Below are 121,896 nucleotides of genomic sequence, written 5' to 3'. Positions count from 1 at the left end.
CACCCCCCCTCGCTCAGATCACACAATCCAAGCATTTATGGCAGCCCAGCTAAACGCACAAGACAAATGCCTCCTATTTTGTATACCCTAAAGAAGCACGAGTGCTGGTTGGTATATCCATCTGTTCTCATCAGTGGGTGAGCAATAACTGTGACTGGCACAAACCACTGTGGCCGTTAGACAGCAATGGCACTTGACAGTAAAAGTGTGGTACATGCAACAGAACAGTAGACTTGGCATGGCTTCACAGCACTGTGGTACTAAAAGTGGTATTAGCTGTGGGGCAGGACCAATATCTGTCCCAGATAGATGGTGGGGTGGCCCAAATTAGAACCCTACCACCACCATGTTTTACAGATGGGATAAGGTTCTAATGCCAAAAAAGTTATATTTTGGCTTCATCTGTCCACAAAACATTCTTCCAGTATCCTTCTGGTTTGTCCACATGATCTTTAGCAAACTGTAGATGGTCAGCAATATTTTTGGGTTAGAGCATTGGCTTTCTCCTTACTACCCTGCCATACACACCATTGCTGTTCAGTGTTCTCCTGACGGTGGACTCAACAATGTCAACATTCGTTCTTGATGGGCCTTCAGTTGCTTAGAAGTTCCCCTGGTTCCTCTCGGACTATTAGACGCCTTGCAGTTGGAATTATCTTTGAAGGCTGACCACTTTTGGGTAGGGTAACAATGGTATGGTCTTAAAGATCTGTCTGACTGTTGATTGGTGGAGTGGAGTGGAGTCTTGTGATGTTATCCAGCTTTATGGAAGTCAACATCTTTTTTTCTGAGGTCCTCAGACACCCGCTCTGTTGGAGCCATGATACACGTCCCCAAATGTGTTGTATGTGTGATCAGGCTTTGCAATGAAGGGGGGTGGTCTGATTCTGAAGTGGGTAGCAATAAGGGTACAATACCCTTATTAAAGGAGCAGTTCGCCTATAGATTGGGCAAACTTTTCAACTGGTCTTAATTTTTTTTTTTTTTGCCTACAGCGTCTTCAGCATCCAGCTTGCAATGTCAAATGCTGTCAGTAACTCTGATATCCAGATAGCAAACAACTTCTCCACAAAGCAACAATTGTTATGGTTACCTTTTATTGCTCATGTCCTTTATTTGCCTTCCAGTCTGTCATTTAAACCCCTGCCTAGTTGCTAGGGTAAATGGTTGGCCAAAAATGAACACATTTCCTAGCAGTTCTGTGTAAGCTCCATGTGCACATGTACCCCGTGTGTAGAGTTGCAGATTTGCTGTTTGGGTTGCTGAAAGCAGTATCTTCTGGTTTCCCAGCACCACATTTAGAATTAATGCTGCACAGGTCAGTTGTATCGCTTCCCTAACCAAGTGGCACAGGGTGGCATCCCCCATATGGTTGGTCCCCTCACTACTGGGGGTGGCACAGATGAGTAGAGTCTACAACAGAAATTGGAACTTGCCTTTGGCTAATGATGGCTACATAAGGCCAAATGTAAATGTCTGTACAGAAGTCTCAGCCTTTGATGGGTGGGAATCACTGGTTGGTTTAGCAATCAGCTAATCAAAGGGTAAATTGTATCAAAAGCCATTTAATAAAAGCACTCATAAGCATTTTATTCCTATCCATGATTGCAGACATTTACAAAACCAGAACAACATTTGAGTTTACCTTAAAAAATAACTTATTAAGCAGTGATATACACAGCACAAAATAGTTCAGGGAGAAAATGCAACATTTTATAATTAAAATGTAAACGTGAAAAAAAAAAACCCAAAACGAAAAAAAAAAAAAAAAAAAGGTTGGAATAAAAGTCTCTATGTCTCGCTACCTAAGATGGCATGTGATAATATCCTTTTACAATGTCCTGTGGGAATATATATATATTTATATATATTTATATATATGTACAGATGATAAATTGCAGTTCTGTTCAGGGCAATCCGTATATATGCCACTCTTTACAGCTGCTTGAGTCTGGGTTCGGACCGGCTCCTTCACACAAGAGGGCGCATGGCAACATAAAGAAAAGGTTTGTGCGGCGGGGACCGGGGTCCGTTGGTTAAACTGTACGGTGATGGATGGTTTCTCTTCGTTTGGACATCTGTGAAGAGGGCTGACTCGCTGCGTCTTCGTGAAGACACTCGATGAGGAATCACACACTCATTGTCATGCTAGGAGAATACTGCAACGGGAACAAAGTCACATTAACTCGGGGGTCTCAGGGTAAGGCAATGGGCAGCAACAAGCGCGGCTCACTTTTATTTTGCTGATGGTACATAAAAAGCCGTATGTTTTCTGGGACATTCCATTTTAAAATGGTTCTTTGGGTGACATTTTTTAATATGAAGCATATTAATCAAAGGGTGAAACTACAGATGCCCACCATTTGGCAAAGAGGAGTTGCACAGCTCTTATTTCCTATTTTCCTAACTGCCCATAGCAATTGTCCAGACTTCATTTACCCTGAGGAAATGCAGCGCATCTGCCTGCCGCCCTTCTTTCCTACCTACCCAGCCCACTCTGCTGTCTGCCAGTAGCAAGTACAACAAAATCCTACACACAGCTGCACATTACAGGCTTAGTGGTACTGCTGCCAGTCAGTACAGAAGGATCTATTTAAGTTAAAAAAAATTATTTGAAAAAGAGAATCATTGAGATTCAATGTCCAAACAGCTTTTTCCTGCTGCAAACAATGCATAGGTGCTGTCCCAGAATAATCACTATTTGTACCTAATGGAAATGTTACATGGAGGCAGCACGTGTCCATTAGTAATTGTGTCAAAAATAGTCACCAATATGGGAACCCGCTCTGCCAAAAAGACTCAATATGCAGCATGTTAGGAAAAGGAAGGGCAATAAAAATACCATTCAATATCTCAGAAACTATAAGGGAAAATAAGGAAACCTATTTGCATCAGTACAGTTCCCTTTAAGTTCTTTCCTGAGCTGTTTCTCAAGGTAGTCTCTTTTGAAGACTGATATACCAACTTAGACTGTAAGCTCTGGGGGCAGGGGCAGACGCAGTGTCCCTGTAAATTCTCAGCAATAGTAGTGAGTAAAGACTTCAAGGGTCATTTATAAGTGCAGTTGCAAGATCCCTCCTATTCCAGCAAAATTGCAGCTGAAAGGTATTATGTGACTAAGACAATTATGTCCGATAGGGTAAAAAGCATGTTATTGTGCTTCAATGCAAATTGGATACAAACTATTTAGGGGTAAGTACGCTGTGTTTATTGACATAGGCCACTGTGAGAACCATGTAGTTGCCGCCACATTCGAGGTGGCAGTAGCTCCAGGGTTTCCCAGTGTCAATAGGCAATCTTGCATACAAAACGCAACAGGAAGCAGGGTGGACGCAGTGATGCCGAACACAGCTATTTGGAAGTACGAGGAGCGGCTTTGGATACAAGTTTAGTTATAACTGCAATTGTGGGTTGTACATGAGCTCTTATATTTCCTATAATATACGTACTTACACTCTCATTCTGAAAAGGGTTTAAGAAATTTCCACCCATTTCTCCATCGTCCCTTGGTGTGCCTGGCTGGTTACTCAGATTCATGTTATTGGGAGAGTTCTGTAGATTTTACATATAGAAAACACAAATTTAGTGCAATTGAGCATTAGCAGGATAGTGCAGGTCCGACCATAGGGCATGAATGTGGTTACACAGGGCCCCCCTGTGGCTGGGGTCGGCTTCCTCTATAGTTAGGCCACTGTAGTACAACTGGTTTGCACACAAAAAGTGTTTTGTAAATGAGTAAATGAGCTATAACCAAATACTAGCATCCTGCTAACTTGGAAGAAGTAAATGTTACTAGTCCTGTTCTTTATAAATAACAATGTCTATGTTTTCTTACATAGCATCAATAGACTAGTACCCAGTGCCAAACGGTAGCTGCTGTACATATTCAGGCCCCAAATGTGAAGTCAGAAAATGTTTATTGTGAGGCAGGGAAAAATAACCAGAGGGAAAACAAAAATACCCACCTTGGAAATACTGTCCATGTCCCCTGAACCTAAAAGTAAGACAAGAGTGCACATTAATAATAATAATAATAATAATAATAATAATAATAAATAATAATAACAACAACATGTGGAAAATGACAGTCAGTGCTCATTGGGTAACTTCCTGCTAAATTCAAATGGAAAATCAATAAGCAGTAATGCTGGAATGGCTGAACTTCATATTTATCAGCCTCATTTACCCTATAACCATGTGCAGTGGGAGTGCCCTGCTCACAAAAGCTGCCCTACCGTATTACTTTTTTTTTAATGAGAGACAGATTACAAGTTTTAAAATTTTTCAATCAGTACATCAAAAGAGAAATCATTTAAAACAAAGCAGGTATCAGTCATTTATGACACGAACAGTAGTTATTGGTGATTCTCATTGTAGCATTACATACCCCGTACGTCTGTGTTTCACTATTTTTGTGCTTTAATGATGCTAACTTCAACCAATAAACTAACTCATAAACTGTGCATTGCCTCCACTTGTTTGTTAAAACTCCAAAGGTGAGGGGATGGAAAGAATTTGGTATTGGTAGAGGGAGGGGGGGCAGTTCAGCCCTTGTTTTATATTTTGGATATTAGAATGTGCTATAGTTGGGGTGGTGTCATCATTCCATATTGTGTTTGTCTAGCCACGGGGACCAGATTTTCCCAAATTTTTTTGGGCAGCCTCTCCTGGCGTACAGTAATCTATATGTGAGCACTGCTTGGTTAACTTGGTTTTCCCAGCACTGTAAGGATGGGGCTGAATGTGCTTTCCATTTCATTGTTATAGATTTTCGAGCGTACACAAGCAGGATAGCGATGAGAGCTCTTTCAGCAATTGTTGGGGCTAGATCAGTAATTTGGTTTAGTAGCATTCCGGAGGGAGTTACCGTAATAGGGGTACTGGTTAAATCGGATATGTAGTCTGCCACCGCTGTCCATAATCTTTCTGTTTTGTTATACGTCCAAACCATGTGGATGAAGTCTGCCGAGGATTGGTGGCAGCGGGGGCAATCATCTACGTGGGATGGAGACATCTTCACTAGTACTTTGGGTGTGATGTGTGCCCTATGTAGAAATGTATATTGTACTAGTGGGAGTGCCTTGGCACATGTGTAGTTATGTGCTTGCTCTTCTATTTGAGAGGGGAGGGTTTGTATGGTTGTTCCTGGAAACTGAGAGTGTATTGCGTGTCTCAGTTGTAGATATTGGAAAAGCAACCTATTTGGTAAATTAAATTTGGTTTTTAGGGCCTGGAAATAAAGCAGTTTCCCTTCCATGAATATATCTTGTATGTATTTAATTTGGAATTTAGCCCATATTTTGGGATCTGGTACCATATTACTTTTAGCTGCAATGCCCTAAGCTAACTATAGGTGGAACCCTGGCTCCAAAAAACTGCTCTCGCTACTGACTGGCTAATGGCAAATAATCAGCATGTTCCTTCTGGTTGCCAGTCACTGCAAAAGACCATTAAACACTTACATTTTCCTGCTGAATTATGTAGGGGACAACTAACCTGGCACAGCCTAACATAAACATAACATAAACATGCAGTTGGATCCTGCCATGGACTATTTTATTGCCCCCATTGTGCTGTTCTAACCAAATTATTTAAGACAAAATGCCTTAACCCAACAGACCACACCCTTCGGAGCTTCTTTATATAGAGGTTTCCCTAGTTTGGCTTAACATCAGTTAGTGTGAGAGCTGGGTAAACTGATTTGCTGCTGCCAATCCTTTAATAACAATAGAATAGAATGCGTATGTAACATTATTGAAAGATAAATGGGGCTCCTAGGCAATAGGAAGTGATTAGGAAGGATGTGACTGTCCGGCCTGAAAGAATGGCAGATTAGGCGAAATAAAACTGCAAGCTCAGTCAGTGGCCCCTAGATGAAATCTAGAGGAGAAAAAAGCTGAAGTATGTTGTACAATAATTAAATTACCTCCTAATATAGTTATATTAAATAGATACAAGGGGAAAATAAAAATGAATATAAGAAGCACCAGAACACACTTTCCTAAACAACAAAATGCGGGGAAATCATTCAATACTATTGTGAGGCCTTTTCATTGTGGCAGCATTATAATGAGGAAGGTGCCAATCTCTGTACCCAACCAATGAATAAATTGTAGTTTTTCTGCTGCTGTGTTTTCTCAGTCAGGCAAACTGTGGTTTTTTTTTTTCCCCCGGATTTTATTGATTCCTGGAATTCACACAGTTTTGGCATAGTCCCCTCGCAAATTGTAAAATTGGGGTTCTACTCTCTCTCTCTCTCATATATATATGTACTCTGTGATACTGTTTTGTTAATGCTATCCAGCATGCTTACCTAATGAGCCATTTATGTGGTGTGGTTCCATTCCACCTAATCCACTCATTGGGCCATCTGAACCGGGACCCATTGGAAACTAAAATGCAAACAATGTCAAAAATATAAATAAAAAAGTTAAACTTATAACATAAAAGACAGATATTAGAACACAAAATGTTAATATAAGCACCACTTCTTCCTACTTTACCTGCCATCCCTGCTACTATACCTGCTATACCACAACTATGGCTAACAGGTATAGTAGGGTGTCCTTCCTGGGGGCTTTTATCCCTACTGCTGTAGGCACCAGCTCCTGGGATCAACTGACTTACTGTCACAGTCCCTTTAACAGAGGCTATTATTCCCCTTTATAGCAGTGGGGCTATAGTATAATATATACTAGCAACCTAGTATAAAGACCATTTAGGGTAAGCTTTGGAGACAGTGGCTATTTCCTCTCCTAGAGATACTCCTAAAACCCATCTTGAAGTCCATTAAAGCAACGTTTTGAGTTTTCTATTATAGATATTCTTTTACTGACAGATGAAAGATCTGCCCCCTTGCCCATAAAGGTGTTTTTTTAAACATGTAACAAAATGTCTATCTAAAAATATCACTATTAGGGAGAGAAGGGCTAAAAGCAGCCATAGTAACACATATAATCAAAAACATGATGAAATATCAGCTAACATACCCCAACCCTTGGTACTGATACACCTCACTTACATTAGGTCTGTTGCCTCCCGGAGGTACTGCGTTCATTAAAGTGTACATGTTATCTCCAGAGTTCGTGGAATCTGGTATTGGAAATAAGATGGAAGTGATAAATACAGCGGGATAATACAAAAATCAGATATATAAATTAGAAATCATTACCAATATATTGTTTAAAGGATTCAGTATGTTTCCTCATGGAAGAACACACAATGGCAGATTTTGGATAAAGTAGAGCAATTTTTCCCCAAACTCTGGGCTGACCCTTGGGAATGGCCAGCGCTGTGCGGGGAGGGCTCTGGCTGAAGATTAGTTAAAGTGAGGCCCACGGAGGAGGCCTATTTGCTTTCCTAGGCAGTGTTTAAACCAAGCCTGATTGTAACTCAGAGTGAGCTTAGGGGTGAACTCTTGTTTATATGCTGTCCTAGATATTCAGATCTATGGTTAATTTACGGATCAGTCTACTATCATGGCTGGGGACAGGTGGGTGCAGGATTCCCTCTACTACTTACAGCAGGGGTCCTCAACCTTTCTTACTCGTGAGCAACAAGCAAATGTAAAAAGACTTGGAGAGCAACGCAAGCATCATAAAAGTTCATGGAGGGCTAAGGGCTAAGATTGGCTATTAGGCAGCCTCTATGCACACTACCAGCTTACCGGGAGCTTTATTTGTTTTCTTGAACCAAAACTTGCCCCCCAGTCAGGAATTCAAAAATAACTACCTGGTTTGGGGGCACTGGAAGCAACACCCAAGGCGTTGGTGAGCAACATGTTGCCCTTGAGTCACTGGTTGGGGATCACTGACTTACAGCAACCCTGATACAGATATATTTGTAATGTTGTTCTAGAGTAAGGGGAACCATGAAAAAATGTTGGACCACAAAGTGGATTTCAAACTGTAAAAGCCCAAATGATATTCGGAGAGTTGAGGCATCAGAGCTTGACCGTAATGTGCCTTCTCACCCTCTACCCATTCCTACTGACCTGTTTGCTTTGCAGAGATACAAGCATATAAGTATTTTTTATCATCTGCTTTGTATTAACCCAATAAAAAGATTTATTATATATATTTATTGTACTTCTACTTAACTTCTGTAGCTGAAGAGCAATTCTTTATTACAGTACACCCATACAGGATGAATAAAAAATGGCATACAAAATAGGAAAATAGGCATGTTGTTGGCAAAAACTGGTGTTTTTGGTCCTGGAATGAAACATGTAATATAAAAAATGGATAAAATGTATTTTCATTTTTTTGTAGTTTGTAGATGAATTTATTACTGCAGTAGCGGAAATACGCATAAAAACGCGAGAGTTTGAATATATTTTTATGCGTATTTCGGCTACATGTGCCTGCACCCGAGCGTATTCCATTCATTCGGATGCAGGCACATGTAGGAGGCGTAGGGCAGTATTTTCAGCAAGTGCTTTTCCTGCTTCCCGAAAATATCCGCCTTTCGCCTCATATGACATCAGCCTTAATAATATCTAGAGAAACCCCCAGCAGAAATATACTGCAATAATAAATTCATATTTTAATGGGCTAAAACTACAAAAAGAGGAAAATATCCGCCCTAGGCCTCGTCTGGCATTAGCCTAAAGGAGATAACCTCTTCTACTTTACCTATTTAACCTTTTCATCACAATTAAATGCATCCAGTAAACCCGACAATAACATTCATAAGAATCATTTCCTTGTATGGAAAGGGATATTATACAACTGTTAAAGGTATTAATCCCTAATATGAGATTTAAGTATAGAAGGCACATATGATGTTGTAACCCATGTGATTAATGTACCTGCTGGGCTTGGCATGATAGGAGTTCCTGGTGGACCTCCACCTCCCGGAGGGCCCTGGAGAGAAAAAAAAACCCCACAGATTAGTATAACATGGATACATAAGAAATTGGCAGCTCAGCAATTATTAAAAAAAAAAAAAAATCTTTAGGAAAGGGAAGCCCCATTTTTGCTTATTTATTGTATGTACTGTATATCCTTTACCAGGCTGAAGTTTTGACTGTGGCACCAGGAAGAAAATGCTTTAACAAATGCACAAACTCTGAATCAATATGGCACAGGTACCAAGTAACCCTGTAATAATAGCCTTGTGTGCCTTCTGGGTGGGAATAATAACAGTAAAGTAAAAGTGTAACAGAGTTCACAATACCCGCATAGGAGAGAATGAGCCCTGACTCCTGTATCAATAACAATCCTATCATTGTCTAATGATATAAAATATCCATAACCTAGCCAGCTGAATATATTTTAGGATATCAAAATGAGTGTCCCTTAAATGTGTAATACTGATGCTCAAATTAAGGCCCGGGCTAAGCCTACAATAGTCTTAAATAATCTCACCTTTTGGGTTGATTTAAGTAAACAGCACAGTTTAAATCCAGATCTGTTTAGATTGAGAAGACAACCAGTTGCCTTAAATTAATTAGGGAAAATGAAGCACTAGGGGTTGAGCCAATCATCCCTATTGGCTGACTACAATGACATCATGCCACCAATCACTGTCCAACAGATGCCACACTCTGCCTTCTTTACTGCACTGTAATTCAGTGGCAACTGGCCAAATTGCCCACTGGTGGTTTAGCCCTTGGGTTGGAGGATTTGATCAAGAAAGAAAAACTGCAAAGGAACAACTTAAAGGTGGAACAATATCCATTAGGTTTTAATTCTATTGTCCCTTACACAGAGAATGTTTGCAGCATATTGTGGTTCTGCCCTTCATGCACTGAAAGGGGTAGTTCACCTTTAAATTAACATTTGGTATTCAGAGACAATTTACAATTGGTTTTCTTTTTTATAGTTTTATTATTAAGCTTATTGTTCAACAGCTCTCTGGTTTGGAATCTTAGCAATTATCTGGTTGCTAGGGTTCAATTTACCCTAGAAACCAGGCAGTGGTTACCCTTGAAACTGCAGCTGTGATTTGATGGGCAATGTAAAGGTAATTTACACGCTCATACAGAGATTTGGTTTTGCAAATAAAGACAGCAGTATTCATTCCCACAAATAAAGATGGCATCCCTTTAAATAATCAGACGTATTAGTGCTGATTCTAATGTGTAGCTAAGCATGGCTCTTTCGGAAAAATCTGTCCAGATTGGTAATGGTTGTTCAAATGAATATCAACATATGCACATTAAACGATAGACAAAACAAGTAAACCCAACTCAGATGTTCACTCTACAGACAATACACAAGGGCTCTTCTTAACATCTGGACAACTGTTTCTCTCACTAAATAAAATGTAACATCAATTCCGACAAGCAAAACGAAGCCAGATGAACTTACTACATAATTCCCGGGAGACGCAGACGAGTAGGGTATCTAAAAGCAAATAAAAATCAAAGTTAGTCTTTTTAGTGTTCAGACAGAACATCTATTGATTGGTTTTATTTTGTCTTTAAATGGTCTTTCTCCATAGATATTGTACAGTGCTGTGCAGCCAAAACTGAGAGGAAATGTTAAGCCCAAGATGGCACGGTAGCTCATAATTATGCCCATAGTGCCTACCCCCTAATTCTAAGCTCCTGCCAGGGGTCTTGCCAGCTGCATTGCTTGGCACCAACCCCAATATCATTTTGGTTACAAATATTGTGGTTAGTAATTTAGTTACGAGCCTTGGTATAAAGGTGGCCATACACTGTAAGATCTGCTTGTTTGGTGAGTTCGCCAAGTGAGCGATCGGATCCACTTCTGATTTGCCCACCTATGGGTGGGCGATATCAGGCTAATTTGATAGTTTGGCCCTAGGGCCAAACAATCTAATTAAAACGGAGGGTATAGGTGCCGTCGGTTCGGGGGCCACATCAATGAGTCTATGCGGTCCCTGATCCAACAGAAAAATCAAACCTGCCTGATCAAGACCTGGCTGATTTCAGGCCAGATGTCAGTTGGGGAATTAGCCTGTGTATGGCCACCTTAAGTTTCTGGCAGAGGGTACTGAATGATAGCATACTTCCTACAAATCTTTCCGTTCTTGGATCAATGTATAAATGCTAAAGGGGTGGGTATACACAAGGTAATATACATCCTGAGGTGGCTAACAGGGGTTGTGCCACAAATTGGAACTGTCAGTAATGCATTGGACACAATAGCACCAACGCAAAAGCACAGCACTCTTTAGCAACTTGTGGTAAATAAATGTGAGGCCAACTTTATATAATAAAACTGACCATTGTCCCCCTATATCTCTTGCCTATTATACCCCACTCTTCCTGCGTACAACTGCTGCCCCAACCCCAACTTAAGTGGCTTGCAGGTGTGATAGAACTGCACAGTATTTAATAGATTGGGTCCAAGGCAGGCCCAAACTGGCAATCTGTGGGTTCTGGCAAATGCCAGAGGGGCTGCTGTAAGATGCCACAGACAGTCACTATTTATTGGGCTGGTGGGGGCTGTTTGGCCTCTGTGTATTTGAAATGTCAGGGCCTATTTTGAATCCCAGTTCAGAACTGGTCTAAGGAAATAAAGGGCACAAACAAAACAAAAAAAGCAGTACACATTAAAATGTGTCTATTTGTCTCACGCTAAACCTTAGGTATATGCTGTAGATGTCCATACTCAATATTTTTATACCTTCTTATCATGTGGCCATCTATTTGCCTGTGTTATAGCAAGTAGGGTACCTACTTTATTTTTACATGAGGGCATTTCAGAGTAATAGTTTAGAGAAACAACATAGGCAAGAAATACTAACCGAATTAGCATTGCCTGGATTGGGCCATGGCCTCCCACCTCCGGGACCCCTGCAAAGCAAACAAATATATGGGTATGAATATAGGTGAATGTGGAAGCTGCCCCAGAACATCTTCCAATATCTACCAGGGTGATAGTAGAATGTAAGGCACTTGCATAAACTGAGGCTTTAATTTTAAGAAAGTTTATGTTGGTGTATTTGTATTTTAGATTGGAGAGAAAAATGTCCTTAATGGCTAAATAGACCCTATTTACAGTACAAGGTATGGGACCTGTTATCCAGAATGCGCATGACCTTGAGTTTTCTGGATAAGTGATCTTTCTATAATTTGGATCACCGAACCTTAATTCTGATAAAAAAATATTTAAAAATTAAATAAACCCAATAGGATTGTTTTGCCTTCAATAAAAATGAATAAAACGGTACCTGTACTTGATCCCAACTAAGATATAATTACCCCTTGTTGGGGCAGAACAGCCCTATTGGGTTTATTTAATGGTTAAATGATTCCCTTTTCTCTGTAATAATAAAACAGTACCTGTACTTGATCCCAACTAAGATATCATTAATCCTTATTGGAGGCAAAACAAGCCTATAGGGTTTATTCAATATATAAATGATTTTAGCAGACTTAAGTTATGGAGATCCAAATTACATAGTTACATAGTTACATAGTTACATAGGGTTGAAAAAAGACCATTGTCCATCAAGTTCAACCCATCCGAGTAAACCCAGCACACAACCTATACTAACCAATCTATACACTCACATACATAAACTATATATATACAACCAGTAATACTAACTGTAGATATTAGTATCACAATAGCCTTGGATATTCTGCTTGTTCAAAAACTCATCCAGGCCCCTCTTAAAGGCATTAACAGAGTCTGCCATTACCACATCACTAGGAAGGGCATTCCACAGCCTCACTGCCCTCACCGTGAAAAACCACCTACGCTGCTTCAAATGGAAGCTCTGTTCCTCTAATCTATAGGGGTGACCTCTGGTGCGCTGATTGTTTTTATGGGAAAAAAGAACATCCCCCAACTGCCTATAATCCCCTCTAATGTACTTGTACAGAGTAATCATGTCCCCTCGCAAGCGCCTCTTTTCCAGAGAAAACAACCCCAACCTCGACAGTCTAACCTCATAGCTTAAATCTTCCCCAGGTCCAGAGCATTCTGGATAATAGATCCCATACCTGTAGTAAAACAGTACATTGTTCTTGGTCCCAGCAAAGATATAATGAGTCTTTATTGGAAGCACAACATTCCTATTTGGTTTATTTCATTTTTAAAAGATTTTTAAGCAGTATATCTGGAAAACCCCAGGTCCCAGGTATTCTGGGTAACAGGTCTCAGAGACCTGTACTAGCACAGAGGCTGTAAGATAATTGTTAGTGTGGCTACTGTGGCTACGTACATGTTCATTCCAGGCATGGCGGGGCCACCAAGTGCATTCAGTGGCGGTCTCATTCCTCCTCCATAACTCTGCAATGATAACCAAGGGTCAGACTACCACAAAACAAAAAAACAAAATCAAGAAGGAAAGGGAAAGAAAGGACAGCAGGTTAATGTCAACCCTATTAAAAGTAGGATGGATAGCTTTCATTTCTGTCATATTACCCATCTATAAGCAGAATCCCTGTATGTTCTCCTTATACATTAGTATTCAAACTGTTTCTCTTTGGCTGCTGCTAACTAAAATTCCCTGATACCCATGAGTTAAATGATGTATCATGGTATTTGCAAAGAGCCTAGCATATGCTGCTGTTCAGGTCTGTGCTTAGGTTCATTCTATATCAATACTCTATGTAAAAACACAAAGTTAGCCAACAGCAAAACTTTTCTTATTAAGAAAAATTTAGAATATAAACAAAGGTACATTTATATTAATACATTTCTTTGTTGTTTTAGAAGAGCAGTCATTTGTATCATATGAATATATATCAATGATGGTTCTGGTTGAACCTAATGTAAATTTGTAGTGTTCCAGCTACTGTGACTTACTATTTCCAGAACCCTCTGTTGATTATTCTGGTTGTTGTATTCGGCACTCAGACATACCTTGTAATACATAGGGTTATACAGACCCCTATTGGTAGAACGCCTACATCTGTGCTGATGGAAGCTGATGACAGTGTAGGCTTTCAAGCTAGTTCTCTCTAGAGAAGGGAGCCGCAGGGGTCCTCTCAGTGATGTGTTAAATGGGAAATTGTGTCCTAATCATTAACCGGATTTATCTACCATTTAATCCGTTCTTTATGGGTACATAGCTTGTCGTATGCACAGAACATTCAAGTCGAACATTTGCTGTTGATGGAGAATGTTCAGGTTACCTTTGCTGACTATGGCAGCTCCCAGTTCTAAGTAACAAAGCAAATATGCAAAGAAGGAATATTGTGAGCACACAACAAACTGTATGGCCCCATTCTTCAATGTGACTTGGCTTTTAGAGGTGCCTTCTGACAGGCACGCCATGTTAGGCACACTTGGGGAAATCCTGCAATGTCAAAAACCCATCAGAACATATTTATTTAGAAGGATTTTGGTTACTTGTATATTGTGAGTCAAATATTCTGCACCCCAAAAAGGGCATATAGTCGTATTACAGACTGTAGGGATGAAGGTATATGAAAATAACAAAAAAGACAACTTACTTGTGGGCCTAAAGGAACCATTCCCCTCGGGCCACTCATTCTCTGCATGGGCCCAGCCATGTTTGGATGTCCTGAAACCAGTAATACAAGATATGAGAAGTTTGTCAAACAATGCAAAAGTGTTGTATGTAGCTACTTATCTTCTCTTATTACCCGTTAACACAATAATTATAAGAGCCATCTTGCAGTACTTTGTACAATCATTTTGAAATTGTGATGTTCCAGCATAATACAGTGACTGAAACAGAAAGTAAACAAACCTATACTAAACTGTTGTGAGGATAAATTTTGCATCACTATTAAGTTAAACTTGAACAGAGGTCTGGCAAAATGATACACCTCATTTAGCCACACTTGTTTTCTAGTGTATTTACAGCTCTAAAAGAACCAAGAAAACTATCAGCTTTAGGAACATATCAGCCACAAATATCTCATCACAGGTGGTCCGGAACATGTTATCACCCTACCAACATCTTATCATGAACATGTTATTACCAATGATCGCACAGACCCAATGTGCGTCAACATATTAGACTGGTGGACTGCAGGGGGTAACCTGAGTAGCTATAACAATAAGCCAGATATAATGTGAGTTTAGAAGACTTATGTGCACCATATTGTATGTCTGTGTTCCCCACTGGTGCATTACAGCTTATTTTATTGCCGATTTAGAGTCTGGTGGTATTCTAAAGAAGTTCTTCTCAGATTCTGCGATGTTTTGTGCATGTAAAGATCTATGTTAACAGCTGACATAGCTATACAGTAGTAGTAGAGTTACTAACTAACTAACTAACTAACATTATCGTGTCACTAAACAGAGACCTAACACATCAGCTGCCTTGTAGGTATAGAAAGGGAATGCCTTATTGTGCCTCCCAAGCACAGAATCACACATAGCTTTGTTTTATATATGGAACTATGTCTCCCACTGACAGAAGAAAGGTTGTTCTGTGGTGTTGGCTACTCTGGGGTTGGCAAACAGATCCATTCCTGCCAATACAGGGAAGTGTAGGAAAGGCTGGCAGGAGGAAAGAAAAGAGAATGTTTGACACTGGAAGGGGTGGGGGCTAGGGGTAGCTGGCAGATTCAGTGGGAGAGTACTAAATATAAAGAAGAAGCTAGAATATTGGTCTCTAGAGGGTTATTACAAAGGTCCTAGCATGTTCCACAGTGACTCAGTAAAACCTTAATGAAAGGAGCAGATAATCCCTTTGTCTGGTGATGTTTCACAAGGGAAAGAGTCTCAGCTGACATTTGAGGCTTTATGTAGCCCACAGGGGCCCAACACATAAACACAGCAGGGAAGTGTCACAAAAGGCAATAAGTAATACATATATACTATGGTACTTGTATGTCTGTTGCCTAACAAGTGTTATATGATAAAAGTATAGAACAATGTTAATAGTAAGAATGTCAATTACTACTGTGGCCACTACAGCCATAATTCCCACTCACCTTGTTGCCTTGAAGGGTCCATTCCACTAGGAAGTAGCGTTTGGCTTCCAGGAACACCTCCCAGTCCCTACACAAAAATAATTCATGTCTGTTAGTCAGTGCTCATTTCTTTTTCTTATTCCTGCCAAATGTTATTGTAAGAACCAAACCTGTACTCACCTGGTTAGGTATTCTTAAGGGGGGCCTGGGACCACCGGGATACCGGGGTGACATAAAAGGCTGTAAAGAAAAGACAGAATGAGTGGTACATGGAATATAGCTTGTTTGCAATTAATAGAGGTCTACAGTTTGCTTATTACTGTTCCAAAGTTTATATGTGGCCCTATCTGGGAGCATGGAGCTCTGCTGGTATCACATCTCTTGGTGGTTATTAAAAGTTATTTCAAACTTATTCTATGTAAAAGTTATGCCTAATATCATTAATTCAACTTAACATTAACCTTGGGCATGGAGAAAGTTCATGCCATATCAATTATTCATGTTTTGTGCTTGATACAAACTGCACAGTATAGAAATGGTCCCTGTTTTTATGAAAATCATCTTAATGCAACAGTGAATAAATATTTTTAAAGAACCTATTACTCCTCCATGTTGCAAAATTCTGTGGAAACCTCTCTCTGAATTAGCTCTTTCTTTTAGGTGTAATTCAGCTTCGGTTTGGGGTTGTGGGGATCCTTAGAGCATGTACACTCATTGGTTAAGAATCACTGGCAGGTCAATCCAGCCCTGTATACCTTAGGTCCGTAAGGCACCTATTACATTTAACCCTGCTTTTATCTAATTGTAGAGTGGGTCCCCAATGTCAGGTTCTGTGGTGGGCCCTAGGGGTCCCAGTCCAACACTTCTGTTATGAATTCACCTTGAGAAAATTGTGTAAAGACAACATTCAAATTAATGATATGACCACTCATGAATAGCACCCCATGGGCAAGGGGCACAGAACTGAAGAACGGCTTGCTTGGGCCTCCTACCTGATTCTGGGGTCCTATCATGGAATTGCTGAGGTTGTGAGGTAGGTGCTGTGCATGCAGTGATAACTGGGAACCTGGAGGGCCCTAGAGAATAATAAGATCAGGGATACCATTAGAACTGTATATTAGGGACTGGGTCAGGAAACCCGAAGCCTCTAAGCTATTTAATGTTTTTTTTTAGCCACCATCTTTAGCCAGGCAACAGAAAGAGAAAATGTCCATAACTAGAGTGTGAATCTGTTACAGACTCTATACAGTATCAAGGCAAGTATACAGCAATAAATTGGTACTGTAAAGCTGAGCTAAGTGTTATAATGAATAGCCTGGTTCATTAGAAGAGAAAAAAAAAAAAACCTCCCAAAAAACCCTGGAATGGTAATACAATGAATGCACCCTCACCCGCTTTTACCCACCCAGCCAAACCTAAGCTATTTTTGGGTACCCAATCCATTGCTGGACCTTATCCTATGCATTTCACCCTGGAAACTTGAGAATTGTGGCATGTACTGTGTGGCAGCCAGGTAGGGGTTAAGCAACAATAATTTTGATCAAGGCTACCCCATGTATAATGTTATCTGTGGAAACAGCTATAATCCTTTTTAGCACTTAAAGCACAAGCTATTGATTGTTGTATTAGTCCCGGAGAAGGGAAGCAGATTCTAGCTGATGATGCATTTTCATGGAACAGGATAATTTAGCAAAAAATTGAATACTTCTTTCTCAAGTTTTGAAGCGATAACATCAGTTACCTTTTTTCCTATTTTATACTTATCAGGGTATTGGGCAATTCAGCAGACTCTGCCCTCTTCTCCTGCCGGGTGTATGACATGGCCCGTGTACTGCCTCCGGTTGCTTTATCTGCTTATCTTTAGCTGGTTATTACTGCTGAAATCTGCACTAATTGCAGTTAAAGTTTCCTCGAGAGGCAACTTTGGGCGATATCGGGAAAACGAAGCGACGCGTATGCCATCCCACTGGCGATTTACATTTACATTCTTGCCGGTGAGATGGCATTGCGGGGAGATTAGTCGCCCGTGGTAACAAAGATTTGTTGTGGGGCAACTAATCTCCGTGTGCCACTGCCCTTAAGTTAATTTAGTATGTTATAGAATGCCCTATTCCTTGCAAATGGCTATTATTTATCTATTATATATTTTTTTATTATTTGCCTCTTTCCAGCTTTCAATGGGGGTCCCCAGCAGCCAAAAAACTACTGCTCTGTGAGGCAACAATTTTATGTTACTTTTTATTCCTTCCTTCCTACATCCATTATGTCACTTCAGTTAAAGGGGAACTAAAGGCTTATGAGAACCTTTGAAGTTGACGCAGCTTGCTTTAGTGCATACGGCAGATTTACATACTAGCACTACAGACAAAATAGGTTTTCAGTTCATGCAATCTTGTTACCAGTACATGTATTATATCTAGTAACAGGTTGTGACACCCTTCAGAAAAAAGAGGTTATATATGAAATTGTCTAACGTTGCAATAATGAGCCATTTTTAATCCCAAACCATATCTAAACATATAGAACATAACCATTTAAGCAAACCTAGCAGCCAAAGTAGCTTATGTGAGCCTTTTACGGTCTATTTATCATGTATGTAAAATGTTAGAAGTAATGCTGGGAGTTCACTGATTTTGTATAAAGTGTTAATCAGTTGATGCTTGAGATATAGGTGGCATGGGATATGGGTGCTCTCATTTGTATTTACTGAAATGTTCAGTAAGTTTATAAGGGAAGAATTTTGGCATGTTCCTTTCTTCTGCTCCAGGCCCAACGTCATTCTCTGTCACCTCCTTCCACTAGGTGGCAGAGCAGCCATTATTAACTAGCACAGACTGGATTAGGAGAAGGTCTCCTCGAGAGCAAAACATATACCTGCACATCAGCAACTGCTTTACTTAATACTTTATTCTTGTTTCCACCTTAGCAAATGCTAAGAGCATGGCAAACAGGTAGTAGTGATAATATCGAACAGTAATCGATATGGCAAGTGAGTGTTTTGGGAGGGGGTGGGCATGTCACAGTTGTGTGTGTGACAGCCTAGGAGCCTGTCAGTGTAAAACATCAGGAAAAGAGACAGGTGGAGAGGGGCTTTGTCTGCTGCGGTTTTGAGCAAAATCGCAGACAAAATGTATTATAGATAGTAGTTATCCATAAACATTCTTTCATTATAAAAAAAAGAAGTTTTTATTCAAAAATTAAATTCTGGAAATATTAGAATTTAAAAAGAATCTGGAATAAGCCCTAAATACTGCGGGGAGTAGAAATCAATAGGTGTGCTATTACGGTGCACAAGCGCAGGGTAACACAGTGACGGAGAGGCAGGAATACGTTCAATATTAAGCACAGTGGCTCACTGGGTAAAGTTAAATATTTACAGCAGTATTATAGATCAGCGGGAGCCTCATGCTGTGTTGGGTTAAACAGGCCTATTGCTGTGTCTGTAATGAGGGCTCCTATCTGAGTGTTTTACTTGGCCTTACCTGGAAGAAGCCTGGAGGAACTGGGCCCACTGGCATTCCATCCCCGGGGGGCATGTTCCCCAGAACTGGGCTGGGGGCGGCTGCGGCGCTCTGGAGACAAGAGAAACAGAGAATCCTGTAAGCATGGTTCAAGGATGCCAAGGACACCACAAAAAGATGGTGGAAAACCAAAGGTAGAAAACACAAATCAGAACCAAGCCAATATCTTGCAATGGCCAATGTTTGCTATTTGGCCTTTAGGCTGACAGTTAGCCTTGGGCTAAGCAAATGGGTATTGTGCAATGCATTAAGCTATGAGATCACCACTGTTACTTATTCCTACTCAGGCCCAAATGACAGGAATATATGTAATGAAAGACAAAATGTGCCCAGATGCAGTAACCCATAGCAACCAATTATATGTTTGATTTTAAACAGTTGACCAGTAGATGCTACCCGCTGATTGGCTCTTATGGGTAACTAGACATGAAGCAAACCCAGTCCCTTTAATTGCATTATTTATATCCACGTCAAAACTAGTCATTTATCTGGAAATTATGTTGTAGGTATCTAACAAGTAACTATAGTACTGGGTTGTGCAATATGGCATCAACATTTTTTGAAGTACGAATGCAATTAATTTACAGGTACAAGTTCTAAAACATAGTTACAATATAAATAATATAAGCTTATGTCCATATTTCTGCAAACTGGTATAATTCCTATGGGAATGCTTAGCAGCTTAGCAGATGTCCCACAATCATACAGTCACTATAGATTTGCACAAGTGGCAGATCTTTTACCACCTCTGATCTGCAGGGTCTCTGGTAGGCTCTCTTTAATGAGCTGGACCTGATTATACATTTTATATATATCTGCTGCTGTTGTACAGGTATGGGACCTGTTATCCAGAATACTCGGGACCTGGGGTATTCCGGATAAGGGACCTTCCGTAATTTGGATCTCCATAACTTACCGTCTGCTAAAGATAATTTAAATATTCAATAAACCCAATAGGACTGTTTTGCCTCCAATGAGGGGTAATTATATCTTAGTTGGGATCAAGTACAAGGTACTGTTTTATAATTACAGAGAAAAAGGAAATCATTTATTAGAATTATTTGCTTATATGGGAGATGGCCTTTCCATAATTTGGAACTTTCTGGATAACGGGTTTCCGGATAAGGGATCCCATACCTGTAATGCAATCCCAGGATTCCCTGACAGCCTGAGACTGGAGTGGGATATACAATTAGAAAGCAGAAAGGTACAAAGCCTTTTCTCCACTATGCAGCATCCTTTGAAAGGTTTTAACATTATTTGTTATTACAGCTGAAATCAGTATTTGTTTATCCCTTTCTGTTTTTAGCTGGCGTTTGGTACATTGTATCAGGAGTCAGAGCCAGCAGTAAAGAGAATGTAAACAGTCAGGCTGATATGCTGGCAAGCTAGCTGTAAAGTTGCACAACTACTGTAACTGCTGGAAATATTGTATATGCACCATTTTGTGCTGCTTACACCACCCTACCGTACTATACCCCGCGTATAAGATACTACACAGGGATATTTCTTTTCTGTAACTTCCAGACTACCCACTATTAGTATCTGGTGGGGCAAGGCAGTATGGTCCCCAATAGCTCAGACTGGCACACTGAAAGCAGTTCTAACACTGGGCAGGCTGATCAGTAGTAGATATTTATATAAGTAAGGGGAATACATATGCTACGGGGAGCAGGCACGCACTGTGTGCTTTCTGTTCTCCTGCACAGCACTGATAACACAGGGGAAATAACAGTAGGTAAAGTGATTTTCCCAATCAAACTGTAACACAACACATATCATTCCATATATCTTAATGTTGCCAAAATGATATGTGTATGCTGCAGCGTGCTGTCTCTCAGGAAACAACCTATTTTGCAGCATCATTGCTTTTTATTGACACTTATTACTGACACTACATGATGCTTCAGCAGCACCAAGGACTTTGTGTCATACCTGAATTGCCTAAATTTATGTTAATCTATAGCTGTATATCTGGGACTGTGGCTCTGAGACAGCAGGTATAGTAGGGAGAGATGGTGCCTATAGTAGCAGTGGGATAATAGCCTCTGGGAAGGGACTGTGGCTGTGGGATAGCAGGTATAGTAGGGAGAGATGGTGCCTATAATAGCAGTGGGATAATAGCCTCTGGGAAGGGACTGTGGCTGTGGGATAGCAGGTATAGTAGGGAGAGAATTTTATTAAAATATATGAAACAGTTACAACAGAAATACAATTACATTTCAATCAAACAGAAATATATAATAAACAATATCACATCAAAAAACAAAGTGAACATTTCTCCAAAGCATCTTATTTCCCACAGATTTCTCAATTTCCATTGTCTTAATAAGAATTAGTTCATTTACAATCACTTTTGCAACATGTTCTGCAGGATCTTTCGTTTGTCCAAATGTCCATTTGCATCTCATATGCCAGAGATGATACCTTATCACCATAATGATTATATACAATGTTTCTTTGTCCGTGCCATTCTCCCTCCCAGCACCCACCACCCCATAGGCAAACTCAGAATAGTTGAGGTCTCTAAGCATCTGTAGGTGTAACAGTCTCGCCAGTAGACATCTCAGAGATTGTGAGACAGGACACTCAATTAGAAAATGCTCCTGTGACTCCTCTGTCCCACAACCCCAAGGACATGCCCTGTTATCAACACTTCGATACTTAAGGTTTCCCCTTACAAATAGCTTCCCATGAAAGGACAGCCAAGCATTATCCCAAAATTTTTTCGGAATTCTCTTGCTATTCAGAAAGCTTAAACTCTCCTCCATGATCCTACTCACACAGTCCTGCACTATTGGGGGGGTACAAAAGAAAAAATCTAAAACCCGTAAATAAATACTTTTCCTAGAGAAGGAAAATAACTCCTGCTTTCCAATGCTCCATTTCCGCAGAAGCTTAACTGCCTGGCTCAGAAATGATGGGATGCTGCCTCCTCTCACTCGAACCTCCTTCACTCTGTCCCCAAGTAACCAGTCCTTGATAAATGGCGATACCCAGTCCTTAACACTGACTTCCCACAGCAATTTCTTTTCTTGCATCAGATTCCTAAAATTATATTTCAGGAAAATGACACAAAAGAACCCCACTGGACATAACATGTCCAACCCACCCTTTTTTCTCTGCAGGAAGGTCACACCCCTTTTTACAGGATTGATCCTGCTCCCCCATAGCATCTGGAAGAACAGGCTCTGGATCCGGACATAGAGAGCTTCTGGCAATAAGAAGACATAGGAAACAAAGAGAAACAAAGGAATCAGATAAGCTTTAATAATGTCGATCCTTTCCCTATAGGTCAGCTTCCATGCCTTCCATCGCTGAACCTTTGCAATACCAACATCCAACTTTTCTTCCCAATTTACCTGAGCATTATCTCCTCTCCCAAATTTGATACCCAGAATTCTAACCTGCTCTGGGGCTACGGGAAAATTCTCAAGATTAAAACTTGGTCTCCCTTCTAAAACCCAAAGAGCTTCCGATTTTTCCTGGTTGACTAGAGACCCAGAGGCCTCTGAATAACTTTTGATGTGCTCCGACACCAGCGACTCCTCCTCTGGATAAGACAGAACCAAAGTCACATCATCCGCGTAGGCTACCGACTTAAAAGACTGACCCATGGGAAACGGAACACCCTCCAAACCACAACTCTGCAAACCCCTTAAAAAAGGATCCAGAGCAAATATGTATAAGAGTGGGCTAAGAGGGCATCCCTGTCTCACCCCAGCCTGCACTTCAAAGTCTTCACCCTGCCAACCATTAATTAAAGGGAAGCTCTTTGCCCCTCCATACAAAACTCTTAACCATTCAATAAACTGACCCGGGATGTGGTACTTTTGCAAAGTAGCCCATAGGTATTCGTGATCGACTTTATCAAAAGCTTTAGCCTGATCTAATGAGAGAAAGTACCTTCCCCATTTATTTAGTTTACACCTTTCCAAAGTTTCCCTGAGAAGTAGAAGTGCCCCATAGATGTCACGTCCCTCCACCGAGCAGAACTGAGAAGATGACAAAAGAAGCCCAGCAAACTTACCCAGCCTTACAGAAAAAATCCTTGCAAGAAGCTTCCTATCGCAGTTGAGAAGTGCAATAGGCCTCCAATTCTCAATGTGTCTCGAATCCTTCCCCTTTGACAACAGAATCAACGAGGAGTTCTGCATAGAAGAAGGAAGGCTCCCATTCACTAAACTCTCATTAAACACCTCCACCAGAATTGGTGCCAACTTCACCTTAAAAGTTTTATAGAACTCAGCTGTTAAACCATCCGGCCCAGGAGCCTTCTTCTTCTGCTGCTTTGCAATGGCCTGCAAAACCTCCTCCTCTGTTATTTCTTTCACCAAAGGGGAAAAGTCCAAATTCTCAATGTTAGGGCCTGGGGTCGCCTCTAGGAAGGCTTGCATCTTTCCCCTATCCAAAGCTTTTTTTCTGAAAAGCTCAGCATAGTATGATCTTACAACTCCCAGAATCCCCTCCCTAGTACTCTGTAAGTGACCCTGGGAGTCATACAGACCTTCCACCAATTTTCTCTTAACTGTCTCCTTACAGTTTTGGTAAGGGTCTGGAGAGTTGGACACCCCATAATCCCTTTCCAAAACCAAGGACTTGTAGCGGCTATACTGCTGCTGTCTTAACAGATACTTGAGCCGGTTCACTTTTTCCCCCACCTCTCCCTCCGAAACACAGACCTCAAGCTTCCTTCTCAAGGACCAGCACTTTTGCTCTCTTTCCCTCCCTTTCTTAAAAGAGACAGACTTGAAAAAGGTTCTAAAAGAATCCTTGGTAGCATCCCACCATTCTGATAGTGAGCCGAAAAAATCTACCTTTGTGACTTCCCTCTGCAATAAACGCTCAAAGGATTTCCCTACCTCTGCATCCTCTAGGGAACCTGCCCCCAATCTCCACAGTCCCCTCCCAAATCTGGGTTTTCCTACAGAACCATAACAAAATGACAGGGCTAAATGATCAGAAAATTCTACTGCTGTTTCCTTGATCTCTGAGAAAATCTCCCCTTTCTTAACAAAAACCAAATCAATTCTACTGCTTCTCCCACCACAATAATAAGTGTGCTTCCCCTTTCTCCCATGGGCTGTAGCGATGTCTATAAGGCCGGTCTCTTCCACCAAATTCACCAGAAACTGGCTCTCATATTTTTTATACCTTCCCGTTCTGTCCACATCCCTGAGAACCTGATTAAAGTCCCCAGCTAGAATCACAGGAGCAGATGTGTATAAGAACTGCTTAATTTCTGATAATAATTTCCTCCTCTCTGAGATTGTCTGGGGCCCATATACATTTATCAACCTCAACAGGGACCCATCAATCTGCACATCCAGCATCAGACACCTTCCCAGCCATATGTCTACTACCTTCTTTACCTCAATTTTTCTACCCCCTTTAAAGAGGATACCAACCCCACCAGCTGGCTCAGTAGCCACCGACCAAAAAGAAAACCCCCCTTTCCAATCCCTTTTAGCCTCCCTTATCTCTTGGATAGAGGTCAGTCTAGTCTCTTGCAGAAAGATAATATCTGCAGCCACTGACTCTAGGAAATCAAAAGCCATAAAGCGAGTCTTTCTGTTCTTAATGCTGCAAACATTCATGGTTATAAAATGTATATCAAGAGGCATCTTTATGTTTCTTGTTTAGAGACGTATCAGAACTTTTCCCACCTGATCTTTTTACCTGTATCCTTATACCTGTCTCCTGACTCTCCATCCCGCTTTCTTCTTCCAACTCCCCTTCCTCCAGTGACTCCAAATCTGCCCCCTGAGACTGAAAAGCCCCTTTCCTCTTGCTCTTTTTTCTGCTGGAGATGATATCAGAAGAGAGACTTTTTCTTTTCTCCCTCTCTTCCTCCTCCTCCATTCTCTCCAACTCTGCCTGTTCTTCTGCCAAATCCCCCCACGACTTCCCTCCTGGCAAAACAAATCTATTTTCAGTTGGGAGGGTCATTACACCTGGGCACTGATCTTCCTTAACTTCCTTTGATTTATTGCCCACCACTATCCAACCATCCTCCCCCCCTTGGGATGCCTGTACCTTTGCCTTTTTATTCCCCTTATTCCTCCCCCTTTCACTCTTCCTGCCCTCCTTCTCTGCCTCTTTCCCTCTCACCTCTGTTGGGCGCCCCCTGTCTGTCTCTTTTCCCCCACCTGCCCTCTCCTTTCCCCCTCCCTCAGTCTGTGGCAAGTTCTCCCCTGGCATTGGGGTACTCATTATTTCTTCCAAATTTGGACAAGCCTTCCTAATGTTGCGCCAGGCGTCGGGGCAGGCCCTATAAGCATGGCCGGATTGCATACACAGGTTACACTTTATGGCCTTTACACACTCCTTGCTTGGGTGCCCAGTCTCCCCACACAAAGCACATTTCTGTATGTTGCACTTTACAGCATAATGCCTGTTGGACCCACATTTATAGCATAGCCTGGGCTGGCCCACATAGAAACAGACACCCCTTGCTTTCCCAATGAAAAAGGAATTTGGGAGATGTTTCTGAACATTCTGATCCACATGCAATTTTACTTGGACTTTATACCCCCCTACCCAGAATCCCTCCTCATCAAACACCGGCTCCAGGGGGGATAGGACAGTGCACTGGCGCCGGAGCCATATGAGGATGTCCTGCTCATGCACTGTCTCTCTCTTCATGATAATGGTAACCAGTTTGGTTTCGGGTTTGGACACAGGGATTACCCTAAACCCCTCCCACTCCTTGGCCCCTTTACTTGGATGGTACCGCCTCCAGAACTCCTCTAACCCTTGGGATAACTTAAAGCTTAAATCAAACTCAGTGTCTGTGACACTCAGCAAGGCATAAACATCCTGTGGGGTAAAACCCAGCAACTGTTTAATAATGTTTCTGCCCACAAACCTGCGCCCCGGGAAATCCTCCCTCTCTTTCTCCCACTTAATTTTCACCACATTCTTCCTCTTATCAAACTCATCATCAAACTCCTCATCCTGCTCACGTGCAAAGAATCTCCTTCCCTCCCAAACACTGCCCCCCGCAGCCCCAGCAACACTCTCAGTCCCCCCTTGCACATTGCTTTCCCCAGCAGAATAAACGACATTTTTTCCTTCCCCTCCCCCACCTCTCCCAGCTCCCTCAGTCACACATGCTGCATTACCTGCAATCACCTGCACCTCAGCTGCACCACTCTCAGCCGCTTGCACCTCAGCTGCCTCAGCACTCACTGCCCCACCCCCCTCAGTCACACACATTGCATTGCCCCCAGCCGCTTGCCCCACACTGCCCCCAGCACTCACCCCACTCATGGCAGCTGCACGCACACTATCAGCATTGGAAATACCGTTACTTTGTACAATATCAGTAGCAACACTACATTGAGTAAGAGTTTTTGAAACCTCAGTCTCTTTGAGCAGTTCTGCAACTTTTAGCAGTCTCTCAGCAGTCATATTGCCTTCTTTCATTTGTTCAAATCTCTGCTTGTTGCCATACAGCTCCTTCCATGGCTCTATAACAGCCAGAATGTCTTTAATGTAAGTCTCAGTGTCTTCCAGCTCCTTATTGTGGAAAGCCAACTCCCTGATATACAGAGTTCTCCTCTCTCCTCTTGCCAACTTCAGATTTTTTATAAGCCTGTCAATGTCTTTATTTAATTTGCCTTGTTTCTCCTCTAAACACCTCAGTTCTTTCAAAGCATTAATGATAGTGTCATACTGTATAACAGTCTCAGTACCTTTGTGCCCTTCCCCTGCCTTCCCCAGGGGGCCGGCAGCCATTACCTGCTCACTGTCCTGGGCCACACGGTTTCCATGCACCTCACAGGCAGCAGCCATCTCCTGGTCACTCAGAGCGCTCTCTGCAACCTCCAGGGCCACACGGCTTCCATATTCCTCACTGGCAGCAGCCATTTCCTGGTTGGTCAGAGCATTTTCTGCAACCACCATTGCCACATGGCTTCCAAGCTCCTCACTGCCAGCAGCCATTTTGCAGCCATCAGACTCTCCTCTCACCTCCTGGTCTGCCTCTGTTGCAGCTCCGCAGCTCCCTGCAGTCACTCCAACACCGGCGTCCATTTCCACAGAGTCAGAGTCACTCTCAATGCCGCTTTGGGAACAACTTTTACTTTTCTTATTCTTTCCTTTAATAGAGCAGGAAACATTGCCCTTTGCAGCGCGCTCCACAGTCACCACAATGTTTGATCCGGCAGCCCTCTTGCTGCTGCCCAAACGGGTCTTCACTACCCGGCTAAAAGGTTTTATTGCCTTCTTCCCCATTGAGTAGGGAAAGCACCAAAAACACAAAGAAAAAAGCACCCACAAAACTAACCCCCAGACCCAGCTGGGCCTGGGAGAAAGTCACAGAACCACAGAACACTCAAAGCACCTCCACTCACTAGCAACAGCAATGAGAAAATGGCCTCTGAGAAGGGGGTGGGGCTGTGGGATAGCAGGTATAGTAGGGAGAGATGGTGCCTATAGTAGCAGTGGGATAGATAATAGCCTCTGGGAAGGGACTGTGGCTGTGGGATAGCAGGTATAGTAGGGAGAGATGGTGCCTATAGTAGCAGTGGGGGGATAATAGCCTCTGGGAAGGGACTGTGGCTGTGGGATAGCAGGTATAGTAGGAAGAGATGGTGCCTATAGTAGCAAAGGGATAATAGCCTCTGGGAAGGGACTGTGGCTGTGGGATAGCAAGTATAGTAGGGAGAGATGGTGCCTATAGTAGCAGTGGGATAGATAATAGCCTCTGGGAAGGGACTGTGGCTGTGGGATAGCAGGTATAGTAGGGAGAGATGGTGCCTATAGTAGCAGTGGGATAGATAATAGCCTCTGGGAAGGGACTGTGGCTGTGGGATAGCAGGTATAGTAGGAAGAGATGGTGCCTATAGTAGCAGTGGGATAATAGCCTCTGGGAAGGGACTGTGGCTGTGGGATAGCAGGTATAGTAGGGAGAGATGGTGCCTATAGTAGCAGTGGGGGGATAATAGCCTCTGGGAAGGGACTGTGGCTGTGGGATAGCAGGTATAGTAGGGAGAGATGGTGCCTATAGTAGCAAAGGGATAATAGCCTCTGGGAAGGGACTGTGGCTGTGGGATAGCAGGTATAGTAGGGAGAGATGGTGCCTATAGTAGCAGTGGGATAATAGCCTCTGGGAAGGGACTGTGGCTGTGGGATAGCAAGTATAGAAGGGAGAGATGGTGCCTATAGTAGCAAAGGGATAATAGCCTCTGGGAAGGGACTGTGGCTGTGGGATAGCAGGTATAGTAGGGAGAGATGGTGCCTATAGTAGCAAAGGGATAATAGCCTCTGGGAAGGGACTGTGGCTGTGGGATAGCAAGTATAGAAGGGAGAGATGGTGCCTATAGTAGCAAAGGGATAATAGCCTCTGGGAATGGACTGTGGCTGTGGGATAGCAGGTATAGTAGGGAGAGATGGTGCCTATAGTAGCAGTGGGATAATAGCCTCTGGGAAGGGACTGTGGCTGTGGGATAGCAGGTATAGTAGGGAGAGATGGTGCCTATAGTAGCAGTGGGGGGATAATAGCCTCTGGGAAGGGACTGTGGCTGTGGGATAGCAGGTATAGTAGGGAGAGATGTTGCCTATATTAGCAGTGGAGGGATAATAGCCTCTGGGAAGGGACTGTGGCTGTGGGATAGCAGGTATAGTTGGGAGAGATGGTGCCTATAGTAGCAAAGGGATAATAGCCTCTGGGAAGGGACTGTGGCTGTGGGATGGCAGGTATAGTAGGGAGAGATGGTGCCTATAGTAGCAGTGGGGGGATAATAGCCTCTGGGAAGGGACTGTGGCTGTGGGATAGTAGGGAGAGATGGTGCCCATAGTAGCAGTGGGATAATAGCCTCTGGGAAGGGACTGGGGCTGTGGGATAGCAGGTATAGTAGGGAGAGATGGTGCCTATAGTAGCAGTGGGGGGATAGCAGGTATAGTAGGAAGAGATGGTGCCTATAGTAGCAGTGGGGGGATAGCAGGTATAGTAGGAAGAGATGGTGCCTATAGTAGCAGTGGGGGGATAATAGCCTCTGGGAAGGGACTGGGGCTGTGGGATAGCAGGTATAGTAGGGAGAGATGGTGCCTATAGTAGCAGTGGGGGGATAGCAGGTATAGTAGGGAGAGATGGTGCCTATAGTAGCAGTGGGGGGATAGCAGGTATAGTAGGAAGAGATGGTGCCTATAGTAGCAGTGGGGGGATAATAGCCTCTGGGAAGGGACTGTGGCTGTGGGATAGCAGGTATAGTAGGGAGAGATGGTGCCTATAGTAGCAGTGGGGGGATAATAGCCTCTGGGAAGGGACTGTGGCTGTGGGATAGCAGGTATAGTAGGGAGAGATGGTGCCTATAGTAGCAGTGGGGGATAATAGCCTCTGGGAAGGGACTGTGGCTGTGGGATAGCAGGTATAGTAGGGAGAGATGGTGCCTATAGTAGCAGTGGGGGGGATAATAGCCTCTGGGAAGGGACTGGGGCTGTGGGATAGCAGGTATAGTAGGGAGAGATGGTGCCTGTAGTAGCAGTGGGGGGATAATAGCCTCTGGGAAGGGACTGTGGCTGTGGGATAGCAGGTACAGTAGGGAGAGATGGTGCCTATAGTAGCAGTGGGATAATAGACTCTGTGGCTGTGGGATAGCAGAGCAGAAGTTTAAACTGAAGGAGCTTGCTATTAAAAAACTGAATATATCATGCCGAAATGATACACCCTGTATTAAATAACTATTATACTTTGGTGGAGTTTTAATCACAGTTTATGTAACAGCATGTTGGCTGTGCAAATGTAGCACCATGAATCTATAAGTGTTCAGCCCATTTACTTCAGCAATGAATCAGATTATCTATGTACCAAAAGTGGTAAGGTTAGAGGGCACCGAATGTTCATACATCTAGCGATCTTTCATTCGACATCAATCAGAAAAATGATCAGACAGATTTGAAAATTTTCGTCAATTGTCAATCGTCAATTGTCCAACTGTTTTCAGACCAAGCAGGCAGTTACACAGTTTCCCTAGCTTCAACTACATGATATGGCTTGAAATGGTTATTTTCGTTGATGGACAAATTGTAAAAATCTAACTGTGTATGGCCTGCTTAAGTGCCACTCTAGTCTCAGGAGCCAGGCAGGGATTAAAGGTGGCTTTGCACAAGCAAACTAGGCTAAGTCTATTCTTCCTGCATTGTGCCTGTAAATAACACTAATAATAAACACAGCTCAACGTGCGGCCGCCCTTCTAATGATCTGCATTGCGCGCTCTTGCATGGAAAAGGAAAAAGCATTGATGGATTAGTGCTGTTTGATGGTAATCCTATTAAATCTTCCTGACATAAATACAAGAACCATACAGTCTGACAGGGGCTACGCAGTTTGCCACCCGAGGCTCTTGGCAGAGAACTTTATCAATGAGCCCGCAGCCGAGGCTGAGCAGAGGTGAGACCTAAGTAAGTGAAAAGATTAAGGCTCTGTACACACAGGCTGGGTTAATAGGCGTTCCACTGATGATCACTCATTCTTCAGCAGAAAGGGCTATATTAATCACTGGGAACACAACTAGGGGCAGGAAGAAGCAGTACCTGCCCCTAACAGCTAGTGCCCAATCATTACATCCCCTATGCCTCAATACACTGTCACTGCCAATCGTGGTGTATACGCGAGCATAAGTATACTGTCATAGTCAATACAGGCTAATAAAAACAGAAGTAGTCATGGATGGATACATTATATAAAAGTTATATAGGCTAATGGAACTTGATATATATTTGTTCTTTTTCAAACTAAACAGCTAGGACACAAGGTTACTATATAGACAACATATACAAGCACATGTGCAGATATGCTTACACTAAAGAGAGGGAGATAAAGGAAGGGTTAGTGACTAGAAAGGAGAAACATACCTACCTTATGACTTGAAATAACACTGAAAGGGTCTATAATAAGTATTTACTTAGCTAAAGAATTTAGTAAATGCTGGAGAATGGCAACTATATCCCTTTAATTTTATATGACTTAAAATAAGTAGGTCCCTTAGAGTGTGTAACAAAGTATCTGCTGCACACTATGAAGCCCTATTTATTTCAGAGCCAGTGCCACCCATTTGCAAATGCTGACCCTCCTGCGCTGCGATTTTATCACGGAAAGCTATGGTCATTCCATTGTCCTCCAGTAGGTGTCACTATCAAACTCTGCTTTAACATATACTGAATGACAAGAGTTCAGCATCCATGGAAAAAATGCAATTTATTGCTTATCTACAGAAAAACCATTTGGGGGAACATTTGTAGAAAAAGAGTGTAAATGCAACAGTGTGAACTGAAAAGGTAACTTTCCAATTCATGTCTGTAAAATGTGCCAGAAAATCACACTCTCAAGGGCAACCTAACACAACCATCAGAAACCTTATAGCCAGGGCCAGAGAGTCAGACAAGACAATGGCAATGCAACTGGGACATATATACAATTATATATATATATATATATATATATATATATATATATATATAGTGCTTTTATCTATGATGTACCCCCAAGGGCCCCCTGATGCCAGGGCTTAGTACTGGCAAAGCTAATTAAGTCGGGTTGTGGTGTAAGCCCGGAGAATGCACCTGCGCTACTGCCTAGTATGGAGGCTTTGGATTTGCGCACTTCTCACACTATTCAAGTTGTACAATGCAAATGAGATGCAGCGAGAGCGGAGATGTCATTCCTGCTGCACTGCAACCGACTAAAATAGATCTCCAGTCATTGTGTGAAGCCTGTCACCACCATAAACAGAAGTCTCTGAAGCGTGATCGCCGAGCACCTCTCTCCTACCCATTATGTCTCTCTGCACTGAGCAGATGCAGCTCCTTTCCATAAAATGACACACAGTGTCCGAGAGGAAGGGGCTGCGCTTTGACTTGGCCACTACCATTACACAAAGGCTGCTTTGCCCTCCACATGTCAATCCATGGCTGGATACATCAGAAATGGCCGTCTGTTTGGAAATGGCCTTGCAATATCACCAGCATGTCATTTCAACCCCCCTGCTCCTACTGTATCATCTTACCGCCCCCATCACATCATATAGCTGCATATATATAGTGAGCACAGTAGATATGCAGATGGAGTGGCCTGTACGAGTCCAACCAGCTACCTGATCCCAACCAGCTACCTGACCCTGATACCTTTGCCTGGGGCTTTATGTAGTGCCCCTTCATATGGGTGAATCGCAGGTGTAGGCATATCATTATGGACTGCCTATAACCACAAAAAAAAAAAAAAATGGTCACAAACCATAATGATTTTGCAAACTTGCTCACAGCCCTGCACTCTTCTGAATTCCCAGAGGTCTCTGTGCTCTGAAAGAGATGCAGAGACCTGCATCTGCCCCATGAATACAGTGCTGGAAGCTTATAGGCATTCCATCTTTTGTCCCTTTACTTACACATTTGAATGACCAGCAAAGGCTTTAATGGAGCCCACGGGTGCTATGCACTGCCCCTAGCGCAGGATTTCCAGCAATGCCACAGCTTGAGCCACAGAAACATTAACAAGACTGAAACAGGTGGTCTACATGTTGTTGTTGAGGGGCAAATTTGACCCTGTTAATTAACCTATAGAAACCAGTCATAGATCATCTTTCATTTTAATACCTGCAGTACTGGTTAGTGTTAGCAAATGAACAATTTATCTGGCGGTTCTGCTTAAACAGAACTCTCAGTTTGTATTTATTTTGCAGGGTTGGTCAATAAGCAAACACTACACCAACCAGAAATAAACCAAATAAAAAAAATATATCAAGCAAAGTCACTCTGCCCTAGGGGGCAGAGTGTAAGGCGCTGGGGCTTAGATATTGGCAGTATTACACACAAGTATAAGGGAATGGCAGGCAAATAATGCTACATGCCCCACTGTTGCTCCTATGAGGAGATAAAACTGCTAGTTTAATTTCCAATTAATGTTTTTTATTCAATATCAATACATTCATCCTAAAGTTTGTTAATCACTATCTAAACAGATATGTGCACCCCATCAAACCAAGGCGAAAGGCAAAGGGTTAAGCCTCAGAGAGCGTAAAAGTTTCAGAAAGATTTGATGTGATTTTCCAGCTGAATAAATATAGGGAGGCCTCTCTGTCTCTGTGCTTAAATGTAAGGCAGATTGTTTACATGCACGCTGAATAGAAAGTCTAATGATTGTTCTAATCCTTTTTATTGGGCTGCTTTCAGGCACAGAAGAAAAGGACTCGTACCATCTGCCACCTCGCAGAGAACAATCACGGAGATCATGGCAAAGCCAGGGAGGAGAAAGGACGGGCTGCCAGGGAGCACAGTGGGTGCCAGGCGCTTGTGCCCATGGGACCATTAGACTTTTTGCGGTAGCAGCTATCCTCAGGATTCTTTATCTGTCTGCTCATAGGTGGCCCTAGGTAACTGGCAATTTTGTCTAATTTATTAACATTATTATTAACATTTATTTATAAAGCGCCAACATATTCCGCAGCGCTGTACAATAAGTGGGTTTCATACATTGGACATACAGAGTAACATATAAAGCAATCAATAACCGATACAAGAGGCGAAGAGGGCCCTGCCCAAAAGAGCTTGCAATCTACAAGGAGAAAGGGTTGAGACACAAGGTCTAATTTCTGTTTCTATCTAGCAATTCCTTTTTAATGTGACATCCCTACATAGGGCTTTTTCCTACCAGGTGTTAAAGGGGTGGTTAACTTTAAGTATGTTATAGAATGGCCTATTCAACTTTTCAATTGATCTTCATTTTTTATTTATAGTTTTCGATTCTTTCCAGCTTTCAAGCAGGTGTCACTGACCCCAGCAGGCAAAAAACTATTCTTCTGTGAGACTACAATTTTACTGTTGTTTTTATTATTACTTATCTAACTATTTAGGCCCTCCCCTATTCATATACCTGTCTCTCTTTCAAAACACTGCCTGGTTGCTAGGTTAAATTGGACCCTAGTAACTAGACCACTTCTGAAATTTCAAACTGGAGAGCTGCTGAACAAAAAACGAAATAATTAAAAATTGCAAATTGTCTCAGCACTCTCTACATCAGGGGTCCCTAACCTTTTGTACCCATGAGCAACACAACAATGTAAAAACTGTTGGGGAGCCACACAAACATGAAGAAATTCCTTGGGGATACCAAAAAAGCATTGCTGCTATTGAGATAATGAAACTTTAGGCAATAAGTTCAGTATATAAAATATGGCAGTTTTAGCCATATTCATTTTTAGGGTTTAGTTCTACTTTAAGCACATAATTGAAGTGAATCTCTTTGTATGGTGTGACATCCTACTTATGGTTATAGTTCTGTCTATACTTAGAGTGAAGGGATGGGATGGCTTCTGGCTGAAGAAAGTCTGCAGGCTGTACCCAAACCCATTGTTTGTTTATTACAGATATGGGATCTATTATCCAGAAACTCGTTATCCAAAAGGTTCTCAATTACAGGAAGGCCATCTCCTATAGACTCCATTTTTATCAAATAATTCACATTTTTAGAAATGATTTCTTTTTCTCTGTAGTAATAAAACAGTATGAATACAGCAAAATATGGAAAGACCACTTATCCAGAAAACCCCATGTCCCGAGCATTCTGGATAACAGATCATATACTGTATTATTATTATAATAATATTGGGAGCATGACTGTAAGTAGACAAGGGCTGTCATATTGTTTTCCAGAAGGAAGCATCATTTGTAAGAATTAACAGAAAGGAAGAAACTACAAATGAAATACAAAGGCTGGCAGGTAAGATGCCACCTGAAATGCTACATTAGCTTTCTTTTTTTGCATGAGTAAGTGGGTTAACCGGAAATAATTCCAGCTGAGCAGACTTAGCATTCAGTAGTTTGGCCTTGGCCGGAGGCCTGTGCTATTCCTGCTCCTAGGCTCTGTTGTACTATGCTTAGCTATATACAGTATTCTGTGCTATCAAGAGAAACTTATCCCTCTCAGTGCTGTTACTGTTCCTATCAGTGGAGATTGCAACAAATGTACCAACAAGTATGGTATCTCCTAATAACAAAAACAAACATGAACTGGGAGTGTAGATGTGCTATACATAAATGAAAGATTCAATGCTAATTAAAAGCAGGGGATTTTTGCATTTAAAAGCGCAGAAACAAGAGGATTCTTCTGTTGCTCATTTCTGCTCCCCACTTCTCCCCTATTTTTTTTTTTAAGTCTTGTCCGGAAGCAGTAGCAAGAATAGATGCTAAAGCTTTCCTTTATGATTGGCTTCCTTTGCTAAATGTGGATTTCTATGGTTGCAGAGAATGTGCTGGCGCAATACAAACCTGCGACGGGTCCTTTATACCCTAGGGAGACAATACAGCAGTAAGTGTGTGTTTGAGTTGAACACCATTCAGCGTGGCTCCCGACATTAACATTAACATGGTTACACAATGTGAGGAGATGTATTTGCATCTCAGCTCCTGGATAGCTTGATAAATAACTAAATGAGAATGTGATTCACTCGGCTTCCCACAGCAGTGCTGATTTAGTACATAGATCTGCATGGGAAACAAGGCCGGAACAACCTCAGCTACTTCACAAGCGCAAGATTTACACTGAGAAACAGCACAAATGGGCAAATAATCGCCCACTTCATCTTTTCAGGCTCTTCATTGACAATTAGATAAAAAACAAGCACTAAAAAGGGTAGTGAATAGACACTATGCAATTGTTACTCACAATACTGCAGGGATGCAACCCCTTGGTTGAAGCTATAGAGAATTTACATTGCAAAGAAATCACCAAAATACTCGATATGCCCCATCCCCTGCCCAGTGTAAAGGTTCCCATACACAGGCCGATTGTAGCTGCCGATATCGATCCCTTGGACCGATTCGGCAGCTTATTGGGCCGTGAAGGGGCAGAAACGACGGCCATACCCGACCAATATCTAGCCTGAAATTGGCCAGATATAGTTTGGGCAGGTTAAAAGATTCAGTCGGATCAGCTCGTTGATGAGGTCCCCGAACTGACTGCCCCATTGCCGCCATTATAATTCGATCGTTTGGCCCCAGGGCCATACGATCAAATTAACCTACATGTTCCCCGATATCGCCCACCTGTTGGTGGGGATATCGGGTGATGATCCGTTCACTTGGCGACCTCGCCAAACGAGCAAATCTTCACGAGTATGGGCACCTTAAGGGGCAAGACACACAGAATTACTTAGTAACAGCTACTTATCACAGCTACAAAATGCCAGAAAATACCCTGCCATAGACAATACTGAGAACTGTCTATTCTAAAACACACTTCGAGACAATTTTCAGTAAATTTACAGCACTGTTTATTTTTGTAGCTGCAAAAAGTAATCTCTGTGTGTTTGCCCCTAGACTGACTTACCAGGAAAACTCCTTGTGGGCTCCTCCTGGTTTTCTGGTGGGCACTGGCACCTCATCACAGTTTTTTAATCCTTGGCAAGGTGCTGTCTATCATAAAGTATGGGCACCTGGCATCCCAGGCCAACATTTCCCCACTCAAGAATATGAACCAATTGGCCTGTTTTTAAACCAAAATTTGTTTTACAATTGTGCCCATTTTATAAACCTTCAGAGTCCTTGTCCCAATAATGGACCATGGTGATGTCTGGGGATGATAAACATGGATGCAATGCTAAACATGAATATGGGTTATATGTTGGTAACAGTAAGGTTTAATATTATCTTCAAATCAAACTATTACTTATTTTATACCAAATGTTGGTTCTAAACCCCGACTCCCAGGCTTAAGACCTATCTACACTTAGTTAAGAAGCCCTCCCCTACTGGCCAATGAATAATTACACCAATACTACCTATTTGCTGGGATGAAGGATATGTGTGAAGGATAAGTGTGGCCAACCAGATGTATGCATTGCATGTGCCCATGTAGGTAGGGTGCTTGCATTTGTCTTGCAGGTTCCCTGCTGAACAGCCCTGGCCTCATCATGTGCATGTAACATCCATAGAGAATGATGAAGCATTCTGCTGATACAAGGGGCTTTAGGAGAATTTTTGGAGATCTTGAGCTCATTTATAAAACACAGGGTAAATATGCACCCGGGAAGTAACCCATAGCAACCAATCTGTGCTTACATTTTTCCAGCTGCAGGTAGAACAATGAAAGCAAACCTCTGATTAGTTGCCATGGGTTTCTGCCCACGTGCAAATTTGCCCAGTGTGTATAAATGACTCCCTCTGTAGTTTACTTTCTCTCCGCACCCTTTTATACACATTCGCTTCAAATGTGAGATACAGGTATGGAATCCATTATCTAGAATATTCGTAACTTTCTCTCCGTGCCCTTTCATACACGTTCGCTTCAAATATGAGATACAGGTATGGGATCCATTATCTATAAAATATTCGTAACTTTCTCTCCGCGCCCTTTCATACACGTTCGTTTCAAATGTGAGATACAGGTATGGGATCCATTATCTATAATATATTTGTAACTTTCTCTCCGCGCCCTTTCATACACGTTCGTTTCAAATGTGAGATACAGGTATGGGATCCATTATCTATAATATATTTGTAACTTTCTCTCCGCGCCCTTTCATACACGTTCACTTCAAATGTGAGATACAGGTATGGGATTCATTATCTAGAATATTCGTAACTTTCTCTCCGCGCCCTTTCATACACGTTCGCTTCAAATGTGAGATACAGGTATGGGATCCATTATCTAGAATATTCGTAACTTTCTCTCCGCGCCCTTTCATACACGTTCGCTTCAAATGTGAGATACAGGTATGGGATCCATTATCTAGAATATTCGTAACTTTCTCTCCGCGCCCTTTCATACACGTTCGCTTCAAATGTGAGATACAGGTATGGGATCCATTATCTAGAATATTCGTAACTTTCTCTCCGCGCCCTTTCATACACGTTCGCTTCAAATGTGAGATACAGGTATGGGATCCATTATCTAGAATATTCGTAACTTTCTCTCCGCGCCCTTTCATACACATTCACTTCAAATGTGAGATACAGTATGGGATCCATTATCTAGAATATTCGTAACTTTCTCTCCGCACCCTTTCATACACGTTCGCTTCAAATGTGAGATACAGGTATGGGATCCATTATCTAGAATATTCGTAACTTTCTCTCCGCACCCTTTCATACACGTTCACTTCAAATGTGAGATACAGTATGGGAAATATTATCTAGAATATATTTGTAACTTTCTCTCCGCGCCCTTTCATACACGTTCGCTTCAAATGTGAGATACAGTATGGGACCTATTATCTAGAATATATTTGTAACTTTCTCTCCGCGCCCTTTCATACACGTTCGCTTCAAATGTGAGATACAGGTATGGGATCCATTATCTAGAATATTCGTAACTTTCTCTCCGCACCCTTTCATACACGTTCACTTCAAATGTGAGATACAGTATGGGATCTATTATCTAGAATATATTTGTAACTTTCTCTCCGCGCCCTTTCATACACGTTCGCTTCAAATGTGAGATACAGGTATGGGATCCATTATCTAGAATATTCGTAACTTTCTCTCCGCACCCTTTCATACACATTCACTTCAAATGTGAGATACAGTATGGGATCCATTATCTAGAATATTCGTAACTTTCTCTCCGCGCCCTTTCATACACGTTCGCTTCAAATGTGAGATACAGGTATGGGATCCATTATCTAGAATATTCGTAACTTTCTCTCCGCACCCTTTCATACACGTTCACTTCAAATGTGAGATACAGTATGGGATCCATTATCTAGAATATTCGTAACTTTCTCTCCGCACCCTTTCATACACGTTCACTTCAAATGTGAGATACAGGTATGGGATCCATTATCTAGAATGCTTGGGAGCTGAGGCTTGGCAGATAAGGGTTTTTTTCCCCAGCATTACAGGAAACCTATTAAAACTATATTTGGATCCTGGTTGGAAGTGAATGGAAAGAGCTTGTTTACTAAATTTAAATCAGATTTTGCTATTTTTAGAATACCCGAGTGCCATTTTTTGACCCACTCACCACTTATCCAATAACCAACCTATTTATTATGATCATCTTACATTAGGATACATTGCAGCCTGTGGATCAGAAGAAATCTGAATGAATTTGAGGGACAAATATATACACCCTTATTATTATCACTGTGAACATTTAAATATATTATGGTTTTATAACTGTTCACACAAACTCACCATGAAGTAGTCATTAGCATTTTTTCTGCAATCTGATTAAAGGGAGCGTGTCATCCACGCATAAAAAACTATATAATAAAAGTCCCTTAAAAATTAAACATGAAACCCAAATTCCTTTTCCATACCTGTTATAAATGTATTTAACAATTGGAGCTGACAATCATATATTGCCTGCCCCGCCTCTATGCCGCAACTATTGTGCTGTGATGATGAAGAAACATCTCTCTATGGACTTTTTTTTTTAGAAAATGTTAAAAAAAATCCTAATAAAAACGGGAACCTTCGCTAATAGGACTGCTGTCATGTACAGCAGCATTCAAGCCTGTGCCTATTTAATCTCATTGGCCAATGGAAGAGAGACTTGGCTGAATATAGCTCAATAAATGTGACTTTTTACTTCTCACACAAGTTCAATGCAAAAGTAGAATAATGTGATTCTTCTAAAGGATTGTCAGACTGCTGTCTAGCAGATATTTTCTGCACGGCGAAGGAACGCGGCTGCTCTCATTAGCTGCTACTTGAAGGAGATATATAATTTTCATGCTTCTGACTGACCTCGGCTTAACGGCAAGTTTAGAGTGCGGTTTTCTGATTTCAATAAAACTTAAGGCGCAGAATTAGGCTGGGCGAGTAAATTGTTTTGCACTTTTGGAACTGATATTTAAGCACACAAAATGATTGCTCTTTGTCTGGAAAGTCCTAGAAATGGATGTAAAAAGGTTTCTTATTACAAGTTGGGAATAAATGGGAATAAACATGGCACTTGCACACCCTAGGGAGCCAGACAGAATTGAAAGTCCCTACAGCACAAAGGCATTTAAAGGCTAACTCACAATGCTCTTCTAATCAGTCTTATTAAGTAGGCTGAAAAGCTCTCAGAATATTTCTTCCAATTTTGAGACTATTTTATGTTACTTTTGTTTGATAAACTGTTAAGCAAAGAAATTTGTTCAAGCCGATAAACAATCATAGTAAGCAGAAAAAAAGCGCAGGCATAAATTCCATGTTTGTTTAATTCACACCTAGATTTGTACAGAAATAGTTAAATATTAAAAGCAGAAATATGTTATATATAGCAGGGGAGACAAAGTGGAAGCCATGGAACAGATATGGTTCTTCCTCCAAGAGATTTTTATGGCCCTCTGAATGCCCAAGATCTCCTTAAACCCCTTTGTTTGAGATCACAAAAATAGTATAATAATCTGCCATTAAAATATGTGAAATAGGGGATTAGTTCCATAGCATGGAAAATCTTGGGCAGCACTCGTAGGTAGTGATCAAACAACATCATTTACTATTGATGCCCAGCATTTATGCAATAACCATCTACCTAATACATTTTTCGGCAGTCTGTTTCAGAGATGCTAATCCAATGGTTTTGCATTTTGGGTGGTCTTGGCCACACCCTATCCTGCTATGGCCACACCTTATCCTGCCCATGGCCACGATACAGATCACACTATGAGATTTGCCTGTATTTTAGAGTTTTCTATAGAGAGGGCTCACAACAATTCAGGGGCCACTCACAGGAAATGGGTGACTGCAGCTGAGGGTGGATGGAACAGGGTGATACGTGCTAAATTTGTAATATTGACCCCAGTGTCACCCCAGGTGGTGACATACCAGCCAGGTGGTAACCCTATGCACAGAGAGCCTTATTTATGTGCACATGTGCAAGATAGCAAGTCACAATCACTATGACAAGGTAACCTACAGGCGCTTAACCTCTGAGTAATGCCCGTAGCAAGCCAAACAGCAGTTAGCTACAACAGTTCTACTGCAGTGAAAAAAAGTAACTAGTTGCTCTGGGTTACAAGACCTAGGGTCATAGTTATTAAGCTGTGTAAAACAAATTTGCTGAAAAAACGGCGTAAGAAGCTGTGTAAAATAAACAGAGAAGATTGCTGTATGAATGGCAGATTTTACGCCATTATTTTACGTAAGTTCTGGTGGAAGAAAAAAACGCATAAAAAAATTCCTCCAATTTTATGCTTTTTTTTTTTTTACACAGAGAAGCCTGGCGATGTGTGGTGAATTTTTTCGCCATTTTTTATACAGCATAATAAATATGCCCCCTAATGTATATTTTTGTCTGCAATTCTAATCACTCCAATCCCATCTGTACAGTTTCAAATAACAACAAACCAATGCAAACTCTTGTGAGAATAAGCCTAAAGGAAGTTGTGGAAAGGGCTAAAGATAATCATTAGCACACAACCCTATCTATCGAGGGGCAGTTTAGCAATGGCACATCCTGGCATCCCTGCCAACTCCTGAAACATTTGCACACAATTGCTTGTCTCATTCAAGGTTGAATATGAACGTGAAACATTTCTGCCAGTGCCAGCATTTTCCTTTTGTTGTAGACGGGCTGAGGACACGGTTACAGCAGGAAATAAAATTTACGCTGCTCAGGAAGGAAGCTAATGAGCTCCCCTCCCCCCAAATGCCATTAGAAGACTTCCCGAATAGAAAGACACACAGCAAATGCTACGACTAGCCAGCAAACTGCACTAAATAGGATGCCACATGCTCCATTCTATTAAAGGGCTACTTACATGAACACGTATTGTCCCTATATGTATGTATGCATGGATAGGAACAAGTGTCAACATGTTAATGACATTAAAATGTAACAATGGAATGCAATCATAGGTAAGAGATCTTCCAAATAAGTCATGCTATACTGCACTGTACCTTCTAAAGCAGTGGTTCTCAACCTTCCTAATGCCGTGACCCTTTAATACCGTTCCTCATGTATTGGTGACCCCCAACCATAGAGGAGCGGTGTTTCTGTTCCTAAGACCATCGGAAATATGTGTTTTCTGATGGTCTAAGGCAGGGCTCCCCAACCTTTCTTACTCGTGAGCCACAGTCAAATGTAAAAAGACTTGAAGAGCAACACAAGCACCATAAAAGTTCATGGAGGTGCCAAATATGCACACTACCAGCTTACAGGAGGCTTTATTTAGTAGGAAATCTTGTTTTTATTGAACCAAAACTTGCCACCAAGTCAGAAATTCAAAAATAACTACGTGGTTTGGGGGCACTGAGAGCAACATCCAAGGGGCTGGGGAGCAACATGTTGCTCAAGAGCCACTGGTTGGGGATCACTGGTCTAAGGCGACCCCTGTGAAAGGGTCCCGACCCCAAAGGGGTCCCGACCCACAGGTTGAGAACCACTGTTCTAAAGCCTAGACACAGCTAGGAGCATGCCTACCAACCTGCGGTGCCCACCTACTAACATGGCACAAGTGTATTATTGCTGCTAGTTTACACAGCTTCTCCAGTCCTAGCACCAACAGAAAATGCATAATCAGATACAGGATTGTAATTCAGTCCTAGCTTTTGCATACCTACTATGGCCAGTTAATAGGGCTAGGGCTATTTAGGCCTGGACTAGCAATCTGTGGATTCTGGCAAATGCCAGAGGGGCTGCTGTAAGATGCCATAGACAGTCACTATTTATTGGACTGGTGGGGGGCTTTTGGGCCTCTGTGTACTTGAAATGCCAAGGTCTATTTTGAATGCCAGACCAGGCCTGGAGCTACTCTGCCGTGCCATATGTTTGCAGGGAGTAACTGGCATGGCAGGGTGCAGCAGGCTCCTTGCAGACAGTGCTCTGGCTGGAGTTAAACTTAATAGCCCAACACTGCAAGGCAGCAATGCCATTTAACCACCATGCTGCCTTATGGGAAAGGATCTGGAAGCAAGAAAAGTATGCAGTGTCCTGTATAAAAAGGGAACTGGATTCAATAGAATCTATAAATATGGCAAATGATTTAAAAATCACAGAGTTGGGCACCAAACATTTCATTTACTAGAAAGGGCAACAAGGCAAATGTAATTTTTCTACCTTTAAAGTGGTATGGAGGAAATATCATCAGCATGTACAAAGACACAGTTTAATACAAAGCTTTTTCTAATAAACTTCTCTCCCCTAGAGCACTGCAGGTGACATAGGAACCTCTGTTGAAATACTAAGAAAGTTTCACCATGAGTATTGGAAGGGTCTCTTTATTGTTAGGACAATCAAGTTAAAGATATCACTGCTAAGGAAGAGAGCAATTAGCCAATGACTGGCTGGGGATGGGGATTCTTTTAGGATAACAGTATACCTTGCATTTTCTCCACCAAACATTTCACTGGAAACTGTTTAATGTGGACTTTAAATAAACTCAAAGACCACCTGTTATATTCATTGTAAGAAGCCCACCGTAGCAACGCGAATATCTGCTTACAAATAAATGGAGATGTCAGTGAGGAACATTAGGAATGATGGGTCACGACTGAAGGAAATAATGTAAAGCTGATCAATAACTTGTATATCAATAATGTATGCAGTAATGGAGGTGAAGCATCATCTCGGGCCAAGCAAGAGTAAAATCATATTTCCAATAACTGTGCTCGTCAGGCACAAAGCAAAGATTGGTACTGCCGTGAGTTATATAGCTTATACAGGAGCGGTCACACATTTTGCACTACTAATTTCTTCTGTTGGCAATAAGGAAGTAAGCAAATATTCTTATATTTCCCTTTAGACATAATGATGCTACAATCAGATATCAGTTTACTTGGATACAGCTGGGAACAGCCCTATTGTGGCAGTTTCCTGATAAACTGACCAGCACACACTAGAGGTCAGAAATACATCTGTTTCTTGTTATGTTAAGAAGTATATATATATATATATATATATATATATATATATGATACCCAAAGAGTTCATGTACACAGGATAATGTCTCTATTAAAGGGGTTTGAAATGAAATGAATGTTAGTATGATCTAGACCAGGGGTCTCAAACTCGCGGCCCGCGGGCCATTTGCGGCCCTCGGTACAATATTTTGTGGCCCGCACCAACGCCTTCGCAAAAGCAATGAATGGATCGCGATTTTTATTGCGATTCAAGGGATAATGCAAGGCACGGCGGGCGGGAGCTGCTGATTGCGGAAATGACGTTATGCCATCATAACAGTTATTATGGGAAGACGTTCTGTGTGCACAATTAGCTCCTTACGTCTTCCCATAATAACTGTTATGATGGCATAACATCATTTCCGCAATCAGCAGCTCCCGCCCGCCGTGCCTTGCATTATCCGATAATGCAAGCCTTCATGGACTTTTTTTTGTGAAATCCCTTATGCGGCCCAGACTCATCCTGACTTTGCCTCCTGCGGCCCCTAGGTAAATTGAGTTTGAGCCCCCTGATCTAGACTGTGGTTTTACTAAGAAGAAAGGAACAATACTACAAATTATTATTCTGTACAAAAAAAATAAAAAATGTATGCACTGTGGTGTTATGAGACTCCCAGAAGCCAAGAGGCTATGACAACTTATGCGACTGACTTTAAACATCTAGGCACATATGTACTGGTATTCATCCACCCAAGTCATATAGTCCTAGATGCAAGAAGACATTCTTCTGCTGGGCTGGAAATAACTGGTGCTGCCATCTCTCAAGGAGCCATAAAAGACAGGGAAAGGTTAATCTACCCTAAATTATCAAGCATCAGAATATGTGCCAGAAGGATTAGCACCTGCTAGCGGGGTTGCACCACATTACAGTTTCTTTTATTAGGCAAGACTCTATTTTTAGGGTCTACTTTCCCTTTAACTAGATACTCTTACTGCCAAATTAAAATAATTAAAAAAAAAGGTTAAAAGAAAATAAGGACTTGTGAAAGTGCTCAGAAGAGCTCTTCAGTTTATTTCAAGGGTTTATGACCACTTTAATTGGATTTACACTCTTCTAATGAAATGGATTTAAGCATTTCCTGAACTGTTTTATTTATCTGCAGAGCTATCTCGGGAACACAACATACATATGATTCTTAACACAACAATATTAGATCTTCACCATTTGGTGCGACCTAGGGGTGCACGGATTCCTGGATTTGGCTGAATTTTAGCCTTTTTCTGCAGGATTTGGCCAATTTTGACCAAAGTAAATCCAGAGCCTGAAAATCAGGTGACTTTAGACATGAGAACCGAAATCACTGATTTTTTTCTCCCCTTATGCTTCATTCATGGTTTTACCCTTGAAAACAGCTACTTTGCATATTTCATTGCAGAAGATTTGTCCAAATAGATTTTGGTGCATCCCTACAGCTAATGAAATGCATTATCAACACTGTATTAGAACATAATATTTCACCCAAGTAAATGCCCAAGACTTCCAAATGAAAATATTATGAGGAGGCAGGTGAAGAGAGAGGCAGGAGAAGACTGGCATTTCCTAGATCAGTAGTAAAAGAGATCATAGCTAATAAGTTTTTCATAGTAAAACATGAGCACATTAAGGGTCCGGTTCAAGCAGCAGTGCATGCCAATTACTCTGCATATTCCTACTGAATATCAATGGTCACTTTATCCGCTTAGGAAGGAGTCTTTAATCCAACGCACAGCTCAGCAAACTCAATATCCAGGAACCTACTGCTCTTACCAAGCATGTTCAACAGGTGCACTTCAAATTGTTAAGTGGATTCTGAGAGTTGCAGTTTGACAGCTGGAGGGTGCCAAGCTGCACCTCAATATTTAATATCTTTTCTAGGGATGCAGAACAGGTATTGCCATGGTGACAAGGTACTTTGTATTACAAGGAGGGAAGGCAGAGTAGTGTTCACAATATAGGGTATGGATAGAGTGGGTTACTGTGGGACCTATAACATCTGGGGTTGGGGGGTTACATGTTATTTCAGCTCCTGAACCCAAGCAATGCTGTACCAATTTACAGACTATTTTGACCATCCAGCAAAATGCTCCAGTGCCATAAAACAGGTGTAACATCCCTTATCCAGAAACCCATTATCTGGAAAGCTTTAAATTGCGGGAAGGACATCTCCCATAGACTCCATTTTAATCAAATAATTTAGGTTTTAAAAAATTTCATTTTTCTCTGTTACAATTAAACAGTATATGATATAATTAATCTTTACTGGAGACATCAGCAGGCAGCATTTACAGTTCTACTGTTTGATTTCATCTGAGGGCTTGCTATTACAGTAACCTTGCAATATTCTCTAATTAAAAATGATACCACATGTAAAGATGGAGAAGACTTCATTGGTGCATATGGCTTTGTAGCACACATGGCACGTCATTTATTTTTAATGGGGAAAAGGACTTTGTTAAATCTGCTTAATCTACATGTCCATATTGTGCTGTGGGACTACAACTCACATCGTCCCTTAGACATTCTTATATTTTGCTGATGGAGCAGAGTTTTGATGCCATGAAGGACTGACACAGAGATGGATTGACCACTGAAGCAGTGCACAAAGGAGTGGGCTGGAGAGCTGGAATCAGTTAATATACAGTTGGGTCTGTCATAAAGACAAACATTGCGGGACTAGAAATGAACTGGAAACAGAAAAATACCTACATACTCAAGTACACTTGCCAGATGCACTCATTTCTGACCAATTTAACATACTTTGCGAGCAACACTAACAAACTCAGTGCAGCAGATGTATAAAAATAAATGGATCCATTGGTAAATGCATAAAATGCCTAATAAATAGTTTGTATCAATGTAACATTTATTGCACAGCTAAGGAAAACAATCAGTTATTCCACTGAAAACACACACACCTCTCTGTTTATGCAGTTATACAACCCCCACTGTATATACAGGTATACACACACACACACACACAATTATACACCCCCCTCTGTATATAAAGGTATACACACACACACATTATACACCACCCTTTGTATATACACAAACACACACACACACCTTTGTATATACAGGTATACACACACACACACACACACACACATTATACACCCCCTCTGTATATAAAGGTATACACACACATTATAGACCACCCTCTGTATATACAGGTATATACACAAACACACACACCTTTGTATATACAGGTATACACACACACCTTTGTATATACAGGTATACACTTCCCCTCTATAAATACAGGTATGCACACACACCTCTCTGTATATACAAGTATACACTACCCCCTCTGTATATACAGGTATAGACATATACACACTTCTGTATATACAGGTATAGACACACATCCACACATCTTTGTATAAACAGGTATACACCCTTACCCCCCCCCCTCGGTATATACAGGTATACACACACACACACATCTCTGTATATATGGGTATACACCCCACACCCTATATATACAGGTATACACACACACCCGCTCTGTATATACAGGTATACGTGCTACGCGAGTGGTTCTCTTTAACCCCTACTTGTCTTAATTTGCATATGCAACAACTTGAATGGACCTTTATTAAAATACAAATTGCTTTATAATTAATCGGGCTTTGCATCAATTATAAATGAAAATGGATAATGATGAAGTTTTTGGGGTTTTTTGTCAGTATACCAAGTGTAACCCATAAGGTGCTGCACCTCTAGGTGGTACCTTACACTATATTAGGTAGGGTTAATGCTAATAATCTAATGCTAATGATCATTATGTTATGGCGTGTTAGCATATTATGCAGTACCATTCAATGACTAATAATAAAGCATACTACAGTACTTTACAGTCTAGGAGGGGGTATAGGAGATATTTATAATATTTACAATGCAGGTGAGAAGGCTTGAGAGAAAAACATTTAGGGTGAGAAAAATATTGTAAAGGTGTAAGACAGCCTGACAGGGCACAACAGGGAGTTGCGCGGGTGTGCTGAAGCCTAAGGGGAGTCCTGGGGTGAGGGTGATGTGAGCTTATAGGAGCAGATGAGAGTGGCAAGCAGAGGGCAATTGGAAGTGCATTTTGAGATTCGATTTTTTTATAACCTGTGAAGGAAATGAAGAGGAGGATGTTCTGCCAGTGAAATGACAGCCAACAGGAGGTTGTAGCAGAGAAATTGTGTGAGAAAGACATGAATTTGGGAAATATCACATATAAACAGAAATGACAGCCCTAAAATATTGCTTAAATATGTGTAAAGGTAAAGGTGGTGCCAAACAGAAACCTACGCAAAAGGGTCTGAACGTTGAGTTGAACTGGAACATTCTTTGAAGTCAAGTAGATATCAAGCAGGAAATTGGCTACTGCAGCTAATTTATATAAACTACAGGAATCTTTCTGAGGCTATATTTAATTACATTTATACATTTTCATATTTTGGTGTTACTGTTCCTTTAAAAGGAATGACAGAGCTACACAGGGAGAGAGGCATTTGAAGGGTGATTTAATATAAATGTGGGGTTCCACAGAATTAAACCAGGGTTGTGAGAAATGGGAGCAGGTTCTCCAGCCTCCCAGTCACTGTATATCCAGCATTGTGCAGGGAAAGCAACTACAAACAAAAAAAAAAAGCAACAAAAATGAAAGGTCACCAATCATTCTGTTTATTTACATGCAGGTTTTCGTCCCTCAAGGTTAAGGTAAACTTACTTGTAAAGTTATTAATAAATAAACAAGACATACACCGTCACAGCAAGGAGGAATCTGTAAGCCTGTGAGGGCCCCTGAGGGTCTTTCTATGCACTGTGTGTAATCGCTGAAATTCTCAGTCCCTAAACATTACTAACAGCCAAGTGAATGCACTGGGGAACAGGTCTCCACTCCTTGGCTGCTAATTCTGTTATACTGGCCCAGGTCTTGGTTGGAGTTTAACCGGCTAAGATGGCAAAATACTAGTCAGATAGCAAAGTTACATGTAGTTAACATAAAATGAAGGTTAGCACATAATCAGTATCTATGAATGTAAAAGGAGAACTAAAGCTTAACCAAGAAGTAGGCTAGAAATACTGCACATTATGTTTTGGGGTTCTGTACCAGCCCAAAGGCAACCACATCCCTTTAACAGACAATCTGTAAATCTTAAGCCCCCAGTAGCCCCCCCATCTTTTTTTCTGCTCATTCCCTGCCCACGCTCTGTGCTGCTGTCACTTACCTGAGCTTAGGGACCCACTCACAATATACAGTTATTAATAATCAGACCAGTTGTATTATTGTCTAAGACATCAAACCTCGTTTTCTGCTGCACGATTTGCTGCCTATGCTTATCTTCTCAACAGCTGCCCAGAGAACAATGAGCATGTGCAGTGTCACTGACACTCTTAATATCCAAGATGATCACTCTTTGAAGTGTTTCTGGAAATTATTTTTAAATACAATAGTTGCCACTTTTTAACGGTCAGCTGGTAAACTTGTAATACTGGCCCCAGCATTGGCAGGTATGGGCTAGGTCAGTAAATTCTAGCCAGGTGACAACCCTACTCCCAAGGTGCTTGTGCCATTGGTAAATGAAACTAGCAGATTTACTCACCACACTAACTGCTCAAGCCCAGGGTATGCAGCCCGGAACAACCCCACCACAGGTTCAAGGCTGCAGCCACAATGCTTTATAGGGCTAAAACGGTATCATTTGCAAATTATATAACATGCTTTGCAATGTAAAACATATATAGTTATAAAAAGTATTTGAAATTGCCCAGTGCCAGATGTACCTGTACATCATATATTATATATATATATATTATATATATATATATATATATATATATATATATATATTATATATATATATATATTATATATTATATATATATATATTTATATATATATATATATATATATATATATGTATATATATGTATGTATCTCTATATGTACTGGCTCCACGCGCCAGTTCTATGCCTCGGCAATCCAGCAGCGACAAGGCTTAATCAATACAGAAGAAACAGACTCCTGTCAATCATGTGTAGCCTCATTTCACAAAATTAAAAATGAAAAGGGTTGCCATAGCAACCAGCCTGTCCCTAAGGTATAGAACTGCACACGCATCTCAGTGTGTCTGAAAGTCATATTAAGCCACAGCATGAATGCAATGTACGACGGAGCTCTGTGTTCACTCTGCTCCAAAATAACTAATGAGGGAACCGGGAGGCATGAAGGCAAGCTCCCCTCCACATTCCCAGCAGCGCTGTGCAGTTGCACAATAACACATTTCAGCCTAAGTAATCCAAATGTCATCTCCATTACGGTTTTAATGTCTATTTAATTTTAGGTTTTCTACTGAATTTGGCACAATTCACCCACAGAGGCATGGCTCTGTTTGAACCTGGGATAGCCCATGATGCAGCCCTACAGCTGTAGGAGAACTAGAACTCCCTGCAACCTGTACAACCAGTGCAGGCTGTTAGAAGGTGCTAAGCATCGCAGTCTCAGGTGGCACATTCCTGACAAACCACTTTGAGCCAAATGCCTTGGCAGAGATTTGCCTCCGCTTCTGTAAACAGTTTGCACAAGACGCCACAAATATCTGGTTATATAGATGACAGTTGCAGCAGAGTCCCCAGCCATCCTGCGCCCACCTTCATGGCAGCTGCTGAATTAGTAGGCGTAAGGGAGCTTAGAGAAGCTACTTATTTTTAACTAGCTCTTCAAGCAGCCTGATGTGCAGGATAATTCAGTTGTGCATCATTATAGTGCAATTACCTGCAGTAGAACCATGCTCAGCTAGGCTACTGTTAAGGATCATGGCAGACACGCAGTATAGCTCAGATCTACGTTATAGGGAGCTTAGCGCATTTTACTCATCCCTATCACATCAAGGGCCCCTCTTAGCCCACCTTTTGGGACACAGTTTCCAATAATCAAATCAATCAAACTGTTGTATAATTAGGGGACGCTGTGGAAAAGCCTAAAGGGCAAATCTGCGTGTGTGACAGAAGCCTTATGTACAGTAGTTCCCTTGGGAATGCCTATAGAATATGCTATGCAGGTAACAGATGGCCACTGCAAGCAGTAAACTCATACAGGTAATCCAGCAGGTTATATATTTGAACAAACCTAAATTTGATGATCATTATGTCTAAATGTGGCTGCCAGAACTAAGCAACGACAATGTAGGATACTGCGACTTCATCATTATCATAGTCAAATCTAGCGCCACAGTTGGTACAGTATGGGGGGTAGTACAATTATGGCCTCCCAGTCACCATAAGCTGATCTGACTGCCCTTACCAAAGCACAATCTCTATGCCCCTTGATACCCTTACACCAGTGTCCTGTTCTGCGTGTGCTTAAAATTCAGTTCAGTCAGTGTTTCTCAGGAGGCGGCAGTAAGAGCACTCAGGGTAAGTGGCATAAGGAGTTAGAAACAGGCCAAAGGCTGGGACGGCACCAGTTGCTACAACAGGGAGTGCAGTGATCAGGTTTCTGGAGCACAAAACAAGGACATATGATACTTTGGGCAGTTAGTGGGGATTAGTGTGCAGAACAGGGAGACAGGGTGGGGCCACATCCACCAATTGCATGATGGTTAGTTTAGTGGCTACCTCAATAAATCACGCTATACTGTCACATTGCAAATAAACAGACTACACGCCTGATTAATTTTGATAGGTTTCACGTGTTAAACAGTAAAATGGCACAGGCTAACAAGAGCTTATGTGTGGGGGATAGTATTCCTACTATTTTACAGTTACAAGATATTCATTAAAAATTAGTCGATCTGTGGGCACAATGGAATTTCTTTACTTTTCCTGTGTGTTAAAGGGTTACTTTGTCAGACCCTAAAACTGGGGGCTAAAGCCCTTCCTTGCACCAGTGCTTGGCAGCAGCAGAATAGGAGGTAAAGGCCCTATAAACAAATATAAAAATAAAACATAAAATTACTTTGTTTTTTGTCAACATTTCTCAAATAGTGTTTCCACAGACAGCACTCAAACAGCCATAAATATATCAGAACAGTATAAAGAAGGGCGGGAAGGCAGAACCCGCTGTTTGGATGGACTTTGGCAGTTGCATTGTCCCCTGTACAAATGGTGGTTACTACTTGGCGGAGATGGCAGTCTCTTTATTGACTTTTCCAACTGACCAGTAATTATTTTTGCTGAGAGTTAAGGTGTGTTTGTATCTTGGTTTACTCTAGGGCAGTTCATTTCTACTCCTGCTGAAGGCATACAGAAATCAGACAGAGACTGGAAATGTGATTTCCAATGCAAAAGCTTTAACGGGCAGCACACAACCCACAAATCTCAAATCCTTCTAAGTTATTTAAGGCTCCGAAGAATCTCGCTACATGCCCAAACTTGAGCTAAATGGCACAAAGTGTTTGGCAGTAGTTTGTGCGCCTAAGTGATAGCAGCCACACAGTCACACAATTTTCTCCCTTCTTAGCAAATGCCAACAGTATAAAAGCTATTAAACTATGCTTAAAGATGGGGTTGTGCAAAGCACAGAGGCATCAGGCAAGCCTGAGTGACGTCCTTACTGGGTAACACAACAGTAATGGGGCTTGGTTTTGTTTGTAGGTGAAATCATTGTCCAGGAACCTGCCTTTACAAATTAACCCCTAAGGTTTTCTGCACTAACACACACACACATACACCAACATGCAACACTGACTAATAACAAAAGGGGAGACGGCTTCAGCGCTATTTGATTCAGTTAAAATGCAAGAATTCACTGGGGGGGCACTAAGTTTGGGGTTGTTCCCATGACATCTGATATTTTCAAATCATGTCTCCAGTCAGAGCTTCCCCCCCCAATGGAGGGCAAACTTGTCCAGACCTGACCTGCTCACCTGTGTCTGTCTCACTGACTAGCAAGCCATCTATTTTCACTGGGAAACATCCTATGTTGTAAAGAGTTGGGAATCTTTAGATTGTAAGCTCCTGTGACTAGGGTCCTGTGTAACCAAGGCCCTCTGATCATTTCTTTTCATTTCTATGTTCCTGCTAAATTGTGCTTAAAGGAGAACTAAGGCAAACGTCACACGGAGCTGAATTAGCCCCTTTACTAGCATCAGCCTTTCCGCCCCTTGCGCCTGCATCCTGTCAGACTCAGTTGCTCCGCCTGTGGGAACTGGGATGGGCGGATACCAGCAAAGGAGCCTATTCTGTGTTTATCCACAGCCCTTGAATCAGGCCCGGGTTACCATAAAAAAATGCTCTATATATGCTGAACTTAAACAGCCATATAACAGTAACGACCTGTGCCTTCAAAGCGGCCCACAGAAGCACCCTCCCATGTTGAATTGTGTTACACCGTTTTTTGAAGCCAGTGGCACTGCACATACAAACAAAACGTGAGCACAAACTGAGGTTAGATCTTTCAGTAGCTGATCCTTTGGGTCTGGTTATCCACTGATTCTGATGTACAGTCTATTGGATTCTATGTTGTCCCACAATCTGAAGCTGAATTAGTTACTACTCAGATTTGCATTGGGAATGTTACTTTATATATTCTGTATATTGTGTATTGGCCCCTTAGCCCTCTCTCTATGGCAGTAGCCCAAAGCACGTGCTGTTAAATTTACAGAGAAGGAGGGCTACTGGGGAAGAAGTAGATTTAAAAGCAGCAAAGTAAGAGCAATTAGCCAGTAGGATGGAGAAATGTCTCACTTATGTCTGTAGTAGAGTACTTATCTCCCAGCTCCATGTGCTCCACTCGGCACACGCTCTTGCTATCAATTAATCACCTGCCATTCACAATCACTCCACTGCTTGACAAGAAACAGAATACTTCAAGTACTACCAGATTTAGGTTGTTTAAAGGAAATCCTCAAGGATCAGGGCCACAGATAAGATCTTTGCCTATAAGATGATTATTGTGTTACAAGTGAAGCCCTGGATAAGGTTTATGATTATTCGCTGTATGATTATTCGGTGTCTGACAGGAGCAGCAGAGGCAGCACAAAGCAGATACCTCATAAATCCTGCTCAGCAGGAGTCACAGGGTTAAGCTGTATGTATTTGGCACAGTGGGAATTCTGATTGACCCAAACCTTTACTGCCCCATAGCACAATACAGGGTCACAGAAGAGAGAAGAACATAGAAATCAGCACTGCCAAGTTACATACATTTAATGGCACTATGGTTGTACAGGTATGGGACCTGTTATCCAGACTGCTCGGGACCTGGGGTTTTCCGGATAAGGGGTCTTTCTGTAATTTGGATCTCCATAACTTAAGTCTGCTAAAAAAGATTTAAATATTGAATAAAACCACTAGACTTGTTTTGCCTCCAATAAGGATTAATTATATCTTAGTTTGGATCAAGTACAACGTACTGTTTTATTAGTACAGAAAAAAAGAAAATCACTTTTAAAAATCTGAATTAATTTGCTTATATTGGAGTCTATGGGAGATGGCCTTTCTGTAATTTGGAATTTTCTGGATACCGGGTTTCCAGATAAGGGATCCCATACCTGTACCATAAAGCAACCTGTTGCCATTCACCAGACTGGTAAGTGGCTGCCAGTGAGGAGACTGTTCAGGTAACTGTACAATGACCATGCCGATCTAAGACGTTCATGTGCCACTGATCTAACCGAACAATACTGTAAACTGCTCAGTTATCTACAGAGAAGGTGTTTATCATAAAGTGCCATATACCTATGGATACATCAAAAATCCCCATTCTATAGGAGATCCACACTGCATGGCTGCCATAAACCAAAGCAGCCTACACCATTCATGTATTTGTCTTGTGGGGAGAAGGTGGCACCTCTAAAGCACTCACTTGGTTAAACCAGGCAAGCATTTTTATTGTATTTTGGCCAGTTATATATGGACGCTGGTTATGCTATTAAAAAAAGTATGGAATACCCACTAGGTCCAGTTTACAGAATACTAGTTTAGGCTCCTGTCACAAAGGGTGGGTTCTTCTGCCGCCTGTGTGCAAAATAGGAACAACTGGACAACACCAGTACAGCACGGCAAAAGTGAAAAGTAAATCCTCTTCTCCCCCCGTTTCTGCACCAAGCATCTTTGTTCTTTTCACACCAGTTGTTGCCAGATAATATGCAGTGCAGCAAATATCAAGGTGAAACCCAAACAACAGAATCTGCAGCTCTGGCCCATGGGTACTTTTTTGCAGCACCCCAAGATTTTACATAAATGAAAAGTGTACCACTGTAGGATAGCTCTCCAGAACGGTCAAACAATGAGCGATTGCATGGGGAGGGAGCACACACAATGGCTCCTGGTAGAACAACCAGTGGGATAAGTAAGCAGCCAAGACAAAAAAATTGTTATATATGAAACTCTGTTTATGGATTAATGCCAGAAATTATGAGATGAAAATCTAAGACCTGCTCCTGGTCTGCCTATGCCACACTTCCATTTGCTAAAACCCAATCACTCTGTAAGCTCCATCCATTAATATAAAACAGAATGTGGGATTTTGATCAGAGAGAGGAAAACAACTGGAAAGTATGACCGAGTTCTGCATTGGACAAGACAAAAGCAGGGATTGTCTGCCATATATTCAAGATGGATGCTGGTTATGCTATAAGAAAAATAAAAAGTATGGCATGTCCCACTAGGCCTACCTTACAGAATAGTAGGTTCCCCCAGTGATTGTAATCACTTACCTAAAACCAATCCTGATAGATGACTCTCCATCTGAAGTCAAAAAACTACTTTGTATGTAGTGTGCTATTAATGTCAACTGGAGACCAGTGAATAGTGAAGCTAGTAGCCCCAGACCCATAGTTATTGATTGATTGGGTGGTGCAGTTTTCCAGTGATGCATCTCAGCATTCAATCTTGTCTGAATAAATCTCTATTTTGGGTGGAATATAAATCCCATTAATAATCAACGTGTCCATGAAAAGGCCAAGCAACAGCAATAAATCCTCTCCTCACACAGTCTGATACATATGTGTTTTTGAAATAGAATATTTTACTTTTTGTAGATGGTAACAAAAAAAACTCCGGTCTCTGTGAAACCCATCCAAACGCTGCATTCTAATTAAGTTTAGCACTTAAAGCATCATTACAAGGACTGAATGTGCAAGGAAACAGCTAATGGGTCAATAAGCTCCCAGTAAATAACAAAACTGACATTATTACTTCTACTTGTAACATCAGAATTGTAAACTTTCCACCTTAATATTCCACAATAAAACATAAAAGGAAGAAGAAAAGGAAAAAAAAAAACATTTTGCACCGATTGAAATGAAAATCAGTATGGTTGCTATGCTCCGAATCAGACAGTTTACAATGTTAGCAGTGGGATAACATAAAGACCGCACGATATAGATTAGTTTAAGTAGCTAGAGAGAAAATCCAGACAGTCCTAGTGAATAGGGCAAGCTACATGGGGCAATCATTTTCTCTCTGCTAGCCAGAGATTGGTAGATATTGCGCATTCCTGAAGGCAGAGAAGAGAAGCGAGACGAGTGGCCTCCCAATGCTATCCTGACAAGCTTCAGCGGGGAAGAGGCACTATTTTAAAATCTGAAGAGGTAGAAATGGAAGAAAAATGATTGCAGAGAGAAAACGGATCTATTTCAGCAGCTTAAAGCAGTGTATATTGCTAAATATTATCCAGACCTGCGTTTTCTGCTTCCAGCAATCAAAACCATGGTTGCTGTTGAACTGCGAGTCCCAGCATCCTCAGTCAACAAATGCAAAACCCTTTACTCAATACACCAGTTCCAGGTCGGAAGTATAAAGCCAATACATTAACAATGGGTTTCAGGCCTGGACTGGGATTCAAAATAGGCCCTGGCATTTCAAGTACACAGAGGCCCAAATAGATCCCACCAGCCCAATAAATAGAGATTTTACAGCAGCCCCTCTGGCATTTGGGCTTGATAAGTTTGCGAGGTATAGAAACTGTGCTAACGATACTTACACTAGTAAGACATTGTCGACATCACTATAAAATAATGGTAACTGTCCCAGGTTATGGGAAATATTTATTTCAGAATACTTCTATTTACTTTTTGTAACCTCTTCACAATCAAACCACTTCTAGGAAAAATTCTTGTGTGTTTAGCGAGACGGGGTGAGATCGGAGGGCAGAAAGTCTTGCAGGATTAAAGGCCTCAGCTGTGCAGCATTTCTGCTATTTTAGAGCAATGTGCCATAACACGTGATGCATCTGACTGATGGATTTAGAGTCTAAATCAGGGGTGTCAAACATAAGGCCTGTTTGCTGCCACAAGCCCTCTAAAAGCCTCGTGGGCTATGGGCCAATTTTCAGACCAGTGCCCTTTACATGCTACTATGGCCGTCCAAGTCTATTTTTCTTTTTCTATTTTACAAATTCAACCCTGCTGTCACTAAATACCAACACAGTATAGTGACATTCCTATACTCTATAAAGTGCATATATTGAGGGTAAAGGGAATGGATTTACAAATGTTTGACACACTGTATGTTTCCCACCCAAAGCCCCAACCTCATTTATGGGTGAAATTCTTTAGGGACACTTTGAGGTAGTGGCATAATCATGCAGGACAATGTGCTGGGTCAGTGCAATAAGGCTATCCTTGTGTGTGGCTAGCTTGCCACTGTAGGTGCTTGTGGGCAGGGGGATAAGATTAGTGGTTGGTGCTTAGGGGGCAGGGGGATAAGATTAGTGGTTGGTGCTTAGAATGTACTAACAGCACTACTCCCTATTACACACTACTACGAACAGATTAGTTGGCTAATCAGAAATCACAAAGCACATTACTGAGGTTAAACCCAGCGAGAGACCTGAGCATTAGAACCGCAGCCAGGTTATTTTATGGCTACCATATCCAATCTGCAGACAATTGCCTTTCATACATGTGTACCAGCCAGCACAAATGGTTTTCATATATTTTTAAGTTGTTGTTTCATGGGAAAGAATATACTTAAGCCAAATGTAAGTCTCAGATATTCAACCTGAGGCTTTCCAGATATCACTAAATGACAATTCCAAGATCCCCTTGCACCCAATGGTCCCCTGGGTTTCCCAAACCTTTCTGCCCCAGTCTCATCAAGTAAAAGATTTTATGATCCATGGAGCCAATAACCATATCAACACAATATGGCTAAGTGTGTAGATGGCCAAATTGGGCCCAGATCAGCTCGTAAATAACAAATGGCAGTGTATGGCCAGCTCAGTTAGTGCACACAATCCCACAGTGACTGTTTGCTTGAGGATAGCATTAGATTTTTTGCACCAAACATGGGTTGTTTGCAGATATGACTTGTTTGCAGCAGGAAGATTGTGTAGTGGACTAAGGGAGTTCACTAATTTGTTAATTACATGTCCCCAGCTATGTAGATTTTTTGTGTGGTGAAAAATTATTATTAGCCCTGGTGTGCTGCTTCTCAGAGGCTTCCTGCTCACTTTAGTATTTTTTGTACACAAATGCCACAATTGGAAACATAGCACATTGATTTTATTATTGTGGCAAGTCATGATAATGTTATATTGTGTAGTGAAACATAAGCAAATTTAATAGAATTTTAAACATCTATTGTTATGTCAGGTTTCTTCCCAGTCAGTGCCAGGGCCTGTGCAACGATCACTCCTGAGTTACTACTGTATGACATGCTACACACAATATGCTTTGTGACAGCAGCCTCCCAAATGACTTACATCAACTACAGAGCTAGAAATACCTCAATGCATTATGAAAGCAGCACTGTGGGATCGCCCCCGACGTCCCCAAGTATTAAACAAGGAACCTGACTGCAAGGAGATGCAACATGACTCTGCTTGGCACACAGTGAGCCCACAACATGGGCAAATAAGCCAATTGACAGTTATGTAATACAAGCGCAGAACAGAGACTGCGACTTACAGAACCTGCCTAGTGAGCCACCGGTAAGACTGCAAACAGGGAGGAGAAAGTAAATAAAAGCTCCTTTTCCTAAGCCATTCCTTTCTCTGTTCTTTTCTCTCCTGCTCTTGATACAGACACTTGCCCACAAACTTGATTTGCAACTGTCCGTCATGGGCGATACAGTGATCAGCATAGGTACTAAGTGCATATCAGGCATGGGAAAATGGCAGTAGAAGAGGTTAGATTGTGCTGGTGGCACACTTTCTTTTGATGTCCTATTTGGACAAAGAAAGGGGGGGGGAGGCACCTCAAAAGGGAACTGCATAATGATATGGGGGCATCTTGGGGGGGGGGGGGCTGCTTCCATTAAAGAGCATAATTTGAAATTTACATTTCTCTTTATGTACAGAATTTAAATGTCCTACAAAAATATTATTTTAATTTATATGATTAGTACATATATAAAAAAGAGCAAACATGATACATGCTGGTACGGGTATGGGATCCATTATCTGGAAACCAGTTATTCAGAAAGCTCAGATTTAGGGAATGACCGTCTCCCATAGACTCCATTTTATTTTTTAAGGTCAATTTTTTATTGTTGTATATCAAAAAAAACAAAACAAACCATCAAATAACCACAGTTTCCAGGTCAATAGATCGTACATCAGAGCCACTGGAGGAAGTATAAGTTGTTCAGTACATTCTATAATAGGTACAAGGTGGTACAGAGAAGAGTACTATTACATAACTAATACCCTAAAGTGGCCATACACATTACAATTACGATCTTTTTCATTCGTACCCATTTTAATCATAAAATTCAAATTTTAAAAAATGTTTTTCTTTTACTCTGTAATAATAAAACAGTACCTTGAACTAGATCCCAACTAATATATAATTAATCCTTATTGGAGACAAAACAATCCTATTGGGTTTATTTAATGTTTAAATTCTTTAGAAGACTTTTAGTATAGAGATCCAAATTATGGACCCCTTATCTGGAAAACCCCAGGTCGCAAGTAAGCATGTCCCATACCTGTACAGCAGTAGGGATAATGTATAGTTTCTTACGCACAGCCGGATGCCGTAAAAAATTTGGGGCCTTAATGTGGCTGGTACATCAGGTTTTTTTATTAGTGAATTTGTATAGCAAAGTGATATACAGAAATATCAAATAAATCTAGCAGTAATAGCAACAGCCATGGCACAGATGTAGAGATTTTGGAAAGGGTAACCCTAAGCTCTAAAACCCCTTACTTTACAGTTGATTTAGAACACAGCAAACCCCATGCTAAAGATTACCCAATTATCCCTGTACCATAAACAGTTTGGGCTCAACTATATCCCAACCAACCAAAAATAAATAAATAAAAAAAGCTCCACTAAATTGACACATTGGACAAGCTCAGATAAATTGGCACATCTGATAGTCCCAAGCAATTGTTTGCTCAAAAAAAAATCATTTAAACATCCAGGTCAATCTTTCAGCTCTTCAGAGCTTTATGAGCTACTTCTCTGGAATTCACTGGATTGAAGCAAACATTACGGATAATGCCCAAATCATTTCCCAGGCCATACCAAGAGCCCGCTAAATCACCTAAAATGCTGTGCTGGGTATTGGAAAATGAAGGATCTGGATTCAATATGTCTTTCAAACAAAAATGACAATTCTATAGTTTCTTCTTCCCAATAAAAAAAAAAGAAAACTAGATATTATGCATATATCTTTCTATCTCTATTGAGTCCAATAGGCACACTCCTAAATGCCCACATGCTCAAATACACGTATAAACAAGGTTTGGCACTTATTCAAATACAATTTATTAATTTAAGATATTGCATAGGAACTAAGGTTTTGGCATCAGATGAGGGTATTTGGCAGGTTTCCCTGAAAGAAAGATTAAATAAAGTAAAATACATCCTTATATTTGTCACTTTCTGATGATAGCAGCTAGTGTCTAGCACATATACCACTCATAACATGGGCAGTCCTGCTCAGGTCTGGACTGGGATTAAAAATAGGTCCAGGTATTTCAAGTAAACAGAAGCCCAAACAGCCCCCACCAGTCCCACTAAATAGTAATTATCTATGGCATCTTACAGCAGCCCCTCTGGGCAAAGAATCCACAGATTGCCAGTCCAGGCCTGGTCCTGCTGCATGTATGTAGCGTACATGCATATTCCAAAAATTCCCATCACTTTGCTTGCCACTACAGGTTTGGGACCCATTATCCTGAATGCTCGGGACCTGGGGTTTTCCGGATAAGGGATCTTTCCGTAATTACTTTAAGTCTACTAATAAGTTATTTAAACATTAATTAAACCCTATGGGATTGTTTTGCCTCCAATAACGATTAATTATATCTTAGTTGGGATCAAGTACAAGGTACTGTTTTATTATTACAGAGAAAAAGGAAACCATTTTTAAAAATGTGAATTATTTGATTAAAATGGAGTCTATGGGAGATGGCCTTTTCGTAATTTGGAATTCTCTGGATAATGGGTTTCTGGATAAGGGGTTCAATACCTGTACTAATACCATGCCTGCTGCTGACTATGTGACATCCCTCCTTACTGACAATCTGCCTCACCCATGCCCCTTTATACAGCACCATCTCTGAAAACCTTGTGTAATTTAAGAGATGTTGTAGTCTCCTCCCTCCATCAAATTATTACGAGTCCCTAATGACTCCAGTGACCTTTATGAAGGCACTCAGCCCCCATGCCACAGATGGTCATGCATCCATATCATTACCATTAGGGGTATGTTATTTCTAACTGAAGTGTATTGCAATATTTTCAGGTGAATGGGAAGCCACTTCCTCAGGAGAAGGAAATTGTGGCTGTTACTATGGGAGGAATTTGCTATAGGCCCAAACAATACCTTACAGCACTCAATAACAGTACATCTAATAATAATGGCTAAACAAGTGACTTCATGTGAACGAGTGAAAAATGAGAGTCGGAGCCTGGGAAGACAGACAACTCTCCGGAGACCACAAGGATGTCTGTGCTTGAATGGAGCTGTCAGATTTAAACATTACACTAAATGTGAAGTGCATAAATCATAAAGAAAAAGTCCCAGTCATCATTTATTCTTATAAAGTCAAGAGGAATGGCAGCAGCTCCTCCCCAGCACAGTTATACCAAGAAACAACTATATTGGTTTGACTTTGTGTTCACGCTGGTTATTTACAGTTATCCCCCTTAATCAGCTATTGCTGGCCCCTTGGGAAGCAAAAGATTAGCCTGCTGAAAAGCTTTATGAGCCAAAGGAACAGTATGGGTGAGATTGTACATCTTCTGCATGTGTACAAGTGTGTGTTGATGTAGGAGCATATGATAATGTATTAGTGTAAATATGATTGTGTTTCCCTGTGTAGGTTTTTATAAAATAGTGCTTGTGTATGTGTAGTGATGGAATGACTAATGCTGAGCTGGCCAGGGGGTGGGTGTATAATAGTATGTATGTAATGTTATGATTGGCTATGTGTGCTCATGTGATGTATTTATGTGTATAATTGATGATAAGATAGCCTTTAGGATGGGTGTATGATAGTATTATGTAATGCTAGGATTGGCTATGTGTGCTCATGTGATACATGTATGTGTATATGTGGATAAGGGGGCAAGACCCACAAAACCTAAACCAGCACCATAACCTAACCCCTAAAATGTTGCCATTGTAGGACCCCCACCCAACCCATACCTGCATCTTTCTGACCCACACCCAACCTGAACATGCAGTGGCCCCCAAAATCTCAACCGTAACCTGCCTGACCTAAGAGTAAACCTGTAGGTCCTGTGGGTTGTGAGTCAACCTGCACATCACTACTCTTTACATTAAAAAATTGCTAGATACTGGAGGTAATCAGTATATTAGATGGATACACACACCTAAATACATGCAATGATACAGCAGAACCCTGATTTTATGCTTTCCTGGAATTGACCCCGTTTTTTTACAGCATCAAACAGGCATGTGGTATCTTTTCCCCCCTTCTTTTAAATTTTCCCAGAATTTATGTTGTTTTGATTCCGTCTCCTGGGATGTAATGCTGTGGTTTTGTTTGTATGTGTGTGCGCGCATTCAAACATAAACATGGAATATCTCATCTCTTTGGGAAAGCTGATGTCAACAAAGCAAAGGCTGCTTGTCAAATCAAATCTCACACACACTGAGCAGCAAAGTAAAATTGGCATGTAATAATGGTAAAGAAACACACATATATTGGTATGCTTATATAATTTGCCCCCATCCCACTTCATAAAAAGGATTCTAATTACAGTTTTCTCGATCTAGAAACATAAATGTTCCCAATACCCCCTCTGTACCTTAAAGGACATGTAAAGCCTACAATGTATATCAGTTGGGCATGCTTCCCCCACCCAAATGGCATCATTTGTACTGCATATATCCCCTCCATTTGCCAACACCGTCACATTTTCCTGAAGCGAATAGCAGCTTTCACCCGGTGGCCATTTTTCCTCTGATACATAATTGGATACATTTAAAACTGCAAACAGCATACACACACAGACCCTTATTCAGCATACATTTAATCAAGAATACAGGCTTACACAGGCAGAACTGTCTTTGATAAAAGTTCTGCTTTGTTTGAGCTGAGTTCAGGAGAAAAAAACTGAAGCAGACAGCTATAGCTGAGTTTCTATGGGAACCAGCAATGCCATCTTTTTACTGGCTGCTAGACTGGGGGGGAGTGTTTAGTAATTTGAGCTTAGAACAACTGAGCATGCCCACAAGCCAACAGCCAAAGCAAATTCCCGAGGGAGGGGGGCGAGTGGGTTACAGGAGGAGAAGGAAATCTAAGTGATTAAGGGGACACTGCAGCCTTAATATTAACCTCTGGACAGGCAGGTATTGAAAGATTTCAAAGAGGCTGTTCACTGATTAAATTTTTGTGTGTGGGGTTTACATGTCCTTTAATAACACCTTTATATATGTTACCTGGCCCATGGTGTGTCTGCTCTATTGCTAAACCCTTTCTACCTTTTGGCTGTGTTTGCGGAACTGAAATTTAAAATAAAAGTATAATGACACACGCAGGGAGTAACTGTGTATATATTCATCCTTTGATGTGATATTAAGTTCCCTTCCCAACGTGTCTGTGCTGCAGAAAGTAATGAACATATTTGTCTTCATTTTAGAGGGAGGAGGAGGATAGGTAGTCACTTCTTCGCACATCCATTATTAACAGCTGGGTGCAATGTAACACCTAAATTTCCCAGCTGCTGGGAACGTATAGTGATTCAAGCCAGTATGTGACTTGTGGGGGATTGATGTTAACAAGATTTCATAGCGGATATTCCCTTAATCTTCCTATGTCAGTGACCACAATAATCTCTCTCATGTAACGTGACTCCAAACTCCACAAAAGGGCCAGAAGTGTGGAAAGAATGATCCAAAACAATAGCAGTACAGAGTAAGGGTCTACTGAGGACTATCTGCAAACCTCAAAATGTCATTACTCTAATCCACAAGCATTACTATTATTTCTCTCTGCCAAACTGTGTACAGATTGCATCTTATTTAAATGTAAAAAGTACATACACACATTATATATATGACTGGGAATGCACTCAAATAGCAGAAGAGTCAATAACATTTTAAAGCAAGACAGAGCCACATCCAATGTTATTTTCAAGCAGGTATGGACCTGTGTTTCAGTCACAGCAGGGTTTTCCACAAACAGAACTTTCAATTCACACAACTTAGGAAAATAAACAAACTACAGTTCATTCTTCTAACACCAAAACAGACTGACCCGCTGAATACCTGAGAAGCTTGATTTTTCAGAGGGCCTCAGCAACTTAATACAGGAAAATTCAAAAAGTCTTTAAAGAGGTTGTCCACCTTTAAGTTAATTTTTAGTATGATGTAGAGAGTAATATTCTGAGACAATTTCCAATTGGTCTTCATTTTTTATTACTTAGTAGTTTCTTAGTTATTTTACGGTTTTACTTGTTTAGAAACTCTGCAGTTTGAAGTTTCAGCAGCTATTGGGTTGCTAGGGTCCAAATTACCTTAGCGATAGGAAGCAGTATGAATGAGAGGATAGTAAATGAATAGGAGAGGACGGTAAATGAAAACGAGAGAACCTGATTAAACAAAATGTTATAAGAAGTAACTAACAATAAAACTGCAGCCTCATAGAGCAATAGTTTTTTGGCTGCCGGGATCAGTGACCCCAATTTGAAAGGTGCAAAGAGTTAGAAGAAAAGGACAAATAGATCAAAAACTATAAGAAATAAATAATGAAGACCAATTGAAAAGATGCTTAGAATAGGCAATTCTATAACATACTAAAAGTTAACTTAAGGATGAACAACCCCTTTAAGCTTTTCTCCTCAGCTCTCCTAGCTGTACCAACTCACTTTATACTTCCTGGGCATTTAATTTACTCACAAACCCACCCCACACCTGATGATTTCGCAATCCCAGCACCTAAACTGGCTTTTCTAGCCTCAGTGAACACAGCCTTTGATATTCTTCATGTTTGCTCTGTATCAAAGAATTCTGGGAGATAAAGGTTCCCTTTAGAATCTTCTCAACCACTGTGCTTTGCTACAGGTAAGGGATCCTTTAGTCAGAAACCCATTATCCAGAAAGGTCAAAATTAGGGGAAGGCAATCTCCCATGCGCTCCATTTTAATCAAATAATTCAAAATGTTAAAAATGTAATTTTTTTCTGTAATAATAAAACAGTATCTTGTAATTGATCCCAACTAAGATATAATTCATCCTTATTGGAGACAAAACAATCCTATTGGGTTTAATGAATAATTACATTATTTTTTACTAGACTTCAGGTAGGAAGATTCAAATCACAGAAAGACCCCTTATCCGGTAAAACCCCAGATCCTGAAAATTCTGGATAACAGTATATTGTAAGCTCTACGGGGCAGGGACCTCCATCCTCTTGTGTCTTTGACTCTTAATTAATTGCAACTGTATTTATCTTGTATCTATCTGTATTTATTGTTGTACTTTGTATTTATCTATTATCTTAATAATCCTGTTTGTATTAATGTATTCTACTGTACAGTGCTGCGTACATAAGTAGCGCTTTATAAATAAATATATACATACATACATACATAACAGGTCCCATACCTGTATTACAACACAATTCTTACGTTTTACAGTGGACCATTAGAAAAAAAACATACCATGCAGGAAAGCATAAAATGGGGGGCATAAAATCAAGAACTAACTGAATTGGTGTAAAATGATATAAAATGTTTCAAGAAAAGTAACACAGGTATAACAGGGAACTAACTGGTGTTTTAAGGAAAATGCAGGAAATCCAGGATATGCACCCATTAAAATGCATAAAAAGGAGAGAAGGGGACTAGGGGGAAAAATGGAAAATCTTGAAAAAAAACCCATTAAATTTTGGGTATAAAATTGTAGTTTGACTGTATATATTTGCATATACACACATCTATGGCTTTATAAATTGTAATTTAACCATATTTAATATAGTTTAACTATTCAGCATATGCTATAAAAAGTACAATTATCCCCAAACATTGTTCTAGTGTGTTGTCAAAAATGATCCATTTTACTACAGGTACTGGACCAGTTATCCAGAAAGTTCCAAATTATGGGAATGCCATCTCCCATGCACTTCATAAAAAGAAAATAATTCTAAAAAATGATTTCTGTTTTCTCTGTAATAATAAAAGAGTACCTTGTGCTTGATCCCAACTAAGATATAATTAATCCTCATTGAAGGCAGAACAATCCTATTTGATTTACTGAATGTTTAAATAATTTTTCAGAAGACTTAAGATATGGAGATCCAAGTTATCTGGAAAACTGCAGGTCCCGAGCATTCTGGATAACAGGTCCCATACCTGCATTTGATCTGTTTGGCTAATTTCAATTTACATCAATCTTCAGCAGACTGTTCAATAGTTTTTTTCTCTCCATTCCTAACACAGTGAAATTAATTACTTCCATTCTACCTGCACAGTGTGCTTTATGTCTTACTGTCCCCTTATATAAGCACCCGGGGCCTTTCTTCATTTGGGGGCTGCTTGCCCTGCTCCAAGCCCAGGCCTGGGAGGCACAAGCTCTAAGGCAGAAACTCAAACACACTATCTCAAGGGGGATTTCATTTAAGTACTGCTCCTTGCCACATTCAATAACGATTGCTCATTTCTTGCACTCGCAGACAATAGCATGCAACGTGCTCCCTGCATGAATAACAGTTTGCAGAACTGAGAAACAGCTTATAAATCAATGTGGCTTTGAAAAACTCATTAAATATCAAATGCTTCCTATTGCCAAGCAAGTAAAACCTCTAATTAGTGACAGTTTTAGAATTTAAACCACAGTTTATTAGGATAAAAACTTTCAGACATCTAATATGTTGAAAATCACACCTCTACATTAATTATTATTATAGTGGCCAAAAATATACCAGAATAGTCATGGCAGTGATTTCTATTCCATTCACGTAACAAGAAAGTTTAAAAATGCCTACACAAATTATTAGCCTCTTTAATTCAGTGGAATCTTAAACAGGAAAGGTTCACAAAACAAAAATGATGGCATTTTAAATAAATATGCATTTTAGAAATGTTACAACATTTTTAATAGTAAAGAACATTTGAACATATTTGTAAATGCTTAAAGTAAGGTTTCATTAGGGGACATATACCCTATGTACAAACTAATGTCAAGTGCTCACAAGAGCAGTCCAGGCAATTAGACTTTACACTTTTTTTTTTTAAGATTTCATTATATCACACTGCCAATATAATAAACATATTGTTTTGTCAGGATGAGGGCAGGTAGAAAAGCAAAAGTTTAATTGAATTCCTGAAACAGGAAGTGCCTCCTGACACTTCCCTGCTTAGTTTTAAAAAGTGCAGGTTGACCCACAGGTCAGGTGGGTTCAGGAAACATCCACACAAGATTTGTGGGTCATGGGCGGCTTCAGGCTGAGCTCTTCCTTTTGCTCTCTCCAATGATCTTACTATGCCTGGCTTCCATCTCTGGCAACCTCTTATTTGTAGGTGTTTCCCTGCTCCACCCTGCGCCCTTCGTGACATCAGAGATGGGATGGGTTAGGTGCAGGTCTATTAATAGAGGTGGATTGCCAAGTTGGGTTGGGTGCAGGTTGACTTTTGTCAGCCCACACATCACTAATGAGCTGGGAACCATTAAGAGATGCTTCTTGTCAATTAAGCTTCTGCCGTTCATCCTGACCCTACTGTCAGTTGAACAGGAGGAGGCACTCAGGATACACCTTTATGGTATTAGCAATGCAAAAACAACTAATTATGAAAACTTTTAAAAGATATATGTAAATGTGCACCATTTGCTTCAAAAAACCTTCTACAATATTATAATATGATTAATATAAATATTCTTTCACTGCATATAAACATTTGAATCAAAATATCAACCAAAACCAACATGCTGTACAAACAGCAAAACAATGCAATAGCCCCCAAAAACTCCTTTTCATTCAGTGCTACCTAGTCGGAATACTGTATAAAGCCAAGTGACAGCAGGCAAAGGACTACGGTGTTCGTTGGGGAGCACACAAAAAAATAAATTCACAAGCAGGTTGTACAAATCCCACAACAGAAACAAAATATGTTCAGAATAACCCTTAGTGAATTAAAGATGCAAAAACGGGTAATGACTTACATAATCATGGAAGGCTTTTGCTTCACTCGAATGTTCGCAGGTTTCCCGTCTTTCTGGTGCTGCACAGTAAAGATCCCAAAATACACTGACAAATGGAAAGAGAATGCAATAATTAGTTATGGGGATATGCAGTCCCCACTTCCATATTCTAAGCAGCTTTAGCATCACATAGGCAGTATCTTTCAAAACAGAAATAAAGTGGTTTACTGTTAAGGTGCAAAGGTTGTACCAATCCAGAAAACCATATCACCCAATTAGAGAGTTAAACCTTTATTATTTTACCTGCAGTGGGCAATGAACTCAGGAAAAGTCATAGTATTCAAAAGGTCTTATCCACTGAAAGTCACTTACAAGAAAAGGGAATCACGCTGCCTACAGAATGCCACTGGGCAAATAAAAAAGTCCTGCTTGGACTGAGCACTGTAATGTTTAAGCTGTGCTCAAGAGAGAAGGTTAGGAGAAAAAAACATGTTTCTCCAGTGTACAGCTAGAGCAGAGTTTCTATGGAAACCAGCAATGCCACCTTTTCATTGGCTGCTAGCCTGGAGGGTGTGTTTGGAGTTATGAAGACCTGAGCATGCTCAATTAGCCAAGAGCCAACGTCAGTTCCTAATGGAGGGGGCAAGTTACCTTCTGTCTAGGGTCTTCCTAAACAACCTCCAATATGTTCAAACATTACTAGCATAAAATATGAAAAAAAAAAAAAAAAGCTAGCTGCAAAAATGCATTTATTGGCGATAATAACAATTTCCTTGCATGCAGGAGCTAATTTACCAACATTGGGGCTACACTGCTACAACATGTGAGCAGTTACTGTACAAGATGGAAAAATGTAAGCAGGAATCTAACTAGTTGCTACAGGTGCAATATAGCACTAAAGTTAGAAAGAGAGCCACTTGGCCTCAAAAGAACTAGGCATTTGCAAGAATAATTTGACCAAATGGTTATTTTTATTTTCACTTGAATGACTCACTGCTTAAAAAGCTTAGAAAAACGCAGGGAGATTTATTTTTAATATCATTTGAATACAATACATACCACCACCAAGAATGTAGAAATCCAGGGGGTTCTCCCAGTGTGATGTTTTTTTCCCATCTTATCTAAAGAGAAAGGTACATTTTTCAAGAATTAGAAAAACAAAACGTTTGTACCCAAAGAGAAACAGAATTCTTTCTCAGTTAACTTCCATGACATTTCATTCAATCCAAAATCAGTTTAACATGAAAACGAAAGGGATTTATACCTACAAAATATTAACACATCTGCCTCTGCATCATGATAAAGCGATTATGGGACATGTGGGGGACTGGGGAGAAGTGCCCCCATGAACTTGGGGTTTTTTCTCCTTTAGTTATACTACTGGTGGGTATCATTACTGATGCAAAAGGAGGTGGCCTGGCACGCACACAGTATATCAGGAGATATATACAGGTATAGGAACTGTTATCCAGAATGCTCAGGACCTTGGGATTTCTGAACAATGGATCTTCCATAATTTGGATCACCACACCTTAAGTCTGCTAAATATGTATTTAAACATTAAATAAACCCAACAGGATAGTTTTGTCTCCAGTAAGAATGAATTATATCTTGGAAGGGATCAAGTACATTGTACTGTTTATTAGAGAAAAAGGAAATCTTTAAAACAATTTAAATTATTTGATTAAAAGGGAGTGTATGGGAGATGGCCTTCCTTTCTGTATAATTGGTTTCCGGATAACAGATCACATACCTGTACGTACCTGAAGAAGTATAACTGACACAAGGCACAGAGTCCACTTTGCACTGCGCCATTTTGCCCCACTTAGCTTACCAGTGTTTGCCCAAACTCAACTGAGACATTATATCTTATAACAAACATTCTTTTCATTGGGAGGGTAGTTTAAATGTACGAATGTGCAAGACTCTGCACAGCCATCCATGATTACGCCAAAATCATAGTGGTCTGGGTTCTTGTTTATGTATTTACAATTACAGGCATGGGATCTGCTATCCAGAATGCTCAGGACCTGGGGTTTTCCAGATAAGAGATCTTTCCGCAGTTTGGATCTCCATGCTTTACGTTTACTAAAAAAATCATTGAAACATTAAATAAACCCAATAGAATTGTTTTGCATCCAATGAAGATAAATTATATCTTAGTTGGGATCAAGTAAAGGGTACGGTTTTACTATTACAGAGAAAAATAAAATCATCTCTAAAAATTAGAATCATTTGTTTAAAATCGAGTCTATGAACTCTCTGGATAACGGGATTCCGGGTAATGGATCCTATACTTGTACCAACAAAGCAGTAGTGCTTTTGTTGTTATAGCCAGTATAGTTATTATCATCACCCAGATCCTTTGCCTTTTAAGCTTGATTTTAATCACTTTCACAGAATCATTTTTTAATCTCAAATTATGTATTTTCAGCACTTCTACAAGAACTGTTGCACAACTCAAAAAGCGCGATGTGCCGTCCCCAGGGCTGTCCCATCTGCTGTGAAGCAAGAAAAACAAGCTGTAAGCAAAAGCTAAGGATGCATAATGAAATGAACTTGTTTGGATTATATCGGCGTACAGTGGCTTAGCAGGCAAAGCAATAACAGATTGCATCTGGAGAGCGCGCGCCATGGATAAATGATAGGTGACTGCTTCCATATTACCAGCTTGTTAACCTCCCCTGTATGCTCGATGCTGTGCAATCTGTTGCTAAGACCAAACCATGCTGGCTGAGCAGGTTACAAACAAAGCAAAGCCCAGGCAGCAAGTGGCTCTCAGTACACAAACATTGTATTGACACCAACAGAATGATTTCTCAGGATTTTATGAGTTTTAACAAATGTCTGTATGAGAAATTAAGCCTCCTGTGTGCATGCTGCTTCATGAGCTTTACTAATAGACAAGGCTTGATTGCAAACACACAATAAAAAAGGCAATATTCCCTCTATACAGCCAGTGACATTCCCCATAAAGGAGCACGGGGGGCACAGCTTAGGTGCACGTTACTTTGCTTAAACAAGAGCACGCACATTTCTGATTATTTAAATATTGTGGCTCATGGGTGAGAAAATATAAAATATAATTTGGAAAAATAAGAGATCTGTTTAAGTCAAACTTTGCCACTACCAATTAGGGATGTAATGAATCCATGATTCGGTTCAGCATTAGCCAAGATTCTGCCTTTTTCAGCAGGATTTGGTCGAATCCATGTTCCTTAAAATCACTTTTTGGCACATAAATATGGAAGTTGAACATTTTTAACCACAGTTCTGTTTAACCCTACCATCACCTAATGTGCATATGCAAATTATGATTCAGTCCCATGTTCAGCTGAATCTTTTACGAATGATAAGAGCAGGAGTCCCCAAACTTTTTAAACAGGAGGCCAGTTCATGGTTCCTTTAGACCAGTGCTGTCCAACATCTGCGGTGCCGAGGGCCGGAATTTCTTGCGCATACATGGTGGAGGGCCGCTAATGGAAGCCACTCCCCCCTTTTAAACCACACCCATTTTATCACAATGGTGGTAGTGCAGCAAAAACCCAAATGCTTGGTCCTCACTGCAGGGATATCAACCATCATTCATACGTGAAAGAATTATATTAGGTCATATTAAGACACACCCTAAAATCCATATGACTTCCCCTCCCCTATGGATAGCACAGCAACCCCCAGTACATAATTACACACCTTAGGGACCATTTAATGGCTATTTCCAACTGCTAACAAACTCCCACAACAAACCCCTGCCAGGTTCACCTCCCACAGGCACCATAGGGCAAGCAGAGTATGGCACACACAGGCACCATAGGGCAAGCAGAGTATGGCACACACAGGCAGCATAGGGTAGAAAGAGTATGGCACACACAGGCAGCACTCTGCCTGTCCTACCCTGCCTGTGTGTGCCATACTCTGACTGCCATATGCTGCCTGTGTGTGCCATACTCTGCCCTACCCTGCCTGTGTGTGCCATACTCTGCCCTACCCTGCCTGTGTGTCCTACCCTGCCTGTGTGTCCTGTCCTATGCTGCCTGTTTGTGCCATACCCTCCCTGCCCTATGCTGCCTATGTGCCATACTCTGCCTACCCTATGCTGCCTGTGTGTGCCATATCCTCCCTGCCCTATGCTGCCTATGTGCCATACACACAGGCAGCATAGTTCAGGCAGTACATATAATGTCTGAGGTGTGAACAGACAAACAATATGGGTGATTACAGACTGAGCCTGAGGTGTGAACACTGCAGTGGGTAAACAATGCATAGATTCAAAGGTGTGAACAGTACAGGGGATTACATGTTTAAACAATACAGAGGGATTACAGCCTGAATCTGAGGTGAGAACCATGCAGGGGGGGGCAGTTAATCTCAGTACTGATTCCATTTAAAGCTTATACAAGAGTAAACCATCAAAGCAGCCAGACAGGTGGGGGGCCACACAGAGGGGGGTCGCCAGTTGGACAGCACTGCTTTAGACTGTTGGGGGGGGCCGGATTATATTTGGTCCTCAAACTACGGCCCCGGCCCCCGCTGTGTCCTCATCCCTGGCTACTACCCGTCTGCCTGTCACGTCACTGCGCCACACAGGGCGACTATAATGAGGCTGGACGCAACGCGCTGGAGCGGAGGTCCACGCTAAGACAGAGAGGTAACAGCAAAGGGTAAGGCTACAGCGGGACCGGGGGCCGGGTAAATTAGCGCCCGCCAGCGGGTCAGGTACCCGCGGCTTACCCAGAAGAAAAGCCGGTACTCTACGGGTAGATTTCGGGCAAGTCTTATCAATAATTCTTATCTTAGATTATAATACCTATATCATCAATATTTTATTCCTTTAAACAATTTTTCTTTCAACATTTTTTTCTACCCCATCCACTTATAATGACGTCATTTCTGGTCTGTAGCAACAGCACTTCCTGTTTTATTGTGGCCATCAGGTGGCGGATCGGGTTGCATATAAGACAGTTGTGGGTTGGGTTGTGTGGTGCTTGTGTAGAGTAAAAATGTGTGTTGCAGGTCCAGGCTTCAAGAATTGGTTCTATACAGAAATTCTCTTATCTAATCACCTTCATCACCATTTTTACCCAGTTCTGTCTTACCAGGGGTACATGCAGAATACATCAGCATGTTACTAAGCAGTCCATATTGGAAATATACACTTCCACAAAGCTGTGGTTCTTGAGTGCAATTATAGTCTTTTGTAAAGTGAGGTTGCCATGAAACTCAGAAATAAAAGCCTTCAATATGGCTGCAATTGTAAGCAAGCATACACCTTAACCTAAAACCATTGGTTTAAACATATGGGCAAAATAAATGACCTTCTTTGTATTATGTAAAGGGGATGTAAAGTATTTTTTTTTTTTTAAAGTGCATGTATAGATAATTAACACTAAAATTAAACAACTTTGTAATATATGTCTGTTAAAACTTTTGTACCTGCTCTGAGGCACAGCCGATGGTTTCTTCAGCTTTCTCTCCTCCCTCGATTGTAATTCCCCTTGAAGTTCAGCAGCCACCGGCTATCCTGGTGCTCTGAGGGGCAGCAATTCTTAAACAAGTATGAAGCTATGTGAGGGTTAAGCCACTCTTGACCCCTATCAGTTGTTATCGGCAGTTAAACATTGGAGAGGCAGCCAGCCTCTACTGAATTTCAAGGGGAATCCTGATCAAGGAAGAGTTTTAATCCACATTTATTACACAGTTGTTTCATTTAATGTAAAAACCTATACATGCACTTTTAAAAAAGGAGTTTCCATCCCCTTTAAATTAGATCTAACCTTGGTTATGAACAGGCAGTGTCAGTAAGCACAACTTTACACAGGGTAGAGTGCATACAATTATTATTACACCTAAATAACATGATGATGAGATGATGAGAATGTTGCAAAAAACACAGCTTGTGCTTGCAGCTGCTTTCTTATCATGTAAAAGCAACTAGTATCGTTTGAACTAGTGATAAGTAGGTCAAAACCCTCTACTTCTCAACTTGCACCCAACCCATAATGAAGTCACCTTCAACTTTATGACCCCCCCACCTGACTCCCCTCTGGCATATATGGTTAGAGCCATGGACCCAGCTTGAAATTTGGCCAACCTCCCAAAAGTCACAGTGTGGGCCTGAAGCTACCCATTCTGCAGGTAAACACATTGTCTCAACACATTTATCACTATTTTAAGCCACTTATCTCCATAAATTGACATAGAAATGCTAATAAAGAACCAAGCTATGTAATCTGGTACTGTTACCGTATGTACAATTACTTACCTCTGACAAAAATGTCTGGGCAGATTTCTGTGCGCCAACGTGCAACAGGTATTCATATACATACAATGCTAACCTGCAAAATAACAAAAAAAGTCACGTTAGTAACACACCGAGGCAGGCAGAACAGAATACAGTCACACAGACTCTAAGTGGTAATATGCATCGCAGAGGGGTTCTTGCTTGAGAGTTGTATATGGGACATTAGACAGTTACCAACTGTGTTCATTAGTGAGTGTAATCATATATACCTAGGAACCAAAGGATCAAATAAATAACAGGGAAAATGTAAATGTTTAAATGCTCTTTAAGTATAAAAATTATCCTGCAATGCTATCTGCCATTCATTCTGAGATTATATAAAGATTATATTTTTTAATAAAAGGACAAATTAAATCTTCAAGTCTTCATGCATGGCTTCTCTACAATCGCTCCCTAGCAGGCCCAGTCCAGCCCCCTAATTTTGACTGCTTACATTCTTGGTATTCTCCCAATTTAAGGAAAACATGGTGATTTGCACAACTTTTGCACACCCATTTATATTTAAAAGCGATTTCTTTTCAAAGTCCTCAAAGTTAATGCAAGTTAATGATCAGAACTTCCCCGTGAGCCAACAAGCCTCCATCATAAAAAATTTTTCATGCCGGGTACAACATGGTTATGGTTAAAAAAAAAAAAAAAAAAAAAATGTATTTACAAATGTCACATAATTTGTTACACAGTCAGAATGCACGTTACAAGCACTGTAACAAATAACAAAAGCAATTTATAATAAGGGCTCCCAATTTATTAACTTACATTGACACATAGGCGTGGGAATGGACTTAATGCTTATATACATAGCTGTGTGTGTCTGCTTTTTTCATAAATTTCAATAGAAGAACAAAACATAATGTGACCACTAGATGGTAATGTGGGAATGAAGCCTAAGGAGAATGCCTCAGCAGAGTCAGGGGTAACGGCTACTTACCCTCAAATGGATCAGTGTAAACATAAAAAAAATATTTGCAATGAACAGTAAGCTACATGCAAGTAGATTAAATGAACCACCAAGGATGCCTAGAATGCAATTATACATTAGTTTTAATAACCAAATTGATCCAAGCCATTCAGGCACAGATTATTTGGCCGATACTTCCTATTTAAGGATGCCTTGCTGGGCACGTTGTTACACTATGTTGCCCTATGGGTCTTAAAGTTTTGCTAACTGTATGATCACTGGGTATCTGTTTCCCTTAAGCACTTTCTATTAATACAGTGGGGGTGTGGAAGATAAAAACCTCACTGAAAGGCTTGTTAGAACGGTATCTAATAAAGACCTGAAGCCACCCCTACCCATAGTAAGGCATTAAAAATGTATAAGACAGAAGTGCTGAAGCAGCAGCAATAAGCACAGCCAGAGGGAAGAGAAATAAAAATATAGAACATATTGCAGCATTAGCAATATACTTGTGGAGCACAATGCTTACCAGAAAGGCAGGGAATGACAGGAACACACATTGTGGCAAGGCTACATATGTAATGGGTCCTTGAGTCTCATCCTATTCTAACCACTATATAAGCAACTGTTGGCACTAATGGCAAATAGCTCCTAGGGTTAGGGCTGAACACCACCAGAGTAGTGTTCTATAAATGAAGCAAACTTTGCCAGGACTAGTAACCCACAGCAACTAAATGAGTATTTCCAAACTTTTGACCTGTAATGTTTGTTATTAATAATAACGTCAAGGAATGACTTGATATTAATTAGCTGTGACCTGCAAGGGTCTTTAAAGGGGTCCCCCCCAAAAAAAGATTTTTATGCAAAATAAGAAGTTGGTAAAATTCTAAGCAACTTCCCAATTCATTATATGTATTTATTCATTCCCAATTAATTAATTATATTATATATATATATATATATAGAAAATGCATGCAAGTAGGCACTCACGTTTGTCTAAGTCATGCCTGGGTGCAGTATAATAAAGAAGTAGCACAGTCCAAAATAGATGCCGCACTCACAGGGCATCTATTTCGGAATATATATATATATATATATATATATATATATAGAAGTCCAAGAATTTGGTGCACACCAGGATATTTTTTAAAAATTAAAACGTTACTTTTATTTAAACATGCTGTTAAAACAGGCCCACGTTTCGGTCTCCTCCTAAGACCATTATCAAGACTTGATAATGGTCTTAGGAGGAGACCGAAACGTGGGCCTGTTTTAACAGCATGTTTAAATAAAAGTAACGTTTTAATTTTTTTTTTGTGTATATTTTTTTTAAAAAATATACACATATGAGCAGAACAAAGTGTGCCATTACTTGTGTGATATAATAAACAGCACAAGGTTGAACAATGCACTACACAGAGGACAGAAACCCTGTTTCTCAGATGGGAACAAACACAACCCTAGCGGCAAGTGACAATAACACCTTTAAACGTACGAGTACAGATACAGTGAATATATTACCTTTGATTACAAAATTACAGCTGATTACACACTACAGGTGCAGGCTATGCAAATGTATTTCTAGACATTATTCTACATGCAAATAACATAATCATAGACGTGAGAACTGGTTAAGCAATTTAAAAGGTCAGGCCACCGGGAGGAAAACATGGCCTAGAACTGCGGCAGTATAAATAAAATGCCAACTTCCATTGCACCCAACTGCTCATTTGCACAAGCTTTGTTTCCATACAGTCTAATTTCAATTATAAGGGGTAACCCAAACGCATTAGAGGGTTGGGCAATGAGCTTTCAAAATAGTGTCTCTACATACTCCACCACTCTGGTAGAATTTAGGCGTCACCCACACATAAGCTGTATAATAAAAGTAATGGGGATTTTACAACCTATAAACTCTTACAGTGAGGCTAAAAAAATCAGAATAACCCAAAAATGGCCTGCAAGTCTTTGGCCCAACAGTATATCCCCTTTATTGCACCCAAGCCAGAACAAAAGGGAAATGTTTGTCGAGGAGCCTGTTAATAAGGGACACATACAGAGCAGGGTTTGGTTTGGTTGGAATATCTGTGGCTATTAATGGCATTGGGAACACTGAACTGAGGTCACACAGAGACCATGGAAATTAAAAAAAAACAAAAACATTTTCAGATACATATTTAACTATAGAAGATATCAGTAAAGTATACGATTAATTAACATGCAATAGGAAAAACCAATAACTGGCAAGGCAGCCTTTCGGCTTTTTAAAAAATTCATTATTAATATTATACCTTATGGTCCCACTGAAACCCTTAGAAAGCCAAGAGTGCAGTGATTACAATTACTGCTATAACAATTATATAGAGCAATTTGAAAAAAATGTATGTCTCAACCAATCAGCCATATTTTATAAATATATGTATACAACAAACCTGTTATACCTGTTAGATTATCTTCAGTATACTGCTGTATAAGAAACTGTATAATACCTACACAGATACATAAATATCCCACCCAAACACACATGATCAGCAAAAGGATTGGGGGAGGGGGTGACGGCCAGGGTCCTTTCACAGAGAAAATCACATAGGGCCCCTCTATTGGCACACGCTTCCAATTAACAGGGCTGGGTTACATTAAAGGAGAAGACCTCTAATCCTGTAGGCAATAATGAATAATATATGGTGTTGATTTCATTTTTGTCTAAAAATTAATACTATCTGTAAAAATGGCCCCTTTATTGGAAATACCTATAGATCCTTTCAGGTTTCTGCCAGCGTTTCAAATAAGGGGTGGGTGTGTCTTAACGTTCCCTGCCAGAAGCACAGTAGGAGGTGGATAGCCAATCACCGCCCTGCAGTCACACAAGCAAAGACAGGCTTCAGTCCCCTATCAGGTCAGTCTAGCTGCTAATTGGTTCATATACAACAGTGCAGAGTGCCGCCGCCCCCCCTGCACAACCTGGGAAAGGAGGGAACAGGAAGAGGAACAGATAGGCAGAACTAGTGGTTTTTTGGAGAGATTTTCAATAAATCAGCACAAAACACAACTTGTTAAAGCACATTTCTTTTATGTTTAGAGGAGTACAATTTACTGGCACAATATTGTTTTTTACGCAATATGTCCCCTTTAAAATTAACTTTTAGTATATTATTGACATTACTACGTGCCTCAGGCACAACATTGCTCACTGAGGGATATCAGACTGACTACACTGCAGGCCAACAGATATCTTGGTGTGCCGTGACATAATAATTCCTAAAACATGTCAGTGACATCTACCTACTATCTATGGTGTCCTAGTTATGCAGGCATTTTCCACCTTGAATTCCCTTTTTATTTTTTAAGTAAAAAGACAGTACAGGTATGTGACCCCTTATCCGGAAACCCATTATCCAGAAAGATCCCAATTACAGAAAGGTCATCTCCCATAGACTCCATTTTATTCAAATAATTCACATCTTTAAAAATATGATTTCCTTTTTCTCTGTAATAATAAAACAGTACCTTGTACTTGATCCCAACTAAGATATCATTAATCCTTATTGGAGCCAAAACAATCCTATTGGGTTTAACTACTGTTTAAATTATTTTTTCAGTAAACTTAAGGTAAGAGATCCGAATTACGGAAAGACCCCTTATCCGGAAAACCCCAGGTCCAGAGCATTCTGGGTAACAGGTCCCATACCCGTACCTTGTATTTTATAACAAAGCTGCATAAATTCATGGTCATTGCAATCCTATTTTTTAGGCACAATTTTTCACATTCAAGAAAGACCCCCCCCCCCCAAAAAAAATACCCTGTGCCAAAATTTCCACATATTAAATTCCACACCTGTACTTTATACTACAGCTCGAAAATAAAGTAAATAGTTGCTTCTGTTATCAATACACCTTTCCTCATAGACAAAGTTTTGGATACAATAAGACAATGCTCACCCACCAACCTTCTAGCAGGAGAGAGCCCTGCATCTTAGTAAACAAATGAACATACTAATGGTATTTGCAAAGAAGTCCAAGTATGCTCCACAGTCACTACAGATTGTACTGACTGAAGGATAGTAATACCTACATTTATATATTGAACCAAATATTTGATTAATATTATTAAAGAACCATCAACATATTTCACAGTGCTTTACGATAGATGTTGTTCGGTGTATAGTTGCATGCAAACTACAGACAATATACAAATAATAACAGGTACAGGAGATAAAGGGGGGGTATAAAAAGGGGATGAGTGTGATATGTAAATGCATGTTTGGAAACACATGACTAACCCACCCCTCCCCATGGCACTCACAGATTGATTTTATGTCCACTCATGATTTACAACTAACAGTCTCCTAGCAGAATCATAACAACACACATTTCCCGAAAGAGTATAAAACTCTTTCGATGGAGGTACTTTAAATGGAAGGAAAGGTTAAATCATGGGGGGGATGGTGCCAAATGTTAGGTATTAGTTATTTTAATTGCTTACCCGATACCCTAGGCTGGTGTTCCTGTTAGCAGAAAACTGCACTGGCCTGGGGAATTCTAAGCGAGCACCACAGGGCGATCTCCTTCCTGCCTTGCAACAAGTGCACAAGCCTTTTCAGTCTACTGTGCACGAATCGGCCATTGAAGAAAGAAGAAGCAGAAGAAATAACTGCTCCAGGGTACTTGCTTAGAAGTACCCCGACCAGGTGCAGTTTTCTGCCGACAGGAGCTCCAGCTTCAAAATATCTTTCGCAATGAGTCATTGCAATACCGGCCGAGGGTGCTCTAGCGAGACATATGCCTGCCATCTTATTATTATATAATATGAGGTGACATTTCAGCACAGGTACAGGTATGGCTGAGGAGCACCATTCACATTCCCCTTTAAACTGATATCAAAAGAATGATGGTAAAGCTTATGGCTTTTACAGGATATACCCTCTCTGCATACTCCTTTATACTGTATGTGTAGCTACCATACTCCCTCAGATTACATATTATTCATAAACTCTAACAGAAAAACCAACAACCATCTAGTACTGTTATATTCCCAGTCAGGAGTTTCCTAGCATGCTAATAGCCCATACCTGGCTCCCATTATCCAGTGTAAATGCCTGGAAACTAGGCAAACACTTGAACATAAACCAAATGTCTATAAAAATAGGCACACACCAGCATGCCATAAATACAATTTCCCGGTTCTTAAACGTGCCCATTATAGAGATCAATTAAATCTTAACTTGATTGTATTGGTTATTTTAGCATAATGTATTAACTGCAGTTCATTCTTGTTCCTCTGCAGTTACAGGCAGATAATGTTTCTGCCAGCCAAAATCCTTTTAATTTAAAGTTTGGAGATACCTTCAATTGTTAAAGGAGAAGGAAAGGTAAAAACTAAGTAAGCTTTATCAGAAAGCTCTATGTAAATACAGCCATAAGCGCTCACAGAAACACTGCACTGAGTCCTCTATCAAAAGAAACACTGGATTTCTTGTTTCCTTTTTTGGGAACATGTTCTTCGGTATTAGACTTCCTCTCTTTTAGGGCTCCTTCAGGTTTGGGGCTTGAGTCTACTCAGTTCTCTCCTCTCTCCCTCCCTTCTCCTGCTCTCCCCTCCCATAAGAATGCACAAGAACTCATTCCTTCCTTGCTTAGGAATGTGTGATCTGAGCTTCCAATGGCTATAACGGCAGCAGGAAGCTACCAAGACCAAGCTAAAATGGCAGCTGCTTTCAGAGGGAGCTTTTAGGGCTCTTTACTCAGGTATAGTAAAGCTTTCTGCTTATAAATATAGCGTTCTAGGTGGCACTAATGTGGCAATCTGTTGGCAGTAAATGCCAAAATGACTTTCCTTCTCCTTTAAGGCAACAACAGGTATATGATTTATGATACAGGTATTTTACTAAAGAGTAGCCCAGTTGGCCACGGTAAATGCATTAAAATAATTATATTGCCCTTCAAATATAAGCATTTTGTTTGGTACTAGCCAAAAATAAGTTTTTATGTTGTTACTTACAAATCCTCTGCCACTTACAACAGCACTTCTCATAATTAAACATTGGCAAGATAACATCTCATAAACACAGATGCCAGCCCTCGGAATTCTTCCTGCACAAACAAGTCATTATCCCACAGCACCTAGAATAGTACTTCCCAATGCTCTTATCACTAACAGGCTTGCGAAGGGGCCCCACAAACACCTCCTGCACTGCAGCTTCCATAGTTGGAGACTTAAGCCTGCTACTCAGTTAGCATTGCCTTCGCTTTTTCTATCTCCAAGCTGGGGCCCTCGGATATTAACACTCAATAATTGATTCCCCCATTTATGCTAAAAAGTTTCTGCGTGATATGGAAATGATTAATAGAACCCTGCTAACAGCCTGCAGCACTTGTGCAGGACCTTTTGCAACTTGGGTAGAATAGCTGCAAGTTTAGGTTCAGTGGAATATGATAAAATACAGCATGACATATTATGCTTTACACCAAGGCATAGTTGAAAAGTGAGAAAATCTGTTTCTCAACAAATTCCAAAATCAGTTCCAAAAATGGCATTTTTACTTAAAACATAATTTGGTACACATAGGAGTAAATATGCCCTTTAGTTATCTGTATTTAGAGCTGAATGACATAAGAGCTTTTGTTGGATGTCTTTTTTAACAAATTGCAGTTGGATGGAGTCGGACTTCCCCTCCACAACCACATTTAAAAATATTACATCCTCCCTTCCCCCTCCCCAACCACATAAAGCAATCCCCCATTGGCTGCTCACTTCCTCCGTACGTGGGCTTTAAATGGAGAATAGCACAGTGGGGTTGGAGAGACCATGTCATTATATCTAGTACAGGGGGCCTCCATTGGTTCCCAGTTCAGCAATCAATGCAGAGGAGCCACAACACCAGATATGACTAGGCAGAAGTGGTGGCTGTCAAGCCCACTAAATCCCAAATACTGGAGAAGGGAAAGGGGTCGAGTTTTAAAAGTGGTTAAAGAGGACCTGTCACCCTAAGAAATAATTCCAAATTGTTTTCTATTGTGTTTGTCAAGTAAAATAACCTTCACTTACACTATAAAAATTATATTAATCTTATTTTCTTTAGCCTTGGAATTCACAATTGCAGCAAGAAGACTGTTATTGCACTATTACGGCAACCTTTGTATCCTGCCAAAATCTTGTTTCTGTGCCAGTATGGGGGGACCTGGTGCCCATGTCCATGCACTGGTTACGAAATTAGATGGTAAGGAGGGAGGGGGAATGTGAGGAGGGCAGCAACATCTAAGAAGTTCTGAATTCAAAGTGAAAGTAACTGTCTGCCCCGCCTCTATGCCTTAGGCATGATTGACAGCTGGGATTTTTAAATGCTTTTATAATGGGTATGGATGTGTTAATAAAAAAATGAGTATGGGTTTCATGTTTAATTTGAAAAGGACTTTTATTATACAGCTTTTTATGCCTGGGTGACAGGTCCACTTTAAGGGGGTCCCTTGTCCTTTAGGGCAATAGAATACAGGACATTTATCACCCACTGTAAATTTACACTAGCATGGGCAACAAAACATTTTCTTGTTTTAGTCCCGCCAGCAGTAACCTCAATGACCAATGAGAAACATAATGTCTCTTATGCGTTCTAAAGGAAAACTTGGCGCACTAGGAAACTTCGGGCTACTTTGCAACACGTATGTTTTCCTACTAGCGATTCACATTACAGTCCTTGGGAAGTACGCCCCCAGTAGCCCTTAAAATCTGACCTGTAAAAACTACATAACATTTGTGATCATTAAGATAAAGATAAACAGGAATTTGTTGCTTATTGAAAATCACAGACTGCTTAATGCAGAGAAGAACAAGTATTAGCCACCCTCTGACTGATGGGATTTTACATTACAGCACAAAGGATCACATGTGGCATTTTTGGTGAGACACACAAGCCTATCTTGTGAATAAAAAGGCAGAAATTAATAAAATTTCTAATAAAAATAATTATGCATGCTTAGCTTTTAAGGCGCATAACCAGCAAACAAACTATTAAAGGGAAACTACTCACAAAACATTGCAGGTCTTTAAAGGGAACCTGTCACCCAGATATAAAAACCTGTATAATAAAAGTCCTTTTCAAATTAAACATGAAAAATAAATTCCTTGTTTATTAACAGATCGATTATTAACAGATTGTTTCTCCTACTCCCATGTAACTGGAGGGGTCCCAAGCCGGACTTGGATTTCTTACTATCAAGATATTCTGATATCTATTGGGAGCTGCTATCTTGCTCCCTTCCCAATATTCTGCTGATTGGTTGCTGGGAGGGAAACAGAGGAGGTAGATATCACTCCAACTTTGTAGCTCAGAAGTAAAGTGTGACTGAAGTTTATCAGAGCACAGGTCACATGGCTGTGGCACCATGGGAACTAAAGAATATGTCTAGCCCCATGTGAAATTTCAATATTAAATATAAATTAAATTTCAATGCAGGATTCTGCTGGAGAAGCTCTATTATGCGTTTTGAAAAAAACATGTTTTCCCATGGCGGTATTCCTTTAAAAAAATAGTATAACATAAAACTGCCCATATCTAAAACATTGTTTTATATAAACAAAATGATTTAATAAAAGACATCCATATTGATCACTACATACCCCTGTCATATATATGTCATAACAGAAACTGCCATTTTAAGACACGGAGCTCGCAGTGGCTTCATCAGTCAATCAAGGGACACGGCTGTGTCTTACTAACACACTTCCTCCTATTACAGTGAAAGATGCAATGTTTCCTGTGAGGTGATTAGTTAGTGACACACACAGAACAACAAAATGGTGGTTCAGTGTAAAAGGGAAATCATAACGGATATGAATATCCCAGCTAAATTAGGCTACCTCTAAAGATTTAAATTATCTTGTTGGTTACATTTTGTTCAGATAAGGCCCTAGGCACAGGCCCTTGGGTGCCTATATAACAATAGTGATGTGGGGGCCAGGCTGACCTCGGCACATAACTTGCGGGTCGGTGGCAGGTCCAGGTTGAGCTCTCCCTGCCAGCGACCTAACACTGCCGGCCTGCACTTTTCGGCTTCTGGATTTATAGGCGCAAGTCTATATTTACAGGGCAGAAGCCAGGTCGTGTAGGGTTCTGGTCTAAATTTTCTTGACCCGCACATCACTACTGCACACCAGCCTAAAGTTTCTGATTCTCTATAACAGTAACAAGTAAGGCCTTCACAGTTCAGCACAGGAGGTCTTTTTGTTTTTGAGTGTCAGTGACTCTGCACATGCTCAGCGTGCTCTAAACAGCTGTTGAGAAGCTAAGTTTAGGGGTTGTCGCAAATCATTAAGTAGAAAATGAGGTGGACATGTCATAGAAGTGGATGTTAGAGGACTGATTATTAAATTCTAGTGCAAATTTAATTGGTTTCTCATTTAGGGAGAATTGGAATTAATTACTAATCAGCCTTGTATACTGACGTCTATATTCTGTATATACAGTGTACTATGAACTGCTAGTTACACTGCTGCCTTATAAACCCACACATACAAAAATACTGTGCTCCTTTTGCTTTAAGTAGTTGGGATTCGTCCATTCGTAGAGATTTCCCGCAGCACTGACTATCTGACTCACTTACTGACCCAATAAATACATTTACCAGCATTCTTTTACACAACCAGTTAGAAAACCCAGCAAATATACTCTATAGTCCATTTAGCGTTACCATTTCCAGTCAGAGACAGTAAGCTCTAGGCCACATATTATAGGTCTAAATCTCATATTACTAATATGATGAATTGAACTAAATTGTTCAATAGTCCATATAGTATGCCTATATTGCTATTAGTGATTTTATGGAATATGTCATTTAAATTTTCCAGTGATGCTCCAAATCATTTTGTATGACTCTGTTACCAAGTCAATAACTGAAACAAGAACTAATCCCTACAATGAACTGACAATTATACAGTGTAGTACAGGTATGGGATCCCTTATCCGGAAACCCGTTATCCAAAAAGCTGCAAATTACGGAAAGCCCGTCTCCCATCAACTCCATTTTAATCAAATAATTTTGAATTTTAAAATGGATTTCCTTTTTCTCTGTAATAATAAAACAGAACCTTGTAATTGATCCCACCTAAGATATAAATAATCCTTATTGGCTGCAAAACAATCCTATTGGATTTAATTAATGTTTTATTGATTTTTTAGTAGACTAGGTATGGAGATTCAAATTACGGAAAGACCCCTTATCCGGAATACCCTTGGTCCCGAGCATTCTGAATAATGGGTCCTATACCTGTACTGAAAATTCAATCATATCTTATTTATCGTGTCCAATTGGGCCAACTAATTTCCCAACTAACTGGGACTCCTAGATTTCTGGAACAATGCAACAAACTGGAGCCTAGCTACAAAAAACATCAGCTGCACCTCAGGTGTCAGGCTCATCCTGAAGACTGACATAGGGGTGGGCTCTTTTAGACTGTAAGCTCTTTAGAGCAGGGCCCTCTTTATCTCTTATATCTGTAAATTTTTGCATGTAATCTGCTTAATGTATACTTTAATGTATGCTCCCAGCTAATATACAGCATGGTATGGGTATGGGTTCTATTAGGCTGCAACTCTGGTGGGGGAAACAATATGGGGGGGGGGGGGGTAGGTGCCCTTTAAAGTTCAGCTTTTCCCTTTACTGCACATTCAAACCGACACAAAAAAAAGATGGAGCAGGAAGAGGCTCGGTCTGCAGGGCTCACATACCGACCCAGGGTATCAGGTAAGTAAATATATTCACTGGGGGGTGCCTAAATTTTATCCTTCAGTGTATTCAAACTCTCCTTCTCCTTTAATCCTGCATGTTGGTTCACACTGATTGTTCTGCTCCTACTTTGATTAACAGAGAATGCCCTGCCCATCCAGTAGCACAAGCACAGATTTGTGGCATCTACACGCCTAGAAAAAAAACAGCTGTAAATGCTGTAAACTATATTTGTAGCTGTCAGATTCACTTTAAAAGAAATGTTCCTGGAGAAGCTGGAAGCAGAATATAAACTCATATGAGTCTTACCAGAACCACACACACCACAAAGTCAGCTTACACTATCTGGCAACCTGCATCCCTTTAATTTATGCAAATAAAATAGCAGAATTTACAATCAGACTTTAAAGTTGCACTTCACAGATATCTGAACACACAGGCGCTTCACAAGAACCAAGGTATTATTACTGGAAGAATAAAAATCTACAATTCACATCTTAGTGAGCAATTCCTGTGATTTTTTGAGGGATGAAAACAAATATTTTCACATATTAATGGATTCACGGCTTAGATAATCTGCAGCAAGAAGTTACTTTTATTTGTCTATGAAGATTTATGGGAGAAGGGCTTGAGTTAGGGGGTGACTTCCTGGCAATGCAGAAAGACTGGGGCCATCTATTAAAGGGGATAATCCAAAAATCAAGGATGCCCAACAAGGGCAGCCAGGGCTACATTGGGCCCGTCATATTTTAGGCTCAGGAGTTTTTATTTCTCCCCTTTTTTACCCCTGGGCAAGCAATGCAACACATGGGCACTGACACTCTATGCCACATCCCCAAGATGGTGGTAGCCCTTTATCTAACCTGCACCCCTCCAGCATTACAACTCCCAACATTCATACATATACCTTTAAAAAACAAACTATATACAGTTATGGGATCTATTATCTAGTATGTCTGGGATCTAGATAAGTAGTCTTTCTGCATTTTGGCTCACATACCATAAAGTTACTAAAAAATATTTTAATACCCAATAGGATTGTTTTGCCACCAACATAGATTTATACAGCTTAGTCGACTACAAGGTACAGTTTTATTATTACAGAGGAAAAGGTACAGTTTTATTATTACAGAGAAAAAGGAAAACATAAAAAAAAAAAAAAGTTATATGCTTAAAATGGACTCTATGGGAAACCGCATTTCTGTATTTCAGAGCCTGGAGCTGGATAACAGACCTCATACCTATACTAAAAATATCAAATAATAGTTACACAATATAATATTGTCCTTTGTACTTTTGTCTGCGCCCCCAGAGGCCCCTGTGATGCTGAAGCCCCAGTGAAAAAATACTTTCTGCCCTACCCTATGAGAGCAGTGCAGTCAGAACTCATTAGGAAGGCCTAAGATCAGCCTCGCAGTATCAGCTAACCTGACACCTCTCCCTGTGCTCATTCAAATTTTGCCTTTCTTACTAGGCAGTTCTACCACCCATGAATGGGTAATGGCTCCTGATAAAATGGACCATAGTGTGTCTGAACAGGATAGGGATATTAAATTGTAAGCTCCACTGGGACAGGGACTGACATAACTTTTGTAAAATCTCTGTAAAGTGCTGCAGAATATATCTGTGCTAGATAAATAAAGGATAAGAAAAATGTTCCTTCTGCCACCCAGCAGTGTGCATCTCTAATCCCAGACAAAACATATCACGCTGTAATATGAATTTATGGCTTTTGCACAATAGCCTGCTAACACTATTGACCCAATATCAGACTCAAGTTACTTTGCTTTCCTATTAATCTTAGATACAGAGGAGATTTATTGGGCCTAAGTCTACAATGTTCTTATAGTAAAGCCCCTAAGTCATTCTGTAAGATAATAGGGTGAAACGCAGCCTGCAATTTCAGGTGCAAGACACCATATGTTTACCCACACACATATATACATATTTTTCCCACAATGCATCACTTTCCCCCCATAATTTCAACACAACTGCAGCTGACAGTGAGATGCACCTGATGCAACCGAGTTCAAGGCTGATGCCACACGTGGCGTTTTTACGCTGTGTTTTTTCTCAGCCTAAAAACGCTGCACAAGCCACACAGCCCCTGACTATGGCGTTTTTCAGCCTAGTACTGGTGACGTAGCAAATCCCGTTTCCATGGTGCCAATAGTGCACAATAGTAAAAAACGCTGCATATTTCAGCTAGGTCTGGCAGCTGCCTTTGTGTATACATAGGAATAGCTTGATTTTGCAAATACTGGCGTATTTCAACGCTTGAAAAATCCGTGCTAAGGCGTTTTCTAGCGTATTTCCGCATTGTGTGGTTTGCTTCGAGTCTTTTCAAGTTATTTCTATGGATGATGATTTAGTGCGTTTTTCAGCCGCTGAGAGAATTAGAAAAAATGCAGCGTAAAAACGCCACGTGTGGCATCAGCCTAATGTTAGGCATGGCTATCAGGAAAGCTACAATAGAGATGGAAAGGGGTATTGCAGCTTGGAGTAAAAGGAATCCAAAATTATTATGTAAATAGTAAAAAGATTAAGCAAGAAGGGGTGGGACCCTTATTATCACAGGGGGGTCAGTTGGTTGATGCGAACAGGGAAAAAGCAGAAATTTGAACTGCTAATTTTCATCTGTCTAAACAACTGAGGAGCCAGCTAATGAAAGCTTCCCTTTTAATAGACCTAATTCTAGTAATATAAATACTGATGCATGGGTCACTCAGGAGGAACATGTAAAAGTAAACAAAGGTCCAGGACCAGATGGCATTCATCCCAGGGTATTAAATGAGCTTTGCTCTTTACTTAATTTTTCAGGATTCATTCTGGTCTGGCATGGTGCCAAGAGATCTGTAAATTGCTAATGTGGTTCTGCTATTCAGAAAGAGATCCTGCTCTCAGCCTGAAAACTATAGGCCCGTTAGTCTGACATTAGTAGCAAGAAAGCTTTCAGAAGGGGTAATAAGGGATAAAATACTTGAATACATTGCAAATCACAATACTATAAGTTTGTGCCAGCATGGTTTTATGCATAACAGATCTTGCCAAACTCATTAAATTGAGGAGGTGAGCAGAAACTTTGACGCTGAGATGGCAGTTGGTGCCATCTACTAGGACTTTGCTAAAACATTTGATACAGTACCGCACAGAAAAATGATACAATTCAGGAATATTGGCCTGGAACATAATATTTGCTTGGATAGAGAACTGGCTAAAGGATAGATTACAGAGAGTGGTGGTAAATGGAACATTTTCTAGTTGGACCAGTGTTGTTAGTGGAGTACCTCAGTGGTCAGTCCTTGGTCCTTTGCTTTTTAACTTTATTATTAATGACCTGGAGGTGGGCATTGAAAGTACTGTTCCTGCTGAAGATAGTAAATTGTGCAAAACTATAAGTTCCATGCAGGATGCTGCCACTTTGCAGAGCAATTTGACAAAATTAGAAAACTGGGCATCAAAATGGAAAATGAGGTTCAATATTGAAAAGTGCAAGGTTATGCACTTTGATAGAAATAATTTAAATGTGAGTTACAAAAATGGTGTGTGTGTTGGGGGTATGCTTAATTAAGAAGGATCTGGGTTTTTTTTGCAGATAACAAGTTGTCTGATTCAAGGCAATGTGGCTACTAAAGCAAATAAAGTGCTGTCTTGTATAAAAAGGGCATTGACTCAAGGGATGAAAACATAATTTTGCCTCTTTATAGGTCCCTGGTAAGGCCTCACCTTGAGTATGCAGTGCAGTTTTGGGCTCCAGTCCTTAAAAAGGATATTAATGAGCTGAAGAGAGTGCAGAGACTGCAACTAAACTAGTAAAGGGGATGAAGATTTAAAGGAGAAGGAAAGGCTAATAAAGAGTTAAGGCCCCCATACACGGGCCGATAGAAGCTGCCGATATCGGTCCCATGGACCGATTCGGCAGCTGATCGGCCCGTGTATGGGCAGAAACGAGTGGCCTGGCCGACCGAGATCTGGCCTGAAATTGGCCAGATATCGATTGGCCAGGTTAGAAAATCCAGTCAGATCGGGGACCGCATCGGCTCATTGATGCGGTCCCCGAACCGACTGCCCATGGCCGCAAATGTAATCCGATCGTTTGGCCCCAGGGCCAAACGATCGGATTATTTTTTTTTAAAGCAGCTTGTTACCCGATATCATAAAGATCCAAGCGAGCGGATCTTATAGTGTATGGGGACCTTACATCTCAAGCTGCAGGCATACCTTCAGTTGTCTCAATAGTCCCCTTAAGTCTCCCCAAATTGCAATCGTTCAGATGATCAGAAGCCAAACAGGAAAAAAAAACGCTGAGCTGGGTAAGGAGGATTCCCATAATGCATCGCTCCCGCAAGGACTTGAAGACTTGGATTGTAGGCGGCGCATGCGCAAACGACCCTATGCAGCACAAGCAGGCGCCCCCCTTCAGCCCCTGCTCCTTGCTCCTGCACAGATACCAACCGGCACAGTCACACCAAACCCCCCCCCCCCCAACCGCTACCCTCCCGTCCCCGCACCTGCTTGCTGTATCCCCGCTACTGCACACACAAGCAGGCAGCGCGTCGCCATGGCAACCGGAGTGCGCCTGCTTGTGCTGAAGGGGAGCGCGCATGGGGAGACAGAGTTTCTTCTGTGCGCATGCTCAGTGGAAAGGGGAAGTGACGGAGGCGCTTTTTAAATGGAGGCGCCAGCCTTACAAACGGAGCAAATGTTTCAATAAGGATTACATCAGTAGGAGATCTCAGCAAAGGAAATTACAGTAGCTTTTTGGGAGGCACCAGGGGGCTTCATCTAAAGGTGTGATAATCTTTCAAAGCCTTTCCTTCTCCTTTAAGCTATGAGGTTAGACTGTCAAGGTTGGGGGACATGATTACTCTGTACAAGTACATTAGAGGGGATTATAGCAGATAGGGGATGTTCTTTTTTCCCATCAAAAGGATCAGCGCACCAGAGACCACCCCTTTAGATTAGAGGAACGGAACTTTCATTTGAAGCAGCGTATGGGGTTTTCTTTTACGGTGAGGGCAGTAAGGTTGGGGAATGCCCTTCTGAGTGATGTTGTGATGGCAGATTTTGTTAATGCCTTTAAAGGGCTATGGCACACGGGCGACTAATCTTTTCGGGGAGATTAGTCGCCCATGAAAAGGGAGATTTGTCGCGGGCAACTAATCTCCCTGTGTGCCAGAGCCCTAAGGGTGGTTTGTATGATTTCCTGAGCAAGCATAATATTAAAGACTGTTGTGATACTAAAATCTACAAGTAATATTGATGTTGGTTTATGTATATGAGTGCATATCTAGGTTAGTATAGGTTTGTGTGTGCTCTGGGGTTCACTTGTGGAGGGCTTGAACTGGATGGACTTTGCTTTTTTTTTAACCAAACCTAACATAATGTAACTATGCTTCCATACATAAATGCTTTGCAGTAAAGTTTCAAGAAAGCCTACATTTATCCAACATTAGAAGGAAATCTGGAGAGATATTGCTTTGCTACATGCAATAGAAGGCTGCTACTCGGAAAAACATGTATTATCATGTACATATGGTACTACTTTGCAAGGAATGTATTTTAGAGGCAGAATGAAGAGCTTTGGAAGAGCAAAAACATGAAAAATACCCCTTAGGCTGATTGGCACTCCTAAAACTGATGACTGGAAAAATTCTCTTATAAATTGACTTAAAACAAATGCTGAATGGGGCCCTCTTCATTCCAAGGCTTCTCTCTCTGCAGACATCTTTACTTAATTGTAATTTATTTGGTGAAAATTCTGTAGCAAACATTTCAAGGAGATTAAAATTGGCTATATTATGTAAGACGCCTTACTGGAAGAATAGACATCAAGAACGCACACCTATATATGTATGTCCCATATATCTACATACTTTAGCTATCCATAGCAATTGTAAGCAGGATAAACAGGACATAAACACACAAGCAGAGGACAACAAGCTCACTCAGGTCTCATAAAGATGGTAAGGTAGGTTAAATATAGTAATAGAAATATAGGGCTTGTATAAGTACTAAGGAAAAAGTCCATAATGCATCATAATAGCAGACAAATCCAGCATTAAGAGAAACAAGCATACAAAATACACAGGGGATCTTTCCCTATACTAAAACACTCACACAGGCCAATCAATAAGGAGGATCAATTTGCTTGCTTAGGCTTTCCAGAATGGCAAGCCTTAGCTAATTTGCCGGAGCAAGGGCTATTTGCGTCCAAAACCAGTGAGACTGTGCAAAATTGGACAAGGGAAATCGTAACACACACACACACACAAGTGTCTCCTGACAATGCAGTTTAGAAACAGTCCATAAAGAAGACTTCAGACATGACTCCAATGAACTGGAGAACCAAGGACTGCGCTGGAGTCATTTCATGGGTCAAGTGTTGTTAGATGTTCAGTTGTGTGTAAGAGAATGTAGTAAGAAGTACCTATCTGCGGGTTTCCACAGACTGCTGGACACCCAGTAAAATGTTATAAAAATTAATATTTTACCACTTTTTTTTTTGAAGACAGCTCATTCTGTTTATTTTCTTCTTTATAATGGAGTCATCCTTATTAAAATTCTTCTCTACATTAATCTTACAATCAAACAGTGGAGCATTAGGAGCAGACGGTAAGAACAAGGTAAAACAATGGCACTGTAAAGCATGAGAGAATCTGCAAGATACCATTAAACCTGGACAGGTGCTTAGTCCCATTTGAATGAATCAGGCAACTCACAGGGCAGATTCCCAGCCTGTGAATACGCGGTGGCTGAGAATCTGCCCCTCCACTAAAACGGAAGCATTGCTTCGGCCAGGGTGCAGGCAGACTCAGAGTACTTCAATGAGAATCTGCATGCACAAGCAGTTTCCGGCTAAAATATTCTGTGTATGCCTGCACCTGAACAGAGACAATGCTACCGGGTGCAGGCTGGTGCCAGTGTAGGGGCTGATTCTCGGCCTGCGTTTTTCACAGACTGATAATTAGCCCTGTGTGAAACTAGCCTTAGGCAGTCAGGGCAAATCAGGATTGCTCCTTATTGAGAAAACACATGCTGATGGCCAGAGGGCACAGACTTAACAGCCCATGGACCAAGAAACTAGATCACACAAGAAGGTTTAGGGTCAATAAGATGAAATGCTGAATTGAGGCACTGGTAGACTGATTTCCATTGGTGACAAACTAAAAGCAACCCATCAGAATTACATAAAAGTCAGTCAAAACTGTCCACATATCATATATCAGTGATCCCCAACCAGTGGCTCGTGAGCAACATGTTGCTCCCCGACCCTTTGGATGTTGCTCGCAGTGGCCTCAAAGCAGGTGCTTCTTTTTGAATTCCTGGCTTTGGGCAAGTTTCGGTTGCATAAAAACACAGTATAATGCCAAACAGAGCCTTCTGTAGGCTGCCCGTCCACATAGGGGCTATTAAATAGCCAATTATAGGTCTCATTGGTGCCCCCAAGAACGATTTTCATACTGGTATTGCGCCCCAACACTTTTTCTATTTGAAAGTGGCTCACGGGTATAAAAGTTTGGGGATCCCTGTCATATATGTTAGGGCCACAGAGTTCAAAAAGTCAGGTTTACCTATTTTTATGGCTACCTTAACACCTTTACAGAATCTAGGGAATGTCTTCAAACAGGAATATCATTACCATCAGACATATACAAAGAGAAAAAAGGATAGTGACACTTTAAGAAATTATTTAAAATGTTTATTCCCACACTGCCCACCTACCCACAGGAACACTTAACATTGTATTTGACTGTAAGTTCTCCAATTCAAGATCAGCTGCCAGTACACAGTACAGTAATAATGCACATATAACCTTTGTTTGCTGTTACTGTAATTACCTACGCAGAGTACAGTTCAGAGCCTGGAATATAGCACAAATAATAAATTGCACTTAGTGTGAGGGTTGTTAATTATTCCCGAACACATCTTCCTTCTATACCCAGGTCGATTAAATAAAATTGATGAGGCTATAATAGAAACCACTCCATGTGAATTTTAAAGCGTAAGTGTATAGCAGCGCTATACGTGATGCCTTTCTGTTGCATGTAGTGTTGGTGATTACATGGATTCTTTCGTTAACGCTGCATGACTTATATCAGTGTCTCAATGGGAAGCTGGGGGTTTTACGGTAGTGGGAAGTTCAACGTGGATTAATGGTCCCTCTCTTCGCTATGCAGCCTAATGAGCAGATTTGGCTACCTAGTGATAGATTGCATATGGGGGTTTGGGCAGACACTGGCTGATTCCAAGCTGGAAGACTTGGGCTAGGGTCCAAAAGTGCCGTTCCTAATGGATCTGATGAAGGCATGGTGAAATCCTGATTGGAGTGGGAATGGGAATAAAGCCAAAAACCACACTGACCTGTAGATGTGGTCCACAGCTGATGGGATTTTACAGCTAAACTAATTAATATTTTGCCAAAAACAAATCTATCTAAAGAAGAATATTATTTGTATAACAAGAAGGGACATTATAATAACTAGTTCTGGATTTATTTATAAATCAGTCCATTGGCTTTTCTAGTTGGTCAACACAGAAAAGAAAGGAGCATGGCTTTAGTCACTTATATCAATAAATTAAAGCACAGATGAAAAAGGCACCCTATTTAAAATAACCCAGGTCTGGCTGCTTTACCATACCTTTAAGGAAAAAGTTGAAATTAATCTCTTCTGAATAAAGCCAATTACCAATAAGAGAGTTTAAACTAAAAAAAAAAAAAAAAAGGTTTGGAGATTTATTGGAAACCTGCCTGTGGATTCGATTTCAGTTCATGCAAAACTAGAATATCCTGGCACTTGTTCTTTTTTTAAAAAAAAATATTTAAATGTTTGTTTTCTTTGTTGGTGTGCTCTGCGATTTCTTAGCTAAAATTATTTAGGAAAAAATGTATCCCTTAGTTGCAGGCTTAAGCCAAAAGATAGGGACATTCTTATTCTAATGCATTTGTATCCCCTTTTAAAAATGACCGTACAAGCACTATAGTGTTGTGTAGTTTTTCCATTACATAAGATGGTAGATCTAATCCGGATGTGCTTTGTTTGTGCTTTGCTTCTCTTCCTTAACTCTTGTAAACTGTTACAATTATTAATAATAATTTATGAGAGGTGCATACATAAAACATACAGATTACATACAAAATACTGAATGATACAGGGTGTAAAGAAGGTCCTGCTCATTAGAGCTTAAATGTGAGAATTCCCCCATTCCCGCAGATCCAGTTAAAACAATTATGCTAATTATGGAATTCACTTATAATTTATGATATATTAGACTGGGGCTGTTTCGGTTGCTTTAAGCAGGCAAAAATGCATTGCTACAGCTCCTGTAACAGGCATTTGTAGATTTAAAATCACCAATGCAGGCGATTATGCCAGCGCTTGTTAGGTGACAGTTGTCTGGAAAAGCCTACATATACTTTTTTAAGCAACTACACGTTACTGTGTGGGGGGCTGTTCTTGGCGCTTTATTGCCATGTTTTGAAACTATTTGAAATTATTGGACTTAAAGCTCCCAAAGCAGCCACATGTGATATTGCTCTAAAAGCCCCTACACTACAGCCCAGGTGTTAATTTACTATGCAGGCTACTAACCCAGAACCTTTGTATAACATGTACCCTCTCCCTCTTCGATTCCTTGGCCTCTGGTGTAAGGCAATATTCTCCAGCACACCTGTAACAAAAGTAGGAACCCCTGCTTTTTGCATACTGCTGGCTATCCATCATCGAGCAGATAATTTCCTTACATCTATATCACAGAAAGCATTGTTTTACACAGGAGCAACAGTACTTCCTAGCCAGCCTGAACAATTTATTACTTTATTCTATAATTTATTAAGTAGTATTACCCACTCTAGGGGTAGCCATAAGTACCTTGATTTAGCTTGTTATATTTGTACTACATGAAAAAATATAGTGAAAAAAAATTAGTGTATGATCAGAAGGAAATTTATTTTCCTTAATCCACAAAGTATAGAGTAGACTCTTATTCTGACAGATCCAAAGCTAGCAGAAATGTGCAGCATCTGGGATGTTTCGAGGTGATTCTGGAAAGCTATGAGAGATGATGTTGGCCTCTGTAGATCTACATTTTTCTGTTTACTCACAAAAAGTACAACATATAGCTATGATAACTATACTTCCTGAAAGACCTGGTTACTAAGGAAACCTAAAACTTTGGACATGGAGCGGAGCCCACAACCCTCTAAGATTATCCACCGTATTACTATTAGAGCAGTAACTTAGGGCACCAGAGTGAGTGGATCTACGTTAACAAGTTTGTTGCCTACCAATCAGTTTTACCCTTCTGATACCACACCCTTGGATTTTTGGCGTTTTCCAGTGCCAGCTTGTTCCTTAGTCCCTCATTCCCTATTTTCTTGTCCTGAAGGCCATGTATCCCATTTTGGAGGTGCATTTTGTAGTAGCTAAAATACCCTGGGACAAAAATGCATTATAACATGTTTGGGTCAATTGGAACAAGGAAGAAGTTCAATTTGAGGGAACTATCAATAACATGAAGTTATAACTAGCATATAATAATATAATTCTTCTACTACTAGGAAGCAACACTACAACACACAAAAGCCTGTAATGACCATTACAATCTATCCTCATAAATATTTATTAAGGTTCTAAATTATGTCATGAGTTAATTTTGGTTCTTAGTAATGTAAATTGTCACATGAATAATAAATTAACATATAATAGTATACTCTACATTGTAAAATGTAAAGATATTAGAATTAGCAAGTAGTTTAGTAGTTCCATGACCATGGCCAAGTGTCATTATGCTTTTATACAGGTTCTATGGCCTATATAAAAGCACTAAGCAGATTCATGCCCCGATATGGTTTTCAAATGCCTCTGTGACTTCCAGTATGGGGGTAACAATTACTTGTTATTTATATAACTTAAATTTCATACAGTAATGCATTCTCATCAGACTGGATCAGTACTGGGGAGAAAAACATATGACAAAAAAGGTAAACAAACACACATAAAAAGCCTTTAACTATATACAGGTGTATATAGTGTCTTTTCCAGAAATCCATATCAACCAATCAGACATTTGGTGTTGTGCAGTTAAAATGCTGAAGGCTAATAAAGCTGATTGCTCATTGGTTGCTATAATTTATAGACATAGGGCAGGGCACCGCAAATTCTATAAACTGAAAGGTTGCGAAAAAGACAGATAAAATGCAGATAGGTTAAGATAATTGGGTGTGTATGTATTTTCTATGGAGCTAAACAAATACAGAATTAAAAAGGGTAGCAAAATAACTGACAGCCATTCATTAAATCATCCACTGATCTGACTGCAAAAAAATATTAATGGGAAGCTCCAGGACATATACACTGTAATTACAAGTACAATAAACTGTCAGTGTTCTGTAGGCTACCATTCCCAGGACTGTGCAGAGCAAATGGAAAGATACAGCTTGCAGGAGTGCAGCAAAGCAGAACTGCACAATGTCACCGCACACAGACCCAAAGCGGTTAGTCATAGTTCTGCCGAAAACTGCTGAGCCCTCTGCCCTGGGAATCCACACAGCCAGCGAGCAATGATTCACAGCTCTCTCCCTGCGAGAGGCATAAATGAGAGGCTTGGAGCTGTGGATTATGGATACACAGAGATACTAAGAGAAGATTACATGCTTCTCTCCATTGTCATACGAGTCATTTTTTTGCCGAACACTGCTTGCAAAATCCAAAGGCCCAAAGGTTAGCACTGCTCGGGTACTGGGTTGATTCCAGGTTGGCTCCTGCTACAATATACCATAATGTGTGCAAAAAAAAGATAGGGACTTTAGACTGTAAGCACCAATGCGGTAGGGACTGATGTAAAAGATGCATAATCTCTATATTGCACGGGTAGATATGTCAGTGCTATATAAAGAATAATAACTATCATTCTGTTTGAACATAATAAACACAACTTCACTTAAAGGGGTAGCTGACATTTCAGTAAATTTTTATTATGTTATAGAATAACCAATTGTTAGCAGCTTTTGAGTTGGTCTACATTTTTAAAAAAAAAAATTTAATTATTTGCCTTCTTCTTCTGACTCTTTCTAGCACTCAAATGGGCAATCACTGACCCCAGCAGGCAAGAACCTATTGCTCTTTGAGGCTACAATTTTACTGTTCTTGGTACTTTTTATTATTTATCCTTCTATAGAGGCCCTCTCTTATTTATATTCAAGGCTCTCATTAAAACCACTGCCTGGTTGCTAAGATAATTTAGACCCTAGCAACCAGAAATAACCTCAAATAAAAAATAAAGACTAAAGGAATATTGTCTCAAAATTTCACTCTACATTACACTAAAAGTTAATTGTAAGGTGAACAACCCTCTTTAAGGCCAAACCCCCAAGATTTTCATATAGCAGCACTTATTAATCTCCTATTTGTGCGTGTATTTTACCTGCTCACTAAGAGTGTAAGCTCTATGGCTCAGGGAACTTTTTTTCCTGTGTGTCTCAGCACAAGAAAAGGAGGTCTCTGTATATTTTTCGTAAAGTTTGTCCTCCTTATTTGTACTTTTACTGTACAGTGCTACACATACAAGTAGCACTATATAAATAAAGTTATTCATACATACAAAGTGTGGCCTGAAATACACGCAAATGACCCCAGGGCCATTCATTAGGGCTTAGTTTGGTCAGTGTTGTTACTGACTCATTTCCCCACTAAAGTGGATGCTAAAATTACATAATATTTAACAATCAAAAATATTTGGTGTTGCCATTTTATATAGCCGATTTCCTGCTTTCATAAAATTACTTAAGCGCCGTGCATTTGGTTTCCCTGACACCACTAACCTCTCTTCTCTCTCCTACTGACTGGAGTGGTGTAAACAATGGAAAATGTTTCAGAAAAAGTAGCTTTGATTCATGACTTGTTATAAAGTCACATAGAATCCTGAAAGGCCAGTTTTTTTATGGGGTGGTGGGGCAGGAAGTATACACTTCCACCTTCGAACCCAAAAATGCAATCCCCCTCTCTGCCCCCTCCTGCAAGTACAAAAGGGACCACAACCTCATTCATAATTTTAGAAAACTGAAATATCTTGGTTATATTATTATTATAATTATTATTATTAATAAACAGGTACAGTTAAAACAAGTAGACTCTACACATTTAAGAAACAGACAATGTTTATGATATGGGCAATCACTCGACTCAACATGGGGCAATCACATGTTATCCGTATTTTGGATCTCCATACTTTAAGTCTACTAAAAAAACAATTATCAAACATTAAATAAACCCAGTATGACTTTTTGCCTCCAATAAGGATTAATTATATATTAGTTGGGATCAAGTACAAAGTACTGTTTTATTATTACAGAGAAAAAGGAATGAATGTGAATCATTTGATTAAAATGAGTCTATGGGAGATGACCATAGTGTAATTTGGAGCTTCCTAGTTAACTGGTGTCTGGATAAAGCTGGCCATACACACACCGATACTATCGTACGAAACCTCGTTTCGTACAATATTCGGTGCATGTATGGCATGTCGGCGAGTCGACCGATATCGCAGGAAGCTGCTGATATCGGACGACTCGCCGATCGGCCAGGTTAGAAAATTTTGATCGGGCGCCATAGAAGGCGCCTGACCAAAATCTGCCGTCAGGGCTGAATCGGCAGAAGGAGGTAGAAATCCTATTGTTTCTACCTCCTTATCTGCTGTTTCAGCCCTGACGGTGTGTGGCGGATCTGACGATGTTTCGTGCGACCACGTGTATGGCCAGCTTAAGGGATGCCCATACCTGTACTTGCATATAGTCCAGCACCGAGATCAAAATAACATAACAAACCTGATATGAGCAGTGATATTACTGTTACATGCAGGCCCCAGACAAGGGTTAATTAATGAATTTTTCATATTTTCCCAATGAACTTCATTTTTTTCCCATAGATGACTATGCAACATTTGGGATGTCCATATTGTGAGGCTGATGGGAGCTGCAGTCATGCAACAGCCGGACATCTGATCTTGCTTAGGGTCATTATGGTTTCATTCTGGGAGGGTACTAGTAGGATACCAGAAATAAAACCAGTCATGCTGAAACCACAAACAACAAAGAAAGGAAGCCAGGGGCCTGCTGAGATCCTATCACTCCCCCAAGGGTGGGGACCCTTAGGGGACTTGCTGAGGTAAAGACTAAACAAATTGCACAAATTCACCCATGAAATCCCACCCTTGCAGCACTGCTTTATTTTAACAGTTAAAATAAAACACCTCTTTGTTTATAAAGAAGCATTTCGCAGTCTGAATCCTTGATCCAGGATGCTGAATGTTGTAGAGCGGCGTACAGAGGTGCTCCCTCTTATCTGGGCGATAGTAAGTTTTGTATATAGGGACAGAGGGGCTCCCTCTCCAAAAGGCAACAGTAAATACTGTACACAGGTACAGAGGTCCTCCCTTATCTCTAGGTAACAATAAGTAATGTACTTGGGACAGAGGTGTTCCCTCTTCTCTAGGTGACAGTTAGTACTGTACATACAGCAAAACTAAATACTGTTTTTGGAGGTGCTGCCTCTTGTCTCTATCTCAGTAAGTATTATACATGGGGCAGAGGAGTTCCCTCTTCTCTAAGGAGTATATGTTGTACATGCTAAAGCTAATCATTAGACGCAAACATTTGGTTAGCAGTTGATTTTAACCATGTCACCCAATCATCTATGTCAGCTCAGGGGTCAGCCTCAAAAGACTATCCTGAGCTCCTACTGGATAACAGTTATGAATATTTCATATTGTCAGAAGAAGCATGATGCATAAGCAGATGGGGGAAATAAAAGGGAGCAACATGTCTGTACCACAGGCCAACTGATCAGAATTTTGAAGGCAGGCCAGTGTATTGCCATTTATACTGTTACTGGGATAAGGTGTTGCCCCAACAACAAGCAGCAGTATGTACTGTACATGGGGCAGAGCTGTTGCCATCTCTCAGTTGGTAAATAATTAGACCTGAACTGCAGTATTACTAAATAACCCAAAAGCACTTCATCACATACTGTCATGTTTTATAGATACCTAAACACATAGCCCTCTGGCTGTTATTGAGGCTACATCTCCCAGCATCCAAAGTTCAACAAGTGCAGCAGAGAAGTGACACCCCTGGCATCAGTGTGCATTACTTCATTCCCTGCCAATAGAACATGCATGCAAATAATGGTACCAACCTGCCCCTTTCATGTAGTAAGACTATCCTCTTGCATTGCTATGAAGTGTGCAGTACAAACTCCCACAGTGCAAGCTTTTCTCTTCATTATTAAATACACAAAACACCTACATTTAAAATTCTTTAGCAGTGTAACTAGAAGCACTCTAGATGTTGCTGAACTACACCTCTCCGTTTGAGACACTGGAAGTAGTAGTTAAACAGTATCTGGAGGAGCACCAGTTGCCTATGGCTACCTACAATCCACTTGTATTTGAGTATAAACCTTGCTACAATAAGAAAGAAGCAGTGACAGGGAGCTGAACTTTTCCTACTGGCACAACTGCCTGGCGTCTAGGATACAAAAAAGTGCACGTCTGCTTTGTGCAAAGCCAGCAGAGCCTTTTCCCCTGTCTCTTCCTCATGCAGACTTTCCCTCCAAGGACCTCACACGCACGACCCACAGCACAAAGTAGCTCCGGCATGTTCCAGACTAACTCCGGCAGCACAGGAGGAGATGGCAGAGCTGATAAAAACAGAGCCAGCCACTGTACACTGTCCTACTCAAATGCTCCCTCTAATCACCCCCATGGCACATATGCCCGCACTTTTCCATTCAGCATATGAAAGACTTGCGTAAAATAGGGATTTTGCAGGGGCACCCTTAGAAACTTAGTCTCCAGTCGTCACACAGAGTGTGCACAAGGTAACTGGGAGTCCTGGAGGTGTCCAGGCTACAACTAGTTCTCATGAGATGCTCCTGATGCTACCAACCATAGTGTCTATGTGTATCTCATTAGATTGTAAGCTCCACTGGAGCAGGTACTGAGGAGAATAATGGCCAATAGCTGTTCAAATGTGTTCCCCCTATATAATGAATAATAATACTGCATACTATTCAAATGAATGGGCCCCAGATATATCTGTGATCATTAATAGGTGACTGCAGGAGAGGGATGCAAACAATAGCAATAAAATATATACAAACAGCAGAAAGTGTTACGAAGGTCTTACAATATAGCAGGACAAGTTGCTAGCGCCAAGGATATTGCACACTGCAACACACAGCACAAAGGAAACAGAAGCAACGGCACACACATACAGATAGGCAGGGAAGGTCCAGGGGACCCCACAGAAGAGTTTGCACCCTACAGCACCAGATGTGCCCCCCGCCATACACAATGACAGAGAGAAGCATGTGCACCCTGCAACCATCCAGCTCCTCAAATAGAACTTCCAGCACATCCTTCATATGCCAGAGGGATGCTGGGAGTTGTTGATAAACAAGAGCTGGTTATACACCTTGGCGGACAAGGCAGCCCTTAACAAGTGATGCTGTATACCAACATGTATAACAACATGCTAAAAGGGCATGTCCAACCTGCTGCCCCCCCCCCCCCCCCCCCCAGTCCCTGTTGAACTACAACTCTCAGCAATCCCCAGACTACTGTGAACATGCTGGGAGCCATTAATTTAGCAAAAGCTTGAGGGCCATAGGTAGGCTATGTGTGTAATACAGCACAACTCAGAACCAGCTATTTAATGGCATGGGTCCCAGCCAGAACCATCCAGCTCAGGGAGCATCAGCCTGGAGTGCTTCAGCTGTTGTTCAACTACAACTTCAATCCCCACTGTACAGCCCAGCTCCCTGTGACTGTGCAAGAAGGATGGTAGTTGTAGTTCATTAGCTTCCCCTGCCCTGGCTGAGTCTCCTTACTGTACAACAGACAGGGTGCCCCAGCCTCCCCCAAGCAGCTACTCACCCCACTGCCAGGAAAGTTACTTTTACACATTCCCCCTTCCTTGTTACACACACTAAGAGGGGGCAGGAAGTTTTCAGCCCCTAGTCCGCCTGCCCCCTGTGCCCTAACTGCACAGCCCGGTGCCTCCATGCCCTGTGGCCCCAGAGGGGGTGTGAGTGACACTTACTTCTCCCTGGCCTGGCTGTCGGACGGTACGCTGTTACTCTTGCCTTTGGCGTACATGCTTGCAGAAAGCTCCGATTGTCACACACCTGTCAACCGATCACAGCCTTCCACCAGGAACAACCCCGTCACCATGGCGACACCAGCAGCGCCCGCCCCTGATAGGCCCGGCCGGCTCCCAGCCCCACCCTCTCGCCATGGCAACCGGCATGATAGGCAGTTCCTTCCACACCCCCAACCTTCTCCCGTGCTCCCTCCTCCTAAGCAGGCTGGGCTGAGAGCAGAGCAGAGGGAGAGCGGCTTCCTCCTCCCCCTCCTCCTTTCTCTCAGTGCTGGGGGGAGGAGGGGGGATTTGAAACCGTCTAGAAGGATTTTTAAACAACTGGCTGTTCCCTCTAATGGCTGCCACTCCTGCCGCTGGGCCCAGGCAGGCACAAACTGTGGAGTGGATCTGCTTCATTGCTAGGCTTGGGGCACACTACTCGCCAGTATTGTTAGGCCTAGGCCAGGGGCAAGCTCACTGTTGCCCAGTACATTGATTCATATTGCTCTCAGGTTTAGGTGACCCTCACTAATGTTATTACCCATTGCCTACCTACAGCCTGACTAACATTATCGGTTTGCCCTACACAAGGGTTGCCACCCTACTGGTAAATGAGGAAAGAGAGAGAGAAAAGATAAAAATATAGGAAGGCTGGTATTTTTTTCTGTTTCAGAAAAGTGGCAATGGTAGGTGAGGTACACTTATTACTGCTGTTGTACTCAGTATTATTCTAAGCCTATGGGCACCCTCACTAAAATGATTATTCTTAGTGTAAGGACACCCTCACTAATGCCACCGCCACCGGGTCACTTGTCACTATTTAGTAACCCCTATAGCACTGGGAAAACATTTATGTAGGCACTCTGTGTAGTAGTGAAATAGGTCAGTGTATTGTTGAACCTAGTAGCATTACTTACTCTAGGGTGGGAATTCACAAACATTGGCATCACAATGAATTTAACATTAAACTGGCATAAAATGTTATCAAAAATTGTCAAACGTCAAATTCACCATCACCTGCATACCAACTCTTTTACTGCCACCCCAATAAAGCAATCTCACCAGATTAACTCCATCTTTCCATCTGATACTATAAACTCCAGCAAAATATCATAAAAACAATTCAACTTGGGGTAAATTGTGCTCCAGATTTGCATTGAGAAATTTGGTACTCCATATTCATTAAAGTGGCATTTGTGAATGACAATTTAATTCCACAGTGTAAGTCTTTTGTGAATAATGTTCTTTTAACTCCTGCAATGCATGGAATCTGCATGTTAGAGCAAACACAAAGGATTTCGCCAGCAAAATCTACCATGCGTGTTCGCCAACATGCAATGATTTTCAGTGCACACTCTGGGTGGAGCAGAGCCCATCTGCATTTTATTGCACAGAATATTAAGGGCAGAGGAGAAAATATTGTTTGTAACAAGAATGTTAAACTTTATAAATAGAAAAGGGGATATTGCCATTCTGTGGAAGACATTCATGAATGTGTACCATCTGTGATCATACCAATTTGTCATACGACTTGTGTAAAGGTGCCCATACACCTTCAGATCTGCTCACTTGGCGTGGGCGATATCGGGAGAATCTAGGCTGATTCGATCGTTTGGCCCGACGGGTATAGGCAAAGTCAGTCCGAGGACCGCATCAACGAGCCGATGCTGTCCCCAATCCAACTAGATTTTTTAACCTGCCCAATTGATATCTGGCCAATTTCAGGCCAGATATCGGTCGGGCAGGCCCGTCGGTAGTGCCCATACACGGGCCGATTAGCTGCCAAATCGGTCTAAAGGACCGATATCGGCAGCTAAAATCGGCCCGTGTATGGGGACCTTAAGTTTGTGTAAGTCTTCTTATCAACATCATTTATTAGAAAAATGTCAGCAAGCTCTGCAGCATTTTATAATAGTGTACAACAAACAAATGGCATCAGCGAGCCCTGGTCACAAGAGCTTACAGTCTGAAGGATCTAAAAGACAATTTGGCATAAAGTGGCGTAAAAAAAAACTACATTAAAAAAACTACATTAATGTTTAACACAGTTCTTTGTTGTAAAGAAATAATTTTCTCCATGTAACTCCCATTTTTGACCAAAGCCTTTTTGACATTCAGCCATTGAAAGGTCTGTATTCTATATTGCTATTAGTACTGGTGGAAGAAGGCTTGAAAAAGTGCCAAGAGTGGACCAGACAGTTATTACACCACACATTAAAACTGCATGTTTGGTCTGTTTTGTTGTGCAAAATAACTGCAATTTTAGCAAGCTCTTTTACTAAGTACACTGCACACTGGCACACATGGACAAGACTTGCAGTATTTTTCACTGGCAGTTGAGTCACAATGAGTTTGCAAATCATAACTACATGCACAGGAAAATAAGAAAAGGGCAATGGGAATTGTCCCTGACTGGGGCCAAACAGGAAATCCTCTGGACAGAGTCACTTTAAGGTACCAACAGGCCTTGGGCGAAGATTTCATTGATGGGCCCTACTTCCCCAAGATATTTGTGACAGAACATAAGTCAAGCATGTAAATGTCAACACAATAAATCAGGAAAGAAAACATGATGCCCAGGTGTGCCACCCTGGACCAACAGCCATGGGAGCAAATAAATGACAAAATAGGGACCCCACAAGAAAAATGCAAAGAAATCCTGCATGCTGTTTTACAGATGATAAAAAGTAGGGGTCTACCATCTCTGTGGGATGCTTCTGCCAAACGTTATGCCAGATGCCACTTTTGCCCATGTATTAAAATGGCCCGCCTTTCCACTCCAGCCCTGCCACAATATGGCTACTACAATGTTGTGTTTAATAGCTCATTTACTAAGGAAATGGGGCAAAACATACAGCAATTTAGCTATAAAAGGCCTTTCTCTTTTCTATCAGTCTTGGCAAACCATTGGGTTTTGTGTGTGTTTAACAGAAAAACCATCAAAAATCTTCCAGGGCTAGCAAGTTACAGCCACGTGTAGTAATATTATAAGGCTGCCCCATTTTAAAAATAAGTGCATAGCCAATGTCACCAATACACTGGTCTGGGCCCAGTTATCTGTCTCTATTTATAAGAGAGCGACTCTATATGTGACCATACATATACCCAGAATTGGGCCTTTGGTCAGTCTAATGGAACATTGTTAAGGGGCCACATAGGCACATATGATTATAAAGACCAGATCATATGATATAAAAGAACTGTCACTCAGAACACAGAAGCATTACTTGCAGAATTTCCTCTCTTTTGGTTTAATACATAGACCACTACTAATGTGATGTAGAAAGGCAGAGTTTTATCCCATGCTGCTCTGCACAGGGAGAAAAGAGTTAAATTGAGAAAGGAAACAATACCACTGGGCTATAAAAAAAAAACCCTGCCTGTCAGTCTGCAAAAGGAGAGTTGCACAGCTCATAAAGATGCAAGTCAGCCGTACACCTTTCCCCCAATACACATTTCACTAGCCTACATTACATACCAGAGAGAGGGGGGCAGTAAGCAAAGAGATGCCACACCCACCCTCTGTACAAACATACAACTTAACTGCCTCCAGCTCATACCATGTACTGCCTCCCCCACTCATCTGCTTAACCCTTACATGGCAGCAGGCACGCAGCAAACATACAATTTTTTTGCTAACTGGATCTTAAAAGCTTTTCTACAGAGGTGGCTTCACATGGGCAGAAATGTCAACCTTGCAGTTATGGTTATCACTTCAGCCTTTATACACTGGACAACTTGCATGGCTAATTAACATCTATTTTTGATGCAGACTGCACTGAGCTCTGCACAGCCATGCAGTGTACATCTGAATACATAATTAATTAACCCTTCCGCATGTGGCTTTTATATAGGTTTTAACCCAACACATATAAATCCTAGCTGAAACTCTCCAGTTAAGCAGTTCTTGTCCCTTGTCTGTGAGAGGCTGGGAGTTGTTCCATAGCTGGAGGACCTCAGGCGGGTGTTCGTAATACTGTATATAACCTGTGTTTTTACAAAGGCCATAGACTGGCCAAGGGGCCCAGCCTGAGATTTGAGGCCCTGGGTAAAAGCCCCTTTACTCTGCCCTAAAACTAGAATTTATTTGGAGGTTATCTATTATGTATGTATATTTTTATTTACACATTACTACCTATACATGCAGCAAAACAACACATTAACTGAACAAACAGCATCCAATACAATAATAAATATAAATAAATACAAAGGCAGTTACATTAAAGAAGTCCCTGCCCCTTAGAGCTTACACTCTAAAGGGACATTTCTTTGCTTTTATGAATATCACACGTCAGCACAATCAATTTGTTTTTCTGATCCACATTATGTGTCTTTTATGTTTGTGCATTTTCAACTTGGTAAGTCCCCTTAGGGTCCCCACTACCCTAGTGATAGGATCTCAGCATGCCGCTGGCTTCCTTTCTTTGTTGTGTGCAGTTCAGCTTGACTGCTTTTATTTCTGATCTCCCAGCAGCCCTCTCTCAGCTCTAACCACAATGCTCTGGGAAGGGAGGGGTGATACAGCAGGTTACAGGAATCTCAAAAATTATTGGGAACCATTCTCCCTGCAGGGGCTGCAAGAGAAAAGGGCCATCCTAGGTTAGGGCAGAGAGGGCATTTGTCCTGGGCACCTATCATCAAAGGAACCTCTTTGGAACAAATTATGCTAAAATCACAAAGGGTATGTAAAATGTGCAACAATTACGTTATATATGTTTTTCTTTATAGAGCAGGAATGTCCACCCTGTGTCACCCCTGCTGTTATACAATTGCTGCTCCATCTCTTTGACTGGCAAAGGTGGCCTTATACTATAAGATCTGCTAATTTAGCAAGGTTGCAAATGAAGCAGATCTTTCCCCACCAAAGGTGGGTGATTTTGTGTAATCTGATTGTTTTGCCCTAGGGCCAATCAATTGCATAAGAATGACAGGCATATGAGCTATTGGAGCAAGGACTGCATCAGTGAGCCAATGTGGTTCTCGATCCGACTGAAAAATTATACTTGCCCAATCGACATTTCCCGATTTTTGGCCAGATATTGCTTGGGAGGCCATCAGGGGGCACCATACACATGACAGGAATTGGCAGCTTAAATCTGCCTATGTATGGCCAACTTAATGACAGCTGGAAATCACAAAGTTAAATCACAAAGTTAAATAGATCCCCCATACAGACCAGGGACCCTTACTTAATTCTATGTCTGGACTCCCCCTTATCGATGACTTTGAGCCTGTCTAAAAAAAAAAGGACACCCAGTGAGCAGCTCTGGCAGCTTGATTTTGGATGAGTTGCCTCTGCTGAGGCTGAATGTGTAATCAACTAATGGGGCAGAAAATATGTACATGCATCCAATTAGCAAGGCTGAACCATATGTGTTCAGAACTCAAATACAGAAACACTCTTTTAGACTTTTATTGCACAAGTGAAAACCCACACTGTAAAATTATATAGCCCTCCACATTTTATGATACGTGCCTGGCCTTTGACTCTGCTCACAAGTATTATGTTACATGACCAATAATTAGAAGTCTATATCTTTTGTTAGTAATTTTATTCGATCTAACATAGAATTTCACAGTCATAATTGATTACCTGCCCGACCGACTTAACTGTCTAATTTCTGATGCCTGAGGGACAGTGAGATTTAGTGATCTGCCAAATTCTCAGGCAGATGACACGAGTCAATCCAGGCTTCCCTGAAAGGAAATGAATGATCATCTCACAATGGAAACTTTCTAATGAGCTGACATAGAATCTGCAACCCTTATTTACATAGATTACACAATTACATTAAATACTTGCACACAACAATAGCCAGGATATCAATATTACATTATATACTGGTTTCCTTTTTCTGTGGGACTCAGAATGCCAATAGCACACATAACTATCCATAAATGATAATGTTGAATAATGTTCAATCTCTGCCAGGTCCGTCTTAGTATCATGTGAATATCAGTGAGCATATTTGAGCGAAAACATGATTGGTCAGGCAGGGAGCAAGTGATTAAATCCCCCAGTGACCACCATTTCTCAAAGGTGATAAAATGCCCTTTGTGCCTTTGCCCATAGGCTACAGTATTTCAGCCAGAATAAAAAAATAAAATACCATAGCAGACACTAGGAAGTGCCTCTTTAGTGTTCAAGTAAGTTGCTAGTTAAGATATTTTTCTACAATTTTACACCAGTTGCTGAAAAAATTAAAAGGAAAAAAGCAGGGGTTTTTGTCACTTGATTGTGCTTAACCCAGTTATCTTTGCTTTGATTTAAAGGGGCAATATATGTCTATTAACACAAGCCAAATAAATTGGCTTTGTTCTATATATTTTCTTTACAGTTTCTAAATTAAATATACAGTATATTGGGAAAATAATATAAGAATGAAAGAGAGAGACTAGACACGGACATACTACGTAGAACCTAAAATAACTCATTGTGGATGGCATGGAGAAGAGCACAATATCTGTAGATCTGCCAACAAATCTTCACAGAAAGCCCAATATCTTAATAAAATTGGGAACTCCCAGAACCTACATGTAATAAACCCAATGAATGGGGGTGCCAGGTCCCTTTTTCTATCTTTATTCCTCACTCCAACTCTTACTAACAATCCCCCTATACCCCAAGAAAATAGTGTTCTGTAATGACAAAATGAGAATGTGTATAATTCTTATGCCATGTAATGTAAATACACTGTTTCCAATCTCTGTCTTTCCACCTCACTTTTTCTTTTATGCAAAAGTTCAATAAAGAAAGATTTCAAATAAATTATATATATTTATATATAATTTATTTGAAATCTATATAGTAAGCACAAACAAACCGTACTCACATTACTTGTATGAAGCAAAAAAATGGTGTTTAATTCAACGTTTCAGCATAGACTCAAGCAGTCTTCAGGACTATATATAAAAAAAGCAATTAATGTTCTGTAAATTAAATTCTGAAAAATAGAGCTTAGTGATGTCATCATTTATAATTGGGGCTTTGTGATGTAATTTCTGTCACATGACTCACTGAAACTTGCGTATTATAATAAATAATGGATCCCCGTAAAATATGAGGATATTAAAAGTCATCTTGGAGTTCTTGGAGTTCCACCACACAGGGAACTCATGAATAAAATACCAGATCACTTGAAAATTCCGGGACACTTCTAATAAATACATGTTGAACGGCAGCATTGATTGGATTGGCCTCTGCCGGTGGATGCCACCACAGACAGGGAAGGTGTTAAAGTGCCAGTAACACAAAAAACTAAAATACCTTGTGTAAAAATCATTTATTTAAAGTAAAAGTGTTGGTTTTCATTGCTTATGAGCTCAATCATGTTTGACCTGTTCAAAGATGAGTGCAAAATAACTCCTAGATAATCCTAATTGGGTGTAAAACAGTTGAAAAATCCTTGTAAAGAATTAGTTTAACTGTAACATACAAGTAAACTTCACAGTGCAAATTGATTAAGGAGCCTTCTTTTTAGTGGCCACAAGGCAATGTTTCAAGGCCTCTCAATACCCCTTTATTTTAAAAATATTTGAGCGTACTCTTTACTTGTTGTCTGCACAAAACTTATACCTAGTCTATGAGGTTCAGCCTTAGATAATACATATTCATGAATTCCTTCTAGTATTATGCTTTCTAGAATTGGTGCCAAATTTTTTAAAGTGCAGACCAAGTACACTATTTACACAGAGACTGCAACCACCCTGGTTCTGAATCCGAGTGATTTTTCCACATCATTCCCTTTCCACATCGCTGCCACACCTTTGCCTAGCACCAGCTTCAAGTTTAAATATGCCCTGAAGGGTTGACAGATCCATATATGTAAATTATTTTAGGGAGTTTTCTTTTCCTGGTGCTGCTGGCCCTTTAACAGCTCACAGAGTTTCTGTATTGTACAGTCAGCCTTTCAGGGCTCTTGTTTGTTCAATAGGAGAATAACATTGTATAGGTTGTTAAAACCACGGCCACCACTTCAATATTATACTTATATTATATTCCCCCCACAAAGTCCTTTAAAAACCAAAGAGGTGGGATTATGTATAAATGAAAACTTGTCTTCACAATACAACAAAACCTATAGATTTGTTTTTATTAAAACAACAGCCAGAATGGATTTGCAACACAAGCCCTATTTGGCCTTATGCTGAGCACAGGTACATGTAAAGGTGACCACACACAGACAGATTTAAGCTCCCGATTTGCCCACTTCCTACCAATTCAGCAGCTTATCTGCCCATGTATGGGGCCACCAACCAGCCTGCCTAAATGATATCTGGTCAAAGCTCATCCAGATATCAATTGGTCAGGTTTCAAAATCCTGTTGGATGAGGAGCATATTGGCATGGGTCTCTGTCGACTCTAGTGGACCCACATACAGTGTTGGACTGAGATACCAGGGGCCCACCAGAAAACCTTGGACCATAGGCCCACTTTCTAAACTATGATTGCTCCTCTCCTCCCTCAACCTTTTTATTATCCAAGTCTCTTTTCTCTATCCTTCCATCTCTTTTTTCTATACAGAAATAGGGAATGATCATGCAATTGGCAAAATAGTTAGAAGCAAGAGAGCCCACTGACACCTGGGCCCACCGGGAGTTTTCCTGGTATCCTGGTGGGCCAGTCCGACTCTGTCCACTTACCACATTGTGCCCTGATCCACTTGTTGCTGGTGCTCCTTTTAGAAAAAAAACAACACTGGCTGGAAAATTGCTAACAGAGCATTGCACTGCCATGTTACCTTATTCCCAGGCTTGGGATTGTAATGCCAGTGTAGTGCTCTGTTAATTTTAACCCAGTCCCATGCGGCCAGGGAAAAAAAAACGTAGCAAGTGGATTTACAGTTTCAGTTCCCAAAAGCCCAAACACCTTACAGGAGCGCTATTTTCAAAGTGACAACTAGTGTGCACAATTTTGTACAATATCATAAAAGTGTTTCTAGAAACATGGAAATCATGCCAAATCTAAAACTGAGCTTTTGGAGAGGTGATCTTACTAAATGTCTGTTGCCCTTCCTGAAATGCCTAATCTTAAAGGGGTGGCTCACCTTTTAATGAACTTTTATTATGATGTAGACATATTCTAAGACTATTTGCAGTTGGTCCCTTGCAACCAAGCAGACTTGAATATAAATAGGAGTGGGTCTGTGAAAAAGTAAGAAATACCCAGACACCAAAGCTGCACTCAAACTATGCTGTGTTAATTCATATATGTGGGAAAACCCCACGGCAGCTTTATTAATCCTAATCAACATAATGTAGAAATATGTGATGGGCTTCATACATACCTAATTAACATGGGCTGAACTGCAAAGATCCATATTCAGCAATCACAATCAGCAAATATATATGTGATGCCAGTACATATATGAGCCTTTGATTCCACTAATGATCATTTGCCATTTAAAGATTTATGGAAAACTAAACAGAAATAATTTCATGTCAGGTGTAAACCTGTTACTGTTGGAGATATGGTGAATCAATGTATTTTGTAAAGAACTCACCCCTCTCAAGTGCTGCACCACCGGGCCTTGGTGTAAATTTCTGGTGGTAAAATATACACATAACGTAGTAGCTTGAAGTAGACTTTTGCGGCACTGGCGAGATTATAGAGGGAGCAGACCCCATGGTCACAAGGGGCTCTGGGGGACATGGGGGCCCAGACCATATTCTGTTTCCTCTATATCTGAAAAGAGTTGCCCCCAGCCTAGCTGCCCCCTACCTGCCGGCAAGGAGGGTGGACACCAGTGGGTGGGAGACGTGAGTGGGTGGGCAGACAGGGGTGGGGAGTGGGCAGACAGGGGCAGTGAGTGGGCAGGCAATAGATCAGGTTTGGATAGCTGTGTACTAGTTATGCTGTTGTTGCAAGACAACTTTGGGCGTCTCCATGACGTATATGTATGATGTTTATGTTTTCCCATAGGCAATTAACATTAAAGGGGAAGCTCACCATTAAATGAACTTTTTCTGTGATGTAAGCATTGATATTCTGCAACAATTTGCATTTATCTTTTTGTTCAGAAGCTCTCCAGTATGGTATTTCAACAGCTATCTGGTTACTAGGGTTTACCTTAGCAACCAGGCAGTGGTTTTAATGAGAGACTGTAATATGAAGAGGAGAGGGTCGAATAAGGAAGATAAGTAATAAAAAGTAAGTCAGTGACCCCCATTTGAAAGCTGGAAAGAGTCAGAAGTGGAAGGAAAATAATTAAAAAACTATGAAAAAATAAATAATGAAGACAAATTGAAAATTTGCTAGGAATAGGACATTCTATAACACACTTAAAGTTAATATAGAATTAAATCACCCCACCAAGGAGCAGAAATATATTGTAGAAAAGTAGGAAGTGGCTTGACCATGAGATAATTTTATTTTAGTATTTGAGACCTACAGGTGGTAGAAATTCAAATGATTCCTCTGCACTGACATAAAACGGCATCTTGTGTCATTTTTTCTTCACAAATGCACAGTGCCAAGTGGCAGTCCAATCCATTCATTAATGGTTTCCAAATGGAGTGATGAATGTCATTTATTTGGCAACTCCTGGGTACAAAGAAACCTGCCAAAATCCAGCAGCAACATTAAGCAATAAACATTAATTGTATTCAAGCTGGTGGTGGGAGGATAGCACTCGGTGCTGGATGGACGTTTTCTCAGGCTGAAATGTTTTTCTTAATTATTTAAGATCAACACAGTTCCTGACAGTATCATTTTTCTTTCATTTCAGCCTTTAACCTTACAAAGTGCTTCAATAATTCATTAATTGTTGCTACAACTGCTTTTCCTATTGACCACTTTTACTGCAACAGAAAAATATTTCTGTAGTAATAAGATAAATAATAACAAGAGGGTTTTGTCACATAATGTAACTTTTCGAAACTTTGATCAAATACTTTTCTTTCTATCCAAATGCTGAGAATATATGCAATCAATGGGGATTGCCTGTGGTAATGACTACAGTACCATTAATCTTTTACATTCCCTTTAATTTCAATATATATTACAAGATTTAGTTGGATAATTTGGCCAATTTGATGCCCAATCATCAGTGCATGTATGTCAGCTTGGGAGCCAGTTTTGACAGTCCATTGTGTGATCCAGTGGGATCAGCGATGACTTGTTGAAACCAAAACTGAATTTGCTGATTCAATATGTTGTTGGGTGCTTGATGCTTGCGAACAGGGAACCCCCAAAGGGTCTACCTGACCGATATCTAGCCGATAATGGGCCAGATCTCAATTGGGGAGGTTTGTTTTTCCCATTGGATTGGCTCGTTAATACCCCAACAACAAATATACCCACCGTTTTAATATGTTGTTGGGTGCTTGATGCGTTGGTAGATGGGTTATGAAAGAATAACGGCTGCTTCTCTTCAATTGCTGTCATGCTGTCACTCCAAACAAACAGAATGTGGCCATCCATGGACACGTGGGACACAGAATGGTAGGTAGGGTGCCCAGCCTAAAGGACAGTTAAGGAGACATACAGGGGCAAATTTTAGCTGCAGATTCAGGTCCTTCAGACCGATTCAGCAGCTTATCTGCCTGCGAACAGGGAACCCCCAAAGGGTTTACCTGACTGATATCTAGCCTATAATTGGCCAGATCTCAATTGGGGAGGTTTGTTTTTCCCATTGGATTGGCTCGTTACTGGGGTCTTTACCCCAGCAACGAATATACCCACCGTTTTGATTTGATTGTTTGGTGCTAGGGCCAAAAAGGATAGGTGGGCATATCGGTAGAGGATCTTCTCATTTTGCAACCTCACCAAACAAGCAGATCTTAAAGGAGGAGAAAAGGTAAAAACTAAGTAAACCTATCAGAAAAGGTCTATGTAAATACAGCCCATAAGCACTCACAGAAACACTGCACTGAGTCCTCTATCAAAAGAAACACACGATTTCTAGTCTTGTTTTTTGTAAACATGTTCTTCATTATCTTACTTCCTCTCTCAGAAAAATCCTACATTTCAGGTGCCAAAGCCTGCACAGCTCTCTTTTCTCTCCCCTCTCCTGCTCCCCCCTCCCATAAGAATTCATAAAACTCACTCCCCCCTCCCTTAGAAATGTGTAATCTGAGCTACAATGGCTGTAGCTGCAAAAGCAGGAGGCTATGAAGACCAAGCTAAAATGGCAACTGCTATCTTAAACAAACGTAGGGATCTTCTAGGGCTCTTTACTCAGGTATGACAATGCTTTCTGCAGAATAAATATAGCATTCTAGGTGGTACTAATGAGGCGAATCTATTGGCAGTAAAATGCCACAATGACTTTCCCTCTCCTTTAATGTGTATGGCTGCCTTTAGAGTTACATTTGGGGAAAATACTTTAGTTTCTCCTCTAGATACACCTTGTAGCCTGAATTCTAGTTAGGTTGAGATCTGAGGGTAAACACTCATCTAGATATTCTTGGAATTTTGGCTGAATAGCTGATTGAGCAATTTAGCTATACACATTAATATTCACCTATCTATGTTTGGCACAGTGACACATTTCCTTGCATTAGAACCTCTGCAGGAGTTTGCATATGGACATTTTATCATTGCCTAAATATATATTAAATTATCTCTCAGTGTTCTCTTAATTTATTTTCTGTAAAGCATATTGTGAGCAGGGTTTACAGTATATTTTATTGGGTCATTACGTTATGAGGTTTGTAAAACTCTCATTGTTGATTTAAAGTGGATCAATGAGGATTACTTATAGATTTACATTATCAAAAATGAATCTTCTAGAAAATTATCTTCAGAAGAAATCCAACATTCTAATATCCTCAACTCATAACCTGGCTTGTGTGTATAAGCCATTAAACAGGGTCAAAGTGGTGTGCCCCATCTTTCTGAACTACATGGGCTCCCAGTGTGGTGAAATCAAGGACAATGCACACATGCCCAGGTTCTGCCAACTGGTTAAAAACTGCAATGTTCCACTGGGGCAGGGACTGAATAATAATTAAGATCTGTAAAGTGTTATGGAATATGTTGACCCTATATCTGCACTGCCTCAGAGGTCCTTGCCACCCTAAGGTGGCATTGTTTTTTGCATTGAAGAGGGTTGAGGGGGGCTGCATCGCTAGTGGAGGGAGCACAATGGCACTCTCTGCACTAGGAGAGCTGAAATTTTGATCAGGAGGGGCTTTTTGCTGCCCCTGGTAACTTCCCGGGTGCTTCCACCTAAGGCAACAACGCCCCTGCCATACATAAATGAACAATAGTAAAAAAAATGATAGTAAAAGTTAAAGAGGGCAAGGCCCAAATCTAAAAGGAAGGCATTACCTACACTATGGGGCTGATTCATCAAAGTACGAGTTAGAATCCCTGAAATGGGTAAAATTCGGATTAAATACGATCCGAAAGTTACAAAATTTTCGTATCCGAAAGATCGTAAACGGTGGGAAAATCTTTCTGACTTTGAACCTTCAGTGCAGATTTTGGAAGCCTCCCATAGGACTCAATGGCACTCTGCAGCTCCAACCTGACCAAAGGAAAGTCACCATACCGAAGCTTGAACGAATCTAAAACTTTCGTACTCGGCACGACAATCCGAAAAATCAGTGAAAATATGCAAGGTACGAAAACTTAGAAAAATTTACAATTTTTTGTATTCTGAGGCAATCATACTTTGATAAATAGGCCCCATGTAGCCCACCAGCTGTTGTTGAATTGCAGCTCCTTTTGGAGAGTTACAGTCTTACAACAGCTGGAGAATTTCAGGCTGGACATGCCTGATGTATGTAATGAAAGCATCTAGCAACTGCTAGGGGCATATTGATAACTGGATATTCCTTTTTCTTTTTGGGGAAAAGAAAAAGGGAGGCTGCTCCAGGGTTTGCGCATCCCAACAGATTTGCCAGATTGTGTGAAGAAGATGGGAGTGTGAACTCTGGACTGGCGGTTCTAGATGAGGCTGATCTCTCTAACAGCCGGGAGACCAGTTTCTCTAGTAGTGGTGGGGAGGAGAGCAGAGCTAGGCCTAAACAGATGGTGGTTATAGGGGATTCGATCATTAGGAAAGTGGACAGGGTAATCTGTCGAGCGGATCGCTTCAACCGGACAGTTTGCTGTCTTCCTGGTGCCAGGGTTCGGCATGTGGTTGATCGGGTCGACACATTATTGGGAGGGGCTGGGCATGACCCGGCTGTCTTGGTACATATCGGTACTAATGACAAAATGAACGGTAGGTGGGGGACCTTAAAGAGTGAGTTCAGGGATCTAGGCTCTAAAATTAAGCAAAGGTCCTCCAATGTCATTTTTTCGGAAATTTTGCCGGTGCCGCGTGCTAGTTTAGGGAGACAGCGGGAGCTTAGGGAGCTAAATGCGTGGCTAAAGTCTTGGTGTAGGAAGGAAGGGTTTGGGTTCCTAGAGCACTGGGCTGACATTTCTTTGGGGTACAATCTATACAGCCCTGATGGATTGCACCTCAATGGAAGGGGGTCTACTGTGCTAGGGGAGAGAATGGTTAAGAGGCTGTAGGAGTGTTTAAACTAGACAAGGGGGGGGTTGGTAAGCTAGATTCTTATGGGAGAGCTAGTGTAGATGGGGCAGTGGGACCAGTAAAGGGTTGTGGGGGAGGAGTGAGGGGGGCATATAGTTTATCAGATAAGGAGCTTCCATTGTTACAAGGGAAACAGACTAATTTTCACCTTAGCTCTAACTGTCCTTTAGCTAATGTAAACATCAGAGGAAGAAGTAGTAATCTCCGCTGCATGCTGGCTAATGCGCGTAGCTTGTCGGGTAAATTAGGGGAGCTGCAGGCTATTGCATGTATTGAAAATTATGATTTAATTGGTATCACTGAGACCTGGTGGGATGAAAAATGCGACTGGGCTGTGAATTTTAATGGGTATACGCTTTTTAGGAGGGACAGAGAGATTAAAAAGGGTGGAGGGGTTTGTATTTATGTAAAGTCAGATTTAAAGCCATGTAATAAAGACATTACCAATGAAAACGTTGAATCTCTTTGGGTAGAAATTTCAGTAGGGCTGAAGAAAATGATCATTGGTGTATGCTATAAACCACCCCGTATAGATGAGGGGGATGAGTCCCAGCTACTTTTGCAAATGGAGGAGGCTTCAAAATTGGGTCAAGTTGTTATTATGGGGGACTTTAATTATCTGGACATTGACTGGAGTAATGGGGTGGCTAAGTCAGAAAAAGCTAGTAGATTTGTAAATATGCTAAATGACAACTTTTTATTTCAGGTGGTTCAAGAACCTACTCGGAATGATTCTATTTTGGACCTGGTAATATCTAATAATACTGAACTTATCTCTAACATTTGTGTGGGTGAGCATTTGGGGAACAGTGATCACAACATGGTCTCCTTTGAGATAATGCTACAGAGACAGCTCTATAAGGGAGTAACTAAAACGCTCAATTTTAGACGTGCAGACTTTGAGAGTTTAAGGGCATCTCTGCAATGTGTCAACTGGGAAAGGCTTTTCATGGGGTTAGACACGGAAGGAAAATGAAACATCTTTAAAACATTGCTTTGCAGGTATACACAACAGTATATCCCCCTTGTAAGCAAGGAGAGGCATCGCAAAGCAAAACCTTTATGGCTGAATAAAAGAGTTAGGGTCGAGGTTGGTAATAAAAAACGTGCTTTTAAAGCATTCAAGTTAGCTGGGACAGCGGAAACTTTCATCAGGTACAAGGAAGCATAAAAAGCATGCAAAAAAGCTATCAGGCAAGCTAAAATAGAGATGGAAAGGGATATTGCAGCTAGGAGTAAAAAGAATCCTAAATTATTTTTTAATTATGTGAATAGTAAAAAAATGAAGCAAGAAGGGGTGGGAACTTTATTATCACGGGGGGGTATGTTGGTTGATGAGAACGGGGAAAAAGCAGAAATTTTGTACTCTTATTTTTCATCTGTCTATACATCTGAGGAGCCAGATAATGAAGGCTTCCCTTTTAATATACCCAGTTCTAGTAATTTAGCTACTGACGTGTGGGTCACTCAGGAGGAAATTCAAAAGAGACTTGAACATGTAAAGGTAAACAAAGGTCCAGGACCGATTGGGATTCATCCCAGGGTATTAAATGAGCTGAGCGCTGTGATTGCCAAGCCTCTTCACATAATTTTTCAGGATTCGTTGAGGTTTGGCATGGTGCCGAGAGACTGGCGGATTGCTAATGTGGTGCCGTTATTTAAAAAGGGATCTCGTTCTCAGCCTGAAAACTATAGGCCTGTTAGTCTGACATCAGTAGTAGGAAAGCTTTTGGAAGGGGTAATAAGGGATAGGATAGTTGAATACATTGCAGTTCACAATACTATTAGTTTGTGCCAGCATGGTTTTATGCGTAACAGATCTTGCCAGACTAATTTAGTTGCCTTTTATGAGGAGGTGAGCAGGAACCTTGATGCTGGAATGGCAGTTGATGTCATCTACTTAGATTTTGCTAAAGCGTTTGATACAGTACCTCACAGAAGGTTAATGATCAAATTGAGGAATATTGGCCAAGAACATAATATTTGTAATTGGATAGAGAACTGGCTTTGTAATTGGATAGAGAACTGGCTGAAGGATAGAGTACAAAGAGTGGTGGTAAATGGAACATTTTCTAATTGGGCCAGTGTGGTTAGTGGAGTACCGCAGGGGTCAGTCCTTGGTCCTTTGCTTTTTAACTTGTTTATTAATGACCTGGAGGTGGGCATAGAGAGTACTGTTTCTATTTTTGCTGATGACACTAAATTGTGCAAAACTATAAGTTCCATGCAGGATGCTGCCGCTTTGCAGAGCGATTTGACAAAATTGGAAAACTGGGCAGCAAACTGGAAAATGAGGTTCAATGTTGACAAGTGCAAAGTTATGCACTTTGGTAGAAATAATATAAACGCAAACTATCTACTGAATGGTAGTGTGTTGGGGGCATCCTTAATGGAGAAGGATCTAGGGGTTTTTGTAGATCACAAGTTGTCCAATTCCAGGCAGTGTCATTCTTTGGCTACTAAAGCAAATAAAGTGCTGTCTTGTATAAAAAAGGGCATTGACTCAAGGGATGAGAAGATAATTTTGCCCCTTTATAGGTCCCTGGTAAGGCCTCACCTTGAGTATGCGGTGCAGTTTTGGGCTCCAGTCCTTAAGAAGGATATTAATGAGCTGGAGAGAGTGCAGAGACGTGCAACTAAACTGGTTAAGGGGATGGAAGATTTAAGCTATGAGGTTAGACTGTCGAGGTTGGGGTTGTTTTCTCTGGAAAAGAGGCGCTTGCGAGGGGACATGATTACTCTGTACAAGTACATTAGAGGGGATTATAGGCAGTTGGGGGATGTTCTTTTTTCCCATAAAAACAATCAGTGCACCAGAGGCCCCCCCTATAGATTAGAGGAACAGAGCTTCCATTTGAAGCAGCGTAGGTGGTTTTTCACGGTGAGGGCAGTGAGGTTGTGGAATGCCCTTCCTAGTGATGTGGTAATGGCAGACTCTGTTAATGCCTTTAAGAGGGGCCTGGATGAGTTTTTGAACAAGCAGAATATCCAAGGCTATTGTGATACTAATATCTACAGTTAGTATTACTGGTTGTATATATATAGTTTATGTATGTGAGTGTATAGATTGGTTAGTATAGGTTGTGTGCTGGGTTTACTCGGATGGGTTGAACTTGATGGACAATGGTCTTTTTTCAACCCTATGTAACTATGTAACTATTTAACTATGTAACTATATATCTACATATGGGAAACCAGGGTAAATGCCCTTTCTGTTTTACATTAAAACCATCCCTGGTTGAGAACAAACGAGTTATCCAGTTATTAAGCCGCTTACCAAAATCTGCAGCCCTGACTCTGAAGGATCTGACTGTCAGCACTGTAGAATAAGGGCAGATTTAAAAGCGGGTTTAAAAAAAACAGCCATGTATAACAATATCATTTTTTTGCATCAATTGCAATTTAATCATATTTTAGTGATGAAACAAAAGCAATCCAATACATGCAGCAGTTTTTCTTTGAAGAAGTTTTGATTTGGTTGTATTTGCCTAGATTTGCGCCTTTGTGACATACATTTTTTATCAGTTGTACAAACACCCACCCATTCAGTGTCAGGTTTCTTTTTTTACAGTGGTGTTAATGATAAGACATTGTCATAAGTGAGACTGCAAAACCCCACAGAATGAAAATAAAGGCATCTTAAATAGAAATGGAAATACTGTACCTTATAAAGTAAGCCTTTATTATTTATAAAAGTGT

The 121,896-nt window shown here is 40.8% G+C and overlaps 1 protein-coding gene and 1 long non-coding RNA gene across 6 annotated transcripts; both read right to left on the bottom strand.

Moving 5' to 3' along the window:
* Positions 1 to 1,545: 1,545 nt before the first annotated feature.
* On the bottom strand, positions 1,546 to 103,994 carry ssbp2 (single-stranded DNA binding protein 2). Of its 5 annotated transcripts, none has more exon segments than NM_001142090.1 (18): positions 1,546 to 2,159; positions 3,454 to 3,552; positions 3,966 to 3,994; positions 6,314 to 6,392; positions 7,022 to 7,092; positions 8,810 to 8,864; positions 10,314 to 10,349; positions 11,722 to 11,770; positions 13,147 to 13,214; positions 14,384 to 14,454; positions 15,839 to 15,905; positions 15,998 to 16,057; positions 16,810 to 16,893; positions 19,300 to 19,389; positions 68,669 to 68,753; positions 69,707 to 69,768; positions 74,910 to 74,982; positions 103,667 to 103,768. In NM_001142090.1, coding segments are annotated over 18 exon segments (1,164 nt in total). In that variant the 5' UTR covers positions 103,723 to 103,768; the 3' UTR covers positions 1,546 to 2,129.
* Positions 103,995 to 114,056: 10,062 nt separating this feature from the next.
* Positions 114,057 to 115,494, bottom strand: LOC116408335. The gene is made up of 2 exons (XR_004220880.1): positions 115,389 to 115,494; positions 114,057 to 115,166 (listed from the first exon to the last, which is right to left on the bottom strand). It is a non-coding gene; the product is annotated as an uncharacterized LOC116408335 (long non-coding RNA).
* Between the last annotated feature and the right edge of the window lie 6,402 nt (positions 115,495 to 121,896).

Source organism: Xenopus tropicalis, chromosome 1, assembly GCF_000004195.4.
Source record: "Xenopus tropicalis strain Nigerian chromosome 1, UCB_Xtro_10.0, whole genome shotgun sequence".
NCBI lineage: Eukaryota > Metazoa > Chordata > Amphibia > Anura > Pipidae > Xenopus > Xenopus tropicalis.
This window is presented reverse-complemented; position numbering and strand designations above follow the sequence as displayed.

Excerpts from the sequence above, each read along its gene's own strand:
- ssbp2 (XM_018091358.2), bottom strand. The coding sequence starts at position 103,722 with ATGTACGCCAAAGGCAAGAGTAACAGCGTACCGTCCGACAGCCAGGCC. Across the intron at positions 13,239-14,383 it reads TGGTTCCTTTAGGCCCACAA|TCTGACCCTTGGTTATCATT; the intron begins GTAAGTTGTCTT and ends GTTTTGTGGTAG. Across the intron at positions 2,160-3,453 it reads ACCCTTTTCAGAATGAGAGT|TATTCTCCTAGCATGACAAT; the intron begins GTAAGTACGTAT and ends TTCCCGTTGCAG.